Consider the following 142273-nt stretch of genomic DNA (forward strand, 5'->3'; position numbering starts at 1 on the left):
TTGTTTGGCTCTAAGTGCTGGTTGGAGGTTTACAAGTGTACATCAATTTCATTTTTTCTTTTCCTTTTCTTTCTCTTTTCTTAACGCCACCTCATACCCGAAAGTATTTAGGCCACGTCTTTCTTTTTCTCTTTTTTGAACCCTAGTAATCCCCAGCTGCACCTTATCTGTCCCATAAGTTCCTCTCCTGCAGCCTTGCCAACTTCTTCTCAGGTAATATAGTTGGCATCGCCTCTGGACAACTCATAAGCAGGTGCCATGGAAAATTCAAGGTCTCCCAAGCAGCCAGCATGCCAGTCGGGATGGGATTGCATTTCCAGGACGTGGCAGTAAAGCTCTGACATTCTGGAGCCAGACGGGCTGCCGGAGCCCCCAGTCGGGAGACGGAGCCTGGCTGCCTGCCGGCATCATCCCGGCCACAAAGCCTCTGACTCAGCCCTTCCCGGCCAAGCTGGGAGCCAAGAGCAGGCCGTGGCGTCCCCATAGAACTGTAACAGGCTTCACACATATGATCTTCCTGAGCCTTTGTCCCAGTGTCTTCAAACCTGGGACTGAGCTCTTTCTCCCATGGCCCCTGTGCCCAGATCACAGCCCTTCCTGGGCAACCAGTGGAAGGCCACTGGGGTTCAGACAGCGAGTACAATGAAAATCAAGAGAATATGGAAGGGAAAAATGGAGTTGTTATGTTTTTCATGAGTCTAGAATGGTCCCACTCAGATTTGGCCCTACTAAAACAGCTGCTGTAATCCAAGCCCCCTGCTAGAGGCTGGGCCCGGCTGGGGGACATCAGGTCACGTGCAGGAGTGAAACCTCAGTGCCTGGGCTGTCACAGCTTCCCGGGGTCTCCCCTGCAAGCACCACCAACTGCGTCAGACCCTGGGACTCGTGTCTCCAAGGCTTTCAGTGGGTACGGTCCCAGCCCTTCACGTGCCTTCGATGATGGTTTCTATATGCATCTCACAGTTACTGCTTTTCTATTCCTGAGAACGTGAGCATCATTCTCCTGGAGTTAGCAGCAGAGGAAGTTTCTGACCAAGCCCTGGAGTGGTGGGTGCTGAGGAGACACAGCTCCCCTGGAGCAACCCTGTGCTGGCCACACGGGGCTGTCCCAGCCACTCACGTTCATGTTCATTCCACCCAGAGTCCAGGATCAGCTGTACCATAGCAGCATGTGTTTATTCTCTAGGAGGATCCGAAAGCAAACGACTCTCTTTTACTAAAAACAAACCACTTTGGGGGCACCTCAGAAGCGTATGATCAAATTATCACTTTCCTATCAGATTGTGAAGTTTTACTTACAGAAACTGTCTTCCACGTACTCTGACCTAGCCGATAAGGTTCCTTCCTCCCTTCAAGAGATGTTCAGTACTTAACTTGTGCCAGGCATTGTGCTAGGAACTTAATGTCGGGGGGTGGGGGACAGACGAGCCCGCCTGAAGTGATGATAAAGCATGAGAAATCGTGTGATACATGATGACCCTAACGATGCCTCATGAACACCCGCTACATGTCAGGCACTTGCCAGCATCCTCTTGTTTACTGCCCCCAGTGGGGGTGAGTGACAGAATGGAGCGGGCAGAGGGGAGGCTGTGCAGAGATCCAGGGGAGGAAAGTGAGCCAGAGCCAGGAACAGGGCCTGGCACTTAGTAGGTGCTCAATAAACACTGGCCGAATGCGAGCCTGAACAGAGCCAGATGCCAGTGGTGAGGGAAGGCTCGACGGCCTTGTTTGCCTGAGGGAAGTGGACCTTTGTTCTCTTTTTTCTGCATTCTTTGTAGCTGCAAATTGTGACATACTTTGGGCTCCTGACTCGTGTCACTTGCGTGACCTGGCAGCCTGAGCTCACTGGCCATGGAATCCATTCATCCATCGATTCGGCCAATACTTATTGAGCACCAGTGTGTGCAAGACTGTGCGGGGCCTGGGGTGGGATGGCAGGTTCACCGTCCAGTGTGCCTGCCCGGCCGATCATAAACCAACAGATACTCGGTGTATTGGCAGGCGATTGGTCCAGGAGGGAACATAAAGCCAGTTTGGGGGGAGGTGGTGGTGTGGAGCTCCCTTCCATAGCCAAGGGTCAGGCGGGCCCCTGATGGGGAAGAGAGGGAGCTCCACAAATATCCTGGGCAACAAACCACGAAGAGGCAGGTTTGGGACCTGGTGAACTGGAGACTAGTGCGAGGGTCTTGGGGCCGCTGGAGGGGTTCTGGCTTCGTGCCAAAGGCACGGGACGCCACTGGAGACCTGAGGGCACCGTGTGTCGTAACTCACATTTCAGAGTAACTCTGAGTGGATTGTGGAGGCTGGCGGTGATGCGGGCTGCCCCTTTGCTTCCCCCTGGAAGCCCTCTGTGGCAGGGGTCCTTTGTTTGGAGCTCCGTGGGGCAAAGTCTCAGGAGCCGCTGGGAGGACGCCTTGGTCCCACACTCATCCTTCAGCTAATGGTCCTTTTGCGCTCTCGCCTGGTGCCAGGTCTGAGCTGGGTGCTCAGGGCGCAGAGGTGATGGAGGCCCACCCCTGGCCCTCTCGCTGCTCACAGCCTAAGGAGAGGAAGTGGGGAAGGAAGGAGAGGAGGGGGAGGGGGTCTGTATCAGTGTGAGCATCAGTGTCCCGGTCTTGCAGTCACAGTGGCTGTGTCAGATCGTCGGGGAAGCTGGCCCAGGGGGGACACGGGAACTCTCTGTACTATTTTTGCAACTTCTTGTGAGTCTTCAACTATTTCAAAATAAATAATCATTTCATCAATGCATCCACTAAACCAACAAGCAAACAAAGATGAACAAAATACAGCGTGATCCACGCCAAGATCACGCTGCGCGAGTAGTTGTGGGGCCTCACGCTGTACCTGCACGGGTCACTGTGGCTGTCACACCTGTGCGTCCTCGTCCTGTTCCCTTCGCTAGCTCAGCTGCCCGGGAAGATTAAAGAACAACGCCCTGTAAGGAAGATGATCGTTTCCTTGAAGATCAATGACCCTCTGGTCACCGAAGCTGGTAACGTGCACCTGTCCTCGTATTCTGAGAGTGTCGTTGAACAAACTACCTCTCAGATTTGAAAAACAAACAAAACACCCCGAAGTGGAGGCACACAGTGTCCAGTGCTTCCTTATTAAAAATAGCTGAGCAACGCAGGGCGGAGGGGAAGGAGGCTGGCACAATGTGGGGAAGTAAAAGAAGGGGGACTTCTGCTAAAGAGAAGTCCCCGTCCTTGTAAAGAGGAGTGAGGAATGCAGAGGAGGGAGGAAGAGGCAGGCTACCCAGACAGACCCAGGGAAGATGTCACTGCTTTTCTGGGCGCAGATGCCCAGCGAAGCCCTCAGGCCCACCCTTGTCCGTAGGCAACACTGACCCGCCCCTTCCCACCAGGGCCCCTCCCTGGCTGGCTGCTGACAGCAGAGACCTCCCCCAGGGGCCTCCCTTGGGCTCAGCCCCTCCCCATCCCATCCCGGCCACCTAGACACACCTGTTAACAGGTGTGAACGCACCGTGCTGTCACGTGCCATCAGGAAATTATCCACATAATAATTATCCACACCAGCTGTCCTCGGAGCCCATGGGACTGCACTACAGCGCTGCTGGGGATCAGGTAGAACTCGGAATAGGCTGGGCCCACGGACTGGCAAGTTGATCCCGGCTCGTCCCAGGAGTCCTTAACCTTGTTGAAGAGCCCAGACTCTGGGGAAAACCCGCTGTGACGATGTCATCTCCAGAGAACACAAAACACACCTCATGCATACAGCATTGTGCACGCCTTGGGGTGGCCAGCTCCCGGCACAGGCCACAGGCCCCCAGTTAGGACAGAACCCCTGAGGCACAGGCTCGGGGCAGGCTCACAGAAGATTCTTTCACAGGAGCTCCATGTTCTGTAGCTTCATCCTCAACGCCTTTGGGGGGCTGGGGGCCCAGGCAGCATCTGCTCCCAGGTCAGAGCCGTTGCGTTTGTCTAATGCGTCCCTGACCCCCAGCTCAGGGACCCTCATCCAGCAGGGAGGGCGCCTGTGCGTGAGGGATGCGGGGCTGCAGAGCCCCACGCTGACGGCTGGCCCTCGATGCTGCCTCCCCAGCCTTCGCCGTGGCCCTGCAGAATCTCTACCTGCGCGAGGTAAGGGTGAGCGTGGATGACGTGCTGGGCGTGCTGGCTGCAGCCCACATTCTTCAGTTCCGCAGCCTGTTCCAAAGGTAAGGAACCATGGCAAGGCGCGGCCAGGGCCAGCCCCAGGTGGGATCCAAAGGGGCCCTCCCGGCCCAGCTCATGGAGCAGGCCTCTTCCGCGGGCTGGGACATCTGGGGTTTCTTCGCATAGAGCACAAGTTTGAGTCGGCCATTGATGCTGATGGGAGGTAAATGAACCAAATGGAAAAGCACTGATGGGATTCATTTTTCTAGAGTATTCTGTCCCTTCTCTTAGGCTTTTTCAGGGATGTGTGCTTACTGCACTCACGTCCTGAGCACAGAGGTGGTATCTTACCGCTCTTCGAGTTCCAAACTCCTGACGCAATTCAACAGAGAGGAGATTTAGGGCAGGGATGCTCTGCCTGGCTTGTCTCACCACCCTAAGCCTCGGTCTCTTCATTTGAGGGAATGAATGAATGAATGAGTGAACGAACATCCCATCTTAGCCCAGGGACGACAGCAGGTGCCCTCTAAAAGGCAGGGGCAGGGTGTCTTCCAGGGACCTTGCAGGTTTCAACTCACTTTCTATAGAATCCATACAGCCACATTCAACCCCAGAGATGTTTTTGAGTTGGCGCCTCATTCCTGGGGGCACCTGAAATGACTCGGGCCAGATCCTCAGTCTGGAGCATCTCGAAGCCTCGTTGGGGATGCAGATGCCCCGTGAACCCAGGGACACAGGCTTTCAGAGGCCTGGACGTGGCCACAGGAGACACGCGGAGGGGACCAGTCTTGAAAAGGCACTCCAGTGTGTCGGCCTGGCCAGACTACGGGGTGGGTGGCTGGCTGTGAGAGATGGGAGGCCCGCCGTCATGTCACAGGCAGGGACAGGTCGTGTAGCATCTCGGGGAGAACCCAGGAGTCTGGCCTTGACCCTGCAGGTGATGGGATAAAGTCTGGGTTTTCCTGAGAATCCCCACTCCCCTTCCATTGTGTGTCACATGACTTCAGCTCCGCATAACCTTGTGACTGATAATCACTACTAAATCACAGCTTCTGCGCGCATGCATTTCTGAGCAGCTATTTCCTGGTGCTGTGCAGGAAGATAACTCTGGCCCCAAACCTGGAAGGCCAGCTTCCCTCTTGGAGTGGGGCATCTGGCCACCTTCTGTCTGTGAGCCTCAGCTGCCCTACGGGGAGGCCCAGATTCAAAGCCCCATCTTCCTTCCGGAACCGTAGCCCTGGCTTATCTGGGGTGGAACCGAGAATGGCAGATTCCTCATTTCCTTCCTCCTTCACATGCCTTGTCTTGAATGCCGGAGCAGGGAGGGCTCTGGATACCGAGCCAAGCCTATCATTCCACGGATGAGCAAACCTAGGCTGCCTGGGGCTGATGGGCCCTGCCCGAGATGCTACAGATAACTGTGGTGGGGCTGGAATCCGAGGCCGGAGCCAGGCGGGTCTGGCACACAGCTGGGCTGGGTCTCGCCTGCCTTTGAGAGGCTGATGGTACAGTTGGCAGGGGTGTGGCAGCACAAGCCTCAGTGTGTGTGTGTGTGTGTGTGTGTGTGTGTGTGTGTGTGTGTGTGAACAGAAATGCCCCGGATCACTCTGATAGCATCACAAATCCAGGTGCTGGATGGGATCCCAAAGGTCATCTTGGCTGAACCCCCAGCCAGTGCAAAATCACCCAGATGGCTGCTTGAGTCTGAATCACGCACACCTGAGGCCGCCCATCTCTAGGGGATGAAGTGTGTGCGTGCGGGTTACACAGGGTGCTGTTTGTTAGACGCATGCATCAATGTCTGCTTTGGCACAACTGGGATCATGGTTGTTGGTTGTTGCCTGCACACACACACACACACACACGAAAACACACACACACACTCACACACACACACACACACACACACACAACCTCCCTGAGGGTCACTTGGGTCCCTCCAGGCTCACAGGGCTGAAAGGGCATTTCCTTCCATGCAGGGCTGAACTCCATCTGTGGGTAACTGCTTGGTGCCCTTAGAACTTCTGCAAGTGGAAATTCCCACCCTCCCTGAGCCCAGAAGCAAGTGGCCTGGGTGGCCCCAGGGCTTGCTTTGTGTCCTCCAGTCTGGGAAGCCCAGCCAGTGAGTCTCACAGTGAGAAGGGGGGAGCACAGGTGAAGGTGTCAGCCTCCTGGAGCACTGATTTCTGTATCCCAACTTCAAACCCAGCTAATTCCGCCCGTGCGTCTCTACTGGCAAAAACCCACTCCTGAAGAACACCGTGCCTGGTGAGGTATGGGACCTGAACCTCGCACACAGCCCCTTTCGCACCTGGTCTGCCCCTTGCTGATTGGTGAGCTAGGCTCACAGTGAGGCCAGGAGCCCCAGGAGGAGAGGAGTTTTGTCTGTACATGGCAGGTATTTCCAGAAACAGCCACAGAGGCTGGCACAGAGGAGACACTCAGGGGATGGATTTATGCTGGGAGGGCTGCTTCCTGGCAGTCTCTAGTTTCAAGGGGAGAGTGTTGGGAGGAGGCAGAGGTACCAGGCAGAAGGAGGTCATGGAAATCAAAGCAGAGGGAGCATGTGAGGAGAAGCAATCAGGGAGACTTCCAAGAGGAGGTGGCACTTGAGCTGAGCCTGAAAGGATGCCAGTTGTCAAAGAGGGAGAGAGAAGAGGACTTCAGGCAGAGGAGAGCATAGAAACTGGAACGTGCTTGGCCACTAAAACCCAATGCAGCTGGAGTTGGGGAGGGGTGTGGAAAGATGAAGGGAAAGGTGGGTGGGGAAGTTAGCGGGAGTCCAGGTCATGCAGACCTCAAAGGCCATGTGAGCAGCTTCTACCTGGTTCTGCCAGCAGAGGAGAGCCTGAAGCTTGGGCGGGGAGAGTGACCAGAGCCCCTCTGTGTTTTTGGCTGAGACCTTCAGGATGCGGTGGGGACGCGGGAGGCTGGTGTGGGCAGGGAGACCTGTGCAGAGGCCCGGATGAGAGAGAGGAGGGTCTGAACTAGGCAGGGGAAGTGGGAAGGGAGAGGAGGGGCAGGTCTTCCAGGAGATGGTGAAGATGTAGAATTGATGGGACTCAGCAATCTCACCTGCCAGCGTGCCTGAGCGATGACAGCAGAGTCTGGTGTTTACCCAGCACAGATTTTTCCAATACTCAGGACAATTCCTTATAATAGGTATGATCAGTCTCACTATGGTGAAGGGGCCATCCTAGGATCCAACGAGGGTGGGGCGTAAAGTGCCTTAACCATGTCCAGATTGTTTTTCATTCAGTATTTCTTGCCTTGTTCTAGTAAAAGTTTTTGGTGGCTTAAAAGAATACACAAAATAACAGGGCACAAATTGTTCAAAAAGAAAAGAAAAGAAAAAGGAGAAAGGAAAACAAGGCTGGAGAAGCCAAAATTACATAACCAAACCTACACTCTATAAGTGGACAATACTTTTTACTGTGAGCTCCCTAGCAGCTAATATGAAAAGGGAAACCTGATCAATGACATTAGATAAAACAAAGAAACCAAAAACTGACTTGGGAGGTAGAACCCGGGGTGTCTTCATCAGATGACATTGAGTGATGTGATGGTCAATGTCCTCAACTATATCCACAGAGTAAAAGCAACGATAAAGTTAATAATGTTCTTTCTTGATATTGGCAAAGTCTTCACTTCAAAATGCAACTGAGTAAAAGCTGTTCTTCAGGGGTGTGGGTGTTGGTGGTAATGAGCTCCCCAGCTCTCTGCTGACCTGGCTTAATTGAAGAATACATTTCAGAATATGTGCAAGACTTACCAGATATCCTTTAAGCCTTTGTCCAAGAGCAACATGTATCTCAACTGAGTTTAGGATAACCATTGAGTAATAATGAGTTCAAGATTTTGCTTCTGTATGAGAGCTCAGTAGCTATTCTCTGATGCCCTGTTTGATGACACGAACATGCCTTAAGAAAATTGTGCTGGAGACTAGTCTCAGCTGTGACAGGTGAGTCACTGAAACTCTCGCCCAGCATATCCACCCCACCACACACCCTGCCCACCCCAGCTCATCTCCTAGTCTTACTCCCCTCACTGCACTGCATCTGGGATCTCCTTGATGTTCTCCTTCAAAGAACGGCCCCTGTCCCTGCCTCAGGGCCTTTGCACATCCTGTTTCCTCTTCTTGGAATGCTGGTCTCCCAATTCCTGGTCTGAACAGTTCTTTGTTCTCCTCCTTCAAGGTTTAAATGTCACTTTTCTGATCATGCCCCCACCAGGTCAGATTCCCCCTTTTTCACATTCCTATGGCACCTTGTTCTTTGACTTTTTAACCCTTAACACAACTGTGATAATGTGGTTACATGTCTAAATGTTTATTTAACATGTGTTGGGCCCACTGGCTTTATTCTTTGTAACCCAAGGGCCTCGCAGGGTGCCAGGCACATAGTACCTGCTCAGTAAATAGATCTTTGATGAGTAAGTGAAGCAAGTAAATGAGGCCTAGTCGTGAAAAGGACGGAGATTTTCATCAGAAACTTGCTTTTTGAATCTACTCTCGTACAGAGAGGAACAGGACCGGAAGCCCCTCTACAGCTCCACAATGGTCTGTACAGGAAGAAAATACCTCCAGCAGGGGGACAAACAGATGGTCACCCTGGCTAAAATTAAAACTCAGTAAGGCACGTTTAGGTGCTTAATCTCTAAACAGTAATACTTCTCCCTGGTGCCAAGGCTACGTTGTTTCCCTCAGAAGGATTTGACCTTAGGCCTCACCTCCCTCAGCCCAGAGCTCTTTGCAACAAGCCTTGCTGGTCTTGTCCTCCAGCCAGATGTCCACATGCCTAAAATAAGGCTCTTTTCCTTCCCTTCCCTGAAAGGTCTCTGCTGCTGGTGCGGAGTTGAGGTAAAACCTCTGGGGCTGCCCACTTCCCTAAAAGCAGCCTGGGGGCCTCCAGGAACAGCAGTTGTCTCTCTGCAGGTGTGTGACCATGATGATGAATGGACTGACGCCGAGCACCATCAAGAACTTCTACCTGGCCGGCTGCAAGGTGAGAGCAACGTGGACGGGGCACGCGGCACCTGGGGGGCCCTCAGGAGCACCCAGACTCTGGGATTTCATGCACCAGGCCCAGCTCCAAAAAATCTGATGGCACCAACCTAACAGTGCCAAGTGAACAATCTTTAAAAATCATTTTATGTTTAAAAGAATATTTTAACACTCCAAAAAGTAGAAAAGCTTTAATCTGGGGGGTGAGGGGGTGGGGAGGGGAAAGCCAGCATTTCTTGCCAAAACAGCAGACAACATTCCAGGACATCTTGGTGGGGTTGAGGGAAATTTGTCGCCCCCTGGGCTCAGTCAGGGTGTCAGGGTTGGCAGTAAATGATGTAATCTAACACTCTGATTATCAGAGGAGAAAACTGAGACCCAAGGGGGGTGGGGCGTGTGTGATCAGTCACAGACCTCAGTTCAGAGATTTCAGCTTGCAAGCCCTGTGGTCAAACCACTTACCTAGCTGTGTGACCTCAGGCAAGAGCAGGGATTTTGGAGCCTCAGTTTTTCCCTCGGTAAAATAGGAATAATAATGAACCGACCTCATAGGGTAGCAGTGAGGATTGATTCGAATCAACCTAGTGCAGTGCCTTGAGCATAGCAAACACTCAGATAACGTGGGTTATCTGCTGCAATTTATGTTTTGAAGAAGCGCTTTGAGCAGGGCTGCAGCGCGGCCTTCCCGAGAGCACGCGTGTAGCATCGTCGCCTTCCAGCAGAGGGCGCTGAAAGTTCAGGGACTCCTTTCTCCATGCGCTTTTCTTGCCTTCGCAGTACAAGGAAGAGCCGCTTACCACTGCCTGCGAGAAGTGGATGGAGATGAACTTGGTCCCTCTGGTGGGGACAGAGATCCACCTCCGGAAAATCCCGCAGGAGCTGCTCCACAAAGTGCTGAGGTCCCCCAGGTGAGAGCTGGCTCCCGGCAAGCTGCCCCTGGGATGGGGGGAGGGAGGTGTTAGGGGGGCCTGCGCCCACACCCCTGCTGGACATGCCCAGTGTGCAGTGCCTTCTCCATCCCAAACGTCCCTCCCTCCTGGACAGCCTGGCCTCGGGGGGGCCCAAACGTGGGTACTGTGCTCGGGCATGGGGAGGGGTGCTATTCCTCAGACAAGGAACCCTCGGGGTGCCCGCTGTCTCATTACCCACCTGGTAATGGTAATTAATTGCCTAAATAATTTTTTTAAACTCTGTCAATATTAAGACACATTCATTGTGGAAACTTTGGAAACCAGGGAAAAGGGAAAAAGGAAAAAGCTCTCACCCCGAAATCAGTTTCTATCTCCAGCCCTGAACAGCTCTAGACTCAGACATACCACTGCCGGTATGACCTGTCTGACAATTAAGGCTAAAACCCAACTCTTGGTGCCCTGCCCTTTACTGCACCCCCAGCTCAAGCCCCTGGGAGACCGCTTCATCCTCCCGCACAAGTGCAACCCATCTCTGTGGGCCTCTGCGTGGGCACCAGCCGGAGGCCAACCTTCCAGGTCTCTCATCTGAACCAGCACAGGGACCTCTACCTCAGGGTCTTGGTCTGCTCCTGACCCCCTTCCAGTCGCATCTTTAACCCAGGGGGCTTTGGCTCTGCCTATCCGGCTGCTCTGTGTTACCCATGTGGCAACCACAGGGCTTTCCTTAGACTCCGGCCAGCGCCTGGCCTTTTAGGTTATTTGCAGTGTTTCACTGATATAAATAGTACCTTCGTGACATCCTTCAACGTACATTTATTTTCATCTCATATTGTTTTCCCACAGAGAATTCCTAAAAGTGAAATTACCAAGCCAAAAGGGCTTTGTTTTTATTAGTATTTTAAAAAATATTTTATTTGAAAATAATTTCAAACAAATTAGATAACAAGAAAAGTACAAAGAATATCTCAGTACCCTTTACCCTGCTTCGTTCAATCTCTGTCCTGTTTGCTTTATCATTTGCATCTGTGTGTGTATCTATTAACACACATTTTTTAACCCTTTGAGGGAAAGTTGCATATATCATGTCCCCTTACCCCTGAATGCTTCAATGTATATTTTCTAATAAAGAGAATTTTTCTGTTATAATCCCAGTGCAGTTAACAACTTCAGGAAATTTGACATTGATGTGATACCTCACACAATGTGATGCATTGACTCAACACTGTCCTTTATAGCATCTTTTTTCCTCCAATGCAGGATCAGGTTAGGAACATGTCTTGCATTTAGTTGTTGTGTCTTTGGGGGACTTTTTAAAAGGTTCTTGATACCCACTGCCAAGTTACCAAGATGGTATTCCCTTTGGGTGAATTACAAAACTGAAGACAAAATTCTACGAAAAATTATGAATATGGTATATTAGGAAATAAATGTTTCCTCATGCATGTGTGGTGGAAAGCGTTCCGATTTCAGGAATTAGACCTGGAAGGATTTGTTCTCCTGTTGGTTTGAATTGACTCAGTAGCTGGCAGTGCCCTCAGACTTACAGGGAAATGAGGTTGATAGAACAACGTTCTGGGTTCTGGTGTTGAGGGAGATCTCTAATCTCGGTATTATCTAAGAAGACCTCAGGAACTTGGGCCCCAAGAGCAATGCCAGGCCCTGGCAGGGGGGAGCCGGGGGCTCCCAGGGTCATTTTGCCCTGCTCTCCATGGCTTTTCCACAAGCGCATTCTCCCCACACTCCATGGAGCAAAGGTTGTGCAACCCTTGAAGAAAAGATAAACATGACAGCCCTTAGACTTTTCATGACACTGTCCCTCCCTTGGAAAGCCTGAGCTGTCTCACCCCGGTAACATTTAACCAAGGAAGGGAAAAAGAATGTCTGACCACAACCAGAATGTTAGCGATGGGATACGCCCTAGAAAAGGCTGGCTGGGCAGGAAAAGAGGTCAAGAACATTACGTGTCAGGCGTCTAGACTCACAAGTTTGGGGAGACATGACTGATGTGGAGACTGGGTCCTGCTCCTCTGGCTTCACCCCAGGAGCTGTCTGTCTTCACAGACAGTGTCGGGCTACCTGGAGGGAGGGAAGAGCCTGTGAGGCCTCAGGCATGTCGTCAGCATGTGTGCCCCGGAGGGACCAGGCCCTCAGCTCCTGGACCTCATGCTGCCGTCTTGTCTTCCGAGGTGAACTCTCCTCGCCTGGTTGACGTCCAGCTGCCTTGAAGCTGGAGGGAGGTGGGGAACAGAGGGCATGGAAAGAGGGGCCTTGGGCCACACCCAGCGCCCGGGGAGATGGTTAGAAATTTACCAGGCTTCTCATCTTAGTGGCTGGTGGCCCTGACACCACGGACCACACCTGCTTAAGAAAGGAGCTTCGGGTGAATTAACTTTTACTGAGCACTTCTGGGTGTGTGCTGTGCTGTGTGCACTGTCCCTTTTAATCCCCACAGTGCTGTGCGGTAGGTACAATTATTGTCCCTAAGATAAGAGGGATGATAAAAGACAGGGCTAGGCTCCAGCTCAGGGCTCCGGTTTCCAAGGTCCAGGTCCCACCCTCACTGCTGCACCGTCTCATTTGTAACAGAGGCCAGGTTTCCAGCAAACAGAACTCAGCGAGCACTGGGCTGTCCTGGGAAGTCACATGGCCCCAGGGCATCTGTGTGGAAAGGCCAGCCGGGGGTCAGGGATGGAGAGTCCCTCAGCCCCACTTAGCGTAGACTGTGACCCATCCCTCGCTCCTGGGCGTGGTGCTCGGGTCTCTAAGCCTTTTGGGAACAACACCTGTCTCAGCATGTGCTTCAACTTCAAGGCCACTCACCTTCCCCATCCGAAGTCCCTCTGACCTCATCTTCCTTTGAGTTTTCTTTCCATCTTGTAAATGACCTGTGGTAAAACACACAGTTTCCCTGACCTCCTGGGCCTCTGGTTTTCAGTCAGTTTTCTCCTTAAAGGTCACCACTCGGTGACCCTGTTTCACTCACTCTAATATTATGAAAACTTCATTCTGAATTCTGTTTTTCTGGAAGCCAAGCTCCTTGTAGACTTAGGAGAATGGCGGACTCAGAGGGCTGTCTAGTTCTACCTGCACGAAAGGCTGCCCTGCAACCAGGGGGGCACGTGTCCCACCACCCCCAGACTTCCTGTCTGTGATGCAAAGAGTCTTGAGGGCTCAGGAATTCCCTGAGAAAAGCCACCGTGTCCTCCACGGCATTTGGAACACCACTGGGAAGCCCTCTCAAACAGTACTTCCTGCAGCTAATGCTTCTCTGGCTAATAACAACAATACCTACCAATTATGAAGCACTTGGGGTATACAGAACACGCAGAGTGGGTTTTCAGGTCTAATTCTTACGGCAACCCAGGGAGGTGTTCCTCGTGTTTTCCCCTGCGGAATGGAGATTATAGGACGTGAAAGGATTGCTCCTGCCATGCAGCAAGAGGGTTGGGAACTGAACCCAGGTCTGAGTGGCCTCAGTGCCCGTGGTCATTACCAGCCTACTGGTGTGCCCTGCTCCAGGCTTTCTTCTTCCTTATTGATGGTCAAGGTCAATAAGGTCATGGAAGGTCATATTTTTGATTATAAAGTTACAGAGGTAGGAGGATAATGCAAAACACGATTGGACCCACCTCCCCAAATGAACAGATGGTCGCATTTTGTTGTAAGTTAAGAAATAAAACATGACCAGGAAAGCAGAAGTCCGCTGTGTGCTCCGCCCAACTCCCCGCCGAGCCCTATTCCCCTTCCTTCCTCTTGGCCTCCCTCCCTCCCTAAAGTGGAGGATTTGTGTGAATCCAGTCCATGAGATTATATTCTTGTTACATATATGTACATGCGAAAATAATGCACAGTATGGTTTTGCAAAGGTTTAAATTTCAAATCAGCTTCCTCATAGTGATTGCAGTGATTGTGACCTCCTGCAACTTACTCTGTTCACTAACATCACACGACGTGTTCTCGCCGTATTGATATGTATGTACCTAATTAGCATTTTAAGTTTTAATTGTTGTACAGGGCTCTGATGAATGAATAGACAACAGTATTTTCATTCCCTTTCTAATGGCCTTTTGTTTTATTTTGCTTCATTTTTGTGATGACAATCAGAGCTGCAGTGGACATCCTTGTTCATATTTTCTTGTTCACTTGGGCACGGCTATCTCTATGGTCTGTGTTCAGAAGGAGATCTTTATTGTTTATACACAGTTTTCTCAATAAAAATAGAGGACAATGTCTTGTTAAAGGCATTTTTACACCAGTTACATCCCAATGGCTACTTGTGAGCCCCAATAAGAACATGTAGAACAGCCCAGATGTTCGCCTGTGTTGGGGGGAAGTTTAGGATCTCTGTGAGTTCCGTCTTGATTCAGATCATCAGAGCTCTTAGGTAAATGAAAATATGTTTGAATGTCCTCAGCGTGATTATTTCCTGTAGGAACTAATACTTTAGGGTACTAATACTTGGCCTAAAGACAGAGGGCTTTATTTCAATAATTACCCTTCATCATAAAAGTAAAACCAGGGTCCTGATTCATGGAGCTCCCAATTACTCCCCTTGTGTTGGTAAGCTCCTCTTTGGTAAGATCTCAAAGAACTTTCTGGGCTTGAGAACCTCAAGCGTGGGTTCTGCACCAGAAGATACGTAGCTCCCCAGCCCAGCAGTGGTCGAAGAGTTCCTTGTGGGGACATCATACCAAGTGATTCTGTGATGTCTCCCCTCTTGGCTCACCGTTATTGCCCAGACAGTGACAAATTTGGTCACTGTCTGGCCAGAGTCAAAGCCCACGCATTGTAGGTGCCTAAAAAAAATAAGAGGAAAGAGACCATTCTACTGTGTCCAGAAATAGCGAGAGGGGCGGAAGAGTGACATTCCCATTGCTCTTTAGAGTCACGGTTTAGCTTGGCTTCCACCCACCATGACCACTAAAGTGGTGGTTGAAGAGGCTATGATATATTTTGAAGCCAGGGTACATCTCCGTGGTCAGAGACAGAAAATATCAGTGGGTTTAAGAAACATTGAAATGATTCAGAGAAGCAAGTCTGCGGCGGCTCTTAGAGGAGCCATTTGGGAAACATCCTTTACAGAGCTGATTCCATGGAGAGCAGCACCCAGTTCTCCTTCTCCCTTCTTCCTGATGAGATGCCTCGTGCGGCTGCAGGCACAGTGTGGGCTCTGGAGCCAGGACCCAAACCTCTCGGTGGGCCACTCGGAGCCCTGCCACCCAGGAGTCAGAGCTGCTGCCTCCTGAGCCCATTACTGTGCCCAGGCACTGCTCTGTGTGTGGTCAGCTCAATAATGGTCCCCCAAAGATGTCGACATCCCAAGCCCTGGAACCTGCGAATATGTTAGGTTGCGTGGCAAAGGGGAATTGAGTTTTCAGATGGAACTAAGGTTGCTAATTGAATGAGCTTGGCATGGGGAAGTTATCTTGGATAATCCGGGTGGGCCCAATGTAATCACAGGATTCTTCAGTGCGGGAGAGGCAGGAGAAAGAGTCGGAACCAGAGAGAGATTTGAAGATGCTGTGCCGCTGGCTCAAAGACGAAGGAAGGCGCCACAAGCCAAGGGATGCCAGTGGCTTCTAGAAGCTGGAAAAGGCAAAGCAATGATTGTCCCCTGGACCGTCAGGAAGGAGCAGGGCCCTGCCCGCACCTTGATGTTAGCCCAGTGAGATCCATTTTGTACTTAGGACTTCTGGAGCAATAAGATAATAAATTCGTGTTGTTTTAAGCCACCCGCTTTGTGGCAATTTGTTACAGCAGCAGTAGGAAACTCATATGACGTGTCGCCTCACATAGCCGTCACAAGTACCCTCTGAGCAACTGCTATAATCACTGCGTTACAGATGAGGGAATTGCAGCTGCAGGGCCAGTTAGCCTGCAGGAGGTTCCACAGCCAGTCTGGGGCAGAACTGACCCCTGCCCAGGTCTGACCATAGAATTGTGTGACTTTGGATAAGTTATTCACATTCCAGCCCTCAGTCAGGGCCGGGACTGGAATATGACCAGTGAGGCACCACCTCAGGTGCAAAATTTAAGGGGCACGTAAAAACCTCGGTCATTGAGATAAAATGTATTTTAATGCAATATTTTACAGTGAGAATTAATGCCAAAAAAACCCCATGATGAAGAAAACATTAAATTTTTAAATAAACGTAGGGTCAGTCCAATTTCCACATCTATAAAAGTAAGGAATATATCCCAACTCTGCAGGGTTGCCGTGTGGAATTAAGTTTAAAAAGTACGGAAGCGCCTTGGGAACACTGTCTCCTGGTAGGAGCTCATTCAGTGATAGCCGTTGTTTAACAGCAGCACAGCCAGTGGGTGAAAACACAGGCTCTGGTGGTGACAGGTGACTTGAGGTTCAGGGTCCAGCCATGCAGGTTACCAGCTGAGTGACCCTGAGCAAGTAACTCGATATGTGAGTCCACCTACAGACTCAGGGTGGTATTGCCTCCTTCCTAAACTCACTTTTAATTTTTCAGTTTTTTACACACAGTGTGGTTTTGGCTGTTCCTAAAATTACTTCTCAATCTTTTATTTTGGCCAGGTTGTTTACTTTTAGCGAGTTTCGCCTTCTGAAAACACTTCTTTTGTGGGTCTACTTGCAACTAAACAGCAAAACTCAGACAATGCCGACGTACGAAACTGTGCTCTCATTTTTTAGCAGGTAACGTGACTTAGTATTGATTGATGAATAGAACATACACTGTTTGTTTGCTCATAATATCATGGGGGAAAGCATCAGTGATATTATTTTTCATAGCATCATTCGGAGTGCATAGCATGCAGTTTTCTTATGGGATCTAAGATTATGGGATAACTTTGAACCACTAGATTACTTGAAAAAGTGAATAATAGGTGTTATAATATGAGATAGTCCTGTGCCTTTGAGCACGTGTTCTGTGTCCAGTAAAAGACATGATGCAAACGGTACACATTTTATTCAGGGAAGTTACCATACCGTACTGGCCTTAAAAATTTCATACTTAAAATGTACCTAAATCAGACCAGATCATTCTCATCTATATTTCACTAGTTAGCCTATAACATTCTGAATTTTCTGGACAAATGAAAAAGCATTTGAATGTACAAAGATTTCATAGCATTAATCCAGTCTCTTAGAATCTCTAAATTTATAAATTCTAAAAGTTATATATCTCAACATTTAAGTGAAAAATAACAATTATAGTATAAGAATGGGCACCATTTCATTATGCTTACTAAATGCAATAATTCTGATAAACACTTTCTATTTGTAATCTCATTTAATCTACGTAGTACTCAGGGGCTGGTTTTATTATTCCCATGTTACAGATGAGGAAATTGAAGTAGAGATGAATACCTTGTCAGAGATCATACAAGTGATAAGGGATGGAGCCTGACTTGAACCCAGACCTGCCAAATCCCAAGACACTTTGCTGCCCATTCCTAGGATGGCAGGGAGGGTTTCTCTCTTGTGCCCGCTGCAGCTGGTTCAGTCGTGAATCCCTGGCCATGGCGTCTAGAAAGATCCTGAGGCTGCCTCTAGGTTCAGTGTTGTTGTTAGCCAATTACTTCTAAAATTGCCTGGCAGTGCATCTTCTTCCCCTCCCTGTGTCCTCCTCTGCCTGTGTTTTCTGTCTGTTCAACCCCACTGGCAGCATCAGCTGTGGCAGCGTGGGACAGGGGGACAGGGTGGGGGTGAGGGTGAAAGCAGTAATCCATCTGGTGTCTCTTCAGCTTCTATTGAAACTTTGTAAAAACACTCGCATCATCCAGGCTGGTTGCAGAGTGTGATGGCCCTGTAGCCAAAGACAGCGCCAGGAGGGTCCGCCCTAGACGGGCAGGCTTACCTTCATGATCAGGTTTACGTTCTGTTCCCCATATCAGCAGGGACGGGGGCTTCCAAGCAAGATAAGGTGCATTCAAGGGAGTCAAGCGATTCCTTTTCTTTTGCACGTGTGACTTTAGCGGATAAACACATCTTCCACGTGTTCGTCAGCACATCAACCTGTTTAAGCCAAGTTTTGCTTGCATTGTTCTGAAGCAGTTAATCCTTTTCTGGAACATCTGTGCACCGTGTCAAGTAAAGAGCCCCTTTTTCCTGTCTCGTTATTTGCGGAAAGCAATGTTCATTGCCAGAATGACATGTCCTTGCTTAGTTTCTATAGAATTTGCTTTGAACCCAAGCGTCTTAGATACACCCTCCCCCGCTCCTTTAATAGCCCAAGAGACACTTTTCCTGATGAGTCATGCACACCAGGAAAAGTCGCTGTTTGGCACCAGGTTAGCTCTCCTACTGGAAATGTCTAGAACTGGGAGATAGGAAATGAGCTAGAATGTGGGTGATTCATTGGAACTGTGTTTTTACTGTGAGAGATACAAGTGGGAGTGAGAGAGCGAAGGCATGTGGCCTGCCTGAGCTGGGGTCTTCAAGGCTCCCCCCGTCCTCGGGTGTTCCTTACCAGCATAGCTTCTGCATTACTCCTGAATCGACATCGATTCCATTTTGACCCCAGACCTCAGCCCTCCACACGCTTTTCCCCAAGCCCCCCTGAGCCTGCAAGGTTTCCCTTGTTGGAAACCATTCTTGTGTCTCCAAATGGTCTCGCTGCCCAAGCTGGGATGCTGTCCTCTACCTGGAGCCGTGTTCTCTGACTCCTGCCCTACATCCCTTCTTCCCTCACTCCCTCTCCCTCCCTCCAGCAGGCTTGGTGTCCCCTTGGGAGAAAAGATGAGACAGTCTGGAGCTCAGATGCTCTTCCGCTCCGTGGTCACCCAGGCTCACCTCCGACTTTAAGGACCGTGGTCCATTTTTAGGATTGCGGGTGGTTCGCCTCCCGTCCCAGCTCACTCTTTGGCACCCATAAGGTGCTCCCTGGTCAATGGCCTCCACCTCCCAAGTGCTTGTCCCCTGAGTCCCCGAGGGACTCCTTAGCCGAGGGGTCAGCACTTGCTGCCCCAGCTCCCCTGACCCCAGCCCGCTCTGCTTCCTCTTCTGAGTCCATCCCGGAGGGGCCTCCCTAGGAGCCTTGCCAGCCAGGCCCTTCCGAACACCGTGGTGGGTGCATACGTCCTGTCTCCCTGGGTAGGTTGTGAGCAGCTTGTAGGAAGGGTTTACAATCCTTTATTGCATCCTCAGCTCACCTGGCACCGAGCACATAACAGCTTATGGAATGATGAAATGCCATCAAACATTTCTACAGAGCTGGGTTGCCCCAGCTGAGAAACGGGTACGACCATGCTAACGCCAAGTTCAGAGAACGCCGTGTCTGCGGCAGCTCGAAATAGGAGGGCTGGCAGACGAGTTTCCATTTTTACTGATGGGTAGGGCCTGTTTGGTGGACGAGACTAGGAAGAGTTCTAAGGCTTTCTCGAGGCTCAGTGAGAAATAATGTCTCGATAGTTTGGTGATGCCTACCCTAGACATGGGAGGGGGCAGCGGTGGTGCCCAGGCTCTGTGCTGGCCTGAGGATCCCTGGGGCTGAGCCTCAGAGCTGCTGGCCTGAGGGCTTGGGCTGCAGGAAGGCACCTCTGCTCCAGTGGTGGAAGGGGTGGAAGTGGTGGAAGTGTGGGAAGTCACGGTCAGCCTGGGCCGGAACTGAGTCACCAGAGGAGCTGAGCTCCACAGTTCAGTGAAGACAGAGGGAACAGCTAGTCAAGGAAGTTTCCACAGCCGCTGACAGGGACATTCCAGGAGCATTAGAAGGTGGGGCAGATGAGCAGACCCTGGGAGACAGTGCACAGGCTTGTGTATGAGAGCCAAGGAAGTTGGCTGTTTGGCCCAATTTTTAAAGTTTCATCTGTTGATGAAATAGTTGAAATGACAGAGTGGTTTATAAGGTATCTCCCAGGTGGGGGAGCAGAGGTCAGAGTGGACCATCACAATATGGGGACCTCCAAAATGGGATTGTGCTTTCATAATGTGGCGGCAGCGGGACAAGCTGCCCGAATGTTAGACCGACCAGGAATGAGGCAAAGCTGCAACTCTGGGTGTGGCCTTGGCTGGCCCAGTATCCAGAAAGGAGGGTTTAGAGCAGCAATTGAGTGAAATAGATCAAATACTCCTTTTCTCAGCTGTCTTAGCAATGTCTTGAGCTAGGAGGGAAGGTATTTGAATAGTTAACTCCTTCAGCACCGCCGTACCTGCAAATAAAGACATATGTCCAAGCCTTTTCTACTCATCTGTATTCTTTTATTCATTGATTTTTTTCATTCATTCAACAAATAGTTATTGAACATGTGCTCTATGCCAGGGGCACCGATGGACAGTGAAAGGGGCAGTTTCTCTGCCTAGCTCCATGTTTAAGAACATCTTCAAAGCTTATTTTCCTTGTTGTCTAAATACATCAATATAGAAAGGGAACACGCATGTGTGTATACACACACACACACACACAGCTGTTTTCCTGGCAGTGGTTAATTTAGAAATACAAATAGGCTGTCCAGAATTTAATTTAACATTTCCTTGTAAGAAAAACAAAAACTGTAAGCAAAACCACTGCCTTCATTTGTCCACAGAGGAAGTCATCATTTCGTTCCACTTAGCAGTCTGAGAAGTCCAGGGGGGCTGTAAAAATTCATCAATTGGAGAAGAGCCAGAGACAGGCAAATTTTCCACTTTTTTGTAAAGTTTGTTTTTTATGTGGACCATTTTAAAAGTCTTTATTGAATTTGGTACAATATTGCTTCTGTTTTTTATGTTTTGTTTTTTTGGCCCCGAGGCATGTGGGATCTTAGCTCCCTGACCAGGGATCGAACCTGCACCCCCTGCATTGGAAGGCGGAGTCTTACCCACTGGACCGCCAGGGAAGTTCCGGCACTTTTTTTTTAAGTACATTTTTCATCAAAATATAAAATACGTACAGCAAAGTGCACAAACCTTAAGTGAACAGCTCAATGAATTTCCACAAAGTGCACACACCTGTATAACCAGCACCCAGACCAAGAAGCAGAACCTGACCAGCCCCCTAATGTGCCTTATTTCGGTCACTACCTCTCGCACACCAAGGTGAACAGGTATCCTGGCTTCTTTTACTATGGAGATGTCTTGGCTGCTTCTGAATTTTAAATAGAATCTTATAGCATAGACTTTTAAAGGTCTGGATTTTTTTCACTCAACAGTGTGTCTGTAAGATCCATGCAGGGATGGTAATGGGCTTACTTGGGCGCCTTTTGCAAATTGGTGGTGGAGCTGGGTGGACCTGGGGCTCCTAGATCATCAGACACATCCTTTTACTTTGAGGTCTTCGAGTTAAGGGCAAGTCATGAACAGACCTGTAATTCTAGTCCTTAGCTGATTTGTTAATCCCTAAATGGGTCCCTTTCAGACACTGCAAGGGTGGATTCCAGCAACCTCACCAGAAGGAGGTCATTGAAAGCAGTCAGTGAATCCAATTTCCACACCATCCCAACTATTAGATTTCCCTGACCTCTGCAGCAGAGTCTCCTCCCTCCTATGCCCTGTCCAAATCTGACCCAGCTTTTATGGAGCTGGCCAAGGACTCCTCCAGGAAGCCTTCCTGGATCTCACCTGTGCACTGGACAGATTCCTTCTCTGAGCTTCTTGGAGAGAGAACAAGAGCATGTGCCGGCTGTGTGGGTGAGCACCGCCCTGACAAACCCAGCACCACCTCCCCATATATAAAACAAGGGGAGCCTCCGAGGAGAGCGGCCCAGCCATTCCCTGCACTCCGAGCATTCCAGCCCACAGGTGTCTGAAGGAAATGAGCTGTGATGCTGTGTGCCAGGGCGGGCACACAGCCATGTGTCTCTTGTGATTAATGGATGGCATTTGCAGATATAACCACGGAGTCATCATGAAACTGGGCACCCCTGGTGTGACAACTCTGATCTCTTTACCAGAACATTCATTTTGAAGTAGTCCATGAGTCACGGACATGAGGGTGGTTCAGTTGTTCTCTGTCAGAATCTCTCCACCAAGCCCTGTGCAGGGAGGTTGATATATTTCTTTTGTGTTTGTGTTTCTTGCCGTTTTCATTTCTTCTGTGTCTCTGACCAGCGGTGCTCCTATCCGCCTTAGCTTGGCTCCCTGGAAGCTGAATCTCCCTCTTTTCAAGGTCCCTAAATATTATTGATTCCAATTCCTTACTACTTTTGCACTTCCCTCATGTGGCTTCTTGGCTTTTCACCCAAACTGGGTGGCCCCAAGACGTCTTCTTCAATGGTAAGAGTGGAGACTTTGGAGGAACACAAGGAATATAAGTGTCTGGATGCAGGAGGATCTTGCAAAGGGCAGGTAGCATCATCATTACACAGAGTTTCTAGATGCAGTTCTGCCTTTGGGCAAAGGTCAGGACCATCTTCATCTTCATAGTCAAGATGACATTGACTGGGTCTCGACAAATGACCCAGAGGACTTGGCCTGACAAATAATTGTGGTAACAACAGACAGGACCCTGTGAGCATAGGAAAATTGGCATAGAATAGCCTGGTCTGTGCATGTATGTGTGGTGTGTGTGTGTGTGTGTGTGTGTGTGTGTGTGTGTGCATGCCCACACATGCACTGGGCTGGAACTGCATTCCTAGAAGGTGAAGTATGGGTGAGCAGAGGGATGGGATGGTAGGATTGAGCCTGGTGAGTTGGCAGGGACCAGCTCATTCATCCAATTAATTCACTTAACATTATTGCAAGCTGACTTGCCTGAGAACCAGGCACTGCAAAGGGTGCTGTGAATACAAGAGTAGACAAAACAGACAAAAATCTCCATCTTCACAGAGTTTACAATCTAGGAAGCAGAGACAAACAACACATTCAGTAAATGAGGTGTGTGTTAGCAGGTAGTGGCCCTGAGTCTGAGTCCCACTACTGCCATTTACTGGCTGCAGAGAACGATACCCCCTCGTCGGGCCTGATGTAGGTTCGTTCTGACTCAAAGAAAAGGCCCAGCACAGCACTTGGCAGGACGTCCTGAATGGCAGTGACATTCGCTAGGTGATGGTGGTGGCAGCGACATTCAGAACTGTTGTTTCCTTACCACACTTTGGCGTCAGGAACCAAGAGGACCATTTCCTGCTTCTTGGGTTTCAGAAGGCGTCTAGGTCTTCCACACCGAGTTACCTTTTGAAAAAAGCCGTGTTCCCTTCTCCCAAGTGTGTAATTTTTTTCAAACTTCACTTTAAAATATAAACTATTCTTTCAGATATTTTTCATAGAAACTAAGTAATTTTTAACTCTAATTTTTTTATTGTGGTAAAATATACATAACATAAAAATGACCATTTAAACCATTTTTATGTGTACAGCTCAGGGGCATTAAGTACATTCGCGCTGTTGTGCAACAATCACCATCATCCATCTCCAGAACTTGTTCATCTTCCTAAACTGAAACTCCATGCAAATTAAACAATGAGTCCCCTTTCCCCTCTGCCCATCCCCGCCGCCCCTGGCAACCGCCATTCTACCTCCACCTCTGTGAATTTGACTCTTCTAGGAACCTCACATAAGTGGAATCATGCAGTATTTGTCCTTTTGTGTTTGGCTTAATTCACTTAGCACAATGTCTTCAAGGTTCATCTGTGCTGTAGCACGTGTCAGAATTCTAGAGTATGCATTTAAAAGGCAAAAATTTGAAGTGCTGGGCTAATGGGGCTCTGAGTCTGAAAGGGTAAAGGACTCTGACAGATGACAGGCTGGAGGAGGCAAGAAGGTCGTGGCTGATGGCAGCTCTAAAATGCCAACCTGTGTCAGTCTGACAGAGACCTTTTCCTCCTGCCTTTCAGGAGGTCAGAAGGGAGGATTTGTCCCCAGGGTCTTGCAAGCAGAACCCAGAGCCGACCTGGGTGTATCTTTCAGTATCAAGGACCTATGAACTGTCCTCCCTAAGGGGGTCATGCCCCAAGGGTTTCCCATGAACTTTAGGAGGCAGACACCATGGCCGGAAGCTTGTCCCATAATAGTCAGTGCTAAACCCAAAGTCTTTGCAGAGACAGAGCTCAGCGCCTGGGGAAGCCATGCCAGCCTTTGTTTCCACCAAACAGCCATGCAAAGAGGTCCCGACACAGCAACCAGCTTCCCCCACTTTATGTTACATCAGGTGAGCGTGCTCATCCTTGGCCCAGAGAATCCAGATGCCGCGGCCCAGCAGTGGAGTTAAGCCGGGTTAGATGGAAACACGTGGGCTGTTCTCTGGAGGCCCGGGCAGCGTCCCAGCTCTGCAGCCATCCACCCGCCCGGCTCCAGGGGCAGGGTTACGCCCATTGGTTCAAGGCGCTGGACCACACTGCTCAGATGCTTTGGGATTTTAGAAAATCAGCGGCTGAGGCCACCGTTTACTTCCTTTGAGGTGGCCCGTGGCTCCAGCGAGTTAGAGGGTGGCAGCGATAATGAACGCCAGCAAGAACACGGCCATGCAACCTGACCGGCTCAAGTTCAGGTCACTTTCCTTGGGGTGAGGGGACAACGGTGGCAATCATGAAGCCCGGAGTACCACTAGGACCAGCAGCTGTGCCCGACATATCACAAGCTCTGTCACCTTGACTTCTCCCGACTACCCAGGGAAGCACGTGTGGCTGTTGTGCCCCCGGACAAAAAAGGAAGCTTGGGGAGGCTGGGTCACACGGCTGACGGCCGGCTGGCCCAGGACTGGAACCTGGTCTGTCTGACTCCAGGGCCCAAGCTCAGGGACCCCAAGCGTGGTTGGGCGATGCATGAGCTGACTTGTGACCTGTCCAAATCAGCCATCATCAGTGCCACTTCCTGTGATCCAAAGGGGTCATAAAGTCCAGTCACCTGTCTCAGCAGAGCTCATTCGGAGTCTTCTCGGGGAGAATGTCTGTCTGGAGAGGTCCTGGCTGACCGTCATCTGGCTGAGTGCCTCTCATAGGGAGACTCGGGGGCCTTGGGTCCCTCCTACTCTCCCAGCATCCTTCCCACAAAGCTGTGGAGTTGGCACCTGGGGGCTTCTGAGCTGGAGGGGAAATCTGTCCTCTAGATGGTCCTTTCCCTCCTGGGCTGAAATTGTATTAACCTGCAGCTCCAGCAAGTTCTCTCTCCGCAGGGGCCACTCCGGGCTGTGGGAGCCCTTGCCGAGGGTCCGGGCTCGTTCCCCAGAGCACGCAGCTGGGCTGGGGGTTCTGTGTCAGCTCAGCCCCTTCTTTCTTCCTTGACGCCTGCGCCCGCCATGATGCCACCTAGCCGATTCTTCCATTAAATGGTGAGAGAGAGGCAGGGAAGGAGGAGGCATTCACGACTGGGAAAGGAGTCAAGCGAGCGTTATTTGTCCAGCTAAGAGATCCGTGTTTCTCAGGGCACTGGCACGGCCCACACTAGCCCAGCTCCACCTGCCCTGGGTAATGGAGGGCTGGATCCAGGATCAATAGCCCTGCACTCCTGGAAGTATCAGCCCTCCTTTATTTACGCCTGGTCCGTCCACCCCCAGAGACAGCTCCCCAGTGGATTCTAATAAATAATCATTGAATTTGAATTCGCTCATTTGTCTTCGTGCCCCTCTCGCCTTTCACAACACCTCAGCATCCTTAAACTTCTCTCCTGGGACCAATGCCACGAGGAAGAGTTGGAGAGTCTCAGGAATTCCCAGATCTTGTGAAAACAAATGGCCCCCAGGCAGGTTGGTGGGCACCCCCAGCAGAGGCGGGACACGGGGCCAATGGAGTGTTCAGTCTGGCTGGGACAGGGTGTGATTTGGACATCACTCTTGATTCATGGAAAAATATTCTAAAAGTGCCTTTGGCCGGTCTCATACAGGATCTGACTTGAGGGAATGACTTTGTGTTTCCGAAGTCACTGGAAAAATTATCCCCTGTCGTCCCCATTTGTCAAAAGTGACCATTTTATGCAGCAAGTTGTTTCAAAACAAGACTGGATGTGTGCCTGTGTGTACATGTCTTCTCAAGGGGAGTGTGATTTCAACCCAGCCCTGACCTCAGCCACATGTGGAAATTAACCAGAGTTTAGTATTAACACTGTCCAGAACTGATCCTGGAACCAGCTGCTAATAACGAGTTACCCACTCATCCGACCTTTCTTTCTTCTTGATTCTACCAGAAAGTGCTTTGGAAGTGCCTAAACTGGCCACTTACTCAAAGGGCAGCATGTGTAGAGGGGGAATCAGAAACCCTGGGTTCAAGTCCTGGCTGAGCCGTTGTTTTTTCATCTGTAAAATGGAGCTGATGATACTTGTCCTGTCTCCCCCTTGAGAAGTTTGTGAGACTCAAGTGAGAAAACGTATCCTGAAATCCTCTGTACAGTTATGCGTTCCCGTCATCATTTAATGAGTATTTGTCGGGCACCTACTATGCGGTAGATGCAAGGGGAATATAACCCTTTGTCTCATTACAATCTCGGGGGGCAGCCCCCCTCTGCTTCCACACTCCCCACCCATCCAGAGAGAACCAGGCTCCATCTACCCCTGGCTGGTGAAACTGCTAATCTCTGACATGACTTTCACGAGCCCCAGCCAATTCCAGAAAGGAGTGTTCTGAAGGCCTTTTATTCCTCTTTGCACCTCTGCTAAGCTTCCCCAAGAAGTGTTGCTTTCTGGACCGGGATGTGGGACAGAACTGGATGCCGCTCTTCCTTTGCCTGCGTCTGCACGGCATCACCAAAGGTAAGCCCCAGCCCGTGGGAGCGCATCCAGGGGAGGCTGTTGGGGACCTGCCACACCCCTCAGCCACTCCTGAGGAAGCCCCACCAGACGTTTCCAAAGGAATCAGCTGAGATCTGGCTTTGTCATTTCCAAGGTGTGTGACTTTAGGAAAGTCAGTTGGCCGCCCGGTCTCAGTTTCCTTGTCTGTAAAATGGGGATAATCAGAGCTCCTGTAAAACATGATGATGAATGGAAGGGGCTTACCGATTATGAAAGTGTACCCAGCGCCCAGGGCTGCGTGTCGCCATCTAACCACATGCCCTGCCTCTTAGAGTGGCGTCCCCTCTGGGTCGCTCGCTTACTCGGCAGTTTGGGAGAAAACTGTGGGTCTGTGCTCCAGGCTTGAGTTTCCTCATGCTCTGGGCCCAGAACAAGGCAGCTGTGACTTGGAAAGAGAGGGAACTCTTGCGGAGTGTGTTTGGGGCAGCCCAGGTGGCCACCAGTGAGAGCTTTGCATCTGAAAGGATATTTGAGAACTTTTTCAAAGCCATTTCCAGTTATCCAGATAGAATGAGTAGCTCCAAAACCCACAAATGGTTGATGGAGCCCAGAGAGTTTGTCCACATTGCTTCTAGACACTCCAAAGACACTGTTTATCAGATCTCAACCCTCCCTCCTTGGGCAGGATTGTGGCCGGGGGCTGTGGACCCTTTGGGGGAAAGGGCCATGGGACGTCTCACTTGGGTTCCACACATCTAACGATTCCTGGGGCCCGGGAATGCCCGCCAGTCCTCAGCTCCCAACTTCCTCCTTTGTCCCTCCGTAAATGAGGTTTTTGCAGTTCTCTTATGAATAAATCCGTAAGAATGTCCCCTTTGTGCTTCTTCCAGGCAAGGGTCTGGAGGAGCTAAGGCACATTAACTTCTTCCCTGAATCCTGGCTCGTCCGGGTTATAGCCAACCATTACCTCGCGGTGAGTCGCCAGCTCAGCGCGGAAACAGTTATCGAAATTTATTGCCTTTGCTTTTTCTGGAGATGTGTTTTGCATTTGAAACCCCTGGGCCTCTGAGGTGGGGAAGTATCTGGATCCTTCCCCAGGGGAAGTGGGAAGAGCCAAGCCTGGAGGGGAGGAGAGAGGAGGCCCCGCCTTGGAGCCCAGGTGTTTAGAACATCTGTCCTGTTGACCCAGAGAGTCGGGGACAATTGGCCACACGGCCCTGCAAACAGAGTCCCCTCACAGATACAAATGTCATGTGCTTATTATTGAAATTTTTCAAAATTCAGAGAAACTGAAAGAAAGAAGACACATACTCTCAGACCCATCACTCCCAAAACAACCATCGCAAACATCTTATTGCATTTCATTGCCTTCTTTTTTAAAAAAATACACTCAATGAAATGTGTTTCTTATCACCATTTTTACTGGCTGCAAACTCTTCCACCAAGAGGATATGCTACAAACAGTGCTACTTGGCCTTTCGTTTATTGTAGAAAAGTCGTGGTGTTTCTAACTGCTATCTATTATAAGTAGGCTGCATGGTGAATGCATTTGCACGTAATGGTTTATTTTACTATACTTAGAATTATTTTCTCATAGGAGAATCTGAAGAGTAGAAAATACTGGCCCCAAAAGGAATGTGCACTTTTGTTCTTGATACATATTAGCAAAATTTGGACCAAATTACTCCTTCCCCAGCGATAAATGAGGTGCCTTTCTTTGAACAAGCTCAGCAACATAGAGCATTTTCCTTTCAGATGACTTGTGTCAATTGTGAAGTAAACAATGGCATCTCATTTTTGAACATGCATTCCCTTTATTACTAGTAAATATGAATATTTTTCCACGTGGCATTTCCCCCTTTGTGAATTGTCTGTGCAAACGGTTGTGCTTCTTATGTGTTTCCAATCATGCATTTTCAGAGATGAAGTGGGGCAGTGTTTGAGTTCTGAAGATTTATGAGTCACTGGTTGAAATTAAATTCAGCTCAACAAATACCTATTGTAATGTGCAAACCACAGGGCTCAGTGCCCCGTACGCAGTAGATAACCGCTCCGTGGAACCGTGCTTCTCTGGGACATAACTCAAAATTGTGTTCTAACAGAGCAGAGGGTGGAAGGGGCAACAGAGAGAGAGGGGACAGTCTCGGGGCGGGGGCTGGACACCTCAGGAAGTCCCCCACCTCCCTTTTCATGTCCTTCTGGCCCTGCCCACCTCCTTCCTTTTGCCCCCCGCCACCAATGTCATCCTCCGGAAATTTGCTCCCTCCCGGCCCCCGCCCTCACGTGGAGCCTGCCCTATGGAGCCGTACTTGCTCTTGACTTTACAGCCATGAATATTCTCTGCCTTGTAATCGGGATCCTGATGTACACATTTTATTTCTCAAGTAAGAAAAAAATGCTGGGACATTTTTCTTGTTCTCATCTTTGCATCTTCTGAGAGCATTGAGCATGGTACCTGGCTAGTAGGTTTTCAGTAAATACTGTGGACTGGATTCATGGGTGAACGTAGGCTCCAGAGACAGAACTCTTTCGAGCACGATGGGGGTTGTAGGGATCAATGTAGTGAAGATGATGTTGGGGGATCGGGCTGCTGGTAAGTGGTGTGTGTTTTCCTTTCAGCTGGAGAATGGGGGCGACATGGCCCACGTGAAAGATCTTACCACCCAGGGGGTGAGATTCGGGCTGCTCTTTAACCAGGTACTGACTGCTGGGCCCGAGCCAGGGGAAGAAACATCCCTTCCCGTGCTTGGTTAGAGACCTTTGTACAATGGCCACGCTCACTTCCGCCCTCTGGTAGGAAGGCCGGGGCAGAAGAGGGAATCATAGGGGTCTCTCCTGCACACTTGCCACCCTCTTAGAAGGAAAATGCACAAGACAGGGCTCTGGGACAGGCCATTCAGTCACTTGATGGGCACATCTACGATTCCCATGAGGGTGACCAACTGTCCCAGCTTTCCAGGGTTGGAGGTGTTTCCTGGGGATGCAGTACCTTTCTGTTCTAAAACCAGGAAAGGCCTGGGCAAACTGGGATGAGTTGGTCATCCTCTTCCCCACAAACATGGTGAGCTGCCAACTGCCCAAGAAGAGATTCCACTCTGAGCCCGTGGTTAAGGTTGCAAGGGCGACTGTTCTGAGCAACTCTTTAGATGGAGCCCAGAATCAAAGGGACAATGAGTTAGGGAGCTCGGCTGCAAAGCCTCTGGGCGCTCAGTCACCAGGGGAGCCTGAGTGGCTGGTGGCTGCCCTTTGTCTTGGGCTCCCTCGATAGGTACAATTCTCCAAGCAATGGCTGCGATCCTCCAACGTCACTAAAGCCGCCCCAGTAGTGATCTCAAAAGAATTCGTGTTTTACAGGTTTGGGGCCCTGAGTCTATCATCAGAGACTCCCCTCTGGATCAGGCCTGGATGGGCTGTGCTTGCAGGGACCTGCCCAAGTGGACAGATTGCAGACCACAGTGGCCACGATACCGTGGGCATGGAGGGTCTCTTAGGCCCATCAGATTGGAGCAAAATGCTTTGTTTCAAAGGTCTGCAGACCACGGGTCATCTAAGAATATGCCTAACTCATTCTTCTCCCCACTAAGGGGGGCATGCAGAGCAAATAGTATTGCCACTGAGTGCCAACCTGTAAGGATTTGTAAAGTCGCTACAGTTTGTCTCTTCTTTTGTTTCCCAGGCTAACATTGCTGTTGTGTTTTAAATCATAAATTAGTCACTTTAGTAGTTGTAGCTAGAATTGATCTTGCTATGTTTTCTTGCCTTTGAATACTGAAGGTTTTTACCCCTGTCACTTTGTTGCATATCTTCCCCCATTTAGGAATATACTACACATTCAAAAGTGATTGCCATATATGGATTCTTCTTTGAGATAAAGGGAATCAAACATGATACTACTTCATATAGTTTTCATATGCAGGTAAGAAGGACAGAGAGCACAGGAGAGCTATGTCTCTGAAACAGCCTTTGAGATTCAGAATCAATTCATATGGAATTAATAATAATTGATTAAACATTAATTACGAATTCATTTGTAAAATGTGTTGTAAGCCTGGTGCTGATCGTTCTCATGGTCGTGATGTCATTTGATTTTTGCACCAACATTGTGAGGTTGCTGCTGACCCATTCAATAGATGAGGATCTCAAAATGGAGTGTCTTCATGTTTGTATGGCCTCTGCTGGTAAGACCAAGGTTAAATGATAGTCCTCTGGAACCACGTGTGGGGCTCAATTCATTTTCAGTTTGTACATGCTGGGGGATGCTTTACAGGTAGCCATTCTTCTGTGGAGGTAACGCATATGCCCATAAAGGCAGAGGGAATGGTGTTCTCTAGGGGGCAAAGCGGAGGCTGTGAACAGGACGCTGGAAGAGTCAGGAGGGTGGATGCCTTCACCTCCATGCTCCTGCTGGACTTTCAGGAGAGGCAGGAGAGCTGGGTTTCAGAGTAGAGTCTGAATTCAAACCATCTGGTGAGCCGTTTGATCTTGGTGAGCCCAGGAACCTCCCTGTGTCCACTTTCTGACCTTTAAGTTGGACAAGGTAATACGACCTACCTTCCTAGGTTGCTGTGAGTATTAAATGTGTTAAATTGTGCAAAGGGCTTGGAACGGGGCCCTGATGGTGATGGTGACAGCTATGATGGTGGACCCCTACCTTCCACTTCGGGTTTCATTATAAGTCTCCAAAACTTTAAGCTCCTTGAGAAACCATATCTTTAATATCACCATATCTTTTTATTACCACTGCCAATCACAGAACAGGAACGTAGGGGTGGTATGTTTGTATTATGAGTGGATAAATGAATGAATGCATGAATGAGAAACCTGGGGTTTCGTCCAGCTTGGCCACTACCTCTTTATGTGTCCTTGAGCGAGTCACATCCCTTCTTTGGGCCAGTCCTCGGTCTTCAGTGACTCACGCATTTCCCTACATAATGGATTTTACTGGATGGAAGAGATGAATTATGTAACAACAGGAGTCGAAGTGCTCATATGAATACTATGTTGGTTTTTTAAACTCTGGCAAAGCGATGTGAAGGCCTTCCCGTTCAATATAGATTGACTTCGTGGTGCTTTCCTGCGTTGGCCAGACCCCAGTCCGTTGGCCAGTGGTTTGCTCATGGTGAGGGTTCAAATGCCAGCCGACTCAGCAACAGCTGCATGTAGGAAATGGGGCCACGGGGGACGCTCCCGCCCGGCACGCATCAGACAGGAGGGCCGGCGCGGCAGGGACCGCGTTTCGCTAACTCCGGGTCACCCTGGTTTCAGTTCCACCTAAGGTGGGTCACCCTCCTTGCAGAGAATAAGGCACACCGACTTGGAATTTGCCTCCTCCGTCTATGAGCACAGCCCCATCAGCCTGAGAGCAGAGCGCTTGGTGACGTACGAGATCAGAGCCCAGACCCTGGTGGACGGCAAGTGGCAAGAGTTCACGACGAACCAGATCAAGCAAAAGTTTGGGTTGGTCAAGTCGTCCTGCAAAAGCCACGTGAGTGCTTATCTTTTCTTTTCTCTTTGATTGCTCTTTTGCTCGTTCTCTGCTCCACACATTTTTGGGGATCACTGGCTTTATAGCTCCACCGATCTACGGGGGGAAATTTGCTCAGTTTCTTAAGGATTTTCGCAGCCCCAAATAATGCTAAAGAAAAACCTTGTAGGATGAAATCTGGGCATACTGAAAACGATAAGCCCAACCAGACTGCCTGATGTGGGCCACACCCGAATCGTTTTATAAATGTCGAAGGGGACTTTTAGGGAGAGGTGGAGTGTCTGGTGGAGCGTATTTGCTGCCAACACCACCTTTCTTGCCGGGACATCACCTTCCACCAAAACCCATGGCCCAGCCCACCCGCCCCTGGCTCGTCCAAGGAGAACTGAGGTCATCTGCCTCAGTGGGCCACCGCAGCATCCCGGTGGATTCAGTACCTGGCTTGGCTCCTGACGGCTGCAATCCAGAAATTGCTAGAGAGCCTGTCTGCAGTGCTGGGAGGAGCTCTTTGGTCTGTGAATTTAAGCCCTCGCTGCCCTGCAGGAAATGGGACTTGACCTTAAACCAGTGAGTAATTCTCAGTCCTGTCTGCACATCAGAATCACCTGGCCCTTTGCAAACTCCCCAGGCCTGAGAGCCACCCAGATAAGACCAGATATTCCATGGTGGGACCCAGGCATCAGTATTTTTAAAAGCTCCTCTAGTTATTCTCTATGGTGTTAGAAATCAGAATAGCAATTTCCTTGTGGACGTGGGAGTGCGGGAGGCTGGGATATTGACCAGGAGGGGATGGGAAGGAGATTTCAGAGGTACCTGAAATGTTCCTTATCGTGATCAGGGTGGTGGTCACACAGGAGTGCTTACTTGTGAAAATCCATCAAGCTGTATCCTTAAGATTGGGGCACTTTATTGTATTTAAGTTACACTTAATTTTTTTAAGGTTTATTTTAAAAACCTTCCCTACATGATTCTTAATGTACATCCAGAGTTGAGAACCAGCATCTTATACAATTGCTAGGCCTTCCCTTTCCCCTTCTAGAGGATGATTGCGTTTATCCTGAAAGTCCCGTTTGCTTTGTTTTGTTTCGTCTTTTAGGCCTTGAAAATCCAAACTGTGGGCATCCCAATCTATGCAAGTTTTTCATTCGTCTTCTCATTATCTTAACAGCTTTCAGAAGAATCTATGGGATTTTTTTTCTTCCACTGGTCCATGTAAAAGGAAATAAAACGACATGAAAGGGACTGCTCAAGTATTCAGCTGACTCTCCGAGTTAGTAATGGTCTCAGAACTTTGGCCCACTGTCTTGGTCTGTAGGGCTGCTATAACAAAACACCACAGACTGGGGGCTTATAAACCACAGAAATTCGTTACTCACAGTTCTGGAGGCTGGAAGTCCAAGATCAAGATGCCAGCAGATTCCACGTGGTGTCTGATGAGAACCTGCTTTCTAGTTCATAGACGGCTTCTTCTCGCTGTGTCCTCACATGGTGGAGGGGGCAGGGAGCTCTCTGGGGCCTCTTTTAATAAGGGCACTAATCCATTTTACGAAGGCCCTGCCTTTCCCTCATGACCTAATCACCTCCCAAAGGCCCCACCTCCTAATGACATTACCTTTGGGGGTTAGAATTCAACATATGAAGTCTGGGGAGACACATTCAGACCATAGCACTCCCATTTGTATCGTTGGAGGATGGAAAGTATCAGAGCCATGAGTCCATTGCCATCATTGACCCCAAAGCTCCCTGAGTCCAGCCCTAACTTGATGCGCTCTCGGAAGCACTCCTATGGGGGCATCAACAGTAACAACATACTCCAGCTGGAAGCGCCAAGGCTCCCCTTCTTGTGATACATCTCTGCTTGCCACACAGAACAACACACCTTGCCATTGTCCCTGGCAGGTTTGGCTCAGCCAGAACAAGAGGTAGGAAGGGAAGTAAACAGTTACGAGGTATGGCATGACTTATTTACTGTCCCACCTTTTTAAATGGAACTTTAGGTTTCGGAAAAAGCAAGGCAAGAGAGTCTTTTTTGCCACCGTGTGGATTAGTTTTCTGTTGCAGTGTAGCAGAGTACCAAAAGTTTAGTGGCTTAAACAACACATACTTATTATTTCACAGTTGTTGTGGGTCAGGAGTCCAAGCAGCCTTGCTGGGTCCCCTGCCCAGGGTCAAGTCTACAGCCCAGTGGCAGCTGGCTGTGTTCCCACCTGAAGACACAAGTGGGGAGAACCCACGTCCAAGCTCATGAGGTTGCTGGCAGATTCATTTCCTTGCAGCTGTATGACTGAGGGCCTGACTGCTTACTGGATGTTGAGAGAAGACCACCCAGGTTCTACAGGCCCCTGTAGTTCCCTGCCACATGGTGCTCTCTACAGACATTTCAGAGCATGGCTGTTTGTCCTTCAAGGCCAGCAGGAGAGTCTCTCTCACTGTCGTCTGCTAAGACAGAGCCGTGCATACCGCAAGGTAATCTTGGGAGTGACATATCATCACCTTGGCCATGTTCTCGGGGCTGGAAGTAAGTCATATGTTCTACCCACACTCAAGGGGAGAGGATTATACAAGGTGTGTGATTATGTAGCGTGTGTCCACCACAGCCTGTTAACCGGTGTCTTTGGGGAAGTGGTGGAGCATCAGCTGATGCCGTATAGACAACAAGTGGGTAAATTTAGCCTGATGATCACCGTAGAATCAGACCTGCGCTAAGGGAGCCGCCTTCCCAGCAGAGGACTGATGCCCTGGGCAGAGTGAGCTGGCAGAGAGGAAGGCTGGTGGGAAGGTGAGAAGGGGAACCAGTGGAAGAATTGGACAAACGAACTGGGAGTTGGGTCTGTCCTAGCCCCCATCCTGCAAGTTCTGTTCCCTAGCTTGCATCTGGCCAGGCCCAGCCAACAGGAAATGGTGATGGGAGCTTGGAGAATAAGAGACTGAGGGAAGCCAGGGGACTTCTCACTCTCTCGGCTGCAGAGGGCATTTTCCAGCAGTGGCTGTGTCTCCCCTATGGCTCCAGCTCTGCTCTGCTGTCCCAGCTCCTACCTGGCAGCCTCCTGTCGTGGTTCCAGATCCATCAGATGGCCCTGCTTCTGCTTCTGTTCTGGTGACACCTCCTCATCTGTGTACCCCTGCAGCTCCAGGCCGGTGAAGACTTCCTGCCGGTCTCTGGGTGCCTCATTCTCCTGTTCGCCTTCTCAGGTCTTCCTTCATCTGTGTGATCTGTTCTCTGTATTATATTTATTCTGTGTGAAATCCCTGGAGTATTTTAGGCTTTCCAGACAAGTCCCTGATATAAAGGGTTCTGAGGGGTTGGCAGGTGTGACCCACAGCCTCGATTATTCCTGCCACCCCTGCAGGGCCGGGACAGGGCAAGGCAAGTGAGACACTCTCCTTGTGTCAAAATACACCGTCATTCAGATTAATAGTATTTTAGTGGACTATCTTAAAAAAATCAAAATCAGTGCCAAAAATCTGTGACGTAAGTTGATGAATTACCACAGATGAACACCCCCATATTCCAGCACCCAGATCAAAACCAGAAAGTGCATGATCACCACCCCAGATGCCCCCCTCCCTCCTTGTACTTCCTCCAGTCACTGTTCCTCGAAGGTAAACGCTATCTGACTATCACGTTCGTTACAATGGCCAGTTAGTTTGAATATTGAATGAAGAGAGTCCTGCAGCCTGCTCTCTTCCATGCCTGCATCCTTTGGTCCAACATCACGTTTAAGAGATTCATCCACGTCTTCATAGGGAGCAGTAGTTTGTTTTCAAATAAGCAGGATCGTTTCCCCTTTTATAACATGAAATGTTACTTCTATATAATAACAAGCTTGTTGAAGAAAAATGAGAAAATTCAAAGAAGACAATAAAATCCAGTGGGACTCCCATCATTCAGAAGTTTGGCAGGTGACCTTCCCAAATTACCTTTAGATGCGCTTGGAGTTTTCTTCCCATTCAAAATGGGATTATGCAATGTGTTTTTCCTCAGAAGCTGATTTTTTTTCTCTCTCCAGATAGATGATTTCTTTAACCGAGAAACACAGCCTTGGGGGAAGAAGGCGATGATGAATTTGCCTTGCCTCCAAACTAATGGTGCTAAGTTGGAAAAGTCACTTGTCATTTCCCCTCTGTGAACTGTGCTTCCTTGTCTGTAAAAAGGGGATAAGGCAGCCCCTCAGCCTCCCTCGGGGCTATGATCCCTGCGGCCACGACTCGTGTAACAGCCCCTCGGTAAGCAGCCCCTGGGCAGATGTCGGGGTGCGGCTCGACTCACTGGCTCTGGAGAAAGAGCAGCCTCGTGACATTTCACCAGGGTCCTTGGGGATAATGGGGAGGATAAGAATGGAAAACTCCTGGAAAGCAAGTCCGTAGATGTCCAAGAGAGAAGAGGCTGTTTGGAAGCGCTGCTGAAACATGAATGACTGTCCACTTTCTATGGGAAACCACTGTCCTGGCTCAGCTATTTGGAATATGCAATGTCAATCTCCCGGAGTCTGCAGGATTGGGAAAACCTCGCGGAACAGCAATTCCAAAAAGGCCTCCCTAAGGTGACCAGTCACACTGTGAGGGTCCAAAATGCAGGGATGTAGGAGAAAGGCAACCCCAGAAAGGATTGGGTAAGGGCCTGACGGGCCGGGCTGCGTCCCCTGCCTCAAGGGCCAGAGAATGGAGGCACCCGAGGCAGAAGGACTCGGGGCGTCAGGGACAGGAGATGATGTCATTTCTACCTCCTCACTGTAAGAGCAGGGAATCAGGCCCAGGGAGCTGGAGTGACAGTTCTGGTTTGAAGATGTTACACTTGACGCCCACCATCTCACTGAATCCTCCCAACTGCCCCCCCTCCCCATGATGTAGGTGTATTTTCCATGTCAGTAAGAGTGGCAGCTGAGGGCTTCCCTGGTGGTGCAGTGGTTGAGAATCCACCGACCAATGCGGAGGACATTGGGTTCGAGCCCTGGTCCAGGAAGATCCCACATGCCATAGAGCAACTAAGCCCGTGAGCCACCACTACTGAACCTGCACTCTACAGCCCGTGAGCCACAACTACTGAGCCCATGTGCCACAACGAATGAAGCCCACGCGCCTAGAGCCCGTGCTCCACAACAAGAGAAGCCACCGCAATGAGAAGCCCGTGCACTGCAACGAAGAGTAGCCCCCTCTTGCCGCAAGTAGAGAAAGCCCGCACGCAGCAACGAAGACCCAACATGGCCAAAAATAATTAATTAATGAAATTTTTAAAAAGAGTGGCAGCTGAGCTTCAGAGAGTAGGCAGTTGTACATCCAGATTCCTCAGAGTGGCAGAGCCGGGGCCACCACGGACCTGGCCACAGGGCTCACCTGTTTCCATTTCCCTCCACAGGCCACTGAGAAGAGGGGAAAAGTTTATTTATTTATTTGGCTCCTAGGAGACACCCAGGAAACTTCACTTTAACTCCCAGGCTTTGAGGAAGTCCTGATGCGGGAGGTCTGGGATCACTCCCAGAAACAACTCAGATGGATTTGAAAATGTTGATTCCATAGCAGGGTTCCCCACCGTACCCCCACATACCCGGCTGTCTTTCTTCTCCAGTGGGAAAAAAAATCCAATAACAACAACAAAGCTGTGAATCTATTTCACCACACTGGCTGATTTTATTTTTAAAACCAAATTTCCTGTATTATGAAATATAGAACTTTAAGGAGGCACCCTCCTGTGGGTGGACCATTTACTATAATGCAGTGTCCACCCCTTTCCACTAGGGGGCGAGGTCTGCCTCAAAAGTGGGAACCAGAATTTCAGTGGCAGAAATTTGCAACTTAAAAGCTCATCTTGCAGGGTCTTCCTTGCTTAGTGGTTCAAAGTGAACTTTTTTTACATCCCAGATGAGACTGTGGTCATTCAAACATCTACAGTGTTCACATCACAAAATCTCTGAACCTGGGAAGTAGAAGTCTTGAGACAAAAATTCTTAAGATGATCTTACAAGCCCTCCTTACAAGTGAGAACTTCTTAGACTAGAATTTAAAAAGTCCACAGTCACCAGGCCAAAAGCAGTGACCATGAGTGTTGGTCAGCCTAACATATTATGTGCCATGTCCATGACCTTCTCTGTGTTTGCTTCTCCTATCACCCACCATCTGGCTCACCTCCCCAGACCCTCCCCTCCAACAAAGATGGCCCAGCAACTCTTTTAGGTCATGAAGTAGCAAGACAAGGGTTTGAGTCCTAGCTCTGTCCCTTACTAGCTGTCCCTTAAAGCATTAGGCAAGTCACCTAACCTCTCTGAACCTCAGAGTCTAATCTGAAGTGGGCCATAAGACCTGTGGTGTTAAATAAGTCGATGTGTGATTGGTAAAGCACCCAACACATAGTAGGAGGTTGATACAATTTATCTCTGTTCCTCCTCATTATTTGGAGACATTCAGTATTTATTAGGTCAAGATGGATGCTCTGTGATCTTGGGCAAGTCCTTTTTCTCTTCTGGGCCTTCTTCCCCTTATGCAAAATGAAAGGTCGAGCTAGGCACTCTTGGTAGACTTTCCCAGCTGCAATCATTCATTGAGTCCTCTGATTCCAGGAGAGCAGAAGAACAGAAGTGAATGGCTGTGCCTACGACCAGGAAAAGTAGGACCGGGGGAAGAAATGAACTGTCTTATTTTCCTATGAGCTCATCGGGAAGAGCAAGAAGGGCTTTTATCCTCACTCTTCTTTGGAGGGTTTGGTATCCTGGAGGCTAGAGTACCAGATGAGAGAGGACATTTTTGCTCTTGTAAGCCTAAGATGAGAAGGGGATGTGCTGGGGCCTGCCAAGCTGCTGGGGAGAAGGACGGGCTCCCCAGGAACTGGGTGGGGGAAGTCGCAGCCCCATGTGCACACAGGAGGATGGCATAGGATGTGTTGGAGGCTGGCCCACAGGATCTGAGGCCTTGAGAGCTGAGAAGCAGTGAGGACAGAGTATCCTGTGGGAGACAGAGAGGAGAGAACCCTCTGTAGGGAAACCTCTAGGGCAGTGCTATCCAGTAGGACTTTCGGCAGTGATGGAAATGTCCTATATCCACCCTGGCCAATATGGTGGCCACTAGCCCCATGTAACCACAGAGCACTGAACTGTGGCTAGTGTGACTAGGAAATTGAGATTTTAAGTTAATTTCATCTTAATGTATTTACATTTAAATCACCATAAATGCAAGTAGAAGGAACAGGGTAGCAAAGGTACCAACCACGGAACAGGACTGGGACCTTCCAATTTCTAGAGGCCCTCCGGAGTACTGAGTCTTTTAGTCTCTCCCCAAGGCCCGGAGAAGGAAGCATCAGTGGCCATGCCTGAGGGTCAGGCTGCAGTCATCACAAGTATTTGCCTGGACTGCTGGGCGAAGGCTGCCTCCTCAGGGGCAGGGAAAAGCATGTTGGGGGAAGGGAAGGTTCTAATGCCAGGGAAACAGAACTCAGCTCTGTATCAGGAGTCCCAGTGTTACCCCACTCCTACCTGCACTGACAGTTACTTAAATTTCAATTTATTAAAGCGAAATAAAATCAACAACTTAATTTCTCAGTGGCATTGGCCACATTTCAAGTGTTCGGTGGCCACATTTGGCTGGTAGCTACCGTATTGGACAGGGTGGAATAGGACGCAAGGCTCCCATGGCTCCACTTGGTGACTCTGAATGAGTTATGTGCCCTTTGCACTTTCAGCCCCTGACATTCATTCTACAGATTTCTCATGGGCGGCTGGCTGCTGTGGGCCAGGCGTGGGTTAGGGCTTCAAAGGTGAACAACACAGACAGCCTCTGCCCTCATGGAGCCCGCAGTGTGGGGAGAGACAGGTGTTGATGGAATCATTGCACTAAGCAATGCTTCAGCGCCCCGAAGCGAGGAAGCCCAGTTCTTTGAAAGCTTAAAGCAAAGAAGCTGACCTAGACCCCAGGAGGGCATGCGAGGCCCAGGGAGGGGTCTCTGCACGGAAGTAGCCCTTAAGCTGAGACCTGAAGTATGAGTGAGATTTTTTTTTTTTTCCCGCTGTGCCACGTGGCTTGTGGAATCTTAGTTCCTCAACCAGGGATTGTACCTGTGCCCCCTGCAATGGAAGTGCAGAGTCCTAACCACTGGACCACCAGGGAATTCTCATGAGTGGAATTAAAATGGGTTTGGATGGAGAAATCGGAACCCTCATATGCTGTGAAATGGTACAGCCACTTTGGAAAACAGTCTGGCAGTTCCTCAAATGATTAAACATAGAGTTGCCATATGATCCAGCAATTCCACCAAGTATATACCCAAGACGCATGAAGACATATGTCTATACAGAAACTTGGGCACAAATGTTCACTATTCATAGTAGCCAAAAGGTGAAAAGAACCCAAATGTCTATCAGCTGACAAATGGTTTAAAAAAATGTGGTAGATCCACACGATGGAATATTATTCAGCTGTAAAAGGGAATGAAGTACAATACATGCCATAAGGTGGATGAACCTTGAAAACATGATGTTAAGTGAAAGAAACCAGTCACAAAAAAGCCACATATTATATGATCCCTTTCATGTGAAATGTCCAGAACAGGAAAATATGCAGAGACAGAAAGTAGATTAGTGGTTGCTTAGGGCTGGAGGGAGGAAGAGGCTGGGGAGAGAGGGAGGGTGACAGCTAAAGGGTACAGGGTTTCTGTCTGAGATGATGAAAATGTTCTAAATTGACTGATGGTGATGGTTGCAAAACTGTAAACATACTAAAAAACTATTGAACTGGACATTTAAATGGGTGAATTGTATGATACATGAATTATATCTCAGCAAAGCTGTTTTTTCTTTTTTTTTCATTTATTTACTTTATTTATTTATTTTTGCCTGTGTTGGGTCTTCGTTGCTGCACATGGCCTTTCTCTAGTTGCGGCGGGGGCTTCTCATTGCAGTGGCTTCTCTTGTTGCGGAGCATGGGCTCCAGGCACGTGGGCTTCAGTAGTTGCAGCACTCGGGCTCAGTAGTTGTGGCGCACGGGCTTAGTTGCTCCGTGGCATGTGGATCTTCCTGGACCAGGGCTCGAACCCGTGTCCTCTGCATTGGCAGGCGGATTCTTAACCACTGTACCACCAGGGAAGTCCCAAAGCTGTTTTTTAAAAAAGGAAAAGTTGGGGGTCAGGAGAAGATTCGGTCCAGACTAGAACATGAGCTGGGGAGCCGACTCCTTTAGAAGATGAGGAAGAAGGCCAAGTGGCCAGAGGCAGGGGAGCAGGCAGAAACAGCTGGAGTCGTGGTGGATTGGACACTGGGGGGACTTGCGAACCAAATCTGTGTTTTGAAAAAGTCACTCTGAACGATGCATGGCAAAGGAGTGGGGGGCTGGCAGAGTGGGAATGAGGCTTAACGTTTAAGAGGCTTTTGCGGTGATCTGGGAGAGGTGAGGGGGCTTGGGCAGGAGTGACAGCCGTGGAGATGGTGGCCAAACAGACAGACGGGGAGAGACGGAGCTCAGCTCCTGCTCTGCCCAAAGGGAATGACCATCCCTCAACTGCCCTGCGTGAATGTTGGCTGTGCGGCCAGGTCCCCAGGTGACCACCCAGGGGTATGACTGTGGCCACTCAGGAGACAGAAACCTCCTCTTCTATCACAGATTGTGTGCATTCTTCCAGAAGTGGTTGCCCCAGTTTTTTAAAAAATAAATATTCCCAAAGGACGCTGGCCGGTGGCAGTATAAATTGGTACTGTCTTTCTGAGGACAATTTGGAACACTTTAGAAAAGGGCTTAGGATGTAAGCGACTGTGGTATATCATTATAATAGCGGCCCCAGTGAATCCCACCTCCCTGTGTCTGTGCCCCTTGGCCTCGCTGCTGCACTCATCAAGAGATGGAGACCATTTCTCCACCCTCTTGAGTCTGGGCTGGCCCTGGGCCTTGCTTTGGCCAATAGAATGTGGCAGAAGTAACATCATGAACCCCTTATGGTTCAGGAGTCTGGACCATAAGGGGCTTGCACCACCACCCTTGTCCTCTGGGAGCCCCGGGACCACACCATGTTGCAGCCCGGGCTAGCCTGCTGGAGACTGAGAGGCCACGTGGAGAACTGAGGTTTCGGCCAACTACCAGCACCAACAGCCAGACCTGTGACTGAGGCCACCTGAAACCTTCCAGCCTAGTGGCCCCTCCAGAGGAGCACAGCCACGTGAGTGACCCCAGAAGGAGCCTAGTGCCCCCTCCAGAGGAGCACAGCCACGTGAGTGACCCCAGAAGGAGCCTAGTGCCCCCTCCAGAGGAGCACAGCCACGTGAGTGACCCCAGAAGGAAATTCCACCGAAAAGGACTTCTCCAGCCAACCCTCAGAATCATGAGAAATAATTAATTTTTTAATCGATTTTTAAAAATTGAAGTATAGTTGATTTACAATGTTGTGTTAATTTCTGCTATACAGCAAAGTGATTCAGATATGTGTATATATATATATATATATATACATTCTTTTTCTTAACTATTCTTTTCCATTACGGTTTATCATAGGATATTGAATATAGTTCTCTATGCTATACAGTAGGACCTTGTTGTTTATCCATTCCATATATAATAGCTTACATCTGCTCACCCCAACCTCCCGCTCTATCCCTTGAGAAATAATTGTTTTGTTTTGTTTTGATTTTTGTGGTACGCAGGCCTCTCACAGTTGTGGCCTCTCCCGTGGCGGAGCAGAGGCTCCGGACGCGCAGGCTCAGCGGCCATGGCTCACGGGCCCAGCCGCTCCGCGGCATGTGGGATCCTCCCGGACCGGGGCACGAACCCGCGTCCCCTGCATCGGCAGGCGGACTCTCAGCCACTGCGCCACCAGGGAAGCCCAATAATTGTTTTTTTAAGCCACTAAGTTTGGGGGCAGCTTATTACCCAGCAATAATACTGAAAAACATGCTCTTTTGATTGAACAAATACACTTCAGGCATTTATACTGGTGAAAGCAAAATCCAGAAAAGAGCCAATGATTTAGTTGCGAAGGTGTTCCTTGCAGCATTGTTTATAGTGCAGAACGTCAGCATGATCTTAGCTGTCCAACAGTAGGAATTAGAATACTGTACACTATGCAATCATTGAGAAGCTATTGTTGAAGCATTCTAGCGGCAGGATTTCCAGAATATACCAATAACTGGAAAAACAAAAAATCTAAAAGCATGTGTGATCCCCTTAAAATATGCATATTTTAAATACATTTTAATATGAAATCGGTGGGTCCAAGCACATGTGCAACTTCAGTTCGATCGCATAAATTCGCTCTCTACAGTGGACGCCACAGGGTTTCTTCCTGCCGGCAGCGATGAGCTTTCCTGCTTCTCTGTGTCCCAGTCCCTTCCTGCCAGCCACGTTTGAGAGGCAGGCCAGTCCGTTCTCGGAGCTGATGTGACATAAAGCAAAGATAGCTTCAACATGTATTTCACTGAACAAGATTTCCTGGTTTCTTGGCCACTCAGAGACATCTTCCCCAGACCCATTTCTCACCCGAACAAAGGGGCCTGATAGGCTCCTGGACTCCCTTAAGGAGAGGGACCCATCAGGCCCAGCATCCCACAAAACCGGCAGGAAGCCAGGCTCCATGGGCGTGGGATGGGATGGCAGCTGGCGGCAGGGGAGCTGTCATGTGTCCACCCAGAACACCAGAAAGGGCTCAGCGAGTCTCGAACACAGTGATGAACTTTTCTTTATCTCTGCATCACTGAACAGCATGGCCAACTGCTTGGCTTCCCCAGCAAACTCTGCATGAGTCACCCAGTGTCTTACTGTGACCTGAGCATGTTTCCTGGCAGGCAGGTGCAACTGTTCCTTTATGCGCCCTTGAGATACCCAAGGAGTGAATAATACTTGCTGTCCCCCGTTCTAACACCAACTAAATATTGAATCTATAATGCCTTACTTAAAACAAAATAATATTGCCCCCGAGTCTTTTTTTCTGCCGGTTCAGTACCCAAGAGATGAGTCACTATTTTTCCCCCTTCTCCTGGCCGTTGAATCAAGGCTGAAGGTCCCTGGGGTCTGGGACACCTCCTTAATTAACAGGAAGCTTATTAACTCATGGGTTAATTGAGAAAATCATTTACCAAACCACATGTGAGCGTGCATGTGCGAAACCCTCAAACTGCCATAAAGACCAGAGACCCAGCTGTGGCTTGCTGAGCTCTTTCTTCAAATGTGGGTCACTCCCTGAACTAGGACAGGCTGCAGGTGTTCCCTTTGTGCTCAGACAGACACTCAACTCTTTAACCCCTGAAAAAAGAAGGAGGGACAAAGGCCTGCCCGGGCATGTTGAGGAGCAGAAATCTCAGAGGGAAAAGCCGAAGACCTCTTTCATGTTGAAGTGCCTTGTTTTCCTCTTACATGATGATATAATCTGTTAAATTCCGTTAGAATCACAAAGACCTGGATTCCACCTCCCCTTTCCTACAACTTTCTAGCTGTGTGACTTTCAGCAACTCACCTAACCTTTCTGAGCCTGAGTTTTTCATCCTCCCAGAGCCACTGCGAAGATGAGATGATATGATGAATGGGGGTGTGTGGTAGGCAGAATAATGGCTCAAAGATATCCATGCCCTAATCCCCAGGACCTCTGAATGTTACCTTACATGGCAAAATGAACTTCGCAGTGTGATTAAATTAAAGATTTTGAGCTGGTGAGGTTATCCTGGATTATCCAGGTGGGTCTGAAGTAGGCATCAGGGTCTTTATAAGAGGGAGGCAGCAGGTCAGAGAGGTGGAAGGTGAGGAGACTGTGGAAGGAAGAGATTGGAGTGATGCGGCCACAAGCCAGGGAATGCCAGCAGACTCTAGAAGGTAGAGGAGGTGAGGAGCCCTCAGGAAGAACCAGCCCTGCTGACACCTCGACTTTACCCCAGTGACACTGGCCATCATAACTGTAAGAGGATAAATGTGTGTTGTTTTATGTCACTGAGATTGTGGTAATTCATTACAGCAGCCACAGGAAATGAATGCAGGATGATGTGTAAATATAAAGTCCTCCACAAATGGAAGGATTTGCTGTAATGTTGCCAGAGCAGGTGAGGCCAAGGTCAGTGGGTGTGGCTGATAAGCCAGCAGGGTGGCAGCCTGCAGGTGTCTATTTGCATGGGACCGGCTGTGCTGCTCTGAGGCCCAGCAACAAGGCAGGACACAGAGGAAGTAGGGAGCATTGGCCCCATTTCTAGACGCACCACGGCCTGGCTGCAGTGCAGGAGACACTGCCTGGCACGTCCTGCAGCCTGAAGCCTGCAGCTCAAGACCGCTGGCTGATCTCAACCTCGACCTGGGTCACTGTCCAGGGGGCAGTGGAGAAACGTCCCCCTTGGGGCCTTGCGGGCCGCAGCCATCACTAAGATGTTTGAGCCAGAAGACACAAATTTCCCCAGAAACTTCCTCAAAGAAATAATGAAGTGAACCCTGCGGGGGTGGTGAACACCAGCCCTTGGCATTTGGACAGCGTGCGATGGTGCCACTGATGAGGCCTTAGGACCCTCAGGCTACTGTCTGGCCTTCCTGTCACCCATCAAAGTTTCTTTCCAGGACACCTGTTCCTTGGAAGCTCCACTGACCTGGTTCACGGCCACCCCTCCACGCCCTGCACAGGTGTGACCACACCTAACATTTCATAACGTGGCTTATTCCCTGGAACTCATGTATGAGTCTCTGGGAATTCCACCTCCTCTTGGCCACACGCATTCTGAGTCCGCTTGGAGAACCATCAACCACGGTGGCAGAGCGGGACGCTGGATGTCACAGGCTTCTCGTGCTCCCGGTGCCTCGGACAGTTTTGTTAACCCAGCAGCACTGCAGCTGATGGCAAGGGCGCCCTGCCATCCAGGGGCTGGACTAAGGATTGGGGTCCCCTCTGCTTAATTATTCAGTCAACAAACCCCAAGTGGGTGGCCTCGGGCCTCTTCCTTGCGAGCGTACACTCACCTCACCTGTGTTCCTTGGGTCAAGGCGCCTGCTCAGGCAGCCTCTTCTCCCTCCCTGTCTGCAATTCCTACTTCTCCATCTGCCCCACCACAGCCCGCGGTCCACATGGCAGGTCCAACAACCCAACTAGGCTATAAATTGGATCAGATTGTCATTTCATTGCTTTAAAACCCTCTACTGCCTTTCAGATAGGACTTGGAAATACATTTCCCAAGTAAAAATACAGGATGCCAGTTAAATTTGAATTCCAGATAACACATGAATAATTGTTTAGTATAAAACTTATCTGAAATTCAAATTTAACTGGGTGTCCTATATTTTATCTGGCAACCCTTATCGAATACGATGAATGTGATCTCAACTCCTTGCCTCGGACGCCGCGATCCTGGGGGGCCTGCTTCACCATCCTGGTGGATTCACGTTATGCCCTCACCTGCTCTCCATACCTCCCACCACCCCATGTTTCTTCCTGCTGCTTGAACGTTGAATCCCTGCTCTAAGCCCTTGCGCTTTCTGTTCTCTGCCTAGAACATTCTTCCCCGGGTCCTCACACAGCTGGCCTCTACTTCTCAGGTCTCAGCTCCGGGTCACCCCCAGGGTGGCTTCCCTGAAGCCCTCCAGGCTCTCTCTGCCCCATCACTCTCTCATATTTTCTTCTCGTTGCACATCTAAATCCACTGCTCAGTGGGCTGGAAAATCTCAGAAACTAGCCAAGTGGAAAAGGCACAGGAAACCCAGGAAGTGATTTTCCATCAGGATGGCCTGAGCCAGGGTCAGCGGAACGCTCTGCAAGAGTCGACCTGGTACTCCTGCCACACTACAGTTTCCTCTTCCCCGAGGGGCTGGAGAGACCGGGGCAGGAGAGGGAAGTGTGTCTCCTTCAGGGTCTTTCTCTCCCCACTTCCTCCGCGGCCTGGTTTTGTAGCATTGTCACGGATTGCATCTTTCTGTCCTCACCACCACTCTGCCTGTTCTCTCTTCTCAAGCTGGGCTGGCTCCTCTAGTCAAATGTTAAGGAGACTCTGGAAAGTTCCTCCTGGTCACTCGGTGTTTAGGAAGATCTCACAAAAGGGTCTTAACATCACTATGAGTTTTCCTCTGAACACCATTCTCAGAACAGGGCATCCTGAGCGATTCTAGAATTTCAAAATTTGTGGTGCCATGAGAGACCAGGGGGAGGGGAGCGAGCCTGAGAACCCCTTTTTTTATACAAGGTCATCTCCTTCTGGAAGTTGGGAGCCAGTCGTCAAAATGCCAAACGTTCTTGATCTGAGCCTTTAGTAGGTGTTTGCTAAATGCTCCGGTAGATTCTCTCCAATGAGAATCTCTCCTGTGAATTCCAGTATATTGCCCAGGTGGGAGGAAGAGCCGATAATACTTTCCTCCTCCCCCATCCCCTTTTAAGTATCTTCAGAATTGGGAGATGTACAAACCCAGCCCAGAGATGACAAGGAAGGCAGTCAGAAAATGAGATCGCATATGGAAATGGAAATTTTATGCAAGAAAATCAGGTAGTCAGCTCGGCACTGCCTCAGCTCAGTCACTCAATGCACCGGATCCCAATTCTGCATGCAGGGGGTGCATGCTGCCTGTGGCTGGGCAACTGACTCTGACCAGCCTGAAACGTGACCTGCTCTTGTGGGATCATGCCAACATTAGTGCAGGACAATTTTAAGATCATCTTGGACCTAATCTTACTTTCAGAGGCTCTGCTCCTTATCACATCAAATATATTAAAACAGCCCGTTCCACATCAAAGCTAAGCTGTTTTGCTACAGATTTTGAAAGAGCTTTTATCATTTTGCTTTTGAAATTATTTAGCTGTGATAAGTGTTCAGTGTATAACGTCTATGATTTCTTAGTAGTCATATATGTTTGGGAACGTTTTGGGAAGTGAAAGAAATCTAGTCTCTGTTATCTTTAAACGTCAAGATGTTCGACCACTCAATTAAGGAACTCAGCAATTAAGGAAGTTGACAAAATGTTACATTATGGGTGGGCATATAATTAAATGTTTATTAATTCCAATATTGCCATTTTTTAATTTTGAAGCTAATAGATTTCTTTTTTCTGGCTTTAATCATTTTCAAAGGCTCATAGGTCCAGGTGCTGTCTTCTTTTTTACAAAAATGTTTTTAAAAATGTATTTATCTATTTATGTCTGTGTTGGGTCTTCACTTCCGCGCAAGGGCTCTCTCCAGCTGTGGCAAGCGGGGGCCGCTCTTCATCGTGGTGTGCGGGCCTCTCACTGTCGCGGCCTCTCCTGCCACGGAGCACAGGCTCCAGACGCGCAGGCTCAGCAGTTGTGGCTCACAGGCCCAGCCGCTCCACGGCATATGGGATCCTCCCAGACCGGGGCCCGAACCCGTGTCCCCTGTATCGGCAGGCGGACTCTCAACCACTGCGCCACCAGGGAAGCCCCTTTGTTTTAATATTAATAATTATGTTTGTCCCCCCAGCTTTTAAGAGTCATCAGTGTTCTGGGAAAGCAACCACATTTATTGTGTGTTTTTCCTGTATCCCAACATACCACCTCGGATCCTTGGTGGGAAGTGATGTACTTAGTGGTTGGAGAAGCTTGGGACTGGAGGATTCTCCTGCAGAATCTCCGAGCTGGGTGCACCTGGCCTCACTGGGCGCCTGTGGAATTGAGCTCCAAGCACACGCACCAGGATATGCTGGACACCCGTTTAGCCCACAGGCAGGGCCCATAGCCCATCTTCCAGCTGCACCTCCTATGCCATGCAACAGGGAACATTGCCTGGTTCTCCTGCCCTCAGTAGCAACCCAACCACCACTGGAAGAGTGGGGAGGGAGTAGCCAAACCGTAAGAGATAAAGGCTTGATAAAGGGATAAAGGATGGAGAGATACACCATGAGACCTAGTGACAACAAAATAAACATAATGCCATGTTTGTATTAGAATAATAACAATAACTAAGGTTCATTGAGTTTACTATGTGACAGACCCCTTGATAAGTGCCTCACATACATCATTTCATTTAATCTTTAAACAACCCTGCAAAGTTCCAGATAACATCTTTATCTTCACTTGACAAATAAGGGAAGGAGAGAGGCACAGAGCAATCTCTAAGTCACAGAGCCAAGAAGCGGCAGAGCCAGGACATGAGCCTGGGACTGTCAGACTCCAGAGCTCTCAGCCACTGACCTGCTGGAGAAAAAGACCCACCTCTTGTTATCCAGCTGAAAACTGTGTTTGAGGCTGGCTTTGAACAAGGCAAGAGATGCTCTAAGAACAGCTTGGAGCCATGGAAGGTCAATGGCTTACTCATGATTGATGAAATTAATAAAAAACTATAGCCCACGAACAATGTTTAAATTCATTTTGGCTGAAATTTACTCCATCATCATGAGGGGAAAGAACCATTATCTTCCCGATAGTCCTGAGTTGGTTGATGCATTTAAAAAGCAATTTTGGTAAATTAAAGGATATTTTTGCCCTCTCTTCCTGAATGAAAAGCCAATAGAGCACAGAAAAGAGCACATTTGTCCTAAGAAAAATGAAAAGTGATACACTTGAGGGAGAATTATGCCTGGACGGAATTAGTAATGACCGTGTGATGAAACCTCTGAAAAGAGCCTGTGGCCTAATTATCTGTCCCCAGGCCCATCCAACTGCCTAGAATCCCACCTTTAGAAGTCTGGCTTTTCCCGGTAAGTGGCCTGAGGTGACCTCTAAAAATGGTTCGCTATTCACTTGACCCAGAAAACCCCACAAAATCATGCAAGTCAAGAGGTTCAAATCTTCGTGTTCACTTTAAGATCGCTCGTGAAACTGCTCAGGCCATTAAGGGTATGCATATCCAAAAAGCCACCAAGTATCTGAAGGATGTCACTTTAAAGAAGCAGTATGTGCCGTTCCGTCGTTACAGTGATGGAGTTGGTAGGTGTGTCCAGGCCAAACAGTGGGGCTGGACGCAGGGTCAGTGGCCCAAAAAGAGTGCTGAATTTTTTACTTCACATGCTCAAAAATGCAGAGAGTAACGCTGAACTTCAGGGCTTAGATGTAGATACTCTGGTCATGGAGCACATCCAGGTGAACAAAGCCCCCAAGATGCCGCGCAGGACTTACAGAGCTCATGGTCGGGTCAACCCATACATGAGCTCTCCCTGCCACACTGAGATGCTCCTTACTGAAAAAGAACAGATTGTTCCTAAACCAGAAGTGGAGGTTGCCCAGAAGAAAAAGATATCCCAGAAGAAACAAAAACTTATGGCCTGGGAATAAATGCCACAAAAAATAAATGCAAATAAAAGTAAAACAAGAAAAGAAAAGAAATCTGTACTTCTGGGTTAAGACACTGTTGTTTCTAGAAGTCTTCTGTTTTCACCTCCTGACAAAACGGACTATGTCTTATTGGGCTGCGTATCTTTGGTCTCCCCAGCTCTTTCCCTAACTTGCTGTGGAACCTTTGGTGGCTACTGCGGACCGTGTTACATGTGCCAGGTGTGGGGGGAGGACAGGGGAGGGGGAAGAGGCCGGGCTCTCCACTGAGGTGATCACTCCCAGTAGCACAGAGAAGACAGGACTTAAATAACTGCAACTCAGGGAGGAGGAAAGAGGGACTTGAACAAAGTGACCTGAGACTTCAGAGACAGATTCCTCTCAGCTAGTTGGGGAAGTGACCCAGGCAACAGGTTCAGTACAATTTTAGAGGAACAGCAACAAAAAGCAACCTCTTTGGGGTGGCCAGAGGGTGTCATCCTCCCTCTTTGTAACTGAGTCCCCTGTAGCCCGTAGAGAAGGGTGGAGGTATCGAGAGACTGGAATTTTTTTTCATTCTCTGCTGTTTCTCTCGCACACTGGGCAAGCCTTTTCTCCTATCTGGGCCTCTTTATCTATAAGTGGGTTGACGGAGAGGCAAGCACTGCCCAGCTGCCTCCCAGTGAGGTTATAAGAAAGAGGCCCGCGCTGTGAATGGCTCTCAGTCAGGGTGCCTTCACAGATGGGTCTTTGCTCCTTGCCCCAAGGGCGATGCTGTGACTGACGGAGCCGTCTCCTGACCCACAAGCTCACCATCAGCAGGGTGGGGCCAGGCCCCAGCTCTCTGCAGATCCCCCCTTCCTGGGGGTCCAACCCGCCTCCCTAGCTTGCTCAGGCCATTGCATCTTCTCTAGTGGAACTAGTGACGCCCCCTTCCTCAGCAGGAGGTCGGTGACCACCAAGGACACCACCCCAGCCCAAGGTGGGCAAGCACCTGGCCTGAGCTTGGCCACTGGCCGCTCAGAGGGGGCACTGTCTCCAGTCTGTGCAGTCCCAGAACGTTTGTCCTTGTTGCCAAGATAGGCCGAGATGGGACTTCCAAGGAGCCAGATGCTGCTTCTCTTCAGGTACCAGGTTACCCTGGTTACCTGGCAGGGGCATCCGCCTGCCGCTAAGAGAGAGCCTGCAAGGTAACTGGTGCCTCACGCACAGCACGAAGGCCGGGGGGAGGGTGGGCCTCTGGGCTGAAGGAGGACAGTCATTTACTGCCGTGTCCCAATTGTCACTCATTTAGTGATGTGCTCACTCCATTCGTTAGTCATTCATTCAGACATTCGTTTGCTCCTTGATGTTTTCAGCTATCCATTTGGTCATCCACCCATGGATTTATTTGTTGATTCAGTTAGATATTTGTCTCCCAGTCCACTCATCTATCCATATACCCACCCATCTATCCACCAACACATCCATCCCTTTATTTGGTTGGTCGGTAATTAAATCAGCTAGGCAGTCAGTGCACATATACGTACTCCCACGTCCAAAGCCCTGGACAGGGGAGGGCAGGGCGCTAACATCCACCGCCGGGCTACTATGTGCCCGGCAAGGTGCCGGCCTCTTAACATATTTGATCCTCACATTAATCCCGGAGGCAAGTACTAAGCTTCCCACCTACAGAGGAGAAAAGTTAGCCCAGAGACACTGGGTGGCCTGCCTAGAGACAGTCAACGAGTGGGAGACAGAGCCTAGGTCCCACCCCGGGTCTCCCTGGCTCTACAGCCCATGCCTTTTTGCCTTTTTGTATAACATCACTGTTTACACAACAACACAATCACAATAGTAAACATTTTAATTGTCCCCCAAACTGTGTAATCCCCCCTCTTGCCCCTCTTTACTTTTCCATCCTCTGATTTCTCTGTAACTATAAATTCATTTGCATTTTCTACAGTTTATACAGTAGAACAGGAATCATGGAGTGTTTTTTGGAGGGAGAGTAGTGTTTTGTTTGTTTGTTTGTTTGTTTTTTCTCGGCCACTCTGCGCGGCTTATGGAATCTTAGTTCCCCAACCAAGAATTGAACCTGGGCCCTCGGCAGTGAAAGTGTGGAGTCCTAACCACTGGACCGCCAGGGAGTTTTCATGGGCGAGCAATGTTCTTTTCCTCTTTATGTTTTCCTTGCGTACGGGTCTGGCTTCTCTCACTTGCTAATATATAGAAATAAAATTGGTTTTGTGTATTGCTCTTGTATTCTGCCACCTTAAATTCATTCTACTAGCTTTTTTTGTAGATTTCTTTGGATTTTGTGGACAGACAATCATGTTATCTAGGAATAAAGATCACTTTCTTTCTTTCTTTTTTAAATCACTGCTCCCAGAGTGCTTTTACGTTCTTTTGATACTTACCCCAGTCCTGGGAGGTGTCTGTCGAGCAAATGAGCAAAGTGTGGCTCAGGGAAGCTGAGTGAGAGGCCGAAGATCACAAACTGCTAAGGACAGAATCTGAACTTGAACTTGGATTTTCTGACTGCAAAGTTTTGTTCTTTCCACAGCGTTGTGTGCTCCAAGAATTAGCCACATAGAGTAGCAAGTTCTGAGTGGCCCTGGCTGCTGGGTGTGTGGGAAAGAACCCTAGGTTCTGGGAAGGGAGCAATGAACATGTGCTGAGGGGCAGGAAAGGATTTCTGGAGGCAGAAGAACCAAGCCAGGCCTTGAAGTACAGGGAAAACGTTGCCATGTGGAGAGCACTCCAATGGGGCAGAGGTGCAGAGAGTCTGTGTAGGGGGTTGGCTAGAGCAGAAAACCTGTACTGGGCAAAGGAAGAAGATGCTAGAATGTAGGTGGGGTTTTCATCAAAGAGTTCGGAGGACTTTTCTAACCCACAAATCTGATCATGTCCCTTTCTTATTTAAAAACTTTCAATGCCCCTTCTCCAAACCCCCCAAGATAAAGCCTATACCATGTGCTTGGCTTATAGGCCCTCTGTACCCCGTAACTCTGCCTGTGCACCCACAGGGTATCCTACCTCTGACATGCCTGTGTAGGTGCTTGGATGTACTGGCTTCTCCCAGCAATGACTCAGGGAGCAACTTTGGTTTCAAGGAACTGCATGGGCAGGCCTGCCACTCCCTGGCTGGCCTCCTGCATCCAAAACAAACAGTCTGGCGGGCAGCATGTGGGCAGGAGAATGAAATGGGGGAGAGCATTTCAGGATAACCAGGAAAGCTTCCAGAGCAAAGCTTGTTTGTTGTTAGGAAATAAAGACGACGAATCCAGGGATGGGGCTGAGGAGGGGAGGGGCGTGAGCCTTCTTCAATGGCCAGGTGGACACCATCATGGTAGCTGTTACTGAGCACCTGCCATGCACTGAGCCCCATCCTCACAACCGCTACACAGCAGAGGGATCATCTGGAAAACAGGAAACTGAAGCTCAGAACACACAATTGAGTGGCTCAGTTACACAGCCAGCAAGTGGTAGATTTGAACTCAGGTCTCTCTGGCACCAACAGCATCCCTTTGCCACAGCATCATGGGTCAAAACCTTAGATCACAGACATGTGAAGGACATAAAATTATAAACCATTAGTGAGCTAATCATTTGAAGACATGCAATCATTTAAGTCTTTGTGAAAGCAGATTTTCTAAACAATGTTAATCATCTTTCTGTGACAAAAAGCGTGAATCGTTGAAGAGCTGTTCATTCAGAGACTGAGCTTTCTAAGTAGTGCTGTTGGGTTGCCATACCGGATTGAGAACCATATCGGTGGCCTTATGTAAGTGACTTAAATGAAGGACAAGAGAGAAATCAGAAAAAGGAATCCTGCAGCAGCAAATCCAGTGAATCCCATTAACTCAGCTCCTCTAACCCAGCTTCCTGGGTAACTCCACATGTCCCACTGGAAGGGGAGTGGCAATCATGAGGGATCAAGGGCCACGTGGCAGTTCTTAAGACAGAGTTCCGGGCCATGTCAGGACTTAGGAGCTCCCAGTCCCTTGGGGCTGGCTGGGCCCACTGATACCCTGCCTAAGGGCTCCATTCTCGCAGCCTCCTGAGCCCATCTCCACAGGTGCCGCAGGGGGCTCAGCATCCGGAGCTAAGCCTGGGGCTTGGAATTAGGACACTGGGGCTGCTACTGGGTGTGAGCCCTGGGCAGCTGCATGCTGTGCTCACAACCAGTCTGTCCCACTGGACTTCCTGGCAGGTGTCTTTCGTGGTCTCTGGGCCATTTCTAGGCCTGGAACCTGCTTAGTTTCTGCCGGCCTCCCTTCCCAAAGCCAGATCTGCCCCCAGGTGTCCCCACCATCCCGTCCCTAGTAGGGGGCCTGCCTCCCAGAAACCAGCCACTCTTTCTTTCTGCCTTCTTTCTTTCTTCCTTAAATTAATTTAATTTTTAATTAATTTACAATGTTATGTCAGCCATTATTTCTTGAACCCCTCCTATCTCCAGGGCACTGTGCTGAGACTATAGAGGTAATTAAGACATGGTGCCTGCACTTGAGGAAATCATGGTCCCTTGACAGAGATGCCCCTATAATTTCAACCTGGGGAGCAGTGGGGTCACAGAGGAGAGAGGATCATTTCTCTATGAAAGGTCAGAAAGGTTCTAAGAGACAATGAGTTTCGACTGGGGTCTTAGTGGTGGGCAGGTTTTATTTGTAAGAGATCGGGGGGCCGGATGGAGCTGGAGGGAAAAGCCACTCTGGGCACAGGAAGCAACATGGAAAAAGAAACAGGAGGGGAAACAACCAAAATGGCCACCTATAGAATAGGTAAATTCTGCTTTATTCGCAAAATGAAATGTTACACAGCAATAAAAGAACAAATTGTTACAACACCCAATGACATAGATAAAGCTCACAAACACAATGTTGAGCAGAAGACGTTAGACCCCGAAGAGTATACAATATGGTGTGTAATTACAATTACATGAAATTCAAGAACAGGCAAAACTAATCTATGGTGATAGAAATCGAGCAGTGGCTACCTCTGGCTGGCATAGGAAGACTTCTGGGGTGTGAGAAATGTATCTTGATGTGGATCGTGCTTACATAGTTTATTGGCCTTTATATCTAAGAGCTGTAGACTTTACTATGTGTCTTAGCTCCGGCTGCTGTAACAAAATACCACACAGACTGGGTGGCTTCAACAGAAGTTTATTTCTCTCAGTTCTGGAGGCTGCAAGTCCAAGATCAAGGTGCTGGCTGATTCCATTCCTAGTGATGGCTCTCTACCTGACTTGCAGATGGCCACCTTTGTGCTGAGTCTTCACATTTTGGGGAGGCGGGATCTCTGGTGTCTCTTCTTGTATGCACACTAATGCTATTGGATCAGGGCCCCATTTCTATGACCTCATTTAATCTTAATTACCTCTACAAAAACCCTATCTCCAAATATAGTCACATTGGGAATGGGGGCTTCGACATATAATTTGGGGGGGACACATTCTTAAGTTATACTTCAAAACAAAACAAAAGAAAAAAGAAATAAATAATACTAAGGTCAATTCCTCATTGCCAGAGACTCTGATTCAATTGGTCTGGGATGGGGTCTTGTCCTAAGAACGTTATTTAAAGCACTCGCAATGATCCTAACATGCAACAATAGTCCCTCCTAAAGACCTTCTCTCTCCGAGGTTCTAGGACTTGAACCTGGCAGGAGAAGCCAGCTGCTGGACTTATTCTGGAACGCACAGACTGCAGTGCTGGATAAGAAAATCAGTGCAAAGCTCTTTTTAATCTGAAGGAAGTCTTGCATGAATTGCTGGTTCTGAGACAGCTGCTGAAGCCTCCAGCCTCGGGGCAGTCTGACCCTGTCACCGAGCAACCGTGCAGACTTCTCAGGGCCAGCCCCCTCGTGCGCACCTGCACGGGCTGCACTTGGCAGGGGCTCAAGCTTGGCATCCCTTTTCAGCTTCTCAAAAGCCCCGAAACCCCCGCTGAGGAGGCAGGAAAGCTGTTGATTCGAATAAGCGGCAGTGGGACTAGGACCAGGCAAATAATTGTGAATGGAATTCATGCTTAAGACTTCTGGTTCTCACAGCTGCGGATTGGGGGCGGGGATCACCATGGGAATTCTGAGTATTGTTCAGCGCTGGCTGCAGCTTCCATTGTTGGACTCTGATTACAGCTTTTGTTTCACCATAAAGTACAGTTATTAAATGCCAGCCGAGAACAAAGATGTATTTACTTGCCAGGGGGTCTGGAAGGCAAGCTATTTTTAGAGCTGCCCTGCTGTTAGGTCTGCTGATGGGGGAGGGGCCAGGGGAGGTGGTTCCAGGTGAAAGTGAAATGTTTCTGAAGGAGCAAAGATGATTGAAAATGATGAAGAAGTCTTCACAATCCTGCTCTAATCTATTTCTATTTATGTATTTTTGTGGCCAGGAGAAGGGGGTGGGGGGTACTTGGGAAAGCAAATTGAAGTCCCCCTGTATTAGTCAGGGATCTCCAGAGAAGGACAAATAGGAGATGGGCAGATAGATAGGTAGAGTTATGGTAGCATGTTTATTATAGGAAGTGTCTTGCATAGTTATAGAGAAGTCCCATTACCTGCTGTCTACAAGCTGGAGAGCCAGGAAACCAGTGGTGTAATTCAGAATGAGTCCAAAGGCCTGAGAATCAGGGGTCCAATATTTGAGGGCAGGAGAAGATGGATGTCTCAGCTCAAGTAGAGAGAGTGAATTCACCCTACCCCTGCCTTTCCATTCTACTCAGGCCTTAAACGGATTGGATGGTGCCCCCCCCTTATTGGAGAGGGTGATCTTCTTTACTCTGTCTACTGATCCAAATGTTCATCTCTTCCAGAGACACCTTCATCAACACACCCAGAAATAACGTTTTACCAGCTATTTGGGCATCCCTTAACCCAGTCAAGTTGAAACATAAAATCAGTCATCACATTCCCAAGACTGGCATCCTGGGTCCTTCCAAATCAGGCCCCTTATTGCCCAGCACCATATCCACATGGCCCTGCTCCCCAGCCATATCACATTTCCCAAGGTCCTAGACCACAATGAGTACTTCTATCCTGGTCATCCAGATATGTGGGCGGTCCACAGCATACCTACTGCCCCGGTGAGAGACTCTGAATGTGTCATCCACCTTGCTCAGGTGGGCTCAGGAATTGGGCTAAACAAGGTACTATTGATGGAGCCAGTAATGTGTGCCAGGCACTTGGCTAAGAGCTTTACGTGCATTATTTCATTTAAGACGTATGCAGAGGCTGTGAAGTAGGAATTGTTATCAACTCCATTTTACCGACGGGGAAATGTTGAGGCTCAGAGAAACAAGGTAACAAGCCCAAGGTCATGGCTAGTCAGCTCAGATGGACTCCGGAGACCAGGCTTTTTGCTTGTGTCCATAGGGTCAGCTGGTGGAAGCTGTCACCTCTGCTTCCCTTCCCCTGGGGGGTCACAGCACGGCACACGTCAGCCTTCCCGAACACTTGAGGCACTGGTTCTTGTCGAACGTAAACAAACACTTCTGACAAATGGCAAGATGGATGAGAGAAACCACTGGCCTCTGACTTGAGGAGGAACTTGGCTAGTATTAGACAGGTGAGTTGCCAGGGACTGAGGAGGAATTCCCAGAGCCCAAGACGGACTCATGCCCAGATCCTCCCCCAGCTTTGTCTGGAAAGAGCCCTTCACCCTCATGAATGTTCCCCACTTCAGTATGGCAATTAGCTACCTGGCTGTGGCCCTGGACATGCACCTTGGCTTCAGAAAATCTTCCTTTTCAAGTTTTCTCGCCACGCTGGAGCAAGAGTCCACGTGCTTGGAAGATGCAGGCATTGTGTGCTCCACAATTTTAGGGCTTCCCAGAATCCCAGACCTGCCACATGTAGTCAGGATAATTAATGTATGACCTAACTGGGGTGTCTGAGGGGGCTGGAACCTCACCAGACCCCAGAGATCACGTGGGTTGCTGGGGACCTTTAGGGGTCTTGTGGTATCAGGCGATATTCAGTGGCAGGTTCCCTTTTTTGTTGCCTGTTCGTCCTAAGGCAGGAAAGTGCACCTAGGGCAGGTGGTCCTGTTCTCTAAAGGTCTTGGAGGCAATCATCTCCCCTGACCCTCGATTTTTTTCCTGTGTGAGCCTGGAATTCGAGATTGGTTGCTGACCTGTTTGGAAATCCTGTTCTTGTATCTCAGTAAGCATGGCATATGGACGGTCCCTCAGAGCTCCTCCCTGAAGGAGGATTGTGTTCCAGTCCTGGGACACGAGAATTCTTCAGAAGGAGAATCAGTCACCTGATCTGTATTCTGGGCAGGTCACCTAATCCCACCCCATCCTGGGTAATGACTGAGAATCACCCTTCCTATGGCTTGGCTAAGGCCCGGTACATGGGAGGGCCACTCTTCTGACTCCTTAACCTCAAAAGCAACCCCACCAACTCCCTTCCCAGGGTGTGAGTTTCATTTTCACACTGAAAAATAGGAAAGAGCTGTCTTTAACTCTCTGCTACCCAGTTTCTGGAGGGAATAAGAAAGGAAGAAATCTGGGTTCAGAGAATGTTTGATTCATGTTTGATTCTTGTTCTCTCTGCGTTCTGATTTCTAGTAAAAACAGGAGTTTACTGCTGGAGTTGCTCCTTCTGTTGACTTCTGATTCTGACTCTGTTCATAAAGGGGGCTGGTGGCATCCATCATTCAACAAATATTTCTGTTCTAGGCACTGAGGCTACAAAACAGATAAAATCCCTGTGGGTGTGGACGTGACATTCTAATGCGACACGCAGAAAATAAACCAGATAAATAAGTAAAATATATGATGTGTGGGAACGTGATCATTGCTAAGGAAAAATAGAGCAGGGAAGGAGCTAGGAAGTGCCTGTGAGGGGAGGGAAAGTCAAGTGCTCAGTCCCTTTCTGTGACTTTGGATCATCCTCCTGATTTCACTGTTGTAATTTGTGTTGTCAAAGAGGCTAACGCCTGTCTGGAGGATCCAGGGCCCAGCATGTAAGCATACAGAAGGGGCTCAATAAATATTTTTGCTGGAAACATACAAGTGCTTTGCACACGCAAGGCAGGATAATGATGATGACAAGGATGTTTGAAAGGTAAACTGCAGATTCTTGAATTCATAGTCCTCTCCCTTTTCTTCAGATGACAAGTATCCATGGAATATTCCAGCATTCCTCAATGCCGTCTGTGGGTCCTGAACGTTCTTGGTTTGCTCCCAGACTGTCATTTCAATAAGGGAATATTCCACATACTTTTTTTTGTTGTTAAATAACACTGAAAGTACTGTTATGTAATAAACTTCTCCATCCAAAAGAAGACCAGAGGAAAAGCAGAGAGTGTTTTTTTGTTTTGTTCTGTTTTTCTTTTTTCTGTTTCTGTTTATTTGTTTGTTTTTCTCATTGTGTTCATTGGCCGATCCAGAGCCTTCCACACAGAGGGATGCTAACAGGTTCTGGTTACACTGCAACCTCAAAGTAGCCCTTACCTTGGTGTGTGTCCCTGGGCAACTTGAGTCACTTCTCTGGCTTTCCTCATTGTCTGTAAATGTGACTGTCAAAATCAAACACCCTTTGGGGCTTGTTAGGCAAAAACAGCAAAGGAATAATTTAAAACCATTCAGTCAGTAATGTCTAATGATAATAACACTCAGGAGAAAGATTCCCTCTGGGTCCCATCTGGAGGGAGTGAGAGCTCTCTGCTTCAGTGGTCTGATCTCTGAGCTAGGGTTTTCAGATCAAACACAAGACATTAAGGTTGAATTTGAATTTCAGATAAACAAGGAATCTTTTTTTTTTTTTTAAGTTTAAATATGTCACAAATATCCCATCTAGAATCTTCTAGGATTCTGGAGCTGGAGACCCTTCTAGACCCCCTAGCCAGGGACAACAAGCTCAAATATCCAGAGAGACCAGGCAGGTGGCACCTGGGTTTTTATGTGAAATCTCCCTATTTTTAACTGTTAGCTACACATTCAGTTAAAAATAAAACCCACTGTGTGGACAAAAGGAAACAGCTCTGGCCAGTTTATAAACTATGATGAGGCCAAATCCTCTCAAGCATTGTAAAGATGAGGAAATGAGGCCTCGGGAAGACAGTTGTCAGCAGGGCTACACAGCTAAGGTTTCTCAAAAGATAACAGAACAATCATCCTGGAAATGTTGAAGACAAGCAGTCTGAAAGAACCAGGGCGGGAGCATTCCACGCAGGCTGGAGAGCGGTTTTCCCCTCTATCAGCTTATCAGACTCTGAGAACATTCTGTAAGGTGAGCGGTTGAGGTCACTGAGCATCAGAAAGGTAAAGTGTCACCCTCTGCCTAATGTCACAAAGGTAAGTGTCCACAGGTAAGTCTAGGGCTGTTTTTCACTCCACCTCTGATTTTGATGAGATAATATCTAGGCTTCCTTTAGAATCCTAATGGAGGTAAACTCCAAATCTCATTCTCTACCTCATAAACAGAAGTGAGTCAGGAGGCCAGGCTGAGTGCTGAGACTTTTGACCCCGTTCACAAATAAAGAAGGCGTTAAGTAGTCAAGGTTCCAGCCACGTCGCCAGGCTCGTAGGCATTCACCTTGTGTTTTCTGTCCTAGCAGCTGTACACGTACAGCCTGTGCTACTGCTGGACATTGATTTGTCTCCTGTACATCTTTGCATAGGAAGGATGTTCTGAAAGGTGTTCCTAAAGATTTTGATGGAGAAGGAAAGGAAGGACACAAACGGAAGAAATATTTATTGCGAGCCTAGCGTGTGCCATGCACTGTCAAAGCCGTGGCATATAGTCCTTTCCCAGCTCTTTGCGTATCTGAATGATTCTTTTTTTCAGGTTTCAGCTCAAAAATCACTTCGTCAGACTGCCTTCCCTGACCACCCTCTCTAAAGAGCCCCTCCTCCCCCACTATCTCTTTAACTTGCTTAGTTTCTCCATTGCATTAAAATCTGTATTTATCTTGCTAGTTTAAGGGCTAGCTCCCGCTACAGACTGCAGACTCCATGAGGTCAGGACGGCATCTATCTTGTTCTCAAGTGTGTGTCTAATGCCTCTTACGGGATTTGGCATGGTACGTGCTCAACAAACAGGTTAAATATTTACGAATAAATATTTATGATAATACATATTTATGTTCCAGCCTTTCGACTAATCGAATAACGACTAATCGAATTTCGACTAATCATTCTTTAAGTTTCTCTAAGCCTCGTGTCCTATTAAGTAGGAGGTGCAGATACAGTTCTAGGGAGAGAGAAATTGTTAGAATTGGCGCGAAGAGCTGTAAAGCGTTTTTCCCCAGGTCACACAGCAGCCTGTGAATTTATACTTCCTGGACTGATTATGGGACAGCTTGCAAAGAAATTATCTGCAAACGAACGAAGCCTATTTTTAAAGATCCCTGTGCCTGGAAGTTCTAGGCGGTGACACAAGAGAACCCTGAGTTCCAACCCCGAGCCAAGCCCCGTGGTCCTCGAAAACTACGAATCCCAGGATGCACCGCAGCGCAAGGGCCCAGCGCTCCGCGCGCGGTCCTCCCCAACGCGCCCGAGGTCGCCGCCCCTGAACCAGGAAGACGGCCCCCTAACCCGGCCCGCCGCGCCTCCAGGACCCGCGCGGCGCCTGCCGGGACTTGTAGTCTCCTCGGGCTGGGAGTGCCCGCTCTGGAATCTCTGCCGCCGTCTGGGGGCTGAGGTAGCGCGGGCACGCGTGCGCAGTGCGCGGGCGGGCCGTCGTGGGCGCCGCTCCCGGCAGCTCGGTGCCTGTGGGACCAGGGGCCGCGGCGGCGGCGCCGGTGCTCCCGAGCGAGGGCCGCCGTGAAGTTCGGCGTGAGGAGCGCGGCCGCGCCGGGGCGGGGTGAGCAGGGCCGGGCTCCAGGAGCGCGGCGCCGGCTGAAGCGAGCTGGGAGGCTCGAGGGACCGGCGGGCGCTGGTAAGTGCGGGCCCGCGGGCGGTGGGGGGCGCGGGGTCCCGGGCTGCGCCCCGAGGCCTCTCTCCTGGCCGGTCGGCCCGCGCGGCTGCACCTGGTAGAGGCCGCGGGGCCGGCTCACCTGCGCGCGCCGAGTTCTGGGCGGCGGGAGGGGGCGGCGGCGGCGTCTTCCCGCGGCTCCTTCCTTTATTGTTTTCCTGACCTCGGCCCTCGGCGGCGTCCGGCCGAGGAGGGTAGGGAGCCCGGCGGCGGTCGCTGTCGCCGAGGAGCCATGCGGTGGCTCTGCTAAAAAGTACCGTCGCGCCCTCCTCCCGGACGCACGGCCGGCCAGCTGTCGGGGGATTCCCGGCGGGCGACGCCTGTCGAATGGCTAGACTTAAGGGCAGAGCTCTTGGGGGCTCAGCTGCCTAGGGGCATCGTCTTGTATTATGTTAATGCGCTTTCACTTTAGGACTCGCCGAGTCAGAAGTCGACTCCGCCCTGTTCCCTAGCATCCTTCAGTATTAGTGCTTTACCCTAGCACCTTAATGGTGCAGTGACCAGTGCGAAAGTTGGCAGTGACTTGTCCAGGGTCACGCAAGTAGGACCAAGGAGGCGACCAGAACCCAGGTCTTTAAGCTTAGAGGCCAGCTGCCAGTCTCACCGCTTTGGGACCGTCTTGAGTGGTTTGTGGTTTATTTCCGATTCTTTCTATTGACCCTCCTGGAGAGACCATCAGAGGGGAAAGTGTTGTCATAATGAAAGTCGTGTTTACCGCCTTTGGTAGAATTCTAGTTATGCTGTGCCCAACAGCAGAGCATCTGCGCGCGGCTGGCCACCTGAATAATGAAACTCGATCGCTCTGTTGGGGGCAGGTCCTAGAGGAGGTTATAGAAGATATAGTAAGGCAATTTGGGCCATTTTTTTCCCCCTCCGATTTCACCTTACAATCCTATAATGCTTGTTTTCTTATTTTATGATTGATCGTTGTTGGTTTTGATAAGATTTTCTTAGCTTTAACGGAGTCGTTGCCGTTTGTCAATTCGTTTTTTTAACTAGAAAACCTTATTTCCTGTGTGCTTAACGACTGGAACCAATAGCGCACTATGCGGTTTATACCATAGTCTTTTATCCGAGAACTACTCATCTGTCTGCTTTATTTCCCCCCAGGCACTCAGCTTACATACACACTTTCTATGTTAGTTTAAAGCCATTGAAACTCTACAGCAAAATTGGGGTAAGCTTTATATGATTCAGAGAAAAACTTGAAAAAATCATTTTGTAAAACTAAATGTTTTTTTCACAGAAGAACTTGAAGAATTGTTATTTAAAAAATAGTAAGATTCATTCTGACTAAAAAGCCTATTGCGTTTCATACTCAAATTTTCATAGTAACACATTTGTGGCAAAAGATATTTCCCCAAGTAGAGTTAGTTTAAATCCTTAACTTGGCCATATCTTCCCAGGGGAAATTACATTTTAGAATATTTATGTATTTAAACAAGAGTATTTAAGCTTAGCAGAATTTGAGTTAATAATTTATTTATTTTATAGTGCTGTAAACCCTACAGTGTATCCATTGACAGGATTCTCTTTAAGAGTGTACCTGTATCAAAGGATATGGCCATGCATTTGTCCTTTGTGGTAAGCAGAGGATAACTTTGTGGCATTAAGGAGATGTGATTTATATGTATTGAAACTGCTTCATACCTCATTTTATCTTGTTAATTAGTATTTTTGTTGCTTTTGAGAAAGGGGGGAAGTAGCAGGTTTGTATCCCCCTCCCCCCTAGTTTTAGCAATGTAGCAAAATAGGAAAGAGGTGCTGTGTAAATGTGAGTTTGTCATAGACTAGGAGAGACAGTAAAACAGGATAAGTATACAATTGTTAGGAAACTGCCATGAGTTCATAAGCCGGAAGGACCGTTTTAGAATTGTTTAAGGACATTAAGAATAGCATAGAGTTATTTTCTTTAAAAAGTCACTGTGGGCAACACTCACATGTTGGTTGTTAATATATAGGTTGTGATATTGAAGACCCCTAGGAGAATAACTTGGGAAAGATGGAAACATTTTATCTTTTTATAGGGCTTTTTCTCAAAAAACATTTAATGCAGCTTAAAAAATAAAGACTTATTTAAGCCTGAAAGTTCTTACATTCCTACTGCAAAACCCACAGTTACTTCTACCGATGATAATTTGTAATCCAGAATGAAATCCATGAAGTAATTTATTAGAATAATTTAAGTCGGCCTTTGACATTGAAGTACCGTTTGTTGTTAAATAATTGTTCTTGTTTAAATAACTGTCATTTAAGAACGAGGAAGATAAATAGTTTTCTGAATAAAATGTAGTAATTATTCAGATGTGACAGTAGTTACACTCTGCCTTTATTAGAAAATTTCAAGTTCTATAGCAGTAACTGCCTCAGCTTTATTACTTTCCCACATGCTTGAGCATTTTACTTTTGATAATACTAAAATTTGATTTTAAATTTCAAGGTGATTCTCTCATTTAGATCTGCAATGATACAATAAAATGGCTTTATTAGGAGATAAATATTAACATTTAGTTTTAATTCTTTTGGCCATTTGTAAGTACCTAGCATTTGGAAATTTATTGACTGGTATCAGAAAAGAGTTCCTAGGGTAGAAACTTTCTGTTGCTTTAGATGCTTGTCTGCAATGCTTAATTGTTTTTAGAAACATAAACGTGTGGATTTTTTTTTTAATTTAAAAATAAAAATTGTTGGTATTTGTTGCAGCAGTAGGATTTTGTTATGCTTAATGAGTGACATTAAACTATTTGAACTCTGAGTGATATTTTTTCCCAGTAGTTGCTGTATGATAAAGAACACGTGAGTTTGTAATTCCTAGAAGATATTTAAGCAAACATGTGCTTGCTGTTTATTTTGGTAAGCCTTTGATTAGTTGAATTGCTTTGATTTAGGAAGATGGTATTTTGAGGATTTTAAATCATAAACATTCTTTGAACTGGAATTTCTGTTGAATGTAAAAGAAAAATCAAAGTCATTTAGGATATTATTTTAATGCTTAAGTCTTTAGAGTCTTAAAAATATTGAAGTCTTAAATATTTTTTCCTACATGGAACCCTTATCAGACTTATCAGTCTGATAATTTTATTCTTCAGAAAGTTGTGGTTTTACTCCTTTGGGTAGCCTAGCCTTTAATAGTTTAACCCTTGAAATCTGGATTCTGGACTCAGTTTAACCTCTTCTTGAAGAAAGGACAATCAGAAGAAAGGACAATCAGGCACTTAGAATTGGAAGTGGTCTCAGAGGACTTCTAATGTAGCATCTTGCTGGGTCCCGTAAATCCCCCATGGGAATTTCCACATCAGGTGTTCCTGTCATTACTCAGGGCGGTGATGCTGTGCCGTATGTCGTACGTTACTGAGCAGTCTGAGCTTGGTGAGAACAGATTTAAGACAGTTATACTTTTCCACATTGACTGCTTTCAACTATGCTTTGTTGGATCTTCCCTCTCCCTGCTTCCTCATGATTTCATGGGCAAATGGTAGCTTTTCTATCATTTACAGCTATTAAAAGCTCCAGTCTAATCTATTTCAGTTTAAACCTTCAATCTCCTATTAAAGCTCCACTCCTCCTTTAACCCAGTATCTGGCCACTTATTCCCTGAAGCACTTGGAGTGGGGAGGGATTGTGATATGCTCCCTGGATACCTCTTTCTTTTCCCTCTTTGTGGATGTATTTGAATAGAGACTAGTTAGAAGAAAAATGAAAAAAGGCAACTCTTTCTTACCTGGTGTTATTAAAGCCTTTTCTTGATTAACAGTGGCGAGCCATTAATGTCTAGTGGTAGGCTTCCAAACTGGAACTTTTGGTGAGATCTTGCAGGGAGAGTCCCCACTGCACAGTCCCTGGATATGAAATTTGCTGTGGGTAAACCTTTACCAATCTACACGCCCTCCTCATTTCTGTCCTCTCAGTCTACTTGCTGGTTCTTATGAGTGTTTGGGGGTAAGGTGGGTTTCTCTCTGCAGCCAGATTTTTTGATAAAAGCAAGACAGCTCAAGTCCAGCTACCTTCTGTAATTTACACTTAATACACTGGAAACTTACTTCCTTTTGATGTCAAATGGTGGCCTGCTGCCTGCTTAAGTCTGCCTCCTTTCTGTGCCCTGCCGTTTCTCATCAATTCTCTTTGTCCCCCTGCTCAAATAGGCACAGGGTCAGTCACTCAGTCTACTTCATAAGCAGACATTGAACTGGAGAAAGATGACAATTTGTCCTTCTTGTAGGCACTTCTGATCTTGGTGAATGATTCTCTTGGGGCCCCCTACCACTGCTTTTGGGTGACCATCACCTTCCTTCTCTCTGAACACTTGGAATACTTGTCGTGTTTTTCCCTCTCTTCTGTCAGCTGCTCACGTAGAGTGGAATGACGGTAAGACGTTGGTTAGAGTACCATAGCCCTGAGGTGTGTGGGGGGTGTCAGGGCCAGACTCCACAGGTATTTGATCCTTGATGTCTGTATATCTTAAGCTTTGTGTTTGTCGACAGTTTGGGGACAAGAGTAGTCTCATTCAGCATCTAATCAGGACTTCAGTAGTGAAGTCCTGTGGGCCTAATGAAGTCTCACTGTGCAGAATTTAATTTTTCTTTTTCTTTTCTTTCTCTTTTTTTGATTTTTGTTTTGTTTTTATTTTTTTGATTTGCTTCATGGTTCCTGACTGATGAAGTGTTAACTGTGTGTGTTAATTTATGAATGTTTGTATGATCTAACTATGCCCTTAGAGCACAAGTAAAGCTGAAGGATAGATTTTGTAGAGGTTTTAATTACACAGTTTTATCTGTTCTTACCTCATACTAGCTTTACTGAAAGTATAAATCCAAACAGAAATATACTATCGAACCTTTTTCCTTCCATCATCTAAGCAAACCATTCGATTAAATCGTTTGCTAAATGGTTTCTCATCAGATGGCGCAAAAGCGGCTTTTTTCTGTCTGGAAACTTAAACATTAATATTTGATGCAGTAATTATGGGTTCCTTAATTTTTCATTCAACAAATTGTTATTGAGTCCCTTCCATGTTCCAGCCACTGTTTTAGGCATTGGAGAAACAATAATAAATAGAAAAAAAGTCCCTGCTCTCAGGGAGCCTACATTCCAGTGTGGGGAAACAGACAAGAAATAAGTAAGTGATATTGTTTGTTAGCAATAAATACTAAGGAGAAAAATGAAGTGGGGAAGGGAGATGGGAAGTGGCAGGACAGTTTGGAGCATTTGCAGTTAGATGGGGCGTCAAGAAGGCTTCCCTGAGAAAGTGACATTTGAGTTAAAAGGCTCCGAGTGGGGAGCTTGTCTAGTGTGGTAGGCGTCAGGGACTAGATGAGTAATCAAGCGGGGGAACTGGGACAGGTTGGGGTGGGGGGTAGGTGAAGCCTGTATGTCTTTGTAAGAGCTTTGGTTTTTACTTTGAATGCGATGGGATTGCATTAAAACAGTGGTTCTTAACCTTGGCTGAACGTGGGAATTATTGGGGGAGCTTTAAAAATGTACTGATGCTTAGATCCCATCTCCAGAGTTTCTGATTTAATTGGTCTGGATGCTCTAATTTAGGCATCAGGATTTTCAAAAAAACTCCCAGGTAATGTTAATAAGCAGCCAAAGTTGAAGAGATTTGAGCAGAGTGACATTTTATAGTACTGAAGAGCATGGGCTTTAGAGCCAGATTCCCCTGGTTTGGATCCTGGCTCTGCCACTTCCTAATCATGTGACCTTGTACAAGTTATTTTTAAAATCTTCTGTGCTTTGTTTTTCTCATCTGTAAAATTATTATAAGGATTAAATTAATTTTAAATATTTGCTTGGCAAATATTGAATAAACACTCGAACATATGTTTTAATGAGATCACTCTGACAGCTGTATTGAAAATGGAGTGAAGGGGGCAGGGAAGCCCTTGCAGTAGTCCAGCTAAGAGGTGATGGTGGCTTGGACCAGAGTGGCAGCAATGCAAATGGTGGGATTCTGGATATACTTAGAAGATGGAGCCAGTAGGATTTGCTTATGGACTGGACATGGAATGAGAGAAACAAGTCTTGATCAAGTGTGACTCCAGATTTTGCCTGAACAGCTGGAAGAAGGGAGTGACTTTACTGAGATGGGAAGGACAGAGGGGAACAGATTGCTGAGGGGGTATATCTGGGCGCAGTTTGCTAAGTGTGAGAGGCCTGTTAGGTAAGTAAGTAGATCCATAGAGTTGGCAGTTGTATACATGAGTCTGGAGTCCAGCAGAGTGTCCAGGGCTGGAGATAGCAGTATTTAGACCTATGTGAATGAGTGAGCTCACCAAGAGATTGAGTGTAAATAGAGAAGAGGTCCGTGGACCATCCCCTGGGACACCACAACATTCAGAGGTCTGGGAGAGGAAATGTTTTTTAAGGTTTCTGATGTGCTCTGGAATGAAAGATAAAAGACAATTATAATTCTTTTTTTTTTTAAACAGCTTGGTTGAGGAATAATTCACTCAAAGTGTGCAATTCAATGGTTTTAATATATTTGCAGAACTGTGCAACTGTTATCACAGTCAGTTTTAGAGTATTTTTATCACCTTAAAGAGAAACCCTGTACCCTCCCATCTCTAGGCAACTCTTCATTCCTTCCCATCCCCCATCCTCCTAGGCAACTACTAATCTACTTTCTATCTTCATAGATTTGCTCATTCTGGATATTTCAGATCGGTGGACTCATATAGTGTTGTGATCTATTTAGAGAGAAGTGATATCCGTTAATCCCTGGCTTCTAGATTCATTAGATGCTAAATCATTTGGTAAAGGTGGGGACTATAAGATCTCACCACTGTAAAGATACATATACATACATTTTGCTCTTTGTAATTGGTAAGAACACTGGGGTGAAATTTTGAGACTGAATATTCTGTTCCCTAACAACCTGTTTTCTAGTGGTATTGGTATTCATTGAAGACTCTTGCTTAAATCAGTGATTATATTGGAATTGCAAAGTGGTGATTTTCTATTACTATCATATTTTCAAAGATCATGAGTTCATACTCTAATTCAGATGCATTGTATAGAATTTTTCCTTTTGTTTTGTATTTGTACGTTTTTTCCCTCACTGTAAAAATCTAGGTTCCTAATAACAAAATTTGTTTTATTTTACTTTAAATATAATCATAGCATCAGTATGTTTACATTGTCCTGTGATGCACCTGAAGTACTATCATTTGCATAAAATTGTTTCAGAATTACAGTAGCAAGTAGGGTTGCTGGTCATAGGGTAAATGCACATGTTAAATAGTGCCAGATTCATCTCAGTAGGGTCATACCATTCTGCATTCCCACCAGCAATATAAGAGTTACTGTTTTCTTACAGCCTTACTAGTATTGTAGGTTGTCAGATTTCTGAATTTTTGCCAGTCTCATAGATGAGAAATGGTATCTCTGTGTAGTATAGACTTTTTTTGAACTTTTCTTATGAAAAAAAGTTCTTATTAACCTTTCTTTTTGTAATGAAGAATTGTGAACTTCCACAGAAGTAGACAGGATTGTGTAACTACAGTACCCATCATCTAGCCCCGACAACTGCCCACCCAGGCCATCCCTCCTTCATCCAGCCCTCCTTCCAGAGTATTCAGATAATGTTTTGTCTCTGTATGACTAAATATCTCTAAATGATGCGAATTCATTTTCTTAGTAACATAACCACAATACCATCACCACACTGAAAAAAATATATATGTTTCCTTAATATCATGAGGCAGTATTCAAATTTCCAGTTTCCTTAGATAACTCAGTGTTGTTGTTGTTAACAAGATTTAAATAAGGCCCACATGTTGTGATTATGTCTTTTTAGGTCTTTTAACTTATAAGTTCTTCCTCCAGTTCCTTTCCCCCTACTCCCTTGGAATTTATTTCTGAAGAAGCCATGTTGTTTGTCCTGAGAAACTAATTACAGTTTGAATTTTGCTATTTGAATCTCTGTGATATAGGTTAACGTATTCTTTCTCTGTCTTCTCTATTTCCTATAAATTGGTAGTTAGATCTAGATTCAGGTATTTGTACTTTTTTTTTTCATAAGTGTTTTATAGATGGTATAAATTCCACAAGGAGGCACATGAAGTCTGGTTGCCTTTTTTTGTTTGTGGTGTCAGTAGCAATGCCTACAGCATCGTGTGTCATTTTGGGATTTTCTTATCATGAGTGATTGAACATCTCTTAATATGTTTGAGGGTCATTTTTATGTCTTTTTCTGTGGAATGTCTGTTCATGTCTTTTGCCCACTTTTCTACTGAAGTTTTGATATATTTCCCTTGACATTTTTTGCAGACTCTTTAAATGTTAGGGAGATTAGCCCTTTGTAATATAAGCTGCAAATATTTTCTACTGGTTTTGACTTGCTGATCAGGATTTGCCATGCAAAATATTTTTTAAAAAGTTATTTGTAGTCAAATTTATTTAATGAATTTTTTATTATGCTGGATTTTTAAAACTTTTTGGAGTTTAAATTACATACAATAAACTGTATCCATTTAAAGTTTACAATTTGATGAGTTTTGACCATATTGTTGCATGCAGTAGGAGTCCCTTTATATTGTAGACAGCTTTTCCATTGTATAAACATACTACATTTTATTTATCTTTTCACCTTTTGATGGACATTTGGGTTGTTTCTAGTTTGTAGCTATTATGAATAAAGCTGCTACTACTAATGGTTGTGAATTAGTCTTTGCATGAATATATGTTTTCATTTCTCTTGAGTAAACACTTAGGAATAGAATGGCTGGGTCATAGGGTAGGTGTATGTTTGGTTTTATTGTCAGAACTTTTCCCATAGTGATTGTACCATCTTACATTCCCATCAACAGTACATAAATTCTGGATGCACCACACCTTTAATAACATTTGGTGTTGTCAATCTGTTTTAATTTTAGCCAGTCTGGTGAGTATATATGGCATCTTTTTAAAAAGAAATTCGGCATTATAGAGGTATAATTTTACATACAATAAATCTTACCTCTTTTAGTGTATAGTTCTATGAGTTTTGACGGATGCATGTAATTATATAAGCTCTACCACAATCAGGATGTGCAACAGCTATGTTGCCAAAAAAATTTCTCTCTTGTTCTTTCTCTCTTTTGTTCTTGTTCTCTCTTGTTCTTCTATCGCAAGCCCTAGCAACTCTGATCTGGTTTTTATCACTGTAGTTTTTTTTTTTTTAATTTGTATGCAATACAGCTCACTGTATGTGGTATTTGAGCCAACTTTTGATAAATACATAGTTGTGTATCCTATTACAATCAAGATACAGAACAGTTCCATCGCTCCGTAAATTACCCTTTGAAGTCAGTCCCTCTCACTGATCTGTTCTCTGTCCCTATAGCCTTTTGGTCTGGCTTTTTTCACTTAACAAAATACCCATATTGTGTGTATCAATACTTTGTTCCTTTATCTTGCTAAGTCGTATTCCATTGTATTGGATGTACCACAGTTTCTTCATTTACCAGTTAAAGGACATTTGGTTTGTTTCTGCTTTTTGCCAATTATGAATAATGTTGTTTTAAACGTTTGCATATAGGTTTTGTATAAACATAAGTTTTCAATTCACTTGGATAAATACCTAGGAGTGGCATTGCTTGGTCATATCGTTAAGGGTACGTTTAACTTTCTAAGAAACTGCCAAACTGTCTTCCCAAGCTACGGTGCCATTTCCCATTCCCACCAGCAACATGAGAGACTCGTCATTTGTTTCACATCCTTGCCAGCATTTGGTATTGTCAGGGTTTTATTTGTTTGTTTTTGTTTTAGCCATTCTAGTAGGTATGTAGTGGTATCTCACAGTTTTTATTTGTATCATCTTACTAATGATGAGCATCTTTATGTGTTTATTTATTATTTGTATGTCTTCCTTTTTCTTTCTTTTTTATTATTTAAAAAAAACTATGTATATCTTCTTTGTTGACTTTGTTCAAATTTTTTTGCCTATTTTCTTACTTGGTTGTTTGTCTTATTGAGTTGTAATAATCCCTTGCCTATTTTTGGATATCAGTTACTTGATAGATATATGTGTACTGAATATTTTCTCCTGTTCTGTGGCTCATCTTTTGATTTATTCGTGTCTTTCAAAGAGCAGTTTTTAATTTTGATTAAGTCCATTATATCAACCATTATATGGTTTAGGCTCTTTGTGTCTTATCTAAGAAATCTTGTCTACCCCTAAGATCATGAAGACTTTATTTATATGTATATATAAATGTCTTTAAAAAATATATCAGTGTGTGTGTGTGTATTTTTTTTTTTTCGAGAAGCTTAATTGTACATTAGGTTTCTGATCCATTTCAAGTTAATTTTTTTCCACATGCATAGTTAATTGTTCCAGCACCATTTGTTGAAAGACTGTATTTGGAATTGCTTTGACATCTTTGTTGAAAATCAGTTAACAGTATATGTATGGGTCTGTTTCTGGATGCTGTTCTGTTCCATTGATTTATTATATCTTTTCACCAGTCCTACACTATCTTTATTGCTGTAGCTCTGTTGTAAGTCTTGAAATCAAGTAATGTCAGTCTGTTCTTTGGGAAATAGATTTAGCTTTTCTAGGTTATTTGCATTTAAATATATATAATAGAACCACCTTGTCAGTTTTTATAAAATATCTTGGAATTTTGATTGGATGTATTGTATCAGTAGTTCATTCCTTTCTGTATCTGGGTAGTATTCCATTGTATGTATGTACATTTACCTGTTGATGGACATATGGGTTGTTTACAGTTTTGGGCTATTGTGAATAGTGCTGCTATGAATGTTCACGTATAAGTGTTTGAGTACCTGTTTTCAATTCTTTTGGATATATACCTAGGAGTGGAAATGCTGAGTCATATGGTAATTCTATGTTTAACTTTTGAAGAGCTACCAAACTGTTTTTACACAGCTGTTGTACCATTTTACATTCCCACCAGCAATGTAGGTGGGTTCCAATTTCTATACATCCTTGCCTATACCCTTATTATTTTCCTCTCTTAATTATATCCATCCAGGTGGGTGTGAAGTGGTATCTCACTGTGGTTTTGGTTTACATTTCCCTAATGACAAATAATATTGGGCAACTTTTTGTGTTCTGGTTGGCCATTTGTTTTATCTTCTTTGAGAGAAATGTCTTCTCAAGTCCTTTGTCCATTTTTTAATTGGGTTTGTTTTTTCGTTGTTGAGTTGTAGGAGTTATTTGTATATTCTGGATATTAGACCCTTATTTGCAAATACTTCCTTCCATTCTGTAGGTTGTAGTTTCATTTTCTTGATGTCCTTTGATGCAAAAAAGTTTTTAATTTTTATGAAGTCCAATTTGTCTTATTTTTTCTTTTGTTGTTTGTGCTTTCAGTGTCACATCTAAGAATTCATTGCCAACTCCAAGGCCATGAAGATTTTCCTCTATGTTTTCTTGAAGTTTTATAGTTCTAGCTCTTATTTTTAGATTAATTCATTTTGAGTTATTTTTTGTATATGGTGTAAGATAGCGGTCCAGTTTAATTCTTCAGCACGTGGCTCTCCAGGTGTCCCAGCACTGTTTGTTAAAGAGGCTGTTCTTTCCCTATTGCATGATGTTGGCACCATCGTTGAAAATCAGTTAGCCATAGATGTATGGGTTTGTCTCTGTGCTCTCAATTCTGGTCCTTTGGCCTGTGTCTTTCCTCATGGCGTACCACACGAGTTGACAGTTTTTACCTGCAGTATGTGTTAGTATAGTGTATTAATTTTCCAAGCTTTGATTACATTTTAGAAATTTTTTAGAACTTGGGTAAGTTCATTAAAAAATTGTCTCGAAGTGCCAGATCTGTAATAATACACACATACAAACTTAATTTATACTTTTGTTTAAAACTTTTTTGGTGGCTCAGTGGTTAAGAATCCAACAACGAATGCAGGGGACATGGGTTCGATCCCTGGTGTGGGAAGATCCCACATTCCACGGAGCAGCTAAGCCCGTGCACCACAACTACTGAGCCTGTGCTCTAGAGCCCGCAAGCCACAACTACTGAGCCCGCATGCCACAACTACTGAAGCCCACGCACGTAGAGCCGTGCTCCGCAATGAGAAGCCACCACAGTGAGAAGCCTGCACACCGCAACGAAGAGCGTCCCCTGCACGCCGCAACTAGAGAAAGCCCATGTGCAGCAATGAAGAACCAATGCAGCCAAAAATAAATGAATAATTAATTAAAGAAAACTTTTTGGCGTGTTTCACCATTTCTCTGGCTGTATACAGAATAGTGATTTAGATAAACAGTATATCAGGGCGTATTCTAATTGAATTTTCACTGTGAGTTAAACGAAAAAATAGTTACATAAATAATTCAACCTGCCGAAAGATGTTGGCGCTGGCTGTAGAAGTACCTTTGGAGTAGGAATAGTCTGCAGATTTGCATCACATCAGGAGGGAATCACATATCTACAGTTTTTAGAGAAAAATGGATGGAAACACTGCTTTTTATCCAAGCCATGGTTTTTAACTTTAATGAACATAACAAAAATTTCAGTACTTCAGAATCAGAATATGATATGCCTCTGAAGTCGCTTTTAATCTGTGACTTCTCTTTCTCTCTCTCCCCTTTTTTTTTCCCCCTGTAGTAGTTTATTTGCTGAAGAAACTGGGCTTTTGGTCCTGATGTTTCCCACGGTCCACTTTTGCTGATTGAATACCTGTGGTGAAGTTTAATATGTTCTTCTGTGTTCTTTGTTTCCTGTGAACTGGAAGCTGGACTTAGGGAAATCTAGAAACTTGATCAGATTGAGATAAACCTTTTTTTTTTGTTATATGTTCTTTATTGGTGATGTTTGTGTCTTCCATTCGGGGGGCACATAATACCTGCTTATCTCTCTTTTCATGATGTTAGCTTACTTTATTTTGATTCATTTTGGTTTTAATAATACCAAGGATTTTAGAGTGACAGGATGATGTAAACGTTAAGATATGAGCTCTGGAGTCCAAGAATCTGGGTTCATGTTTTGATTCATTACCTGCTAGTTCACTAATCTTGGAAAGGCACTTCCCCTTCTCAGTGTTATATTTCTTACCTATGAAATGGGGATGACGATGCCTACTCATAGTGAAAAGTTAAGTAAATTATTCAGCTGACCTGAATAGCTGTCCCTTGTCCGCATCAGTTCTGTATAGTTGCATTTAGTAACCACTCACAATAAGCTTAATTTCAAGTGATTTTTGCCCATGCTTTTATGTATTCACATTAACCAGCCCCCACATAATGTTGGAAAGTAGGCTCTTTGTTGAATAAACCATACCATAGCACATTTAATGCTTGAGGTCCACTGAGAAGTACTTACTGTTAATGTTTTTATTTTACAGTGTAATGTTCAAGCACAGAAATGCCTTATGTGGATCGTCAGAATCGCATTTGTGGTTTTCTAGACATTGAAGAAAATGAAAACAGTGGGAAATTTCTTCGGAGGTACTTCATACTGGATACCAGAGAAGATAGTTTTGTATGGTACATGGATAATCCACAGGTTTGTAAAATCCAAAGGGTTACCTCTTCAAAAGCATACAAGAGTTTTAATTATGAAAGTATTTGATATACTATGCAGGTGTTAGGATTTGTCTTCCTAAAGAAAATATGTTTAGATTTATTTCTACTGACTGTATTCTCCTTGCCCTGTACCCCCAACTCCTACTGTGTTAAATAAATTTCAGAAGATTGAAACTCAGTTTATTTGATAAAAATTTATGCATGTATTTATGTTTTCCCTTCCTTGGGAGGGGCAACTCTTAACTCTGGTAGAAAATTTTTGAATCGTTTAAATTTAAGATACTGTCTCTAAGATAGAGACTACTATCTTTTGGTAAATAAACTACTTAAACGAGTTGATACTCTTGCACATTTATAGTCCTTTCATCTTGTAGTGTCAGACTTGAGTGTTGGCCACTCGTGAATTTGATTTTATTGTTGCAAATTATTGGAGGTAAATGTCATATATTAAAAACTAGAATCCCAGTTTTAAGATCTGTGAGTGGCCTTGGATTAGAGATCATCTGTTGAGTAGTTTTACATTTTCTCTGCCTGTGAAACTCTTTATTCAAATTGAGAAGTATGTTGCAAGGAAGCATGTGCAAAGCAAGAGATGAGTCCCTAGCAAACTTCTAAGCTGATTTGGTCTAGTGGATGACTTGTGCAGGTGAGGAATGAAAAGTTGGGGAAGAGCAGAGACTGGTAGGAGGTTCCATTCTGTGTCACAGAGCAGGACCCAGATCCCCGAACAACTGGTCTGGTATTCTTTCCTCCCCAGTACTGATTTTAGGTTAGACAAAATACATATGTGCTAATGCATTTATATTTGTTCATATAGAATTTGACATGTAAGGAACTATATTCAATATCCTGAGATAAATCATAATGGAAAAGAATATAAAAAAGAGTGTGTATGTATATGTGTGTATATGGCACATATATATGGAACAGAAATTAACACAAAGTTGTAAATCAACTATATTTCAGTAAAAAAATTAAAATAAAAAAGGAAAAAAAGAGAACTAGGATAAATACTAGACAGTTGAAAAAGTAATCAATTGGCAATACCCTTGAAGGCCACAGGGTACTGAGTAACCCCCAGCAGGACTTTGTGAAAAGCAAGTCCAGTGAGGAAGCAAACATCCCCTCATCCTGTCCTGTAATGGGGACAGACCAAGGAGAGATGATAAATTGGAGCTTGACTTCTGACAGGTTTTTTCTTTTTTCCATTTTTTGGCCGCGCCATGCGGCATGGGGAATCCCAGTTCCTGGAGCAGGGATCAAACCCGCGCCCCCTGCATTGGAAGCGCAGAGTCTTAACCACTGGACCACCAGGGAAGTCCTGTGACAGGTTTTTTTTTCCTTCTGTTATACAAAAGGTAATAAGGTGGTGATCAGGGCAGCCTCCAGCGATCTGGTTTAAAATATACCCAAGGTCACACAATACAAGAAGTTGATTATCAACCATTATTTTAGAAAATACAGTGTCATATATCTTGGATTTGGAGTTTATACATTTATCATTTCCTACACCAGATATACTGACAACTCGCACTTCTACTGATAATTAAAAGAAATTATAAACGTCAAAAAAAAAAAAGAATTTGAGTTGTTAGGGACCTTAGTCCTTAGTATTAATTCAACCTCCTCCTTAATGCAAGAAACCCATCTATCCCTGATCTTCACTTTAACTGTTGTTTGAACTATATATTACTAAAAAAACAAAAAAAAGTGTTTATTATATTCGAGACAGTTTTTAATTATTATTATTTTTGTGCACCAGAAGCTAGTTCCTTGTATCTTCTACTTATTGATCTACTTTTGCCTCTGCTACTTATTGATCTACTTTTGCTCTCTGATTCTCTATAAATTTAGTCCTTTATCCACATGCAGCCTTTCAAATTTTGGAAGAGAATTTGTATTTTAATTCAGTTTATATTATTTGAGTGCTGACTTTGTATGAGACTTTCTTTGCTAGGAACTGTCTTTTCTCTCTCCTTATCCTTATTGAGTTTATTGACACCCTGTTTTACTCCCTTATCTCTGGGTGTGACCAGCTTTCTTGGGTGATAGTAACCTGTCTATGCAACTGCATGATTAATACCTTTATTTACTTGACCAGAGTCACTGGGAGAAGGAACAAGTCAGCAGAAATCAAAAGTTCATGTTTACCTTCTTTTTCCTTTTTTTAAAAACATAAATCCAGTTCCTCCCTTTTACTACCCATCCCTTTATCTGTGGCACAATCCCTTCCCAAACTCCTTTTCCCAAGGTGGAAAGTAACTTAGCCCCCCTTGACTCCCTCTGATTACAGTTTATTAGATTCCAGTTTCGGTTTTCCTCCCCCATGCAAACCACTGCTCAGTCCTGCCTGTGAGCTCTCCCTCATTTGTCTTCATAAGATCTGGTTGACTCGTATATAGTTTCTCCTGAATTTTATTTACAACTCCTTGATTGTTTTTCTGTCTTTATATATAAGAGTCTTCTTAGAATTTCTCCTTTTGTCGGTACTTCCCACTTAAACAGAGCTAAAAGAAGAAAAGTACAAAATAGAATATGTTTATTACACTGAAGGAACCATAAGCTTGGATTTCAGAGGAAAGGTGTGATTATAGCTAGCAGAGGGAGTGAAAGTCTTGATGGAGGTGGTAACATTTGAAATTGACCTAGAAGAATGGGTATGATTTTGGCCAAGAGGTGGAGAAGTGGGTATTCTGGTGCTCAAAGAATAGCATGGGCAAGAAATCAAAGTAAGAAACCCTGTAGTGTATTTGCAAAATAGTTCACTTTGGCTATAGCAGGGAAGGTATATGTTAAAGTTTGGACTCAGCTAGATCTTTTTCACGTGAACTCTTTTAAAGCCAGATTTCTGTGGTGTAATTAGCCCATTAGTGTTTTTGAATGTAGTATAGAATTTTAAATCTGTCTTTTTATTCAGTTCTTAATAATTTTATCTCTTCATTCCAACTGATAAGAATCTTTTACAATCTGCATTCTACCATCCAGTGTATTAGCCATCAATACCAGCTTTGTGTCACTTTAAAATGTATTAAGGCACATCTCTTCATGAAAACTTTAGTAAAATGTCTTGATAAGATTATTGTGGTTGAACCACAGGAAATTGCCAATATACCACCATTTTGATCTACTAAAAAATGGCAATTTCATATGATTCAGTCTGGTTGCTATGTTAAGTGCTGTAACACTCACTGCTTTACTGATCATAGTAACCCTGATGATGAAAGAAATTAGCTTGGCTCACCTGTCCTTAGGGAGCCGTTCTTCCTCTGATCACTGCTTTCTTTACCACTAACCATTGGTTTAAAAATCCATTGTAGTGTATTACTAGGGATCAATTTGGGGCTTTCTGTGTTGTTTTTTAAAAAATAAATTTATTTATTTATTTCTGGCTGTGTTGGGTCTTTGCTGCTGCACGCAGGCTTTCTCTAGTTGCTGTGAGCAGGGGCTACTCTTTGTTGTGGTGAGTGGGCTTCTCATCGCGGTGGCTTCTCTTGCTGTGGAGCATGGGCTCTAGGCACTCGGGCTTCAGTAGTTGTGGCACGTGGGCTCAGTAGTTGTGGCTTGTGGGCTCTAGAGCACAGGCTCAGTAGTTGTGGCACACAGGCTTAGTTGCTCCGCAGCACGTGGGATCTTCCCGGACCAGGGCTCAAACCCGTGTCTCCTGCATTGGCAGGTGGATTTTTAAGCATTGCGCCACTAGGGAAGTCCCAGCGCTTTCTGTGTTTTATTGAGGGAATGAGAAGTGGTGGAGAATTAAATAACTAAGTAGCTTTATTAGGAAGTGAATTTGAGAAAACTTGAGAGAGTATTTTGGCAAAATGAGTACAGGAACTCATGAGAACAAACGGTTTCTTTCCCTTTTTATCTTAAATGTCAGATTGGTTTATTATTTCTTGTTCATTGTCAAGTAACAAATTTTGAAACCCACATTTTTTCTGGTTGAACTTGGCAGTAATCGTACCAGTTCTTAGAAACTAGGTATTTTGAATATCACTTTATCTCCCAGCTACTTATATTTCCTTTTAATGTGCCACTGTTTAATCTGTGACCCTTTATGTCATGCAGTGATGACATAGTTGCTCATTTCTCTTCCTCACACACGGGGTTAGAGCTGTATTCAGCTAGTTCAAATAATAGACTTATGGAGGACTTAAAAGAAAAATAATGATTTTGAATGGAAGGATAGCAGTGTTTGAAAAAAAATCACATTGGTAGTGGTTAGGAGATCTTGAAGATATTTTAACATTTCATTTTCTTATCCAAAATTTTTTTAAAAACCTTTAAACGTAAAACATTTTATATAAAAACACAACCATTTAAAGGTATATATTAAAAATTATAATTTTATTTTATATACATATTTATGGAGATTTAAATTTGGAAGCTTGTACATAGTCTGTAGTTCAAAGCAGAACATAATAGAGTTGTAGTTTACATAGAAACTACAGGTTTTGAAAAGACCTGTCCCTGTAAACAATAATCAGTTCATGTTTGTGAATCTTAAGTCTTTTAAATGTCTAGGCTTCCATAGAATTAACTGTTTCTGCTAAGCTTATAGAGGTTTGAGAAAGGTACCTCCTAATCATTCCTGAAAACAAGCCCACAGATTTTTTTTTTAATATTTATTTATTTATGTGGCTGCATCGGGGTCTTAGATGCGGCATGTGGGATCTTTTGTTGCCGCACCTGGGCTTCTCTCTAGCTGTGGTGCATGGGCTCTAGAGGAGGGTTCCCTTTTCTCCACACCTTCTCCCGCACTTATTGTTTGTAGATTTTTTGATAATGGCCATTCTGCCGGTGTGAGGTGATACCTCATTGTAGTTTTGATTTGCATTTCTCTAATGATTAGTGATGTTGAGTATCCTTTCATGTGTTTGTTGGCAATCTGCATACCTTCTTTGTAGAAATGTCTGTTTAGATCTTCTGCCCATTTTTAGATTGGGTTGTTTGATTTTTCTGATATTGAGCTGCATGTGCTGCTTGTATATTTCGGAGATTAATCCTTTGTCATTTGCTTCATTTGCAAATATTTTCTCCCATTCTGAGGGTTGTCTTTTCATCTTGTTTATGGTTTCCTTTGCTGTGCAAAAGCTTTTAAGTTTCATTAGGTCCCATTTGTTTATTTTTGTTTTTATTTCCATTTCTCTAGGAGCTGGGTCAAAAAGGATCTTGCTGTGATTTATGTCATAGAGTGTTCTGCCTATGTTACCCTCTAAGAGTTTTATAGTGTCTGGCCTTAAATTTAGGTCTTTAATCCATTTTGAGTTTTTTTGTGTATGGTGTTAGGGAGTGTTCTAATTTCATTCTTTTACATGTAGCTGTCTAGCTTTCCCCGCACCACTTATTGAAGAGGCTGTCTTTTCTCCATTGTATACTCTTGCCTCCTTTATCAAAGATAAGGTGACCATATGTGTGTGGGTTTATCTCTGGGCTTTCTATCCTGTTCCATTGATCTATCTTTCTGTTTTTGTGCCAGTACCATACTGTCTTGATTACTGTAGCTTTGTAGTATAGTCTGAAGTCAGGGAGCCTGATTCCTCCAGCTCCATTTTTCTTTCTCAAGATTGCTTTGGCTATTCGGGGTCTTTTGTGTTTCCATACAAATTGTGTGATTTTTTGTTCTAGTTCTGTGAAAAATGTCATTGGTAGTTTGATAGGGATTGCATTGAATCTGTAGATTGCTTTGGGTAGTATAGTCATTTTCACAGTGTTGATTCTTCCGGTCCAAGAACTTGGTATATCTCTCCATCTGTTTGTATCATCTTTAATTTCTTTCATCAGTTTCTTATAGTTTTCTGCATACAGGTCTTTTGTCTCCTTAGGTAGGTTTATTCCTAGGTATTTTCTTCTTTTTGTTGCAGTGGTAAATGGGAGTGTTTCCTTAATTTCTCTTTCAGATTTTTCATCATTAGTGTATAGGAATGCAAGAGATTTCTGTGCATTAATTTTGTGTCCTGCTACTTTACCAAGTTCATTGATTAGCTCTAGTAGTTTTCTGGTGGCATCTTTAGGATTCTCTATGTATAGTATCATGTCATCTGCAGACAGTGACACTTTTACTTCTTTTCCAATTTGTATTCCTTTTATTTATTTTTCTTTTCTCATTGCTGTGGCTAAAACTTCCAAAACTGTGTTGAATAATAGTGGTGAGGGTGGGCATCCTTGTCTTGTTGCTGATTTTAGAGGAAATGGTTTCAGTTTTTCACCATTGAGAATGATGTTGGCTGTGGGTTTGTCATATATGGCCTTTATTATGTTGAGGTAAGTTCCCTCTGTGCCTACTTTCTGGAGAGTTTTTATCATAAATGGGTGTTGAATTTTGTCGAAAGCTTTCTCTGCATCTATTGAGATGATCATATGGTTTTTCTCCTTCAATTTGTTAATATGGTTTATGACATTGGTTGATTTGCATGTATTGAAGAGTCCTTGCATTCCTGGGATAAACCCCACTTGATCATGGTGTATGATCCTTTTAATGTGCTGTTGGATTCTGTTTTCTAGTATTTTGTTGAGGATTTTTGCATCCATGTTCATCAGTGATATTGGTCTGTAGTTTTCTTTTTTTGTGACATCTTTGGTTTTAGTATCAGGGTGATGGTGGCCTCATAGAGTGAGTTTGGGAGTGTTCCTCTCTCTGCTGTATTTTGGAAGAGTTTGAGAAGGATAGGTGTTAGCTGCTCTCTAAATGTTTGCTAGAATTTGCCTGTGAAGCCATTTGGTCCTGGGCTTTTTGTTTGTTAGAAGATTTTTAATCACAGTTTCAATTTCAGTGCTTGTGACTGGTCTGTTTATATTTTCTATTTCTTCCTGGTTCAGTCTCAGAAGGCTGTGCTTTTCTAAGAATTTGTTCATTTCTTCTAGGTTGTCTGCTTTATGGGCATATAGTTGTTTGTAGTAATCTGTCATGATTCTTTGTATTTCTGCAGCATCAGTTGTTACTTCTCCTTTTTCTTTTCTAATTCTGTTGATTTGAGTCTTCTCTCTTTTTTTCTTGATGAGTCTGGCTACTGGTTTCAATTCTGTTTATCTTCTCAAAGAACCAGCTTTTAGTTTTATTGATCCTTGCTATTGTTTCCTTCATATTTTTCATTTATTTCTGATCTGATCTTTATGATTTCTTTCCTTCTGCTACCTTTAGGGTTTTTTTGTTCTTCTTTCTCTAATTGCTTTAGGTGTAAGGTTAGGTAGTTTATTTGAGATGTTTCTTTTTTCTTGAGGTAGGATTGTATTGCTGTAAACTTCCCTCTTAGAACCGCTTTTGCTGCATCCCATAGGTTTTGGGTCGTCGTGTTTTCATTGTCATTTGTTTCTAGGTATTTTTTGATTTCCTCTTTGATTTCTTCCATGATCTCTTGGTTATTTAGTAGTGTATTGTTTAGTCTCCATGTGTTTGTATTTTTAACAGTTTTTTCCCTGTGATTGATATCTAGTCTCATAGCGTTGTGGTCGGAAAAGATACTTGATACGATTTCAATTTTCTTAAATTTACCAAGGCTTGATTTGTGACCCAAGATATGATCTATCCTGGAGAGTGTTCCGTGAGCACTTGAGAAGAAAGTGTGTTCTGTTTTTTTTGGATGGAATGTCCTATAAATATCAGTTAAGTCCATCTTGTCTAATATGTCATTTAAAGCTTGTGTTTCCTTATTTATTTTCATTTTGGATGATCTGTCCATTGGTGAAAGTGCGGTATTAAAGTCCCCTACCCTTGTGTTACTGTCGATTTCCCCTTTTATGGCTGTTAGCATTTGCCTTATGTATGGAGGTGCTCTTATGTTGGGTGCATAAACATTTACAGTTGTTATATCTTCTTCTTGGATTGATCCTTTGATCATTATGTAGTGTCCTTCTTTGTCTCTTGTAATAGTCTTTATTTTAAAGTCTATTTTATCTAATATGAGAATTGCTGCTCCAGCTTTCTTTTGATTTCCATTTGCATGGAATACCTTTTTCCATCCCTTCACTTTCAGTCTGTATGTGTCCCTAGGTCTGAAGTGGGTCTCTTGTGGACAGCATATATACAGGTCTTGTTTTTGTATCCATTCAGCCAGTCTGTGTCTTTTGGTTGGAGCATTTAATCCATTTACATTTAAGGTAATTATCGATATATATATGTTCCTATTACCATTTTCTCAATTGTTTTGGGTTTGTTTTTGTAGGTGTTTACCTTCTCTTGTGTTTCCCGCCTAGAGAAGTTCCTTTAGCATTTGTTGTAAAGCTGGTTTGGTGGTGCTGAATTCTCTTAACTTTTGCTTGTCTGTAAATGTTTTAATTTCTCCACTGAATCTGAATGAGGTCCTTGCTGGGTAGAGTAATCTTGGTTGTAGCTTTTTCCCTTTCATCGCTTTAAATACGTCCTGCCACTCCTTTCTGGCTTGCAGAGTTTCTGCTGAAAGATCAGCTGTTAACCTTATGGGGATTCCCTTGTATGTTATTTGTTGCTTTTTCCTTGCTGCTTTTAATATTTTTTTCTTTCTATTTAATTTTTGATAGTTTGATTAATATGTGTCTTGGTGTGTTTCTCCTTGGATTTATCCCGTATGGGACTCTCTGTGCTTCCTGGACTTCATTGACTGTTTCCTTTCCCATGTTAAGGAAGTTTTCAACTATAATGTCTTCAAATATTTTCTCAGTCCGTTTCTTTTTCTCTTCTTCTGGGACCCCTATAATTCAAATGTTGGTGTGTTTAATGTTGTTCCAGAAGTCTCTGAGATTGTCCTCAATATTTTCATTCTTTTTTCTTTATTCTGCTCTGCTGTAGTTATTTCCACTATTTTATCTTCCAGGTCACTTATCTGTTCTTCTGCCTCAGTTATTCTGCTATTGATTCCTTCTAGAGAATTTTTAATTTCATTTATTGTGTCGTTCATCATTGTTTGTTTGCTCTTTAGTTCTTCTAGGTCCTTGGTAAACGTTTCTTGTATTTTCTCCATTCTGTTTCCAAGAATTTGGATCATCTTCACTATCATTACTCTGAATTCTTTTTCAGGTAGACTGCCTATTTCTTCTTCATTTGTTAGGTCTGGTGGGTTTTTATCTTGCTCCTTCATCTGCTGCATATTTCTCTGTCTTCTCATTTTGCTTAACTTGCTGTGCTTAGGGTCTCCATTTCGTAGGCTGCAGGTTCATAGTTCCCGTTGTTTTTAGTGTCTGCCCCCAGTGGGTAAGGTTGGTTCAGGGTTGTGTAGGCTTCCTGGTGGAGGGGACTGGTGCCTATGTTCTGGTGGGTGGGGCTGGATCTTGACTTTCTGGTGGGCAGGGCTACGTCCAATGGTGTGTTTTGGGGTGTCTGTGAACTTAGTATCATTTTAGGCAGCCTCTCTGCTAATAGGTCGGTTGTATTCCTGTCTTGCTGGTTGTTTGGCATGGGGCGTCCAACACTGGAGCTTTTGGCCATGGGGTGGAGCTGGGTTTTAGTGTTGAGATGGAGATATCTGGGAGAGCTCTCGCTGATTGATATTACATGGGGCCGGGAGGTCTCTGGTGGTCCAATGTCCTGAACTTGGCTCTCCCGCCTCAGAGGCTCAGGCCTGACACCAGGCCGGAGCACCAAGAGTCTGTCAGCCACATGGCTCAGAAGAAAAGGGAGGGAAAAAAAAGTAAGTAAATAAATGAATAAAATAATTTTAAAAAATTATTAAAATAAAAAAGTAATAAAAAAAAGAGAGTAACCAAACCAATAAACAAATCCACCAATGATAACAGGCACTAAAAACTATACTAAGATAAACGTAAAAATCAGAAACAATTCAGTCATAGACAGCAAACCACAAGTCTACAGTTGCTTCTAAAGTCCACCGCCTCAATTTTGGCTTGATTTGTTGTCTATTCAGGTGTTCCACAGATGCAGGGTACCTCAGGTTGATTGTGGGGATTTAATCCACTGCTCCTGGGGCTGCTGGCAGAGATTTCCCTTTCTCTTCGTTCTCTGCACAGCTCCTGGGCTTCAGCTTTGGTTCTGTCCTCACCTCTGCGTGTAGGCCGCCCTCAGCCTTCTGTTCCTGCCCAGACGGGACGGGGTTAAAGCCGCAGCTGATGCGGGAGCTCTGGCGCACTCAAGCCAGGGGGTGGGAGGGGCACGGTAGGTAGAGTTGGAACGTGGGAGGAACCTGCAGCGGCAGAGGTGCTGTGTGTTCTCCCAGGGAAGTTGTCCCTGGATCGTGGGACCCTGGCAGTGGCGGGCTGCAAAGGCTCCTGAGCACGGGTGTGGATAGTGACCTGTGCTTGCACACAGGGTTCCTGGGGCTGCAGCAGCAGCATTAGTGTTTCACGCCCATCTCTGGGGTCTGAGCTGATAGCTGTGGCTCGCGCCTGTCTCTGGAGCTCGTTAAGCCAGTGCTCTGCCTTCTGTGGGCAGACAGGGAAGGATTCCCCTCTCCTCACACACCCTGAAACAATGGTCTCTTGCCTCTTAGGCAGGTACAGACTTTTTCCCGGACTCCCTCCCGGCTAGCTGTGGCGCAGCCCGCTTCAGGCTGTGTTCACGCAGCCAACCCCAGTCCTGTCTCTGGGATCTGACCTCTGAAGCCCGAGCCTCAGCTCCCAGCCCTGACCTGCCCCGGCAGGTGAGCACACAAGCCTCTCCAGCTGGTGAGTGCTGGTTGGCACTGATCCTCTCTGTGCGGGAATCTCTCCGCTTTGCCCTCTGCACCCCTGTTGCTGTGCTCTCCTCCGTGGCTCTGAAGCTTCCCCCCTGCCCACCCCCCCTCCCACCCCCATCTCTGCCAGTGAAGGGGCTTCCTAGTGTGTGGAAACTTTTCCTCCTTCACAGCTCCCTCCCAGAGGTGCAGGTCCCATCCCTATTCTTTTGTCTCTGTTTTTTCTTTTTTCTTTTACCCTACCCAGGTACGTGGGGAGTTTCTTGCGTTTTGGGAAGTCTGAGGTCTTCTGCTAGCATTCAGTTGGTGTTCTGTAGGAGTTGTTCCACCTGTAGATGTATTTTTGATGTATTTGTGGGGAGGAGGGTGATCTCCATGTCTTACTCCTCTGCCATCTTGAAGGTCCCAAAAGGTTGATTCTTAATCTACAGTGGAGGAAACATTCAAAATCAAGATTGTTTTACTTTTACTTTTGAAATCTGTCAGTCTTTACGTTTATATTTATTACTTTTTTCCAGATTCTTTTATCTGATTTTCCCACCTCCATCTTCCCCCTTTATATAATCCATCCAGTTTGTTATAAGATATATTAATTAAAAGACAGTTTGATTACAGAACTGCTCACAAAGCCTTCTTTAATGTTTTCAAATTCTTAACAGTATAAATTCCTTGCTAGTTTGTTTCTTATTTAGGTCCTGTATAATTAGGTTCTTAGTTCAAGTTCCTAAACTGCTGTTTCTTTCTTCAGCCCTCTGTGACTGTATTATGGCCCAACACAGCCTTTTTCCCATTTCAGTAGAGGGCTTCTGGACATCCTCACCTGCTTGCTGTAGCTCATCTGTTTTCTCTGCCTGGAATATTCTCTCTCCTGCTTTTTGTGTTTCGGAATTTTTCTTTAATAAAGTACAGCTTAAAAGCCCTTCATTCTTTCACTGAGTCTTTCCTGATAGCCTCAGCATGAAATGATTCTCCTTCTTCTTAATTTACCCTTAGCTCTTTTAAGACACAAACTACATCTTAAACTTGTTAAGGGAAGAATAAAAATATTTTTTTATGAAAGTGCCAATATATACATTCCCTGAATATGGTTTTAAAAGTATCAATAATTTTTTGGAAAAATGGTATAAATGTAGATTAGTTATGGTGTAATAAATACTAATATGACTTAAATGAGGGAAAATCCAGTCTTTTTCAAGAGAGATATTTGATTTAAAAATTTTAATAAAACAAAGTTACATGTATACTCTTCTGAAATTTCTTACATTTGTGTTTGTTTTATGTCTAAATACTTTTCCCCATTGCTTTCTGGAGTAAAATCTGATCTTGTTTATGAAAAAGAAAAGTTTAGATACAGTGCTAACAAAATAGCCTTTTAGTTAATAAAATGCGTTGTGGTGGAGCAGACTAGAGTTCAGTTTTGTTATCCATGTTGTCCACTTGATTTCAGACTTAGTAAATACTTGAACTGGAAAGTTAATTTGTAAAGTGTGACATTTAAAAAAATCTGATTTCTTAACTTTTTTTGGTGTGTGTAGAACATTTTATATGAAATAAATTTGTAATGTTGGATAATAATTATATATTAATAATCTGTTTATAGAACCTGCCTTCTGGATCATCACGTGTTGGAGCCATTAAACTTACCTACATTTCAAAGGTAGTCTCTCTGTATTGTCTTACATTCATGCATGAATTAAAATCCCTTAGAATGAGAGTGTGAATAAAAGGAGCCATCTCCTCTCTTTGCCATTTAAGATGATGTTCTGGTTCATAGTACATTGAAAACAGTACCTGATTACTATGTTTAGGAAGTTCTTTGATAAAATTAGGAAGAATATGGAGTTAAATTACAGGATGTGGCAAATTGAAAAGTTAACATTAACTTTTATGATCAGGTATGTGAACGTCAGAAGGGGAGATTCGTCTGTTAACAATTAGGTTCTGTCTTTGGGAAATCTGGAGATTTTTCTAAGTCTGTATTTATTTATTTAAACTGTAATTTTTAATCTCATTACCTTTGTTTGTTCCTTTATGTTTTACTTTGAGGAAAATATGAACCATCTTCATGATAAAAGATGGGTTTCTTTCCCTCATTTGACTTGGTCTCTACTAATTTGTTTTCTTGTTTGTTGATTTTTCTGGAATTTTTGCAATACTGTTTTTCTTTTCTTTTCAGAAATTTAGATTTGGTATTAGGTAGTTTTTTCCCTCTTATTGTCTCTTCTTAGTGTTTTGGGAACTGAGATAGAGAGATGCTGAGGAACTAGTTTTGTTTTGCACAAAGTAATAAGCTTGATGATGACTTAAGATGAGATACGAAAAGTAGCAACTCAGTATGATTAATATGCATATACATACTATTATGCACACACTGAGACTTGTTAGCAAAGGTCTTCAACAGAAGAACAATTTACAAGTGTGCCTCTATTTAAAAGAAAGATATTTTGATTAAAAAAAGCTGTTATCAGCATCATAATAGAGCTATTCATTCTCATAGACCAAAAAAATTACATATTTAAGGGGAACCATTTTATGTTAAAGCCATATTATGTAAATTTGCAAAAGACAAATATTGTTGAAGTATATCTCAAGTGTTCCTGTAAATTTAGGACATTTAGTAATACTTCAGGGTATCTTACAGCTTAAATTCTATAGAGACTATCATTAGGAAGCAAGTGTAGAATTCCATTGTAGAATAAATTGTAGATAATTCTGGCCCCCCCTCCCCTTTACTTGATTGCCTACAGTACAGGTATACTACAATGTAAATATGCTGCCAGGGACCTTTGACTCTTAGTGAAGTGATGTGGAAAGGCCTGTTTTCTTGGAATAGGCATTTGAGGTAGAAATTGCCCATGTGCCTGTATCTTTTCAATTGCTTGTTGCCTGGTCTTTTTAAAAATTAAGGTATTAACTCAGCAAAGCAGGCAGACTGACTGGCCAGCTGCATTCCCCTCCTGCATTGCTTCCTTTTTAAAATATAACCTTCCCTGTGTAGTTCTGTTAGGTTTCATCTCTGTCCCATAGCTTACTGAAGTTTGAATTGTACACCTTGTACTCTACTTTAGACACGCCACTTTTTCCTCAGAATTTATTCCTGGAACAAATTTCATTGTGACTCAGTGCTCAATTTGTAGTTGAGATCAGTCAGGAACCCCAGACTTAGAATTCCTTCTGAAGGTACAGAACAGATGCTACAATTGTAAGTTCTAACACTGGGCAACAGCATGGCAACAGTCATGAATGGGCTTCCATGTGAGCTGCTTTATTTAAAGGGCTAGCAGCAACCAGGTGCAGCTAGTTGCTTCACCTTCTAAACGGAACCACGTGCTGCTTTTAGTAAAGGGGGGGCCCATTATCCTAGAGTATTTTAATGTACAAGTGGGAATCCAGTGCCATTTTGATTTCCTCATTGCAGGTTAATGCCTTCTGGATTTTTGGACTTTATTAAATATACAATCTCCCCCTTACCCACCACCATTTCCTCATGCAGTTCACAGCTAATTTAGAAATATGCAATTTGGCAAGAATTCATAGTTTCTGTGGAGTATTCATTGAGGATATTTTGAAAACTACATTAAACCAAAAATATGTGTATGTGTGACATAAAACTTAATGGTTTATTTTCAATTTCTTTGCACTTCCTTTGAAGAAAAAACAATTTTGTTCAAAGAGAGCATAGAAGTATCATTTGTTTTAAACATCTTAAAGTTGGGACCCATATTCTAAATTTAATTTACGGTTCCTTTACAGTTGCCTTAAAGTTTAATTTTAGATCTGTGTGCTAAATGTGTATGATTACTGGGAAATCATACATGTGGAATTCACGTAGTGTTTAAGGTTGGCTATAGTAGCACATGAAGAAGTGAGTGATTCATCTCTCTTTCTTGTTAGGTTAGCGATGCAACTAAGCTAAGGCCAAAGGCTGAGTTCTGTTTTGGTGAGTAGCCATATTTTATACGTTAGTTATTTTAAGTTAGACTAATATAATTTCATCATATTGTAAGAAAAAACAGTCACAGAAAACCACACAACACAATCTTATAGGGTAATGAATTATTCTAAGGCAAATTCCCTTGAAGCTATCATCTGGTGAAAAAATAAAACTGCTCCCCAACCCCTGGAGCCTCTTTCCTGTGTCCCATCCCAGTCACAACCTCCTCCCACTCAGCCCGTGTGTAATCATTATCTAGACATTTATAGTGATCACGTCCAGCGAGATTAATTTTAAACGCTCTACCCGATATTATTTGATATTCAATACTTAAATAACAGAAAGGATTTAGTTTGCAGCTTATGGGTAATGAGAAGTTTACGGTTTGGGAGCAAGGGTAGTTGAGGGTATTGGATTAAGTGCTCAGTGAACATGTAATGAATGTCTGGTGTACGCACTGTGCTTGCCATGGGGCTATGAGAGTAGTAAGAAGCAATTGCCACCCTTAAGAATCTCACGGGCTGGCTGTGTCACAGGCAGATACCGTACCAGGGAGTTATCGTTGCATTTATCACAGGCGGTAGATAAAGCAATGTACAGTCTATTCAAGGAAGAGCTTCAGATCCTTTTTGGACATCTTGGGAGTGAAGGGAGCCACACTGGATGAGACTAACCTGATCATCCTTTATCACTGGGGAGAAAAGATGGGAGGACAGAGGCGTGTAGGGGAGAAGAACAAGGTGTGTGCAGAGAACTGAGCACTCAGTAAAGCTGGAGAGAATGGTGAGAGACTGAAAAGTAAAAAGAGAGGAGTCAGGGTGTAATGTGTTGACAAGCGATTTTTTTTTTTTTTTTTTTTTTGCGGTACGCAGGCCTCTCACTTTTGTGGCCTCTCCCGCTGCGGAGCACAGGCTCCGGACGCGCAGGCTCAGCAGCCGTGGCTCACGGGCCCAGCCGCTCCGCGGCATGTGGGATCTTCCCGGACCGGGGCACGAACCCGTGTCCCCTGCATCAGCAGGCGGACTCTCAACCACTGCGCCACCAGGGAAGCCTGACAAGTGATTTTTCTTGTTTGTTTCTTTTATTTTCTGGAAAACGAGAGAAGAGAAATTAGAGAGCATCTAGAAAGTAGATATAAGGTGAAGGAAGTTTTTTTTTTTTCTTATGGATTGGAGAGCTTGATGCAAGTACATTAGTTAAGTGGCTTTTGAACTGCTCTTCCTAACACAGATCCTGAATTAGGGGGAAAGAGGAGGTATGAAGAACATCAAAAGGAAAAGCACAAAGACTCGGTGACTGGATATGTGGGAGTTGAAGGGAAGAGAGAGGTGTCCAGTAGGTTTGCTTCAGGGAAAGAAATGAGGGATCCAGGAGAGCAGATTAGATAGGGTGAAATGTTCAGTAAGGAGTTTGAATGGTGGGGAAACGTCCAATGGAAATATTCTGGTGACAGTAATTGAGGACTGGATGGAGCTTGAAGATGAAGAATGGAAAACTTTAGAATCTGTTAAAATAGTGGGTGTACTTGAAGCTGGGAGGATCGATATGCTGTTAGAGCGTATGTTAGTGGACATTAGTGATGAAAGGGATGAAAATTAGGAGTTCCAGCTGACATCAATAGGGACTATTTTACATTAAAGTAAAAAAGATACTTCTTGGGGTAGAATTGATGTTAAATTTCTTTGTTTTCTTTTGCTTGAAAAGAGCAGGTTTCTTCTGTAGGCAGTATGTTAGGGATAGCATCTGATGGCAATCATATATATCCAGTAAGAAAATGTGATATGAGCAAGATGTAGTATAGCTGTTCAGAGAATCCTCTATAATGCTTTTATTGCCACTAAGAAACTAATAAAAAGTCATGTATTTATTACAAATTTATAATTTTTGGTTGCTAAATAGGAAAATGCCTCAGAACCTTGTTGAATGGAAGGCTACTGGGGCAAGTCAAGTGATAGAGAACTTTATATTTTAGAGTGTATCATGTGCATACTCTTGACAGGTCTTTAATGTAAAATCTCAAACATACAGTTTGAAGGGCTTGCAATATACAGTAAAAGATTTGCTATTCAGTTATTGGGGTATTTAGAATGAGTGATTTTAGTTGAAATCAGAGATTAACAGTTATTTATTGGTCTGCCAACAGTTTATTGGTCCTTTACTATTAGAGGGAGTAAAGATTCATAAAATGTTTGCCTTCAGAGAGAGGCACTGGCTTCTGAAATGGAACTACAGCTTCCATTCAAAATGGCGACATAAAGACTTTCCTTCCCTGTTTCCTCTCAGATTGCCCCCAAACAGTGAGAACAAGAAACATCCAAACCATCTTTGCTGAAACTAGCAGATTTCTGTAATCCACAGTGTATAAAGATGGAAAGTGGATGGAGGAGGAATAAATGACTTGACAGAGTAGAAGAGACCAGTGGAAGGTAGCTATTTCCATGTCCTGCCCCCACGCCAGCTCTGGATAGACTAGGTGTTGGCTCTGGTCTGGGGAGGCAACAGGGAGGAGGTACCCAACACAGGGACTTTGTTTGCATGTCTACATAGAAACAACCTCTAGTCCCTACCTCCATCTGGCTCCGGCAGGCAGCCACCCTTCCCCCATCCCAGCGAGGAATGGCATGTGTAGTATCTCCAGAAATAGAATCAGTGAGGCTGTGTGCATGGGGACAGTAGTCTCAGAGAAGTGGGGGGATGAGGCATGAAACAGAAAATGGGAGGATTAAATGAAAAAGTCTGCACACTGAATGCAACTCTTTCCCGTGTCCAGGCCCAGAGCACCAGGTAGCCAGGTGGAGGTGGGGCAAGAATCTGAACACCCCAGAGAAGAGAGCCATAGGTACTGACAGCTGGGCATTTCTACCAGAGGAGCTTGCTGTACAGCAAAGCCCACCAGTCAGAAACCCTACATATATTCAAGAGAGCTTCCAATCCGTTTTTTGTTACCTTGTTTTTAAATATGGTACCAAAATGCAATCCTGGTCTTGGCCAGTCCAGGATTGCATGACATTTGAGAAGAAAGAACTGTCACATAGGAAAAAGAACATGAGACAATGCAAAACTCCGAAGAAGAAGTCAAAGAAAGCTAAAAATAAAACAAAGATAGATAGTAGGAGAGAAATAAGAAAATTAAATTAGAGTTTCCATTAAGAAAGCCAACGTCTGACTAATAGAGAAGGAAAGGATGGAGAAAGAGTAGAGATAGAGAAAACGGGAGAAAATTGGCAAAGAAATATAATAAAATGTCTCATAACCGTTTGCTCCATAACCATATTTGAACCGTAACCAGTTGATCCTAGGTTGTGAAATGATTTTTGTTTGGAGTCAAGCTAATGTTTATGCTTCAGGTTTTATCCATTTGGTACATTCACTTTGATGGTAAAGACTTGAAATGAAATAAGGGAGTACTTAAGTGAAAAGATAGTAAGCACACAAGCCTCTGCTATGCATTCATTATACACAATGAAACCCTTGCCTTAAAAGCATGGAAACTTACAGGTTTCATACAGTTTATTATTATTATTATTATTAAAAGTTTTTTCCTTCCTTTCCCTGTCCACTGTTCCCCCAGCATTGCTAATATAAGTTTTTAGTAATTTGCTTTACATTTTCCACAATACTTCTTTCCTTGGAAACCTCCAAGTGATGATGATGGTGATGAAGGTGATGAAGATGGTGAACAAGAATATCTGTTCTATCCCAGGCACTGTGCTAGTTTCTTTACACAGATCACCTCCACCCCCCAAGGCAGGGATGGGTGGCATTCCACTTCATAGATGAGGAAAACAAGAGTCAGAGATTAAATACATTTGATAAGATGGTATTGCTAGTAGGTGCATGAGCTAGTCAGGTCTGCCAACTCCAGGCTCTGATTCTCCCCCCTGTCATATCGCTGTGCCTTTTCCTGCCATTAAATAATGCTTAAAGCACATGATTTTTTATTCAGACTGCAAAGTGTGCTGAGAGTCTTTTTAGAGGTGTATTTGCCTCTCTTCTTTCCCTTCAAAGAGATCCTTATATAAATGTTATTTATTCAAAAATATGTGTATTAAGCACTTTATAGCAGGTGTAGTGTATTACCAAGAGCTTAGATTTTTAAACTCTTGAGATGTTTTAGGTAGCTGCCCAAAACAACATTGAGGGGGAAAATAGCTGTTATGAGGAGAGCTCAGCTTTAGCCGGAGCTCGAAAAAGACTGAAAGGATGCTTTACTGATTGTTAGAAATTAAAAACAGAAGCTATATACTGACATATATAATAGCCTAGTGAGTTACTAATTTATCTTAATTTATGGCATTTATAATTTCTCCAATCTCTAGTAAGGTATAAAAGAACAGATTTATAGTGTGTTAAATTTCTTTAGGTCCAAACTAATTGTTTTATAGCACTTCACAAGATAAGACTCTCATATCAATACAAGAAAGCTCTTGTTTAGTGTCTTGGTCTCAGTCTCAATTTCATAATCTTGTGTATTTGAGAAATAAGCTTTTTTCCCTTGAGGGTTTTCATTACCCGCTTTCCTTAGTCACATTCAACTGTTAGTATACCATTTAAAATTTTGATGGAGACTTTTGGAAGTTATTTGTATATTTACAAAAAAAAAATTGCGGCACTGTAGCTATTCAGGTGCCTTATCTCCTAGAATAATGTTTGTTTTTAAAAATAAATCGTGTGATGTATAATTAATAAGCTTTAATTTGAACATTGACTAGTAGTTTGTCAGCAACTATATGCAGGTGTGCTTTGCTTTATGGAAGTCGGTAGTCACTAAAGGGGTGTATGTAAATTAAATTGCGTAAAAAGTTCCAAATGTATTAAGATTATAAACATAAAATGCATAAGTGCTGGAAAAATAAAGCTGTTTATTTTTATAATCTTGAGTTGGAGAGACTTTCTTAATATGATGTGAAAGCTAGAATCATTAAAGGAAAAGGAAAAGAAGAAGATTGATAGACTGGTTCTGATTGATCAGAGATACCATGAACTAAGTGAAAAGACAAATGATAGACTGGGAAAAGTACTTGAGATAAAACAAAGGATTAATACAAAAGTGCTTATAAATCAGTTAAAAAAAAATCAACAACTCGGGAGAAATATGGGTAAAGAAAATAAACAGCTCACAAAACAGATGCAGGTGGCCAATAAACATATAAAGCTAATTGTCTCAGTAGTCAAAGAAATTCATATTTAAACAAGGTATAATTTTTCACCAGTTAGGTTGGCAGAGAGTCAGGAAAACACACCACACTTGGCATTTCAAACCCAGGGCATTTGTTACAGGGAATTGGATAACCAGATGTTGAAAGGCTGAAGGAGCACAAAGGGAATGCTGAAGTAACCCACAAATTAGAACCTGCATGAAGCAGCTGCCATCCCCAGGGCTGGAGAGAGGAAAGGGAGGAGATGGTCTTACCAGAACCTAGGACTTTCTGAGGGGACTGCAAGGCTGATGGAGGGAGGGAGCAGCAGAAGAGCCTGGAGCAGTGGCCATTGTGTGTTGGCTGCTGCTGGAGGGAGACCAGCAAGAGCAGGACTCTGCATGGGAGTCCCCTCCGCCACCTCCCTCCCACCTTCCAGGCTCCCGCCAGGAGCTCCCATCGGCAGAACATGGCCCATGCTGGCAAGGAAGTCTAGGAAATAATGTCACAGAGCCTTGGGGCTGAAAACAAGAGGTACTGGTGAGGACTATTAGACAAGATAGGCCTTTGGATACACTATTGGTAGGAGTGTAAATGGATTCAGCCTTTGGAGAAGACAATTTCCTAATATCTATAAAAATGTTAAATGTGAATTTTCTTTGACCCAGTAAGCCTATGTTAAGAAATTTATCCTATGCTAATGCTATCCCAGGTGTGGAGAAGTATATGTATATGTTTCATTGGGATATTTTATATAGTTTCAAAAATCAGAAATAGTCTAAATGTCCATCGACAGAGGATTGGCTAAACAAATTGTGGTATTTTTACATTTACTGAAAAACGTGGCCATTAAAAATGAGAGTTTTACCTATGTTATTGAGTGATAAAAGAAGTATCATATATGGTCTAACATTTTGTGAAATTCGAGAGAGTCACAATACTGAAGCTTGCAAGGTTTTTCAGCTGCTGCAGACATAAATTTTGAGGTAACAAGTGCAAAATTTCATATGTTGTAGTTTGTTTTGTCTCTCAACAGTTATGAATGCAGGGATGAGGAAATATTTCCTACAAGCCAATGATCAGCAGGACCTAGTAGAATGGGTAAATGTGTTGAACAAAGCTATAAAAATTACAGTAAGTATTTGTACTTTTTGTGTGAAAAAATTTTAATGTGTGGATGTGATCTTTACCGTTTGTAACGATACTTACTGAGTGTCTTCAGCTTACCAACAGTTTGTCCCAGAGTTACTCAAAGTTTGTTTAAAAGACAGGTTATAATGTGAATGAATTTTCTTGTACATGGTAACTATTGGCCCTTAAAATCAGCCCATAGATGCCTTTTTAACCCATTGTGTACCTATAAGGGTCTATATTACTGTAGATTCTTTTAAAAAAATTATTTATGATACTTTCATTATTTTTTTTTAACTTTTAAAAAATTTATTTTTGGCTGCTTAGGGTCTTAGTCGCAGCATGCCGGATCTTCGTTTAGGCATGTGGGATCTTTCCTTGCAGCGCACGGGCTTCTCTCTAGTTGTGGCGTGAGGGTTCCAGAGCATGTGGGCTCTGTAGTTTGTGGCATGCAGGCTCTCTGGTTGAGGCGCGCAAGTTCAGTAGTTGTGGCGCTTGGACTTAGTTAACCCGCGTCATGTGGGACCTTAGTTCCCCGACCAGGGATCGAACCTGTGTCCCCTGCATTGGAAGGCAGATTCTTTACCACTGGACCACCAGGGAAGTCCCTTACTGTAGATTTTAACCACTGTTTACAGTAGTGTTTCTAGGGGAAAATGCATGTAGAGTTTTACCTTGAGGATATGTTTTTACCCCCCAGGGAAGATTAAGAGACTTCCTGCCACCTACCCAGGGAATAGGAGTGGCATTCCATCTCTCCTCTAAGCCGTGACTGGGACTGGCGTTAGGTAGGTAGGAGTTGAAGATAGGAGTGGGACAAGGCAGACAAAGGGCTTAGAAATGACATATGGGGATAGGATAGGGACTGATCGGAAGAGCTGTGGCACCCAGAGGGTCCTGCCTGCGTGGTCCTTGAGGGGTTTGTCTCAGGCATCGCTTCTTTCCCTCCAGTTCCCGGGCACTTTCCTCCTGTGCTATAGCTTCCTGCTGCCAACCTGGGCTTCTTTTCTTGGTTTTCTGATGAAATCAATATGTTTTGATTATTTATAGTGTGCCAGGCCTTGCACTGAAGGTTCTACATAAAGTATCTGGAAAAGTGAGACTTAGAAGGATTGAGTAACTTTTATGGGTTAAATGGCTGGTAAGTTGTGGAGCCATGAGCCACCCCATCTGCTTGACTCTGGAACCTAACCCTGAAGTGCAGCACCTCACTGCTTCCTGAAAAAAAAGAGCCTCCTTCCTTACTCTTTGACCCTGAAGCAGAAAACAAACTTGGGGGAGAGTTTACTACTGCTGCTGGTGAGCAAGTAGGCAGGAACTGTTCCCTGATGAAGCCTCTCCTTCCCTTTCTCCTCTTTACACACTAGTGGAGAAAACACACACAGCAGGCCTGCATGGGAAGTGTGGGCAAGGAGGTCCTGTGTGAGATTCGTGTAAATTGAAGTGTATTTTTACTAAAATGAGGTTATTTACTGACCCTAAATGACTTACTCTTTAAAAACATATGCCCTGACAGCATATGTTCGTTTCCATTTAAATAAGTGATTCCATATTTATATCACAACACAATAAAGAGTTAATATAATTAAAGCTGTTCTCAGAGTTAAGTCGATTTTTTATCTTGCACCAGAACAGCTTGTTACCACATGACAGGAAACAGCCACGCACTGCATCTGATCTGTACGTGGAGCAGCAGTTATTTTAGGCTTGTGCAGTTTCAGGAAAGCAATTTTAAACTGATTCGGAAGTTCATTTTCTTAAAAGGTTTTAACTGATTGTTTTTGACTCTTAATAAATAAATATTCCCTATTTGGAAAATTTCTTTAGAACGACAACATGTAGTAACTTTACTGAATTAATCTATTTTTTTTACACTTGCAATGATAAGCAGCACTGGTTTCTTAGAGCTTTAAGAGAAAAAGTAGTGAATGGTCTCAGGCTTTTTACCATTTGGGAGATTCATGAATTGCTATATCTAATTTATTAATGGTATGAAACCATCTTATACAAGTGACACTTTAAGCTTATTCAAATGCAAGAGAAACTGATGAGGAACTGGGTAATGTTTCAAAGTATGTGGACTTTTCAATAGCTTTTGTGGTCTTGCAGCTGTTACATGTTGAAATTTTTATAGTTTTTAAGATAAATCTTGATATTTGTGTTTTTATAATTCACATTTAGAGAATATATATTTAAGATATAGAAATCCGTAGCCAGTCAACAAAGTGATTATAACTATATTAAAGTGAGTATAGAATTGATAGCACTTACTAAAAATCAGTTTTATATAGATACACATTAACTCATAGAATAGCAAGGGAAGAACTTCCCATGCTTTAATAAGATATATTTTTAACTTTATTCTTTGAAAAATCTTACCAGTTTTAATTGCATATGCATTTTACACATTTCAGTGCAGAATCTTTAATTTGTCATACTTTACTATGGAAATTGCTGGTGATTTACGTGTAGATTTCTTTGAATATTTCAAGTTTACATTTTTAATGTATGTGCAGTTCACCTTTCTGTGGAGTCACTCCAAATGAGATTTTGGTGAACCTATGTAATTTAGTAGTCCGCTGAGTACAAGGTAATATGTAAACTTAAAAGTTTTGGAAATCCAAAATTAGATTTTGGAGGTAGGTCAGAGGTGATTAGAGGGTAGTGGGTAAGGGAATGGTGATTATTTATCTACTTATTAATTATAGTACCATGCCGTCTTAATGGACCATCATCCAACACCATAGTTTATGGCTTTCCTTACTTTCATGAAGTCTTTTTGAGTGTGTGTTGGTGGCTACCATTAAAAAATTTTCCCCCTATTTAAAAAAAAGAGAGGAAGAGCAATAGTAGAGGAACAACCCTGAAGGAAGTATTGACTAGAGTTTGGAAAATCAAAACAAATTTTTTTAATAAATTTATTTATTTTATTTATTTATTTTTGGCTGTGTTGGGTCTTTGTTGCTGCGCGCGGGCTTTCTCTAGTTGCGGCGAGTGGGGGCTACTCTTCGTTGCGGTGCGCGGGCTCCTCATTGCGGTGGCTTCTCTTGTTGTGGAGCACGGGCTCTAGGCGCGCTGGCTTCAGTAGTTGTGGCTCGCGGGCTCAGTAGTTGTAGCTCATGGCTCTAGAGCACAGGCTCAGTAGCTGTGGCACACGGACTTAATTGCTCCAGGGCATGTGGGATCTTCCTGGACCAGGGCTCAAACCCGTGACCCCTGCATTGGCAGGTGGATTCTTAACCACTGCACCACCAGGGAAGCCCTCAATATTAGATTTTAACCTAAAAATTAATGTTTTTAAATTATGGCCAAAATTCTAAACTTTTTTTTTTTTAATTGACAACTGGGAGTAGACAGAATAAGCTGAATACAGGACTTTAGCCCTAACAGAAGTGTGTGCCCCAAAGCCTGCAGGTCATGGGTAGACCCCTCAGAAAGATCCTAACACCCAAGAGTTTGTTCTTGCATGCTTTAGGTTTCAGTCTTTAAGCCCTGCCATTATTCTCCATTTTGTTCATCTGTTCTCTAGTCATCTTTACCTTTTATTTTTTCTACTATTAGAATTTCCTACTGTTAGGATCATGTGCAAATGTTTGCCAAAAATACATTCAAATCTCTCACAAAACAACAGTCAGAACAATAAAGGATAGGGAAGCAAGCGAGAGGGGAAAAAGGCAATAGGCAACGAAACCAAGCATGTTCAATGTCTTTGACATTTGCCATCTGTCTAGGGAGGTCACTTTAAAAAAAAAAATGCAATTCTAAGTTAATTGTTGAACTGTAACATTGGAATTACGCTATACTTAGCATTTTATTTTATTATAAGGACAAGCAGTAGGTTTAACAGCATAGGGAAGGATTTTTTTTTTTTTTTGCGGTACGTGGGCCTCTCACTGTTGTGACCTCTCCCGTTGCGGAGCACAGGCTCCGGACGAGCAGGCTCAGCGGCCATGGCTCAGGGGCCCAGCCGCTCCGTGGCACGTGGGATTTTCCCAGACCGGGGCACGAACCCGTGTGCCCTGCATCGGCAGGCGGACTCTCAACCACTGCGCCACCAGGGAAGCCCAAGGATTTTTAATATACTGTCATTTCTGAAGAAAAATGGAAAAACCAATGTAAATTTTAGTATATTTTTAGGGTGATATTAAAGGTGTTTTTTAGGATATTCTCATGTATGATTAAGTCCTCAACTTCTTGAGAGAGAATAGCCACTTTTTATATGGGTCACCTTTTAACAGCACATTTCAGCTAATACATAAGTTGAATAGATAATTCTGTCTCTGGTTTCAAATTCTTTTAATGCCATTTTCTGTTCTTAAGGATAACTTGGCCACATTGTCAAAATAATTGAAATACATGATGCTGTTCATTAGAAAACACTGGGACTTCCTTAGCAAATTGTTTCTGGGTGCAGTGAACTTTATAGCCCTTTCATTCTTAAGTATTTTTGCAAATCTCGTCAAGTAAAATTCTGTCCATTATCATATTGCCTTTAAAAAGCACTCCAAAATGTGCAACCTCTTAGAAAAGAAGTCTTAGAAGAATTCAGGCTTTCCCCTCCAGAATTCATTTCTCTTCTCTGCCTTTCTTGTTTCCTTCTTTCGTTTTTTATTTTTTAACTTAAAGTTTTTTTTATTTTTAAATTTTATTTATTTGTTTTTTATTTTTGGTTGCGTTGTGTCTTCATTGCTGCCCATGGGCTTTCTCTAGTTGCAGTGAGTGGGGGCTACTTTTAGTTGTGGTGCACACAGGCTTCTCATTGTGGTGGCTTCTCTTGTTGCAGAGCATGGGCTCTAGGTGCGCAGGCTCCGTAGTTGTGGTGCACAGGCTTAGTCACTCTGCAGCATGTGGGATCTTCCCGGACAAGGGCTTGAACCCATGTCCCCTGCATTGGCAGGCGGATTCTTAACCCCGCGCCACGAGGGAAGCCCCCTTTCTTTTGTTTCTGCCCACGACTGGTATTGTAGTTTAAATATGGAGAGAGGGTGGAGGGTTGGCCTAAGGCCTGGGGAGAGAGTCATTAGGGGAAGCATCTAAAGGGACAAGATCCCCTGTCCTCGAGATGTTGCAAAATCTTGGGCAGGAATGGAGGAAAGGGAAAGGTAACAGCACAGAGAGGTAATACAATGTCAAGTGCTCTGATAAACTAGGGATGTAGTATAGTGGTTAAGTGTGGAAGAGAGTTACACGAACTTAGCTAGAAAGTGGAACAGCCAGGATCTAAACTGATGTTCCTGGGACTTCCCTGGTGACACAGTGGATGACACTCTGTGCTCCCAATGCAGGGGGCCTGGGTTTGATCCCTGGTCAGGGAACTAGATTCCCACATGCATGCCGCAAATAAGAGTTTGCATGCCACAACGAAGGAGCCTGTGTGCCGCAACTAAGGAGCCCATGTCTTGCAGCTAAGGAGCCCACGTCCTGCAGCTAAGGAGCCGGCAAGCCGCAAAGGAGCCCACCTGCTGCAACCAAGACCCAGCACAACCAAATTAATTAATTAAAAAAAAAACTTATGTTCCCTAATGCCCCTGAGCCTGTTTTCTTACTGCTACGGTGGCGATGCTCCCCCTATGCATAGGGTTGACAGGAGGGTTAAATGGGAAAATATATGAAATAGTACCTGCCCAAGTAAGCACTCAGTAAATGATGGCTGTGTCATAAAGTAATACTGTAAAAGAAAAATTAGTATGAGAACTTAAAGGGGTATATGCATATACTAAAAATAATTTTTATATATGCCAATTATATATAAATTGATGATCAGTTGGAAATTCTGTGATAAAGAGGGTCTCATATATAATGCTTGTTGCAAAATGATTCATTGACTTATTATTTTAGGTACCAAAGCAGTCAGACTCACAACCTCATTCTGATAACCCAAGTCGCCAAGGTGAATGTGGGAAGAAGCAAGTGTCTTACAGAACTGACATTGTTGGTGGTGTGCCCATCATTACCCCAACTCAGGTAATAAATTAATTCTTCTATTGTGTGATGGTTTAACTACTGCATATTGATTTTTGTATTGCTATCAAAAGTCAAACAGTACATCTTTACTGAATTAATGCAATAATTAATACAAAAATTTTATATTTATTTCTTATTTCAGAAGTATGTTTTTATTGTAAAATATCTGGAAAGCATAGATAAACAACATTTAACACTTTTCATGTTTTCTTCGGAGCCTTTCTTTGTACTTTTGCCCCTAGAAATGGGGATACTTTGTAAACAGCTTTTTTCACTTACATCTCAAACATTTTCCAAGTCATCAAAAATTATTTCATGTCATTTTTCATGACTGTGTAGTAGTTTTGCCATGAATTTACTATAAATTACAAACCCTCTGTTGTTGGACAGAGTTCTTTTTCCTTTCTCTTTCCTTTTTTCTTTTACAAACAATGTTAAGTGTTGTAGGAAGGGGAACCCCTTCCAGGGCCCAAGAGTAGGCTCTTGTCTAACACCCGGAAATGAATTGTCTGAGGAGACACACGTGCTGACAAAGCAAGAAGCTTTATTGGGAAGGGGCACCCAGGCGGAGAGTGGCAGGGTAAGGGAACCCAGGAGAACTGCTCTGCACGTGGCTCGCGGTCTCAGGGTTTATGGTGATGGCGTTAGTTTCGGGGTGGTCTCTGGACAATCACTCTGACTCAGGGTTCTTCCTGGAGGCGCGTGCATCGCTCAGCCAAGATGAATTCCAGTGAGAAGGATTCTGGGAGGTTGGTAGGGTATACGGACTGGCTTCTCCTCTGTCCTTTTGACATTTCCCGAATTCTTCTGGTTGGTGGTAGCTTGTTAGTTCTATGTTCCATACCAGGACCTCCTGTTGTAAGAACTCATGCAAGTGGTTACTATTGTGCCTGGCCAGAGTGGGCGGTTTTGGTCAGTGGCTCCCCTAACAGAAGTAGGAAAAACCCACTCTTCCTCCTGTGTTTCTCCCGTACTCTCACACTGCTACACTCACAACACTTCTGACACGAAATGAGTGGGGTTTTCCCCCTACACAAGCAATGCTGTGACACCAGCTGGGTGTCCAATTTATCTCAATTCTGACACTGCCTATCTGGATCCCACAGGTGAAGGGCTCAGTCCCACAAGACTGCCTCTCCACCCCCTTCAGATGTCAGTTGTAAGTCCACGTTGTTACCTGTGCTTCTGACTGATGGGCTATAAATTCGAGGTTCCTGTGGCCCCCTTATTGGGTTCAGTTAGTTTGCTAAAGCAGCTCACAGAACTTAGGAAAACAGTTTAATTACTGTATACCTGTTTATTGTAAAAGGATATGATAAAGGATACAGATGAACATTCAGATAGAAGAGGTGTGTAGGGCAAGGTATGTGGGAAGGGGTGTGGAGCTTCCATGCCTTCTTTGGGTGCACCATTCTCCCAGTACCTCCGTTAATTCACTAACGCAGAAGCTTTCTGAATTCCATATTGTAGGGATTTTTATGGAGGCGTCATCACGTAGGCATGATTGATCATCCACTCTATTTCCAGCCCCTCTCCCCTCTCTAGAGAGTAGGGAATGGGGCTGAAAATTCCAAGCCTTTAATCATGACTTGGTCTTTCTGGTGACTATCCCCCATTCAGGAGTCCACCAAGAGTCACCTTACTAGAAAAAAAGACATGCTGTCACCCAGGAAATTCCAAGGGATTTATGAACTCTTTGTCAGGAAGCAGGGTCAAAGACCAAATATTAGCACAAAAGATGCTTCTAGTGCTCTTATCACTTAGGAAATTACAAGGGTTTTAGGAGCCCTGTGCCAGGAAGTGTGGGGCAGGTGGGGGCAATGAGACATTTTCCATTATCTCGTAAATGCTTTGATGAACATGCTTGTAGCATAAACTTTAGAGCCATAGATAATATGTTTTAAAGGATAAACTCCTGGAGAGAAAATTGCCAAGTCAAAGTGTTTGTAAATATGTGTAATTTTTTAAACCTGTTTTTTTACAACCTGGCCTAGATGAACTAAACAGAAGACTGGAATTTTAAGTCAGTTCTATCCCCAAAGTACTGGTATGCTGAGTTAATTCTTACTCTTGGGTATTATGGAAAATATAAATTTATTTTAAAGTTTTTGATGAAATTAAAACTTGTATGCACTTAAATTTCTTGGGTTGCTCTTAAGTAAATGAGTTTGTAATGCAAATTAAATTACTAGCAGTTGAGAAACGAAGAATTTTAAGGTAATTAATTGATATTGCCAATGTGAGGCATTTTCATTACCTGTGTGCCTTTTTGTACTTAAAAGACTTATTAATTAATTATTGAGTGCTTTCTTTATGCTAGACAGAGGATATATGTATTAATGAGCAAAAATTCCCTGCCCTAATGGGAGGTTACATTTTTCACCAAAGTTGGATAAAAAATAAACTAGGAATTTGTGTGTGTGTGTATTTACTTTCTTAAAAAAGTAATGATTTTAACCTGTAAGACTTCTGGTTAAGATAGAGCTAGACTAAGCTGCTTTCACCTGTATTATGTCTTGTGTTGATAGAAGAGCTAAGACAATTTGTCTTTAGTTGTATTAAGATATTGTATTTGTTTGTATCTGTGGCTGTCTTAATTTTGTATAGAATTAAGATTTGTGTTTTAATTTTGGTATCGATTATTCAGTAGGTTCTAAGAGCGTATGGCAGGTGCAATATTAAAAAGATCCCAAAGAATTGTATTGCTTTATCATTTTACAATATAGTTTATTTAAAGTAGTATTTATTCATTATAAAAGTATTCAGATAACAGTAACAAAATGACATCTCATTTGCATGATTAATTTATTCAGTAACTATTGGTTTAGCAGGTTAAGTGCTAGGATTACAAAATTAAGTACATAATTAGTGCTGTTGACCTGTCTAAATGTAGAACAGATTGAAAATTCCCTAAGATATGACTTGAGTACTTAGTTTTTCTCTCGAGATTTAGGAGTTCTTGAAAATACACCTTTGGTTGATTTGTAGAATAGATTGTCACCTGTGTTGTACGTTATAAATAAACAGGAGGCTAATGCTTTGGGGAACATGAAAACCTGAGTATAGTTAGGTTTTTAAAAGCACTGGACTGAACTGTTAAAAAAAAATTAAAACTGCGAAACTTTTAGAAAATAGCAAAGGAGAAAATCTTGAGGATCTAGGACTAGGTGAAGAGTTTTTAGACTTGACGTCAAAAGCACAATCTATATAAAGGGAAAAAATTGATAAATTGAACCTTATCAAAATTAAAAATGTTTTGTCTGTTGAGGATGAAAAGAAAAGCACCATGCTGGGAGAAAATATTTGCAAAACCTCATATACAACAAAGCACTTGTATCTAGAATATATAAAGAACTATATCAACACTCAATAGTAAAAATACCAAACAGTCCAGTTAGAAAATGGGCAAAATTCATGAACAGAGATTTCATCAAGAGATAAAAGATACGGGCTTCCTGGTGGCGCAGTGGTTGGGAGTCCGCCTGCCAATGCAGGGGACACGGGTTCATGCCCCGGTCTGGGGAGATCCCACGTGCCGCAGAGCGGCTGGGCCCGTGAGCCACGGCCGCTGAGCCTGCGCGTCCGGAGCCTGTGCTCCGCAGCGGGAGAGGCCACAGCAGTGAGAGGCCCGCGTACCGCAAAAAAAAAAAAAAAAAAAAAAAAAAAAGATAAAAGATACACAGGTGGCAAATAAGTGCTAGGAAGGATATTCACCATCATTAGCCAGTAAGGAAATGCAAATTAAGACCACAATGAGATATCACCATATAGCTATCAGAATGACTCAACTAAAAATTAATGATAACACAAATGCTGACAAAGATGAGGAGAAACTGAATCACTCATACATAACTGGTGGGAATGTAGAATTGTACAGCCACTCTGAAAAGAGTTTAGCAGTTTTTTATAAAAGTAAACTTGCAATCAGTGTATTAACCTAGGATTTGCACTCCTAGGCATTTATCCTAAAGAAATGAAGACTTATGTTCACACGGAAACAGCATGAATGTTCACACAGAAACAGCGTGAATGTTCACAGCAGCTTTATTCCTAATAGCCCAAATGTGGTAACAGCCCAAGTGCCATTTCAGGGGGTGAATTAGCCAGTGGTACGTCCAAACCATGAATACTACTCTCAATGAGAAGGGTCAGACGGTTGGTACAAGGACCAGCCTGGCTCCAAAGTGAATGCAGAGTGAAAAAAGACCATCTCAAAAGCTCACCTACTGTATGATTCCATTTATATTAAATTCTCTAAATGTCAAAATAATAAAGATGGAGAACAAATTAGCGGCTGCCAAGGAACTGGGGATAGAAGCTCTAAAGGGGTAGCCCAGGGGAGCATATCGTGAACACTCTGTACATTGGCGCTGGTGGTGGTTACACAGATCTGGCAATAAAATTGCATAGAATGATATATACAGAGACAATGAATGCATGTAAAATGGGTGAGATATGAAAAATTGCATAGAATGATATATACAGAGACAATGAATGCATGTAAAACGGGTGAGATATGAATAAGGTCTGCGAAATGTTTCGGTGTCAGTTTTGATAATGTGCTATAGTTATACAGTTTCCCTGTTGAGGGAAACCGGTTGAAGGGTACATAGGACCTCCTGTACATTGTTTTTTTACAACTTCCTGTGAATCTTTATAATTATTTCAAAATTAAAAGTTATACCCCCCCAATCCAGCGCCCCCCCCCCAGCAAAACAAAAACCAAAAAACACTGGTGGCAGGACTTTTGCAGAAAAAGAGAAATAGAAATCTGTGGTTTAATCAATGGTATTGAAAGTTATGATTAAGTATCTCAAATTAATTAGAAAACTCTTTACTCCAAGATCCGTGCTTCTAACTGAGCTAAGATAGATTTTAAGATTATTCTACTAGAATGACACCGTGAACTACAAGTATGCTTTGAAGGTAAACAAGCAAAAAAGGAATATCTTTATTTTGCTTCATTTTAGAAAGAAGAAGTAAATGAATGTGGTGAAAGTATTGACAGAAATAATTTGAAGCGGTCACAAAGCCATCTTCCTTACTTTACTCCTAAACCATCTTCAGATAGTGCCGTTATCAAAGCTGGATATTGTGTAAAACAAGGAGCAGTGGTGAGTAGTTTAACAAAATATGTGAAGTAATGAAAAATGAGTATCTATTAGCAAACTCTCAAAATGGGTTAGGGTTAGGGTTTGCTTTGTTTTTTGAAAGATCCAAAGTGAAAGACCAGCTTACTGACCAGGAGTCATCGGATAGAATAGGGTTTATTCTGTGTTCAAAACTCAGTGCTATTATTTTCTTGGTCTGTGGGTGGCTGGATAAGTTAATGCTTATTACCACTAACCTTCAATTTTAACTGAGCTTCCTAACAGCTTAAATTTATTCCAGAAAGTTTTTCTGTTGATTTTTTTACCCCCCTTGGGAATAGGTCAGGGAAAGGGAGCTCTAGTAGGGAGATTGGCAGGAAAGGGGAGACCAGGGGAGCAGGGTGTGGAAGGATCACTTACTTGATTCGGGGTTGGGCGACCCCAGTTGAAAACACTGAGACCTTGGGCTACTTACTTAACCTCTCAGGCTCTCAGTTTCTTTTTATGGAAAATTATATTATAAAACCTACCATCCAGAGGCCTTTTTTGAAAGATATAAATAGAAAGCACTTAGCATAGCACCTGGTCCTTAGTAAGAGCTATTACGTCTTGGCCCAGATATTCTCACACAACCAGATCCATAATGGTGAATTGTGGGAAGAGCAAGTAAATTTACCAGTGTTTATGAATCCAGAATACCTTTCTAAAATGTGAACTAAATCTATAGACTTTCATGAGAAAATAAACTTCAAAGTTTAAAAATAAAAATTTAAAAATTTCTGTGAGTAAAGAAGTACTTAAATGTCTACTGGCGGTTCTGCTTGACCTCACATCGCTTCTGGCAAGTCTGATTAGCTTAGGTCAGCCAGAGGAAGGTTCTTTCAGCCCTAATTGTGTGATCTTCTTTAGGCTAAGGGAAATGAAGGTAAGGGCTGAAGGTTTTTCATTCCAGCATGTCTACGGGTAAAATCAGAATTCTCATCAGGTCGAGTGTTAATTAGGGCTTTTAAAGAGACATTCCTTTCTTTTTGTTTTACTCTTAAATCCAAAATACTAACTAACCCTTAGAGATATTGAAGTACTTTCACAAAAGCTGTAATTTCATTGACAGAAGATATTTGTACAAAGCATATTCACTTTATTAAATACGTGTTGCTTTCCTTCTTAGTATTATAAAGTACCTGTAGAAGGATTCATGCATTTTACAGACGAGAAGCTTGCTGTGGTTTAACAACATTTCCTGTGCTTGCTGTTGAACTCTTGGTAGCATTTACTTTGTGGGGGATGGGGAAGTGCTTTTTTTTTTTTTTTTTTGACTTTTAGAGCATAAAAAAAATAAGACCATATTATAAAATCATACAGTAAGAGCTGAAAGCCAGCCACCAGAGTTGAATTAGGAGTTCAAGGCCTGAGTAGCAAAAGAGATGAAATTTCCTATATCTCCTCAATAAGGGATGGTAGTAAGGTTTTCCAGCGCTTGACATTTCTGATTGTGGGTTCATATCAGAATAATTAAGTTGTTATTAACATTTGACATTCTTAGAAACAGAAGTTTTATGTCTGTGTTCATCTCTGATAGATGAAAAACTGGAAGAGAAGATATTTTCAGTTGGATGAAAACACAATAGGCTACTTCAAATCCGAACTGGTATGTTGCTGAGTCATGAATGTTGCTTTAAAAATGTTTGACAAGTGTTACACTGTGGTGATTATATAATTTCTTGTCCTGTTTTCTATTTTTAAAATAATTAAATTCTGGTTTTGAGAGGTATATGCAGTTCAGTTTATTTTGTTGTGATGCTTTTGGTTAATGATATTTTTGTTAAATACATCTTAAATAAAAAGTGTATCTTCAAAGGCATTCTAACTTGAAAGAATTAAAAATATCAGAACCCCTCAGTCTACAGATTTCCTCTGAAGGCATTGGAGGAGGTGGTAGAAAGAATTAAGTCTCTGAAAGTCAACATTTGACCCTCTGATTTCTGCCTTCTCTTCCCTGCCCTCTCTTGATATTTTCTTTTCCTATTTCAGATTGACTTTTAAGTTTCTTCATATAAGATACTTTTGTCCTATCTGAAGGTAGAATCAAAGATTGAAGGTCCGTCTTTCACTTGTTTGAGTAACATCCTTATTTAAAATACTCCTGTCATGTGACTGAGTTCTGCAATAGATTGTTGGATAAATTGAGTGCGATTCTACCTCTTCTTTTTATGGGACATTTGAGGGGGGAACCATATGTTTTATTTGAATGACGGTACCAGAACAGCACTGTCCAGCTGAACTCTGCACTGATGGGAATGTTCCATTATCTGCATTGGCCACGTCTGCTGGTTACATGTGGCTCTTGAGCACTGGAACTATGGCTAGTGTGACTGAGGAGCCTGACTGTATTTAACTTTAAAATTAAAGCCGGTTGTATCTGGTATTCGTTAATTTAAATTCAAGTAGTTGCACATAGCTAGTGGCTACTCTATTGGACGACAGAGCACTGGAGAATAGGAAGGGAATATTTTCAGATTCATCTCAGGTGTCTGTTCTTCTGGAAGGCTTTTGGACTCTGGCTTTCGCGGCTTCTCTTTACATACATGGAAGCTGATGCCCACATCTGTCATGATACTTCCCACTGCGTTTTGTAATTGTTTGCATACTTGTCTTTACCAGTTAATTGCATGAGCTTCTTGAGAGCAAAGATTCTCTTTTGCACCCTTTTATGAACACAGCACCTGGTACTTAGAAAATAATAAGTGTTTTTGAATGAATAAAAAAATGACATAGCATAACAAGAATAGCCATTTTAGCATGGGACCCTTTCTTAGACTTCAAAACCTAAGAGCCTCAGTTGGAAGCAGTAGTTATTTGGTTCAAAAAGTACCAGCCTTGGTGTCTCAGAAGCTACCCTTGTGCTTGGTTGGCAGGTTGATTCGTTGCTTTCGGTTAATGCCAGTCCTCTGGGAGGAGTCCTTCCTGCACCAGACGTTCATTGAGCTCTCCATGGCCCTGGTGCACTGGGAACTGGGAATAAAGAGCGCAGTCAGTGATGTCTGGCCTTCAGGAGTTCAGTTTTACCAGAGAAATTGACATGTCCCCTTGTCATCCACAGTAGTTATAATGAGACAAGAACTATTATAGAAATATATACTATAATTTGAAAACCTGCATGTGGATATTATGCTATAAAGTTTGAGATGAAAGAATACTTGAACTATCATAGGAGGTAGGGAAATTATATTATGTGTATTCAGGAATATGTTAAGTATTTAGCAAACACAGATAAAGCTGAACACTTTAAATATAATTATTGACCTTTATCAGTTACTAAGATGCACATCCCCTCCCTCCATTTTAACATTTCTGAAATCTTCAGGTCTCTTAGGGATGCTGAAGGTGAGGGAGCCAGGCAGCAGCTGTGCTGTGTTGTCATTGCCTGTGTGTGCACAGCACCTTTGGGTAAGACCAGAAGACACCAGCATCAAAACCTGCAGAAAAGGGTGCTGGCAGCTGGAAGAAAATCTCAGGGACGCAGTGGGAGATTCTTAGGAAATGCTGTAGTATCACCAGTGCTCTTTCTGGCCCAGAGAATAGTATGGAGTGAAAAACACTGCGATTGATGGCTTCTAGTCAGAAAGTGAGCTGGGATCTGAATGTGAGGTTTAAAAAAACCTTAACCCATTTATTTTGCCTATATATTTTTATATATGCTCAAGGATAATATATGATAAAAGTTGATGTTTAAAGTATAAAAGGGCTCTTTTACAAAACATTTTGATCATGGAAAAGTTTGAACATAAAGTAAATAGATAGAATAGTATTCTGAACCCCTATATAGCCATCACCCAGATCTCATAATTATCAACACATGACTAGTTTTGTTTCTTCTGTACCACCACCTACTTCTCCCTTCCTATTTTGAAGCAAATATTAGGCATATCATTTCATCTGTAAATATTTTTGTATGTTTCTCTGAAAGATAAGAATTTAAAAGTTTCTTTCAGTAGGTATAAAAGATTTCAGCAGACAAAAACTGGAGAAAATATTTAATAACATATATCACAGATAAAACATTAATATCTGTAATATGTAAAGAAACTTAAAAATTGGGGGATCCTTCGTCACCCTGTTTTCCCTCTTTTCCTCCCATCCGTTCCTTACAATTCAGATGTAAATTTTCTAGGCGAGGCACATCAGTGCAGGTGTCCCTGGTGGTGGTGCAGGAGCAGGAAGGAGTGTCTGGAGTGGCAGCCAGTGTGGGCGGCCAGAGCCACACAGATGAAGAGGCCGTCCTAGAGCTTACCTGCAAATGAGTTATTTTCTAAAACTTAAAAAATAGATTTTGGTTTTAAAAAAGTGTTCAGCCATGGTTTAATTATTTTCTTAGTACTTGCATAAAGTAATGGTATGTCTTAAACTCATGGTGTCGTTTTCAGTGAAATACAGTGTATAGTATTTCATGAAATGTTTACTGTAGGTACTGTGCTAACTAGGAGCTAGTTATATCTTATGTGTGAACCTTATATCTAGTTTTGTAACCTTAGGTGAGGTACTTAATATGGTTAATCCTGTTTCCTCAGGTGAGTAATAGTGCATGTATTCTAGGGTTGTGGAAAGTGAGATAACACATTTAAAACATAGCAGATGTCCTGGCACTTAGTAAATGTTTAATAAATTGTGCTTGTTAAAATGATGTGTTCATATAAAAGTGATATTCCTAAAATGACAAATTTAACTCAAAGAAGCTGGGTATTCACTACTCTGGTACCCTCTGTATGAAAATAACATTCCAAAATAGGAAGTACTCCACTTACTGGGTATATAGGGGTTCACCAAGGAAAAGTCTGGTGGTTAATGGTTTTTAATAAGCTACACTGTCATTTAGCACATAAATACTGTGAACATGGATTATATGCCAGTTTCCTTGTTTCAAATCACAGTGTGTATCAGGTTATAGTATTTGAGCTATTCTGATGCTGGTTGGTTCAAGAAGGTAGATTTATGTCTTAGATGTGCTTCAGGAAAGAAGCATGATTTTCGCATAGACCTCTAAATAAAACAACTAATGCTTAAAAGCATTTTAAGAATATATGTCATGTATCTGTTTATTTGCTTTTTTTGACAGGAAAAGGAACCTCTCCGCGTAATACCACTTAAAGAGGTTCATAAAGTCCAGGAATGTAAGCAGAGGTAAGCACCACCTCTGACTCGGTGCCTGGCACAACTTATTATTACACAATGTATAATTCCTTAGTTTAATTGATGTACTTACAGATGATACTTTTCTGTGTTATTGCTAGTGGGTTATGCTAAAACTTTCAAAACCTTCAGATGAAACAGAGTATTGAGATTTTTTTGTTTGAAAACTACAAATTAGGAAACAGTTCTCAAGCTTATTAATGGAAAGGACAAAATTTAAAGTGAACAGCTATCATATTTGACAAATTGATGTATTATTAATTCTAGTATTTCAGGGTTGCTGCAGAATAGAGCTTTATAAGAATGTTAACTGTGCCATTGTTTCTTTGAGCAAACTGATTTCTTCACAGTTGAAAACTTTGAATTTTAAAGTTGTTTTATGAACCTTTCTAAAAATACATACAACTATATAAAATATGTAAAACTTAATGCAAAAATAAATTGGAAAACGATCACTTAGTATTTCTCAATTAAATCAGTATTTTATCTCTAATATTTATTTTCTCATTGACACATATTTGGTACTGGGTAAAGAAGTGAAAGGAAACTATCAAACTGCTATTTAAGTACAATTGGAAAATTTTTTTTGTTAACAGTGACATAATGATGAGAGACAACCTCTTTGAAATTGTAACATCGTCTCGAACTTTCTATGTGCAGGTAGGATACTTCTTTGGAGATTATAGATCCTCCTAACAAGAAATAAATAATTTTAGAGGTGAAATAAACATAAGTAAATGTGTTGCTCATAAAAATAAGCAAAAAATATGACAAATATAATTGCCAATTTAATAAAAAATGTTATATGTAAGATTATTGGCAGGTCATATGTTCAGCCAATAGGGGTATTCTTTGATGGAATTAAGTTTTATTTGGAGGAAGGGAAATGCTATTTAAGTCAGATGCTAAGTGTAATTTCGATTATTTTTGCACATATTTTGGAATTTTAATTATATCACCTTTTGGTAATTTTATAAGAAGGGGGGCTCAAATATCCATAATAAAAGTACACAGTATATCTTATCATTTCACTAATGGTAGATAGTATCCTATGTTTAAGTTTAAAATACACTTTTTACTTAACACATTTATTTAGATTAGAAGTTTTTTAAAAGAACATTTGGTTTTGTTTTATAAAAGTTATTACATATGCTTATTGCAGAAAATTTAGAAAATACAGAAATATGAAGAAAAAATGTTTTATAAACCATATAGAATTCCACATTCAGGCAACCATTCTTTTTTTTTTCCTTTATTAGAGCATATCTTTTTATAACAAATGGGATTATATGATATCAATATAGTGTTATATCCTATTTGTTTACTATATTATAGTCATTTTTTTCTACGTTGAAAATTCTCTTGGGCTTCCCTGGTGGCGCAGTGGTTGAGAGTCCACCTGCTGATGCAGGGGACACGGGTTCGTGCCCCGGTCCGGGAAGATCCCACGTGCCGCGGAGCGGCTGGGCCCATGAGCCATGGCCGCTGAGCCTGCACGTCCGGAGCCTGTGCTCTGCAGTGGGAGAGGCCACAACAGTGAGAGGCCCGCGTACCACAAAAAAAAAAACCCAAAAAAACCAATTCTGAAAACCTTTTAGAACTATGCTCTCTTATATGAATGTTTCACAATTAAACTGTTTCTCTACTGTACTGTTACTGATCACTCATTTACATAGTTTTTGTACATTTACTGTGATTTAATGTGGTAGTGCACATTTTGTGCATAAATTTGCCTGAATTTCTTACTTCTTTAGAATACGTTTTTAGATCGAGGATAACTATCAGAGTGTGAGCTTTTTTAAACCTCTTTATTTTGCCAAATTGACTTCTAGACTGGTGCTCCTGTTTGTAGTGAATGAAAGTATACTCTACCTTTGCCTACTTTGAGTTTTTCCTTTTAAAAACTCTTTGTTAATATCATTGGTTCAAAAATATTACTTGTATCTTTAAAATTTTTAAACTACTAGATAGTAGAATCCAGAAGTAAAGGGCAGTACCTCTCCACCCCTCTGAGGGCCTTGTTTAATTGGATTAAAGTCATAGTAAGGTTTTTAATTCACATTGGAAGTCATGGTCCTATCAAGGAAGATGATGCTTTGGAATATGACGATTTAGGGTACTGTTAGAAATTATTATTATTATTATTTATTTATTTTTTTTTTTGAGGTACGCAGGCCTCTCACTGTTGTGGCCTCTCCCGTTGCGGAGCGCAGGCTCCAGACGCGCGGGCTCAGCGGCCATGGCTCACGGGCTCAGCCGCTCCGCGGCATGTGGGATCTTCCCGGACTGGGGCACGAACCCGTGTCCCCTGCATCGGCAGACGGACTCTCAACCACTGCGCCACCAGGGAAGCCCTAGAAATTATTTTTAGAAAAATAACATATAAAATGATGTCACAGTGGATTTTTACCTGCACAATTACATAAATATTAAGCTTGAAAATTCAAACAATATAGCAGTAGAAATGAGAAGGTCTTTCTTTGACTTCTTCCTCTTCTTGTTTTCTCTCCATAATTATTCATATTGACACTTTTTGATGTGTCTCATCTTAAAACATTACATGCCCAACTTACATCTCTGTGAGTTACCCAGCAAAACCTGGTTTAAAAAAGTGATTTCTAAAAGTTTTTGGAAACCATTGCCTTAGAGTGATTTTGTTGTTGACACTGTTAATTACCAAAATGAATACATTGGATTTATAGACATAGGAGCTGATTTTGAGGAAAAATTGAATGAATCCTTCCTTCCCCTTAGGCTGATAGCCCTGAAGAGATGCACAGTTGGATTAAAGCAGTCTCTGGTGCCATTGTAGCACAGCGGGGACCTGGCAGATCAGCGTCTTCTGTATGTTTCCTGTTCTCTGGGGTGATACTCCCTTGGGTCCCCTGATCCTGTCAAGTTATTTTTCTTCCTCTCCCCCTAATCCTTTCAGTTTCTTTCTGTTTTGAGATTTATCTGCATGTTGACTTTCATACCAATTGGACTTGCAAAAAAAATAATGCATTTCTAATTTAATGCTTCCTGTAGTGTTATGTATACATAACTTTCTGTGCATTGTATTGTCTTAAATGCACAAGCAGGGCAACTAAAGAATGAACATTTCCTTGTTTTGTTTTAGGAGTTCTTACTTGTCAGTAGGTCCAGATTTGGTATAATTTTACCAATTCTTAGTATGGTATTTGGCCTAATCGTGTAAGGCACCTTTAGTTGTAGCATTACACAGTTTTGTGAAGGTCTCAGTTTCCTTTTTGCTTCCTATAATTTCAGTTTAGGTTTTTGCCTCACTAGTGCTGCAAGACAGTTGAGCAGCTGGAACTTTAAATATTTTCTAGTGTTCTCAGTCAGCATTTTCCATTTCATTCTCATTTTTTACTAGGTTAATTTAAAAGGCTGCTTTTTACTATCTTAATTATCTTTTTGGTAGTGTAATAATAAAATTAAAACAGCTAAACATTCTCAGTAAGGAAAATGTCTTTACTTTTTAATTTATCATGTACAAGTTCATCATAGGAATAAGATTTAGCTTTGGAATACTTTGGTCACTGATCTCTGATCTGAAAATACAAATTCTACTAAGGAATGAAAAGCTTTCAGGCGCCTTGAAATGCAGCACATCGGTCTGCAGAAGGTGGTCTAACATGGAGCATGAGAGCCTTTAGTATCTAGACTCATTGATGCTGGACAGTCTGCACTTCCAGTATTTTCCTGCATTTCTAGTATTGCAGTAATATTGTCTTTTAATCGTTTCTTGTTAGAAATGACTCTAGATCAGTAAATACAAATCCATTTTTCTCACTTTTAAAGTTATTCTTCTTGTATCCTGTTTGGAATGTCTCAGAAATTATTTTCATAGGTGTTAATTTTGTAACTGCCTGTGTTTTATGTGACCTTTTCAGCAGTCAAGTATGAGACTCTCTGCAAAAACAATGTCTGTTGGGAAGAGGAAAAGTTGGAGAAGGGCGTTTGTGTTTTGTGCTTTGTGGTGGGGGCAGATTGGACTCTCTAAGCTGTAACTGTCAGCGGAACTTTCTCTCCCCCTCCAGTACAGGTTAACTCTAATCTTAGCTTTGCACTGTGTTCCAGATGCGGCAGGCCAGAAGGCTGTCGAATCCTTGTATACAGAGGTATACGTCCAGAACTGGGGAATGCAGCACGTATGTGGGCTCTCACGCAAACGTGCCTTCTTACTAGAGGGCCCGGACTTACTCACTACTTAACAACTGATTCTGGAAAGTTGAGTTAACTAAACTGCCTTCTGCAGTTATCATAACTGACTTTGTCAACACTAACGCAAACTATTTCACTACAGTCATCAAGTTGGATACGGATATTAATAAATAAATAACGAAAAAAAGAGACAACTTTACTAATTTAAAAAGTCATATCTACTAAAGCTTAATTTACTGAATTGCCACAATTTCTGTATTTCGTGTATTTTGAAATTTTTTATACTACACCACTTAAAATGCACCTTTGTGGTAACAGTTTGCTCAAACTCACAGGTGCACATGCATCGGATAAACTCTACATTAGTATAGTGTGCATGGTGTATTAAATCTCAGGTGAAATTTAGCCATCTAATGGGAATCTAGAGTGTTCTGTAGCACTTTGATTTCAAAGCCACTAATGTCACAAATGAACACAATATACTGGGAACTATATGGCAATGCATTTGGAATGGTCGTATTTCAGGCTGTCTTCAGATTTGGTTTAGTTAGAAGCGTATTGAAATTAATATTCACAACTGAAATTATTTCACCACAGTTTTAATAAATGCTTAAATATGTACCCTTCTCTGCCTTTAAAATCTTAAACCATATGAATGTATGCCATATGCAAAAATAAATAAATGCAATTAAATAAGAAGTGAAAAGACTATGATATTATTGGTTGCAGTGAAATTCAGGGAACCAAAAACTTAAAGGCTGCCAGACAAAATAATAGGTTTGAAAAATGTTGAGTTTTGCTTATTAAAGAGATAATGGCCTTTTATTTTTATATTCTGCATTTTCATTTTTTAATCTTTCTAAAATGTCTGGGATAATTCCTAGTGTTTATTGAGAATAAACTCTTAAATAAAATGGTAAAGCTGGTAGGCCCCCTGTTAAACACAGTTCACTTGCAGTTGGCACACTGCATTCCCATTTAGGCTGAGTCTTCAGTGTCAGAGCTACGAACTTTGGCTTCAGAAAAAAGAACTGTTGTTCTTACTGGGAGTGGTTGTTGGCTGTCATCGCTCTAAACTCACTCCTAAAAATGCATTGCTTTGGGAAGGAACTTGCACATGTATGCTGCATGGCTCATGCTTCTGCTCTGTGTGTGTGTGTTTTGTTCTGTTTGTTTTTCAGAGAATAAAGTCTCACACTGAGTTACTAGCCTTGCCGTTAATGATTGCCCGTGTCTGATCAGCACCCCTCTTTGCAGGAGCATTCCCGCTGTCCTTCCGAACCCAAACACGCTCTCCTCTCTGCCGGTGCCACAGCAGCCACCCCGCGATCCACAGCCTCTCGGAGCGACTCTCTGGTCTCAAGCTTTTCCATGGAGAAGCGAGGATTTTACGAATCTCTTGCCAAGGTCAAGCCAGGGAACTTCAAGGTCCAGACTGTCTCTCCAAGAGAACCAGCTACCAAAGTGACTGAACAAGCTCTGCTAAAACCTCAAAGTGAAAATGGCCCTCAGGAACAAGATTGTGACCCTGTGGACTTGGATGACGCAAGCCTTCCAGTCAGCGATGTGTGAGATGGAAGCACGTGGAGCCTGACCTGCCTCATCCGCCCTCAGTGTCCTTTCAAGAGGCTTCTCGCCAAAGATGATAAAGGGGAAAGGGGCTTTAATGCATATAGTATACTGCCTCATCGATGTTCTCTTTATAAGCTGGTAAGCCAAGAAGCTAGGGTGTGGCCAAACTCAATGCAATTTCTTTAAGAAAAGAAAAAAAGAGAAAAGCCCGAAGTATCTCAGTATCAGCTGTCTGAAGCTTTGTTCTCATTGGGATGATAAAAGTGTGTGTGATATTTTTTCCAAGTGAATTTGACAATTTAAATGTTTCACAATTTAAAACATGAAAAATGCTTATTAATTATTTTGGTTGTTTTAAAAATGCTACTGTGACTTCCAATTAAATGTTCCATCTCTACACGTTCTTACCGGTTAATATTATTGAATGGAATATTGCCAGACAAAAGGATCTAAACTCATGACGTCTGTGGTGCTGTAAAATGTATAGTGCAGTGTGGACAGTTTTGAAATGATAGCCATGTTTGATGCTCTGGATCTCAAGGTGAGCTGTGAGTTTTGCATAGAGGATATTATTGGACAGTTAGTGAGGGTCGTGTGTTGTACTGAGGTGGAGAAAAGGGGAGAATTAGAATTCAAACAACCGTGTCTCGGACATTTATTTGTAAAAGCTTATTCAAGACGTGCAGCAGTCATTGCTTTATTCAGTGAAAATTATTTGATACGAAATTTCTTGGAGATCTGATTTTCTTGTCAGAGTTTTGTAAAATAGTTCTTATTTCTATATTTGGATCAGTGAAAGACCTCAAGTTTATGTGTAAAGACATACTGCCCTTAGTCATGCGATTGTAACCTCTGTGTTTTGTCACTAATAACCTGTATTCAAGTGCCTGTGTTTTTTCATCTTGTTTAGGAATATTTTGAGATTAATGTGCTCAAAACCCCTACATGATTGGTTTTAAACAATTAGGGTAAAATTAATTTTCAGTAGCATAGGTTAATGTACTAAATAACATACCATTTTCTGTTAGAGATACCAGAATGTTGTTATTCTACTATCTGTGCAATATATGTTTTAAAACACATATTTGACTTTACATTTAATCATGGGGATATCATAAATATAAGCACCTCTCGAAAAGATCGTTAGTTTCAGGTGTTGAGTAATAGACCAGTCTGACCAAGTACTGTTTTTACGGTTCATTCTTAAACATTTGCTTTAAGAAAATAGTCTTGAACTTCACATGCTGCTATTTTTATGATATTTTGCCGTATTACAGTACTGTGTTGTTTTGAATTCGTAAATGTCACTGTTTCTCCTTTTCATTTTCTAAGATGACTTCTTGTTTGAGAAAGAGAGGGGAGGGTGGATTTCTTATTACAGTGGTGGGGTCCAGAGGTTACTGTCTATTATACTAGAATTATCATAGCATCACTTTAAAAATCCGAATGCATCAAGAATGCACCACTCAACATTTTTATTCATAAGCTAATATTTTTAGAAGTTGTATTTAGATTTTTCCTTTTTTGCAGCTACATTTGAGAATGGTAGAATGAAAAGGTTTTAAGTAGTTATCACTTTCTCTGCAGATATATCCATTACAGCAGCTCCTTTAGAAAGCTCTTTTTTCATGAACACACCTAAGAAATCTTGTGTAGACAGTTGGCTATTTCAGGAGCCTAATGCTGTTTTCTTTGGTACAGCTTTTACATTGCATGTTCATGTTAATATTTTGGTATTGGTAATTTGATATATTCCATAGTGGCAAAATATTAGCTCTATTTTGGGACTTTTTATAGAACTACCCTTGTATAAAATAGCACAGGGAAATGGTCTTGTGATTGTCAGAGTCTCCTAATATTTATCTCAATACTTTTATAATTCTATGAAAATTATTTAATTATTTTAAAACTTATACTTTTCCTGTAAATATGTCACATCTGAATTGTCAAAGAATTACTTTGAATACCTTAATATTTGCTGCATTTTTTTCTGTATATATAACATGTCTTCTTTCAGAATGGGAATATATGTGTGCTTCCCATTGTTTACTTTTATGTCTGACATCTTTATACATCAAACTGGTTGACCACTGTAATGACTTGAGAATAAATTGCTCAAAATTAATTCTAACTTATTTCTCATTTGGTCTGGTTCAGTTCTTGTGTGAACAAGTAAATAGAACAAGTACAAAATGTGTTTGGTTAATTGACTTGAATTTAAGGACAGATTATTTGGTAGACTTGGAAGGGTATAACCTGATATGAAATTGCACAAGGAAACATGAGTCTTTTGGGGAAAAAGAGCTTATTTTGCTTAATTAGAAAACGTGTTCTCAAAAGCAAAATCAATTATTCTGGCTTCAAAGCATTGTTTGAATCATCCAGGCTGCTTTTGCGGTGTTTGGTTATTGGTTAGATTGGTATGACACAAATAAGGATGAGTGCAGAGGACATACTGATCCCCAGGTGAGCTGTAGACCTGCACTCATAAAAATGCCCTGTTAAGTATTAGAGGCTGCTTCTTGCAAACCCACTACTAGTAATAAGTAGTCCACACTTGCTGTGTATCCAGCATCTAGTAATAATGCAACTGGATATCTGTGTTGGTAATTTTTATTAACTGGTGCAACTTAATTTTCTTTCCCTGAAAAGTATTTTAAATGTTTTTATTTTTTTAAAAAAATGTGGAAGTTCTAAACTTTGTTGCTTTCACCAAAAAAAAAAAAAAAAAAGATCCTTTCTCAGCCATTTTTTTACTTCTAGTTAAAGTAGTGCTGTGTCTTTATCAGAAGTTCTAACAGTTGGTGAGGCAGGAAATGTTTGTATAAAACTGGAATGACATACCAGCTTAGTACCAGACTTGGTAAGAATCTTCCTTGTCATGGGAGGTTTGACAGTCCACATATGACGCAGCGAAAAATACACTTAGATGGGTTCGTATTTTCCATTTGCAAACTTCCCTGTTAAGCAGATCCAGAATTGGTTATTTGTATATGTTATTTTTTAATGACTTAACGAAAATTGTATTTTTGTCAAACCTCACGTAAGGCATGTATTGAAAATATTGCTGAATTGGAGTTAACATTTACAATTTTGACTGACGAAATCCTAGCGTTTTATGACATAACGTGAATAGTGCCTTACTATGGTATATTGATGAAGTAATAGCGCCACCTTCTGGTTACATCATTGTTAAATTTCAAACCTCACTATTTCATTCACAGAAAATTAGAGAAGATACGTAATTGCCTAGGATAGTTTGGAAATTAATATAAAACTTAAGTCAACATTTGTGAATGACTTCTTTAATAAACCTTTTACTTGGAGATAACTGTAGATTCCCATGTAATTTTAAGAAATAATACAGGGCTCTTGTATACCATTTTTACTCAGTTTTACCCAATGATAACATTGAAAAACTATAGTAAAATAATATAACCAGGATATTGATACTGATATGGTCAGGAAACAACAATTCCATCATCACAAGGATCTCTCATTGTGGCCCTTTTAGAATCACATTTACCTCCCACTTTACAGGTTTGGAAATAAAAGTCAGTTGTTTAAAATCACACTAGGTTTACAATCCAATCTTTTTTATTTCAAGGCCTGGGCTCTTAACCATTATGGTACTACTGCTGCCTCAGTAGAGGTCTTGAAAATCATTCTTTGTTTATATTGTACTATCTCCAAATTATTAAATGAGTTGAATTTTCATTCAATCTATTTTCAGTATTTTTCAGAACCATAATATTTTAAATGATATTCTTTACACATGCATTTAAATTTAACATTTGAGAATCGATAGTAGATAAATATCCTGATCGTAACCTCCCTGAGAGGTTTTTAGCCCTGACATTTGACATGTAAATGAATAAGGTTATCAGAATAAGGATTTAAAAATAGCTTTATTTTAGGTTGCCAGATTCTGGAATTGGAAGGAGCTGCAGAAACTGGTTATACACTGGGTATAGGGTAAGAGTGAGGTGTTTTTCCATGTGAAGAAACTTTTGACCTTCTGATGAGGTCTTGGGCCGAATGGGTGTCCGGTGTTACAATATGCAGTGCACAGGAAACCTAAGAAACAGATGACACCTGCAAGGGATTTGCTGAAAGAAGTATGAAGTGTGATATGTGATCAAATCAGTCATGGAAAACTACACATCCAGAGACTGAGATGGTAATGGTGGAGTGGGTGATAAGAGAAGCATAGTGATGGAGGGGATCTGGAAAGGTCCCAGAAGAGAAAAAGGTCCTTGTAAGTAAAAGCTATGTGACATGACAATAAATTTGGAAATGATGATTTGGAATTTGAAGTATCCAAATTCGTGCATAAAATTTAAATTGTTCTCTTGAAGTTTCATTGCCTCTTTCTCCCTTCGAAATGAGAGTACTTTTACCTGTCATACTGGTTTTCTTCAGCATTGGTTGGCATTGGGGCAGGAGAGAAAGAGTGGGTGGGAAATGTGGGGATCTTTCCATGATTTAGGAACTTAACCACATCAAAACTCACTTTTGCCTGGCTTTGGTACCTTCACGATGTGGACTTAATCTCTTCCCTGTGGAACCTTATTATTTCCAAATAGAGGCCATTGGTCCCAGTGACATCTTTTCCTTTGTGACTTTCATATGCATTGTGCTCCTTGTCATGGTTCATGTTACCACTCATGTTACCCTTTCTTCTCACTCTCCTTTTGCCTGTCTGTATTTCCAAAGTGGAAGATTCCCTAATGGATTAGAAATGGCGAGTGAAGGGAAGTGATGCTTCAAGGATAACGGCAAGTTTTTTGGCCTGGACAACTGGAAGAACAGAGAGCCCTTGAGCTGAGGTGGCAAAGGTTGCAGGTAGAGCAGGTTGGAGGGCAAAGGTTGCAATTGCAGTATTGAGTGTGATGGCTTGAGATGCCTATTAGATACCAAGGAGAAAGGTCAGGAAGGCTGTTGGATATACAAATTTGGAATTGAGAGCAATCTTTATTGGAGATAAAAATTGGGGAGCCTTCAACATACTAGGTGCTATTCAAAGCTATGAGACTGGATTATAGAGATGAAGAAAGGAGAAAAGAGGACCAAGGAACGGACAGCGTGCTCCAACATTAAGAGCTCAGGAGAGGAGCTGGCAGTGGAAAATGAGAAGTTGTGACTACAAGTCAATTGGAAGCAAAGGACAGAAAATGAGTCAAGGAGGAGGGGCTCAGATGTGTCAAACGATGCTCACAGGTCTAGTAAGAGGCCGACTGAGAAATGACTGCTCGGTTTGGCAGTGTGGAGGCCATTGGAAATCTTAATAGGAGCAGTTTTGGTGGAGTGGACCAAACAGAACTATTGTGAGTTTTGCTGTAACAGGAGCAGAGAAATGGGATGGTTGCTGGTAGCCAAAGCGGATTCAAGAATTTTTTGTTGTTTTTTTAAGATAGAAGAAATAGTGGCCTTTCGTTGATGGGATGACCCAATAGCAAAAGGAGGATTGATGATGTAGGAGGTGGGGAGACTTGTTGGAACCAAGTCCGGGAGGAGATGAGATGGAATCTAGCACACCAGTAGAGGGCTTGGCTTTATTCAATGTGTCGGTGTTCTGTGGTGGGAGGGCAGAGTAAGTGGGTGCATGTGGAGGGAAGGAGTCTCTGAAAGTCTGCTTGCCTCAGTCTCAGCAACTTAGGAGACAATCCTCAACGGTGAGATGGGGAAGACGGTATTAGAGGTTTGAGGAGAGAGTAGAAAGTGTGAATTGTCTCGGACTGTGGAAAAGGAATGGACTACGGAACTAGAGGACATCCTGGCAACACTTGAGCTCTGTGATCATGAATTACCGTCTTAAATAACAGGCAACTGCAGTCATTTTTGTCATGCTCCTGACTTTAGTGGAAAGGCCTCTAGTGGTTCCCATTGAAGGGCATGGTGCTGGCTTTTGGGCTGAGGTGGGAATATTTTATCAGGTTAAAGAAGTATTCAACTATTCATATTTTATTGAGGTTTTTTTTAAAATGAAGAAGGGTAGTTGAATTTTATCAAATATCTTCAATATCTGTGGAAATAATCTTGTTTCCCTCCTTAGATCAATTAATTTGGTGGATAACATTAATCCATTTCCTAATATCTATCATTACATTTCAGGAATAAGTACCATTTGGTCAGGATGCATTATTTTGTTTTATTTTATTTTATTATTATTTTTTTGCAGTACGCGGGCCTCTCACTGTTGTGGCCTCTCCCGTTGCGGAGCACAGGCTCCGGACCCGCAGGCTCAGCGGCCATGGCTCACGGGCCCAGCCGCTCCGCGGCATGTGGGATCTTCCCGGACCGGGGCACGAACCCGTGTCCCCTGCATCGGCAGGTGGACTCTCAACCACTGCACCACCAGGGAAGCCCAGGATGCATTATTTAAAAATGTACTGCTTGATTCTGTTTGCTATAACTTTATTTGGGTTTTTCGGCATAAATACAAGTGATACTGGTTTGTATTTTTCTTCTGTGTGGATCTAGTCTTTGTAGACTTTGTGGTGTTATACCTAGCTTCGTGGAAAGAACTTGGAAGATTTTCTTCTTTTAAGCTGTTTTGGAACAGCTGAAAAAGACTTGGAATTATTCCTCTAAAGAGTTGGTGAACTTTCCCTGTGAAACCTGTTGGACCTGTTTTGCGGGGCTACATTTGACAACTTACTTCCTCATGTCCTCTATGAAAATTGATGCGCTTAGGTTTTCTATCTTTTCTGGAATCAGTTTTTTTTTTAATTAAAAAAATTATTTACATATGTATATATTTATTTCTTCATTTATTTACTTTTGGCTGCGTTGGGTCTTCGTTGCTCTGCGCGGGCTTTCTCTCTAGTTGTGGCGAGCGGGGGCTACTCTATGTTGTGGTGCGCGGGCTCTAGGTGCATGGGCTTCAGTAGTTGTGGCGTGTGGGCTCAGTAGTTGTGGCGCACGGCCTTAGTTACTCCGTGGCATGTGGGATCTTCCCGGACCAGGGCCTGAACCTGTGTCCCGTGCATTGGCAGGATGATTCTTAACCACTGCGCCACCAGGGAAGTCCCTGGAATCAGTTTCAATAAATTGTATTCCTAGAAAAGTATACATTCTAAGTTTTCAAATGTATGTGCGTGGGGCTGAGCAAAACACACTGTGCAAGAACTCACTTTGTCTTCAACTCAAATGAACTAACATGAACACTTTGTTTATATGGCAAGTTGTGATATCTGATTTTTACTTGGCACCAAGATGATTACAAACACAAACATGGGCACCAGAATAAAGTGCTGCAATTCAGGTATAAGGAGGCCATCTAAATCAAAGGTATGGGTCGTCTAAAAATTAAAATTCAAGTGTGACATATATAATTTATCATAAAGAATCAGTGATCCCAGGAGAACAAGTCTGGGTTTCCCATTTGAGAAACAGTCTCCTTATGGAAAGTGTTTAAACTTCTTAGCTCCAGGCGCTTACATTTCCACCTTCTCACACAGTGCTTCTTGTATATCCTATGTGCCAGTTGCAGGGAACCATTCTTTGTTTCCTGATTTTCCTACCTCCCTGTCATTATTCGCGCTGGTCCTTCTGCCTGAGTGCCACTTTCCTGATCCCTTGTGCTGTTTAATCCCACTCATCCTTCCATTTCTGCTAAGATGCAACTTCCTCCTTGAGATGTTGGACTTGCTTTCTCAGCTTCCCCACAACACAAGCCACGATGGCCCCAAAATACCTGATTCCCTCTCCCTTCCTGTGCCAACATTCAACTCAGTTAATTGGAACTGGAATGCATTTTAAGATTTTGTGCTTGAACTCTGGGCTGATGGTAATAGCTTCTTCTCTCACCGCTGCAGTCTTTTCAAAAAGCCAATGACTTCAAAATTTGAAAGAGATTAGAAAATGGAGACAGCCTCAGTCTAGCGGTTTGTTGATTAGATTGGCCCAAAAGAGAAGTACATAAGAGAGAAAACAGAATTTAAACAGACCCTGGTCGTGTTGGCCGCTCTGTGAAAGTACTGCGAGAACGCATGGTTTCAGCAGAGTCACTCACAGCTGTTGGAGGTCCAGGGTCCCTTTCACGCTCATCACATTCAATTTCACATTGAAGTTTGGAGCGCCCACAACTGCCCCATTGCTCTTCTGAGCCTGCAGTGGGAGAAAGTAAATTCTAATTCCCGAAAGCAGTGGCTCTCAAAGTGTGGTCCGGAGACCAACAGTGTCACCGTCATCCGAGAACTTGTTAGACGTGCAAGTTATCGGGCCCCTCCCCAGTCCTACTGAACCAGAGCCTCTGGGGATGGGACCAGCAATCTGTTTTAACGCCTCTAAGTGATTCCGGTGCCCATAAAGTCTGAGACCCGCTGCCCTAAAGCATCCATTGCGTGTCGTGAATTCTCTCCTAGGCATCTCCTTAGGAGAGCTGAGAAAGTGGTCACCCGTATCACCATCTGTGTTCTGGGGTTCAGTTGAGGAACCCCACTGAGAAAGGCTGCCTGCATCCACCTGCTTTGAGAGATTACACTCAGATAAGAATAAAAAGTTTTCTGTATTTGATATCTTCTATAGAGACAGAACTTTATCAGGAATCTGGGAAAGGTGCTTGTACCATTTAACCCTGAGCCTCCCGGCAATGGAAGAAGCAGGTGTTGAGATCTGTAAGTCTGTTGTCTGACGCAAAGACGCATGTCACCTTTACTCAGCCAGAGAACCTTTCTGGCATTGAATATTCAGAAGCTTCTGTTGTATGGATGTGTTACAAGGGACACTGAGTAAGATGGGATCAACGTCCTTAACACTAGCCCAGGAGTCCGTCCAGTTTTCTCTAAGCTGTTAGTATTAAAAATCTATTTCTTCCGACTGACTTGAAATAAGACTTTTATGAGTGTCTTAGGCAGCTTGGGCTGCTACGACAGAATACCTTAGGCTGAGTGGCTTATAAACAACAGAAATGTCTTTCTCACCATTCTGGAGGCTGAGAAGTCCAGGATCAAGCTGTTCTGGCGTCTAGTGAGCACGCTTTTTCTGGTTCTAGGCAGCTGCCTTCTCGTTCTGTCCTCACGTGGCGGAGGGGCAAGGGAGCTCTCGGGAGTCTCTGATGGGGTGAGAGTGGAGCCCTCATGGCCTTATCACCTTGCCAAGGCCCTACCTCCCAGTACAATCACCTTGCGGGTTAGGTTTCAAGATATGAATCTGGGGGGAGACACAGACATTCAGGTTATAGCACTCAGGCAGTAATCACTCAGAGTGGAGTCCATTTCTGAACTTCTTATAACATGAATATGGATATTTCTCTGCCAGAATCATACAATATGAGTAATTGTAGTTAATATATTTTAATATCATAGAAATGTTTTTCTATTCAATTTTTGAAACTCTGAATCTTTATCTTGGAGTTCCAAAATATCTTACTTTTTAAAAATTGGAATTACGTCGTTTGTAGTTTTGTGAGGTGCTCCTGTTACAACTGAGATGTGATAGTAGCTGTGTTAGGTGACTCTGGGGGCAGGGGGGTCTCCCCACTGGGGATCTTCCTGGTAGCTGTTTGCATTTGGGGGAAGGAGATTTGCGGAGAGGAGGCCACGTGCGTGGAGGGAGAGGATGGCTGGGTGGAGGCTCTGAACACAGAGAAGGCTGTGAGTAACGTGCCTTTGGAGATAGGATGATAAGAAGTGCCCCTGCTTTAGGACCAGGTGGCAGAGTGGGCACAGAGAAGGGTGTTCCCCCCAGTTCTGTGGAACCCGGTGTGGACACAAGCCACAAAACTGACATCTGCCAGGCCATTGGTCACTTCAGTTGGTGAGGTGCTGAGGGCTGGCTCAGGAGAGTCAACTGTTGAATTTTGGGGAATCATGCAAGCTGGTTGTCAAACAGCCATTATTGAAAATTAGACATAAACTTACAATTACATAAATTACATTAGGAACAAAGGTAATAAAAAAACTCAAAACTCATCACTTCCTAGTTGTTTTACTGCATCTAACTATTACCCATGCTCTAGGGGTTATTTACATCTACTGGACCTGGGTGGTTGATGGACTGTGTGATGCTGTGCGCCCTGCCTCTCCTTCCAATTCCGTGTTCAGTGATGTTATATTGGCAGTGTGACGTGCCCACAGGGGGAGCATTTACACCACAGAAATTGGCAAATTGGAAGTTACAAATTAAGGCCTGATTTATTCTTTTACTGATTGTCTAAATGAGGGGTTGGCAACTTGTTCTGTAAAGGGCCAGATAGTAAACGTTTTAGGCTCTGCAGGCCATAGGGTCCCTGGACTCTTTATTTTTACTTTTCAAATTTAGGTCTATGATCCACTTTGAATTAATTACAGTTGATGTCTGTATGGGACCTATGTTCATTTCCCCCCCCCATATGAATAGCCAATTAATCCAGCACCATTTATTGAAAAGACCCTATTTAATTGCAGTTGTGCCTTTGTGAAATCAGGTGACTTTTGTCTGTATGAGTCTGACTTGGACTCCTTCCTGTTCCATTGATCTATACTTTCATCCATATGCCAATACCCAGCTGTCCTGATTATTGTTAAATTATGTTGTGATTCCCAAACACCATCTTCAAGGGTATCCTGGGAGTTGCCACCTCTATAGAGTTTGCAAGGCCATTTCCTTGTGCCAGGACACAGAGAACTGGCCCCTAGGGATGGGGACAGTGAAACAGGGAAAACAGAAAGGGAGTGGATAAGCCACGTCCAGATACCAAAAGAGCTTATCTAAAGACTTCAAGGTTTTTTGTTTTTTAAAGATGTATAGATATCTTGGTGGATTGAAAAACACATAGAAAAGCATCCTCATTTTAAAATGTCAGAAAATATAGATTTGGAACAATCTGTAATCTTTTTGTATTCATTCGGTGCTAAGCACTTGGTACACACTCTACCATGTGCCCAACGAATAGAAGGCAGTCATGGATGGAGCAAATGCTGAGCTCAGAGGAGGGGAGAGGTGGGTGTGAAGTGCCTAAGGGACTAGGAGTGACCCCAGGAAGGAGCACAGCCCAGGGTTAAGGGGCCCTAGGAGAGGGGGCCTTGGCTTTAAGGAGAGCACGACTGGGGAGGTTGCCCCCTAACAGGGCTTTGGCTTTCTTGACCTTTCCTTCCTTCATTTTAATACTCTCTCCCCTAGTATTAATGGTTAGTGCAAAAAATAAAAAGCAGCAGAAACTATCACCCATCACCCATCACCCCTCTACGCAGAATGAACCACTGTTAACACTCAGGTTTTGTTCCTTCCAGGTTTAAGTCTGATGATCATTTTTTTAAACAATCAGGAGCAAACAGCACGCACAGTTTTATATCCTGCATTTCTTGTTCGGTGTATAAGTAACCCCCTGGGTCTTTCTCCTGTTTCCTCTCGGATCTCAAGCCAGGGAAATTGGGCTGTTAGTGGAGGATTTCCTGAAATCTCTTTGAATGATCACAGGGGTTGGGCTCAGTCTTCCTGAAATTGAGGGTTCTGGTTTTTTCTCCCTCCACTCCTATCAAGCTACAGGTCTTCACGTCAGGAAGGCTAGTGTAAACGCAAGAGACTGAGTTTCCAGTCTGATTTCTAAAAGTGGTGGTTCTTCCTTTTTTTTTTTTTTTTTTAAAGGAATAGAGAGTCAATTTAATAACTGGGTGCTAGGCACTGAGATAGGCTTGAGCACCCAGAAACTGTCCCTAAGAAGCTACGAAGTGGAGTCCAGCAGGAGAGAGAGAGGCAAGTGTCCATGGTGTGCGGTGATTCTAGGATGGAGAAGGGCTGTGGCTGTGAGCCCAGTGGAAAAGTACCTCGGCCGTGACTCATCACGGATAACGTGCTGCTGGTGCCCCACCGTCACCATCCGGGAGTACTGACAGTGACAGCAGAGGTCATATCAAAAACGGAACCAAGCTGAAGGGAAGAAAGTAAATGAAAATCAAGATGAAAATGTATTACTTCAATGCAATTCCTGGCTTCTGCTGCAAGCGAGCATCTCTAACTCAGCCAGTGTGCAACTTGTGTCTGCTCTGTGGCTGGCACCGTCTCGCTCAATGGGCAGGCCAGGTGGCTGGTCCAGGCAGCTCCCAGCCTGCTGAAGCTGTAGGGGGGTGGCATGGGGTGAGCCATCCAAGCATAGTCTGGTTGACTAAATAAGGGCTGTGGATTAGACAAATGGAATTCCCAGTGCCACCGAATTTTGAATCTCTAAGGACATTACCCTGGTTATAGAATAACTGGATGGTTTAAACATGTGTTCACATAGCATCACTACATAGGAACAGCCTGTGGTTCTCAGCCCGGCTGCCCATTGCAGTCCCTGGAGAGCCCTGAAAACTAGACACAAGGGATGCTCAACCACACCCCCTAGAGGGGTTTGTATGTATGTATGTATGTATGTATTTATTTATTTATTTTTGCGGTACGCGGGCCTCTCACTGTTGTGGCCTCTCCCGTTGCGGAGCAACAGGCTCCGGACGCGCAGGCTCAGCGGCCATGGCTCACGGGCCCAGCCGCTCCGCGGCATGTGGGATCTTCCCGGGCCGGGGCACGAACCCGTGTCCCCTGCATCGGCAGGCGGACTCTCAACCACTGCGCCACCAGGGAAGCCCTCACCTGGCTTTTTGATTCTAGTCACCCTACTGAATGTGAAGTGGCATCTCATTATGGTGTTGATTTGTTGATGACTAACAATGTTGAGAATTTTTCACGGGCTTGCTGGTGCTTATTGTTTTTCCTTAAAAATTGTTTTTTTTGGAAATAATTTTAGGTTTAGAGAAAAATTGCAAAAATAGGACAAAACTCTTATTTACCCTTAGCCCAGATTCCCCAAGTGTTAACCACATGTGCTTAATCATTCTCTATCTCTGAAACATTTAAGACTAAGTTGCAGACATGAAGGTTCTTTACTTCTAAATATTTCAGTGTGTATTTTCTTAAAACAAAACAAAACACAAACAAAAAACAACTTTCCCTTTTGCAACCACAGTAAAATGATCGAAATCAGCACAGACTCAATACTATCGGTTACTGAATTTATCCAACTTTTGCCAAATTCCTGGGTACCAGCATTTTTTTTTTTAAAGCTCCCCAGGTGATTCTATTGGACAACAGGGATCTCTGTCACCTCCTCTCGCCGAGGAGGACCGTTAAAGCCAGGGAGGAGAATGTCCTCCCTCAGGTCATTAATGATTTAGGAAAGAGTTTTCATGGTACCCATCCTCTGGGGCACCTTTGTGTGACTTGGGAAAAGACCCCTCTCCCAGAGCTGACCCAGGTGGGCAGCCGGCTGGCGAGCAGACAGCGTTACACCCCCTGCACCTAGCACACGGAGCATTCTCCATCCAGGACTGGCTGTAGCCACGGAGGAGGGGGTGGGGGGGAGAGGCCCGCCTCCTGAGGGCCTGGGACAGCCAGTCTGTTCTGCTTAGTTGGATGTGTACCCTTCATTTCCGCCCTTGGCGAGTCTGCGCTTGACATTTGAGAGGGGAGGAGAGAGAGTGACTGCAGGCAGAGCGGCAGACTCTTTCTTTGTGGCACAACGTGAGCCCAGCTGCTAAAATCCTAGCTGAACTCTATTTACCATACGCTCTTCTCTCCTGCCAGAACCCTCCCTCTACTTCCCTATCCCTCAGGCCCGCTTCCACCCTGGTCCTGGTGGTCTTTCTAACACACAAATCTGACCACATCCCATTCCTGATTAAAACCCCATCCCTAGATGGAGCCTGAGTTCCTCCATCTTCAATAAATGGGAGCAGTGGCCGTCTCTGCTCTGCTCTTCCCTGCCTTTGTTTAAGGTCTACAAAACAGAAACTCCCAGGGTGTGGAGCTCAGCTATCTGAGTCTTTAGCAGCCGTCCAGGAGCTTCTGATGCACGCTCAGGTTTGAGACCCCCTGGCCTAGTAGCTATGGTCACAGGGAGGTCCAGGCAGGACCAGCCCTTCTCTGGTTCAAGTTTCAAAGCACACGTTCTTTACAGCTGGTGAATCAAGAATATTGACAAATATTTCCAATGAACATGTTCTGTGCCAGACAAAGGAAACAGGAAAGATGGCGTGGGTAGGAGAATGTGACTGGGTGACGGGAATCCCAAAGCCCGTGGAAGGCCATCTGGGCGGCCCCTTGAGCTGGTGGCAGCCTTATCTTGGGGGGTTATACTGAGGGGAGCAGAGACCTCAGCTGTCAGCGACTTCTGGTCCATGTTTTTAGAGTAGACATGGAGAAAGCTGCATAATTCTTTTATATTCTCACAGCTTTACACATCTCATGGTTCCCATTGATTTAAGGATTTAAAAAAAAAAAAAACTAAAAGAAAAAACACTTGGCGGTATATGTAAGAAAACAATTCAAGTTTGTAGAAGAAGAATCTGGGCCTTCTAGGTCAAGTTGGTTTAAACTTTGATTTCTAAGCACCTTAGAGATCCTATTGATAAATAAACTTAGTGAATGCTTTTTAATGCTTATAGAACTTCGGCACTTTGAGGATACTTTAGTGTCTATATAACTAGATGGTGAGATAACTCAAAGGTTGAAGTACCCCCTCCCTTTTAAAAAGTCTTTTTACGAGTACCTTTAAAATTCTGTCTCATAATTTCCTTGAGTCAAAGTTGAACAATCTTTCCTAAAAGACAGCATGTTCTATATGTGAACTTTTTCCCATATAGGTGAAGGGGTCACATATGGTTCACATATGGGTGAAAGGGGTCAAAACGTACAAACTTCCAGCTATAAGATAAATAAGTCCTGGGGATGTAATGTACAGCATGGTGTCTACATTAATAGTATTGTATTACATATTTGAAAGTTGCTAAGAGAATAAATCTTAAAAGTTCTTATCACAGGAAAAAATTTTTGTAACTATCCATGAGGATGGACAGATGTTAACTGCACTTACTGTGGCCATAGGTTCATAACATATACAAATACCGAATCATTATGTTGTACACCTGAAACTAATGTAATGTTATATGTCAATAACACCTCAGTAAAAATGCATGCCTCCAAACCAATGCCTGTTTGCACTAATACGTGCAAATGAACAGACACACAATGAACCATCAGAATGATTGAGAGTGGGATGGAGGTGGAGAGATGGATAGGTGAGTAAAGGAGAATAAATAAATACAGAAAACAAGAGAGGGGCCTTGAATGGAAAAATATAAAAAGTATGATTTACTCAATCCTGTGCACCCGAGGTCCAAAATAAATATATCCGTAAAAATATGAAATATCCTTAAAAAGACTACACATTCTAGAAAAACCTCTTAAATGTTAAAAGATATTTTCTTAAAAAACAAACAAAAAACCCTTTTCTGAAGGCAGGTTGGTTTTTTTTTCCAGTAAGTGCTTTTTCCAACTGATTTTTGAATGACATTTTCCAGGGTTCATTTTGTGACTAACCCAAGGGGGTAGCAGGATGCTCCCTTCTCTACCTAAAGATGACATCATCAAACCACCACCAACAGGGTTTGCATTTCAGTTTGTTTTCTGTGTCGTGGTGCTGGTTTGTGTTGACTCATCCAAACTCCTTAGTAAGGCATATGAACTTCCACAGTCTTGCCCCAAGCTCCCTTCCCATGCTTATTTCCTACCTGTCTAGACAAAATGGGCTCCTCGCTGCTCTTTTTTTTTTTTTTTTTTTTTTTTGCGGTACGCGGGCCTCTCACTGTTGTGGCCTCTCCCGTTGCGGAGCACAGGCTCCGGACGCGCAGGCTCAGCGGCCACGGCTCATGGGCCCAGCCGCTCCGCGGCACGTGGGATCTTCCCCAACCGGGGCACGAACCCGTGTCCCCTGCATCGGCAGGCGGACTCTCAACCACTGCGCCACCAAGGATGCCCCTCGTTGCTCTTTAAACAGCCTTGTCTTGGTTCTGTGCCTTTAGACATACTTCTTGTGCCTACTTTCAAATGTCACTTCCTCCATGAAGCATTTTCCAATGTGGCCAGGAGAGTTAATCACACACAACTGGGAGGAGACAGAGTGACCTGGGTACCAAATCTCACCTCTAACACTCATGACCTCGATAAGTTACTGGATTTTTCCAAGTCTCAGTTTCCTTATTTCAAAAGCAAGGTTGTGATAATAATACCTACATTACAGGGCTGTTGTCAAGCTTGTATATTCAAACTGCTGGGAACCTGCTGGTGCTCAATAAATGCTTGTTCCCTTCCTCTCCTCAAAAAGAAAAAAAAAGAAAAAACGCGAACAACCTTGCCTAAAAGGCGGCATGCTCTACATGTGACCTTGTTCAGCTTTTCATGCAGCTCCTGAATAACAGAAAATCGACAAGCTGTCATTCATTACAATTTGGTGCCTGCCTGTGGGTCTATTTGAAATTGTGTCTGTCTGATATTTGGTCATTGAGAGTGGAAAAAACTGGTCACGCACCTTGCACTTTTAGTTTTCTAAAGCAAATATACTGGAACGAGCTAATTAGTGCAAACGTGGACCGTTGGTCTTCTGCAGTTGATTTAGGCGACAGGTTAGTCTAAATTAATGAAAGGTCTGAATTAGAGATCTTGAGGGCTTGAAAGGAAACAGAGCAATAGCCAGGTCTGGGATTGCTTTCTACGGGGGGGTCCTTCTTTAATTAATAGCCGTGAATGTTTTGTGGCTTGATATCAGAAATCCTAATATTCCTAAAGTGCTTCAGAAGTTCTCCAGAATATTTTAGACATCCATACCGTTTGCACTATTTCTGAAGGAGGGGTTTGCACTGAAGAAGTCGTTGCTGAAATGAATTAACTGTTACAAAGCTAATGGAATCTCTTTGCTTCTTATCCTATTGGGTTATGCTAACTGCATCTTCAATGTAATTCAAAGTTCTCCTTCACCTAAAATCGAATAATGTATCTATAGTTTTAAATGTATGTTACCGAACCCACTTTTTTTTTTTTTCAGTCTAGCATCCATACTGCAGCAGGGTGATTTTGCCAAAACACAGCTCCTTAAAAGCCTAGTGGAACTTATCAGCATCAGTGTAAGCCCAACTTCCTTAGGCGGACAGCTGGAGCCCTTCTCAACCTGGCCCCCTACTCCAGCTGCCTCTCCTGCCCACGGGGACCCCTTTCCTGCCTGTAGCCACACTAGAATTTTCCCAACTAGGCGCACTCGTAATATCACGTCCCCTCCCACCCCCGTGGACGATGTGCTTCCTGCTGTTCCCCGTCCCTCAAGATGGAGCTCTGTTAGCACCTTTGTAACGCCCCAATTTTCCCCTCACGGAAGTCCTTCAACCCCCCTGCATTTGTTTTCTTGTCCTTCTCTCTCCTGAGTAACAGGCACTAGTTTCCTGCGCCTCACGGAGTGCGTTCACGTGGCTGTTTACACTTAGATGAATTAAAATGAAAGACGAGTAAAGTTCAGTTCCTCACTGGCACTTGCCGCATTTCAAAAGCTCAGCAGCCACGTTTAGTTGGTGGCGACCTTCTGGGGCAGCACACGTAGAGAGAGCCTTTCCATCACGGCAGGAAATTCTAGACTTTGAGCTCCTGCGGGGCACATCTCCGGTGGGCAGTAGAATGGCCACCACATGGCAGATGCTCAGGAAGTTTCTCCTGAACCAAACCAAACCGATCGGACGTGAGATTGTCTTCAGAGAAGCAGGACCAGGGTGTGCCTGTTGTCACAGGAGGTCACCACCTTCTGACGGTGGGGTGGTGGGAGGTGATGGGAGCGTGCCTGGTACTCAGAGGGAAGGGAGCCCAAACCAGCTCAGAGGTGGCTTGTGCCAGCCAGGGTTCTGTTACTACAGAGAGAGTGAGAGTGGGCGCTATGGGGGAATAACTCAGGATACCTGTCGACCTGGGACCACAGGGCAGCCTGGTTTGAGGGCATTTTGGGGGAGAGCATGGGGCATGAAGTGTGGACTTCATGTGACTGTGACTGAGAGACCAGGAAGTTAGGGGGTAGGGGACTGACAAGACTTTAGGAAGAGTCAAAAGTACTACGACTGCTCCCTAGCTTCTGGTCCTGTGGATGAGGAGAGGCAATAGGGCTCTCACCACTCTGGGTCCTTCATGCACTTGGGAGACCCCGTGGGAGATTTTTCTCCTTCGGAGAAGCACAGCCATGGTTCCACTTCAGAAGCCCCATTTCCAAACCCAGGCTTTGGCAGCCATGGTGTTTCATTGTTCATTCTTCATGAATAGGCTTGACTTTGTTCAAAATGAAAGCTTACATGCTGCAGATCTGGCCTGCAGAGGGGATGGCAGGGAACTCGCCTGTGTGGCTTCAGAGCTGCCCCCTTTTCTCTGGAAAAATCCTCTCTAGGAATCTATGCCAAGACCTGGTGAGTGAGAAATGACTTTTCATGATGTATTCAAAAAATGCATCTTTTAAGAAACTGTCTTTATAAGTGACAGCAGAGGAGGAAGAAATAAAAGAGAGAAAGAGTAACCCTTTCAGTTCAAAAGCATTATTTCTAGATGTGGAGATGCTGGGACAAAGGGAAGGTCAATGCTGGGCCCCTGAGGCCAGGTTTCACCTGATTTATTCTGTGTTCTTCCACACGTGCCCTCTCGTGGACACACATGGCACACACACAACACCCTCCCAAGTGGACGGTTCAGGGCCCCCATAATCCTTTCAGTGGGACTTTAATTTTCTAACTCAGAGTCTGTGGACTTGTTGGGGCCCCTGGATCAAGCTGTCCCCTTGGCGATTCGCGTTATCCTCAGAGCAGGGGGGTGACCGTGATGCGATCACGGTCTTTCTAAAACCTTGGGCATTTCCAATTCTGCTTCTCAGGTTCTGCTCGGTCTTCCATTCCTCCCTCAGTTGACTCCTCCACCAGCATGGCTTCCAACAGCAGGGAGGTGCTTTCTTCCTTCCCTAGTAGTACAGCCCTGTGGCCTATGTGGCTTGCATTGCTGATCGTCACAGTCACAAACACCTCTTCTAGCTTGTGAACCATCACAGGAGTGGTTCCATTGCCAAAAACGCTCTTAGGTTAGTTACCCCAGGGAGACCCGTTGTCACGGCCATTTTCCTGGTGAAGGTCCCTGAGGTCCTTAAGCGATTTACAGAAAGCACAGAATTAAGGGCTAGAAGTGGGATTTTGAATCCAAGCCCATCAGATGACATGGCTCCTGCCTGCTTCACTAGGTCACACTAACTCACACTGGAGGGGAGGAAGGGCGCTTCAGGTAGAGGGGAGAGCACGAGCAAAGGCAGAGAAACCTTCAACAGGAAGGTATGTTCCAGAAAATGCAAGTTATTCAACTCTGGGGGAGCAAAGTGTGTGTGGTAGGGGGACGGAGTGGAGAACGGGGTGCGAGCGTGATGAGGACCCAGTGGGACCCTCAGGGACTTATTCTCTGACAAGAAGGGAGCTCGGATAAGTTGTGGTCATGTTTTGTTTTGAATCATCTAGTTCACTCTGCAGTCTGGTCACTTGGCTGGAGGGTGGAGGATGGGAACTTGCAGGCACAGACCGTTTAGAAGGTGCTCTGGCTCCATCACTCTTAACTTGCGGTGTGACCTGGGGAGTCACTTACCCTTTCTGGCCTTCAGTTTTCTCATCTGTAAAATACAAGTATTGGATGAAAAGGAGTTTTCACCAATTTATCCACTACCGCAGGCCCTGTTTATCTCACCTGCTCACTGGCCTGCAGTGGGGAGAGTCTTTTTATTTCCTGATGGACTTTGCTAATTATTCCTCTCCTGCACCCCGCCCAACCCCTTTTTGGGTAATCACAGCCAGCCAGGCACTCAGGGCCTCTAATCAGCAGAGGTATCACCCTCCTTTGGTATCCAGGGCTGAGTGAATTCTGAGTGAAGGCCTCCGTTCCCACAAGAAGGAGGTTCTGGTTTTAGGAAATACTGCCATGGGGTCTAGGGACACAGGCTGGAGACCAAGACATCTTTGTCATGCCCCAGGTTCCTGGACCTCCTGCTTCCGGGCTCTTGGTCCCAGGGACCCCTCTGGACCCTGGACGCTAACATGCCTCACATTTGGGAGGTGCTTGGAGCGGAGGATACACATATTTGGATTTTACGTTTAAACTACTTTTGTTGGAAAAGTACCGCGTGCCCAAGGGAACAACCCAAACACAGAAGAATAGTGAAAAGTCGCTAAGACCCGCTAAGGCCGGTCATCTCAGGGCCGTACCCACCTGCCCTTGGGAGCCTCTGCCCGGCTGGCCGGGCCCAGGGCTGCGTGAGCCCGCCTCTTACAGGGTCCTCCGGCTCAAGCTCTGCCCACCTGCCGGCCTGGCACCGCCAGGGCACGGGGACCCACCTCAGGGTCGTCCCTGCTCCTCCTGACGACGCCTAGACTGGCGTCTGTCCCAAATGGCTCACCGAAGACTCTCAAGTGGAAGATCAAAGGCGAGTTCTTTTATTTAATAACAACGTTTTGAGAGAATCACGCATGTGGTGAAAAATTCAAACAGTACAAAGCCTCTCTCCCACCCAAGACTCCCCCCGCCCCGCGCGTTAGCAGCTTCTCGCTTCTCCTTCAGGAGCTATTCTGTGCGTGTACAAGCACGCATCCTGCCCATAACAACTTTTGAAAAGAATCTGACTCGAACGATTATATTCTAATTACTTATGCTCTTTGCTTTTTTCACTTAACCGTGGATCTGGGCGCTGGCTTTCTGCCAGCCCCGCGGGCCCCGCCTTCTTCGTAGGGCTGCACAGGGTCCACGGTCCCGGTCGCGCGTGCCGAGCACAGGGGTCAGTTCCAGAGTGGTGCTCGTCCTCCTCCTCTAGAGCGCGTGACCGGGGCAGGCGGTGCCACCGCCCGGGGTCTGGGCAACGGCCCCTCCCGCGGCCGGGGCGGGTCCCCAACTCTGCAATTTGCGGGAACTTTCCCGGGCGCTCGCGCGCCGGCCAACCGCAGGTTCCCCCGTGCAGAGCCTCTTTTTAGTTTTAAGGTCGCGAATCGCGGCGAGGGAAGCCGTAAGAGGCGGATACATGGGAAGCGGAGACCGGGAAACGGGGCCCCGCGAGCCGGCGGGCCCACCCGCGAGCCGCCCCGCCCGCGCCCACGAGCTCCGCCGTGCCCCGGCGCGCCCGCCCTGCCCCCGCCGCGGGCGGTCCCCGGTCCAGCAGCCCGCCCGCCCTCCCGCCATCCGGCCGGCCCCCCTCCCGGGCGCAGTGCCCGTCCCCAAGGCAGCTCGTCACCGCCGCGAGGCCAATGGGCTGGGCCGCGCGGCCGCGCGCGCTCGCGCCCGCTGGCCCTGAGTCCCTCCCGCTCTCTCCCCGGCGCCGCACTCCTGCCCTCGCTCAACCGGCCGCCGCCGTCGGAGCCGCCATGCAGCCCCCGCGCGCCCCCTTCCTCCCGCCGCTGCTGCTGCTGCTGCTGCTGCTCGCGGCGCCAGGCGCAGCCGGGTGTCCCGAGCGCTGCGAGCCCGCGCGCTGCGCTCCGCCGCCGGCACACTGCGAGGGCGGCCGTGTCCGCGACGCGTGCGGCTGCTGCGAGGTGTGCGGCGCGCCCGAGGGGGCCGAGTGCGGCCTGCAGGAGGGCCCGTGCGGCGAAGGGCTGCAGTGCGTGGTGCCCTTCGGCGTGCCCGCCTCGGCCACGGTGCGGCGGCGCGCGCAGGCCGGCCTCTGCGTGTGCACCAGCAGCGAGCCGGTGTGCGGCAGCGACGCCACTACCTACGCCAACCTGTGCCGGCTGCGCGCCGCCAGCCGCCGCTCTGAGAGGCTGCACCGGCCGCCGGTCATCGTCCTGCAGCGCGGCGCCTGCGGCCAAGGTACCTGCGCTCCGGGGAGCTCCCCGCTCTCCGCCTCCCGGCCCCGACCTGCCCCCGCGGGACGGACGGGCCGGCAGAGGGGCAGCGAAGCTTGGCGGGGTATTCCGGGCGCCCACTGGCCGGGAGAGGCGGGCACGGGGGCAGCGTTGCGCGGGCTCTGTCGGAACCGAGCTTTGCGCCTAGCCCAGGGTCTGTTCCGCGCGCGGCGGGTCCTGGACGTGCTCTGTCCAGAAGCCCGGAGCCAGGGTGACGGGGCATCCCGCCCGCTGGCCGGCTGCTGGGTGCCCCGCGGGGAGCCACACCGCGCCAGGGCCTGGGGGACAAACAAGACAGGAATGTGGGCATAAAGAGAGTTGAGAAGTTCGGGGCTGAAAAAAGTGCCGTGTGCTGCGTGAGCCTGAGGCTTTGGGACCGGGTCTAATTTCCGTAGCTTTCCCTTCTTTCTCTGCATCTGCCCCGCCGCCCTTTAAAATTAACCATGCATTCATTTTTATTTCGGATACTGTCGTTGAAAACATTGCCTTTTTATTCGAAAGGGACGGTGTTGCCCGTCAGGCTCCCCAGTTTCCCCGGGTGACCTCCCCGCCCCCCCCCACTCGCCGCCCTGGCCAGGCACCAGTTTAGGCGGTGCAGCGGCGTTGCTGCCGCCTTGCTTCCCGTGTTTTGAGCCAACTCTACAAAAATGAAAGTGGTTCTTTTTGAACAAGCTGAATGTAGTTTTGGATCACAAAATATGCAGACGTAGAGGTGAGGGGAGAGGGTTAGGGATGAGGGAGAAGGGTACCCTCTCCCTCCTTAAGCATCTTTTCTCTATCAGCAAGACCCATCCTGGCAGGGGAGGTGGTGATGGGGCAAAGGGTGGAGCAATCGTCTAACTCTCTCGCGGGACCTTCCAGAGGGATGCTTCTCGTCGCCAGTCAGAGAGACCATGTGGAAAAACAATACGGAGTTCAGCTACGGCCAATCCAGCGGTGTGGGGACGGGCCAGTCCTGCTTGGCAGTGCACTTGGTTGCAGCCACACGGTGCCTCTTCACCGCGGGCAGTGCGTGGAAAGGGAAAGAGGGGAGCCCAGCGCAAGGGGCTGCTCTAGGTTTTCTTTGTAGGAAAACCGTCCACCACTAGGGCCTCCACAGGTTGGCCGACACAGAGAGGAAGGTGCCAGAGCAGTGTAGGTGAAACGGAGATTGTGTGTTCTGCCAGCACGGGAGCTGGGAGCCAGCCTCCGCGCTCAGGAAACAGCCTAATTAGAGGGTGGAGGAGCGATATTCCCGAGAGAAGTGAACCTGCAGAGTCTGAGGTATGGGCATGACAACGCGTGCGTATTGAGTGCCCACTCTGTGCCCCAGTCCGTGTGCCTGGTGTGTTACACGTGTGACTGCACTCGGCCTTCACAGCCTCGAGAGGAGGGAGCCTTTGCTGTCATTCCCATTTTACAGGTGGGGGAACTGAGGTTGAACTGCTTGCCCAAGGCCACTCAGCTGGAATTTGAACCCGGACAGCCTTACTCAGAAGCAACCCAGTGTTTAACCCCAAGCCTGGGGAAGGGAGGTCAGGCTGGGTAAAGGAAGTTTGGGGAGGGCCCGAAGTGCATCCCACGTGGAGTGCAGGGGTCAGGCTGAGCCAGGTATTGCTTGGTGAATAGATTGGCGTGGCTGGGGATGCTTGGGGTGGGGGGCATCAGGGGTGACCCAGGCTGGTGGTGCAGAGCCCCAGGGCCAAAGTGTTCTCAGATGTTCTTGAGCCAGGGCAGCTCAAAACAAAAAAACCAAACAATAACCAAAAAAACCTGGGTAGGACAAAGCTAGCAGTAGAATGCCAAACACGCCAGGGCACGGAGTTCGGGCTAGTGCAATCACTAGTTTGGGCGTGAGGTGATGACTGACTATAAAAAAAGCACATTTTGTGTTTTTGTCAAAAACAAGCTAGCTGTTACTGTTTGTAGTCGAGCTGCACGGGGTCCTGAGTAACTGGCAGTATTCAAGCACCGAATTTATTGCCAGTGAGGTGGAGTCATTGAGTAAGTTTCAGGTCATTAATAGTCAGCATGTGTGTGGAGGGAAACAGGTCCTCTTCCACTGGCTGTCAGGCCCACAGCGGGCTCCCAGGAGAAGCCAGCGAGGGGACAGCCACGGAAGGATGAGCGTGGTGGCCCAGAAAGGAGGGAGAGACAGAGGGTGCAGAGCTGTTTTCCTCTGTCCTTTCTTTCTGCAAATATTTACTGAGCTCTACGGTGCATCTGGCACTGTGTGTGTGTGTGTGTGTGTGTGTGTGTGTGTGTGTGTGTGTGTGT

At 44.4% G+C, this 142273-nt stretch overlaps 3 protein-coding genes across 6 annotated transcripts in view; all 3 read left to right on the top strand.

Annotated features, from left to right (window-relative positions):
• Positions 1-33293, top strand: part of BTBD16 (BTB domain containing 16) — a 47076-nt gene extending 13783 nt beyond the window's left edge. The window contains exons 6-16 of the mRNA XM_029201025.1: positions 2903-2992; positions 4063-4177; positions 9049-9118; positions 9895-10025; positions 16576-16695; positions 26505-26596; positions 27466-27548; positions 29195-29272; positions 30393-30491; positions 31872-32060; positions 33157-33293. Coding sequence (XP_029056858.1) covers positions 2903-2992; positions 4063-4177; positions 9049-9118; positions 9895-10025; positions 16576-16695; positions 26505-26596; positions 27466-27548; positions 29195-29272; positions 30393-30491; positions 31872-32060; positions 33157-33225 — 1136 coding nt within the window. The 3' untranslated portion in view covers positions 33226-33293. The remainder of the gene's footprint in view (positions 1-2902; positions 2993-4062; positions 4178-9048; positions 9119-9894; positions 10026-16575; positions 16696-26504; positions 26597-27465; positions 27549-29194; positions 29273-30392; positions 30492-31871; positions 32061-33156) is intronic.
• A 28532-nt stretch (positions 33294-61825) lies between these two features.
• On the top strand, positions 61826-120478 carry PLEKHA1 (pleckstrin homology domain containing A1). 4 transcript variants are annotated; one of them, XM_029245203.1, is made up of 13 exons: positions 61826-62046; positions 75382-75542; positions 87761-87817; positions 90055-90100; positions 96269-96366; positions 102202-102327; positions 107298-107441; positions 108997-109065; positions 112531-112595; positions 113201-113264; positions 115359-115448; positions 116688-116728; positions 118029-120478. In XM_029245203.1, the coding sequence occupies exons 2-13, from the start codon at positions 75402-75404 to the stop codon at positions 118237-118239; spliced, it is 1152 nt and encodes a 383-aa protein (XP_029101036.1). In that variant the 5' UTR covers positions 61826-62046; positions 75382-75401; the 3' UTR covers positions 118240-120478. The 4 variants fall into 4 exon arrangements, with proteins under 4 accessions (XP_029101036.1, XP_029101035.1, XP_029101037.1 ...); XM_029245202.1 differs by lacking the exon at positions 116688-116728; XM_029245204.1 differs by lacking the exons at positions 61826-62046; positions 90055-90100; positions 116688-116728 and having other exon boundaries at positions 75450-75542.
• Positions 120479-139455: 18977 nt separating this feature from the next.
• Positions 139456-142273, top strand: part of HTRA1 (HtrA serine peptidase 1) — a 57006-nt gene continuing 54188 nt past the window's right edge. The window contains exon 1 of the mRNA XM_029200906.1: positions 139456-139982. Within this exon, the coding sequence (XP_029056739.1) occupies positions 139541-139982 (442 nt within the window). The 5' untranslated portion in view covers positions 139456-139540. The remainder of the gene's footprint in view (positions 139983-142273) is intronic.

The sequence above is a fragment of the Monodon monoceros genome, unplaced genomic scaffold, assembly GCF_005190385.1.
Source record: "Monodon monoceros isolate NGI ecotype Baffin Bay Population unplaced genomic scaffold, NGI_Narwhal_1 Super_Scaffold_4, whole genome shotgun sequence".
NCBI classification, from domain to species: domain Eukaryota; kingdom Metazoa; phylum Chordata; class Mammalia; order Artiodactyla; family Monodontidae; genus Monodon; species Monodon monoceros.

What these genes read in the sequence shown, in the direction of transcription:
- PLEKHA1 (XM_029245202.1), top strand. Translation starts at nt 75,402, where the DNA reads ATGCCTTATGTGGATCGTCAGAATCGCATTTGTGGTTTTCTAGACATT. An exon ending in GGTACATGGATAATCCACAG is followed by an intron (nt 75,543 to 87,760) that starts GTTTGTAAAATC and finishes ATCTGTTTATAG; the next exon opens with AACCTGCCTTCTGGATCATC. An exon ending in GTCCAGGAATGTAAGCAGAG is followed by an intron (nt 112,596 to 113,200) that starts GTAAGCACCACC and finishes TTTTGTTAACAG; the next exon opens with TGACATAATGATGAGAGACA.